Genomic DNA, 136930 nt, shown 5'->3' on the forward strand with positions numbered 1-136930 from the left:
TGGTGTTAAGCATTCTTTCCATATGGCGGCATGAGAGAGAAGTATATGATTTGGAGTCAGTATATAAGTTAAGAGTTCTTCCTTCAGCTAGAACACAGGCTCGCGTGGCGGCAATAAGTTTGGCCTGCTGGTTGGTAGTACCCTTGGGTAAAGGTTGGGCCTCTATAACCGAATCAAGGGAGACTATGGCATACCCTGTGTAATGAGTGTTTCCTTCCTTGAATGAGGACCCATCCATGAACCATGTGAGATCAGCGTGAGATAGGGGTCCCTCAGTGATGGAAGAGTGGTAAGGTATAAAATTTTGAAGGCTTTCTACGCAGCTGTGCAAAGGGGTGTTGGGGGAATCTGGTATAGGCAGTAGGGTGGCCGGATTTAGGGGTGGGCAGGTAGTGAAGGATAGGGCAGGATTTTCCAGAAACGAGGATAGGAGGGTAGGGTTAGGATTCTGGAAGGTGGGAGGGATTGGAGAGCCTTATAGGTAAGGAGGTCTTTGAGGTATTGTGGTGAGAGAATGGTGAGAGGTGCCCCAAATGTTAATTTGGATGCCTCCTTATGCAGTAACTGCCCCGCTGCTAGGGCTCTTAGACAGGGTGCCCAGCCTCGTACAGTGGGGTCCAACTGTTTTGATAGGTACAAGGCGGAGATCTTGGACGAGACGAAAGGCGCCATTAGGTTTTTTTACAGCGAGTATGGGAGTATTGCCTGAATGATGGGGCTTAACCAGAAAAGGGCTGTTGTGGTTAATGGATACTGAGCCTGACAAATATATTTGGAGGGGTCTTTTAGTTTTATGTGTACAGGGGAACACTGGGCCAGAGCGGGGCTGGCAGTGTCCCAAACTGTGGGGTTAACAGGGTGCGTTAGCATGGGTAAGAACTTCTTTGGAGGGGAGGAATTAGTAGGATCTTGGGCTTGCTAGGAGGAAGGAAACGGAGGAAGAGGAAGAGGACAGGGGCAAAGTAAAGGAGACTTGAAGCCGTGATAGAATGTCCCGGCCCAACAAGGGGACGGGGCATTGTGGCATGACTAGAAAGGAATGGGAGAAAACGGATTGAGTGCCTTGAAGGCAGCAGGTTAAAAGAGGGGTTTTTTGGGGAAAGATTTGTTTACCTCCTACCCCGACTATAGGAGAGCTGCTGGAGGTGGTGGGGCCTTTATATTCCCTTAAGACCGAAAAGGTGGCTCCAGTGTCCAGGAGGAAAGATATTGGGTGGCCGTCCACAACCATGGATACCCTGGGCTCTTGCTTTGTTATAGAGATGGTCGGGAAGGGCCCAAGGCTCCTTCAGTCCTCCTCAGCGAGGCCCACCATAGGTGGTGTCCACAGTTCGGGGGACTGTGGGGCAGTTGGTCCCTCACCCCTTCAGGAAAGGGGGCAATCAGATCCCCAATGTCCCTTCTTTTTGCATTTTGGACAAGGAGTGGTGGGGGGCCTGGGGGTGGGGCAAGCCTTTGCCCAATGCCCTTCCTTTCCACATTTAAAGCAGGCTCCAGGTGGAGGCTTAGAGGTGGAGGCTGTGGGAGGGCGCCCAGGGGGTTTGATAAGCCGGGCCAACATCTGGAAGTTGGCGTGGTCGGCCTTTTGTTTTCGACGTTCTTTTTCCTCCTCCCAATTATGAAAAACCTTGAAGGCCACTGACAGGATTTCGGTCTGAGGGGTTGCAGGACCCTGCTCTAATTTTTTAAGTTTAGTTTTAATGTCCGGGTAGGATTGGGCCAGGAAATAGGTCATAAGGACATGCCGGCCATCTTCTGAGTTGGGGTCTAAGTTAGTGTATTGTTGAAAGGCCTGAGTTAATCTATTGAGGAACTCGGAGGGAGTTTCCTCCTTTTTTTGGACAATTTCTTGAATTTTTTGGAAATTGACGACCTTGCGAGCCGATTTTTTGAGGCCAATTATTAAGCAAGAGGCAAAACGGTCTCGAGCCTGGATTCCCTGGGCTGTGTTCTAATCCCAATTAGGTTCCTGTTCTGGGACTGCTTGGGGGCCTGGCGGGTGATCCAGATTGGTACGATGGGTGTCAGTGGCATGGGTTTGGGCTGTATCCCAGACCCTGCGGCCTTCCTCGGGGAAGAGGGTATTGGCTAGGAGCATGAAGATGTCATGATGTGTGAGGCTGTAGGCCTACAGGATCCATTGGAATTCTTTAATGTAGGTGATAGGGTCGGTAGAGAAAGAGCCTAGTCTTTTTTCTAATTCTGTAAGGTCAGCTAGGGAAAAGGGAACATGGACCCTAACTACTCCTTCAGCCCCAGCTACCTCACGTAGTGGGGCGATTGTTAAAGGGGCGGGGGGAGGTCCTCAGAAACGGGTGAAAGGGGGGCTTAGTGGGTCAGTAGTAGGTGAGGGTAAAGATGGAGGAGTTGATGGCGCAGGAGGTGCAGAAGGTGACGCAGATGACGGGGGAGGAGGAGCGGATGCCAGAGGCACTGGGGGAGGAGGAGGTCGGTAGGGTGGGGGTTCATCAGCAGGGTCGAAGGTGGAAGAATCGAGGGGTGACTGTGAAGAGGGTTTACAGGCTAAAAGGACTTGAGAGGGAGCACAGGAGGATCAGAGGGCGGGGTTCTGAGCCAAGAGGCGAAAAGCCTCGATGTAGGGGATCTCCTTCCATTTTTTTAGGTGCTGGCAGTAGTTAAAGAGGTCTCATAGAATGTTAGGATCTAGTGTGCCCTCAGGGAGCCATGTGTTTTGATTATCTAAAGGATAATAAGGCCAATCTTGTGTGCAGAGTTTGGTGAGGAGTTTGGGCTCAATATCCGGCCTGAGGGAAAGGTTGGTGAGATTTTTCAGAAGGCATTGAAGTGGAGAGTCCCCTAGGGAGGAGGAGGAAGCGCCCATTCTGGTCTCTTAATGGGAATTTAGACAGAAATCGGACAGAGATTTAGTGATAGGACAGATCTTTCAGCCGGTTGGGAAAGGCGGGATCCTAGAGGACGTCCCCAGTAGGTCACATCAGTCCCGGCAGGTTCAGGTACGAACCAGGAGGAGAGAAGGGAGGTGTGGGTCGTCGCTCAGACCTCCACTTCTCTAGGGCAAAAGCCCGGTGCCTGAAGGAACCTAGCGCCAGGATTTTCTGGTCGGTCCCGGACCCGGGAAGTGGAGAGAGGAGAGTGGTGGACAGGAGGGTGAAGGAGAGAACAGAATGGGGCTTTTAACCTCCAAAAATGAAAGTAAAAGTTTACCGGGGCTTTGGAACCTGTTATAGTTTGGGAATTTATGGTGGTCATGAAGACCGTGGTGGGGTGGGGTATGGGCGTTAGGGGCTACCAGACAATCTAGACTCCCTGTGGTAGCCTGAAAAAGGGCTCGTGCCCTTTAGGAAAGGGGGCTTACCTAATGATGAGCCGGTGGTGAGCGGAAGAAGCCAGCGCCGAAAAGAATGGACGAGGGTGGACCATCAATGGTGAGTGGTGGAAGGGAGGCCGGTCCTGGCGGGATGGAGTTCCCGAGGGGCAACTTGGAAAGTGCTGCCGCTGCGATTCAAAAAGTGTTACAGCTCGAGGGAGCCCAGAGGGGCAACTTGGAAGATGTTGCCGCTGCGATCTGAAAAGTGTCGCAGCTCAAGTGTCGCCGCTCGAGAGAAGCTCCGTCCCTGGTTTCGGCACCAAATGAAAGGATGAGTTGACACCAGTTGATGATCCACCGGAGAGGGGTCGTTTATTAGGCGGCACACACACATATATATAGGGCTTTTAGGGAAGGCTGATTGGCTTAAAATACAATCCCTACTTAGCATACCGCATGGGGCTTGGGGTGAGCTGATTGGTGTGCGATTCGTGCCAGCGGGAAGGAGAGTACGGAAAAGAAGGTCAACCAGCGCCATGATGGGATGTGGCCAAGAAGGACTTATGTGATCAGGGTGTGATCCCTTGGGGCATTTGGGTTCTTACATTCCTCGGTGTGATCCCTTGGGGCATTTGGGTTCTTACAAAAAAAAAAAAAAAAAACCTGTTTCTCTTTGTTTTTTTTTTTTTTGTTTTAAGATGACTGGTAAGGGGATCTTAACCCTTGACTTGGTGTTGTGAGCACCACGCTCAGCCAGTGAGCGAACCGGCCATCCGTATATGGGATCCGAACCCGGGGCCTTGGTGTTCTCAGCACCGCACTCTCCCGAGTGAGCCACGGGCCGGCCCCAATCTGTTTCTCTTTGAATATCAGGTGTTTATCCACCCTAATTTCTACCATGCATATGCACATCCTTAAAACAACCGTAGGAGGTAGATCAACCATTATTCCCTTTTAATATCTGAGGAAATGGAGGTACAAAGAGGTTAAAGCTCTGTCCGGGTGGCCTGGCACCAAAGCCCTGTTCCTAAGCTATTTATTCAACCTTAGAAGACCTGTCTCCTTGATCTATGCTCTTTCCACTATTCCTGGTGGGTATCTTACCAAATATCTGGGAATTGACAACAAATGTGAAAACCCGAACAGCCCTTTTTGAAGGGCAGGGAAGACCGAACTGCCGACTGTCAAAGTCAGTGGTTCTCAAAATGTGGTTCTCCAGGGACTTCTGGGGGTCCTTGAGACACTTTCAGGAGGTCTGAAAGGTCAAAACTATTTTCATAATAAAACTAAGATGCTGACTTTTTCCTTTGTATTCTTTCTCTAGTATATGGTTTTCTTTTTAATTGAATCATGATTATACCTATTTTTGGGTTTCAAAATTGACATATATTGAGCAAATCAACTTTATTAGCATTATTACAAATCGTACTTATTCTTTTTATGTCCCTTATCCAATCTCCCCCCATCCCCTTCTCCCTCCCCCCTCTGATAACCCTAGATTTCTTCTTTACTTCTGTAAAAGTAATAGTTACTCTGTTGATTTGTTGCCTATATGATCTGTCCAGTGCTGAGAGAGGTGTGTTCAGGTCCACCACTATTATCATAGATGTTTCTTCTATCACTCTGGAATGGGCTTTGTGGAGAAAGACACCCTCTTCTTTTCTTTGGTCTCCACTGGTGACTCTCCATGTGTCCATACACTCAAGTGGCTGGCAGTCCATCTGCACAGTGGTTGTGACGTATAGCCACTTTTGCAGCCACCATGGCTATTGTGGTGGCTGTGGGGGCCACCCACTTGCAAGTGGTGTTTTTGGCGTGCTCCTTACCTGGTTGTGGGAGGAGGACTCAGCCCCCAGCCCCATACCTCAGGACCCCGGGCAGGCCCTGTGGCAGCAGTGGTGTGCCTGGTTGCAGGAGGAGGGGTCGGTCCCTGGCCCCAGAAAGATGTTATCGCAGAGCAGTTGGGTGGGAGCGGGAGGGAGGAAGGAAATAGGGTGGGAGAAGGAAAAAGGAGGGGGGGTGTGGTTGAGGCCCGTGGCACCCCCCTCATTCCTGCAGGGGAGACCAGGGGGCTTCCAGTGGTGGCTTGGTCATTGCTGAGCTGAATGCAGATGTCAAAGGGGTGTGACTGAAGCCCTCTGCCCCTCACTGTCCCAGTTCAGGAGCCTAGGGTGTTTCCTACAATGGCTAGGTGGTCATCACTGGGCTGGGTGTGGGTGTTGGGGTGGGCATAGCCAAGGCCCTTGGCCCCCCACTGTCCCAGTTCAGGGGCCCAGGGCACTTCTTGCAGCAGCCTGGTGGTCATCACTGGGCTGGCTGTGGGTGTTGGGGGGCATGGCTGAGGCCCCTGACCCTCCCACATCCCTCGCTTTGGGGCCCAGGGAGCTTCCAGTCCTTCTAGGTTTTATAGGTGTTCTTTGGTGAAGTAAGACCTTTACTAGTTAATATCAATGGGTATTTTGTTTTTTCTTTCAGTTCTGTGTTGGATTATTCACGTTTCCACTACTTACAAACTCTGCACTGGGACTAATTTGTTGTCCTTTGCTTACTCCTAAAATGGGGGAACTTACTGTGGGGACCAAACTTGAGCCCTATGGTTGAGCTAAATTGCTGCTTTGCTGCTGATTCCCTGGGGAAGGCTTTATGTGCAGCTCAGGTTTTCATCATTGACCTTGTAGGTCCTTCTGGGTCTCATGAGATCTGGTACACCTGGGTTGTGGAGAGACTCTGGTCTGGGCCTGAGACTTTTCAGCAAACTGCTCCCCCTGCTGTTCTATATTCCTGACCAGTCTCCACAGAGTGGTCCTGTGCTGACTGGGGAGCAGATCAGCTGTCTATGCTGTGCCCCAGTGTTCCCCCAATGGGCCCGTCTCCCCCACCACCTGCACTGCAAACACTTCCCATGGACGGGCCATGTGCAGGTCCCTTGCAATAACTCACCAGCCTCTGAGTGGCTTTTTTCAGTTGTTATGGCTCCTTGCTCCTGTGTGAGTCCACAGGAACCCTGTTAGTGGTCTTGCTGGTCTGGGGGCCACCAAGGCCCTCTTCTCCCCTGCCACCTCCAAGCAACTCATACGAAGGGCACAGCTGCAGCTCTTGCCAGCCCTTGCTCTGTGCGCTCACCAGATCCAGCCTTGAAGCGGCCTGGATTCGAAATGGTAGGTGAGATCTTTTCTTTCTCTCACTGTGGCTTCTCCTGCCTTCATGTGCTCTGTGGGTCTCTCCTTCTCTTCCCCTGAGCTTTAGTGGCCCCACCTTGGCTGTTGTTGCTTTTTAATAGTTGTAAATTGGTTGATTTGTGGGAGAGTGACGCTGGGGACTATCTATTCCACCATCATGACCAGAAGCTACGGTTGAGTTTAAGAGACTATATGATGTATGCTATCACAGAATGCAGAAGCAGATATGAGAATCCAGCTAGGCATTGGTTGGTTAGCTCAGTTGGTTATAGCACAGCCTATAACACCAAGGTCATCCCCTTACTGGCCAGCAGAAAAAAAAAAAAAGATTAAGAGAATGGGGCTATTTTTCTCTTAAGTCAGACATTAGATTTGTAAAAATATAAACCATGCAACTTTTTCATTAATTTTTTGCTTTGGAAAAAAAAAAATTTTTTTTTTTTTTTTTTTTTTTTTAAATAACTCCAAACCCATGGCCTTGGTGTCATAAGCACCACACTCTCCCGAGTGAGCCACAGGCTGGCCCATGGAAAAAAAAATTTTAATTAAAAATGTTATGTAACGAGTTTGTACTTGCAATTTTTGGTACTTTTAAAAATTGAGATATAATTTGCATACAAAGTTTACCATTTTAAAAGTGTACATTTAATGGTTTTAAGTATGTTCACTGTTGTGCAAGCATCACCACAACTCATTCCAGAATATTTCCATCACCCTAAAAAATCTGTTCCTCTTAGCAGTAGTCCCAATTCCCCAACTGCTCACTATCCTCCGGCAATCATTAATCTACTTTGTCGCTATGAGTTTGTTACTGTAATTTTAAAGTGCATTAATGTTATCTTTAACTTGTTTTAATTTCTAATACAGTACATATGAATAAAAACCCATATAAACAAAACATCTTTGGAGGCCTCAATTTTTAGGAGTGTAAAGGGACCCAAAGACTAAAAAGTTTAAGAACCACTGATCTAAGATTTTTGTCTTGTGTTTCAATGGGGTGGAACATAACAAACGTCTAAACTAAACCAGGGCCGTACCAGGAGCTCAAAGATGGAATGATCATCCCTGGTTAAGCTTCCATAAGGGAACTACTTAAAAGAGCATTGAACCTATAACGACACAGGACCTTGGGTGAAGTAGACCATGCAACAGACCACGCGTGCCCTTAACGGCCACTCCGATGTGCTGAGCAGAGGTCGCAGCATCGACGACTGGCACTGAGATCCCGCAATGCACAGAAACGACTCCAGCCCCGCGGACGCGAGAAGCAGCTTGAGACAAGAAACTGCAGAAAGTGAAGATCACTTTCAATCGTTTAGAATCATCCCGTTTCCAGGCAGCATCTTCCTTATTCGTATAACCACCATCTTCTGCTACTTAAATATCGAAAATTGTAGTCAGCGTAGGGAAATTTTTGGAGTAATCGATTAAGTGTCTTCGATCACTATCTGCTTGATTCGTCCCAACATTCATAGCTATTTGAGGGGGTTACATGAGGCGAATAGCCTGCACTTGCAAACGCATGCCTGGAAACCTGAAGGCCTGAAGGTAAAATCCCAGCTCTGGGCGGCGCTCAGCAGCTCCCCAGACTACCGCTGCGGGTGTTTGGGTTCGCTCCCGAGAGCGGGCCGCGACGTCAACGGCTGCGCGGCCAACGCGCGCATGCGTCCTTCGCCAGTTGACGCTTTCTGGTCGGACCCGGAGGCGAGCCCCAGCGGGCGGGATAGTTGGAGAGCCACTAGCAGAGGCTTCCGGCGGCAAGTGGCTGCGATTGGTGGGTCCTAGAAGAGAGGGCGGGGCGCCGGGGAATTCGAATGGGTGAGGCGGACCAAAGGAGGGAGTGTGGCCGCTGGGCCTCGGCGCAGCTGAGGCGACGCGAGATGGCGGCGGCGACTTCAGGTACGCGAGTCCAGCCTGGGCGAGGCGGGGCACCGAGGTCTGGAGCCCTGGGTGTGATGCGTTGGAGTGTGATCTGGGCTCCGCGGGCTGGCCGGGAGAGGCCGGAATGGCGCGGGATCGGAGACGGGGGAAGAGGGGACTATGGGGGTCGCAAGCTCGTCCGCCCGTCTCCTCTTTCATTCTCGCCGTTTCCTGCTCTCCGCTCGGGCAGGAGACCCGGGTGGAGAGGCGGCCCCGGCCCAAGCGCTTGGTTTGAGCCTGGCGCGCTTTTCCTTTGTGAGCTTCAGCTTCTTCCTCTAAAATAGGGGCAATGACCCCATCTCTGGAGATTTCTTGATTGAGCTAGACGAAAGTGGCCGACGCTCTGGTCGTAAGGACAGAAAGAGGAGCTGGATGCGTGTTTGCGGGGGAGGGTTCTGTGTGTGTGGCTTGATGTTTGGGTGCGGAGAGACTCCTGAGAGATGCACGAGGGGAGGCTGAGGTTCAGACCCGCCTGCGGCTGGGTGAGAGTTGGCAGCATGAGATGCTCCGAGATCACACAAAAGGGAAATAAGGGACTGTTTCCTTTCACTCTACAGTGTAAGTGAATGCTGTTTTAGGGTTGGGAAGGCCATTAGGACACTCAGGATTTCGCATGAGAGTACTTGTTTACGTGGGCCTCCCCTTTCCGCCTGTAGACTGAACTCAGATCAGTGGTTATGGTGGGCACTACAGTAATTTATCTGAGCCCCTTACTGTTTGGCAGGCCCCCTGGGGAAAGAAACAGACATTTAGGAGAATGCCTAATACCTGTTGAGCCCTTGCTACATGCCAGGCACAGTTATGAGCATTTTATGGTGATGAACCATTTAATGGCTGCACAATGCTAAGATGTGGTTACTATTATTGTTTCCATCTTACACGTGAGGAAACTGAGGCATAGAAAGGTTAAATAGCTTGCTTAAAGTTAACATAACTAGTTAATATTGAGGCCTGAATTTGCACTCAAGCAGTCTGATTCTAGAACCTCTGCTCTTAATCATTATGCCCAAGTACATGCTATTCCTGCTGTCTGAGCACAACCTCCCCTCACACTTCCAAGATCCACTGTGTCTGGTACATAGTAGATATCATACAAGTGCTTCAATGAATATTGTCCCTTTCCCAGAAGAGCCTGTTTCAACAGATAGTCACATAAACAGATGTAATATGACGAAATACAATGAGAGATATATATGAACTGCCATAGAGAGTGCGGAATATGAAGTAAACCCTTGGGTATTCTGAGAGGATTTCTTTTAAGGAAGTGATATTTGAAGTGGTTTCAAAAGTTCGATAGGAGTTTGCCAGGCCTTGGCTGGGAAGAAAAGAATACCAAGTGTTTCTTATTTATGATGTAAAGAGAGGCCAGTGATGCTCTCTTGGCTCAATTTCTTCATCAGAGAGAAGGGTTAAGCTGAATGAAAGTTCTCACAGAGTTCACAGTCAGATGGAGATGATGATGAACACGTAATTACAGTGAAAATGTGATGAGTGCTTGGAGGGAGGAGCTAGACAGAGCCATGGGTGCACCTGACACAGCCTTGGTGGAGTAGTAATGTCTACAAGAGGAGGGGTTTTTTGTTGTTTTTTGGTTTGGGGGTTTTTGAGGAATTAAAATTTAATTGTTTACTTCAGTTACTTGGGTGGGAGGGCGGTGGTAAAGATATTAGCATGTACAAAGGCCCAAAGGTGTGAGAGAGCATGGTGTTTTGTAGGAACTGAAGGAAATTCATCACAGCTGAGAACTTCCAGTGCAAGGAAAGAAGTGCAGAGAGAATGACTGTAAGGGAGTGAGACTGGAGGCAGGGAGACCAGTTGGGAGGCTGTTGAGATGATGATGACCAAGAAGATGGAGAGGCATTTAAGACAGAATTGACAGATGTTAATGATTAACTGATGTGAGAGGTAAGAGGAAAGGTGGAGGTAAAGATTCCCATCTTTAGGATTGGTGCCATTCATTTATGTTAAAGAGCAAAGGAGGAGGAGGAAGAGGTTGCCGCCCAGAGATGGGGAAGGGTTCGGTTTAGGGCAGATGGACTCTGAGATACCTGAGAACCCTCTAAGAGGAGATGTCAGGGCAGCAGCTTGGAATGTGGATCTGCAGTTTAGGAGAGCACTCTGTTGTGGAGGGGTCGAATAGGAGTCATCTGCTTTAAGATGGTAATTGAAAGCAAGAGAGTAGGTGACCATACCTGTGAAATGAATCTGAGTGGTCTTAACTGGGGGCAGTTTTGTCCCCTATGGGACACTTGGAGATGTTTAGAGACATTTTTCGTTGTTACAATTTGGGGGTGGGGAATGCTACTGGCATCGAGTGGGTATGTGCTAAATAGCCTACCATACACAGGACAGTCCCACAACATAGACTTATCCAGCCCCAAATGTCAATAGTGCCAAAGTTGATAAGCCCTAATCTAGAGAGAGGACAGAGGAACCTAGGAAAAACATTTAAGACTGGCAGAAACTGAGTGAACAGAGAGCTAGTAAGACAGCCAGGGAAGTGGGTGACATGGAAACTGAGGGAAAAGTGTGTCTCCCAAGGAAGTCAGATAGGATTGGGACTGAGTAGGGAGGTCGTTGGTGACCCCTGCTGAATAGTGAGGGCAGAAGCAAGTTGTAGGGGTTGAGTGAGTAGCAAGAAAGAGGATGTAATAATAGCAGTAGCAGCTAACATTTACTGAGCACTTGCTGCCAGGTGCTCTGTAAACATTGTGTGTGTACATTATTACTTTGAATCCTCACAATCTTATTAGGGTAGATACTGTTGTTATTTTTATAAAGAGAAACTGAGACTTAGAGTGGTTGACCTTCCCAAGGTCACACAGTTAGTAGGTGGAACTTGTATCTGACTCCAAGTCCAATGGGGATACCAGATGAAGGGGCTGAGAAGGCCTGCAGATTCGTATTAATGGACTTTAGAGTTAGACCTTCATTTGAAGCTCTGTCACTAACTAGCTGTTGACCATGGGCAAGTGAGCTAACCCCTCTGTACTGAGGTTTTCTCATCTGGAGAATGGAGGATGAATATAAAATAAAACACTGAGTTTTACCAAGTACCAGATGCTGTCTGAGCACTTTTACATGAATTACCTTTACAATCCAAGTAGGTGTTTTTATTTATTCCCATTTACAGGTAAGTAAATTGAGGCACAGGGATGGAAATCATCTCCCCTGCTTGTGTAGTTAGTTGTAAGTGGCAGAGCTGGGATTTGAATCCAGGCCATTTATCTTGAATAAGGAGCCTACCTGCTATGTGCTAGTCACTGTGCTGGCACTTTACCTGTTATTGCTTCTTTTAAACCTCATGAAACTCTTCCAAGGCCCACCCCACTGCATTTTATAGACAAGGAAACCAAGGCATATGGGAGTTAAGTCACTTGACCAAGGTCACAAGCCAGGAAGATTCAGAGCTGGAATTTAAATCCAGCTCCTGTCTGACCAGAGTCTATGTTCTACCTCATAACAGATTTCCCCTTCCCTTTGTGTTGATCACTGAACTTCCTTAAGTGCTTCTATATCTGCTTTCTTTCCTTGTTCTCTCAAAAAACTCTGGGAAGGCGAGGCAGAGGAGGCTCCTACACACATTTTTGACAAGTCTATGAACCTCTTTGCCCCTCAATATTCTGTCTGTACAGGTGCATCTGCAGGTTTTTACCTGCTTGCTCCTGATTTGCAGGATTGCTATGAGGAGCAAATGAGAACTAGAAGTCCAAGTGCTTTGTAAAACATAAAATGACAGTTTGGGGGGCATGTGTGTGTATGTGTGCATACATACATCTTAGTATTATAAACCCCAGGTGAGAAATAGAGGCACAGAGAACAGTCAGGTGGTTCATTGTCTGGTTTTAGGCAGATGTCAACTCTTTTAATTTTTAGAACAACCCTGTGAGGTGCTAGTCCACTACACCTTAGCAATTCAAAATGTGTTCCAGCATTGCATCAGCATCATGAAGTCGAATCCACATTTTAACATGGTCTTTCAAGGTTATCTGTATACACATTACAGGCTGAGAAGGCTGCTCTACACCCCACTGGACCTACTTGTAAAGCAGGGAAGGAACTGGGGCCGGGCTTGGGGGCACCCACCACACAACCAGGGCAGAAAGAGCTTTCCCTGAAGTGAGCTATGGCCTCTAGCCCTCCCAGCAAAGTTGGTGCCTCCTTCCTCTGTGCTGCCACCATACTTCATGCCTAAAACTTATCTTCTCTCCTCCAGGAGCCCGTCGCTGTCGGCTAAGCAAGGTGGGGCCTGGCCGGCGCCCACCTCCAGCTCGAGTGAGGGTGGCTGTGCGACTGCGGCCATTTGTGGATGGAACAGCTGGAGCAGGTGATTCCCCCTGTGTACGGGGCTTGGACAGCTGCTCTCTAGAGATTGCCAACTGGAGGAACCACCAGGAGACTCTAAAATACCAGTAAGGTTCAGGCCCCTCTTCCTTCCCTCATGTCATCACCTCCCTCTTCTAGGCCTGCTCACTTCATTGCTTGCCCAGGGAGTTTCTCAAACCCCCCTGCCTAGGATCCTTGCTCCCTCCTTAGCACAGCTTTGTTCCTGCACCTTCATTGGTTCATTCCGGAAATGTTTGCGGTGCCCACCGGGACAGGTCCTCTGTAGGATACTGAGGGGAGAGACTAGAGGCTGAATGAGACACACATTACTGTTCACAGTCTTGTGGGGGACATCAACACAAAGGGAGGAAGGAGCAGCAACCGAGCAGGGGATCCCCAAGTAGGGTCTGGGGGATGTAGGAGAAAGGTTGGGGGAACAACCCAGGCTGCAGCTGGGTAGTCAGAGGAGACCACCAGATTTGGGGACAGAACTCTCAAGGGCAGCTACTTAAAAATCCTACTGGGGATTTAAAGTTCAAACTTCTTAGCCTATTATTCTAGGCCAGAAGGTGGCAAACCACAGCCTACAGGTCAAATCCGACCAGGAGTCTTTCTGTAAATAAGGTTTTATCATTTATTTACATAATGTCTATAGCTGCTTTCCAACTACAATGGCAGAGTTGAGAAGTTGTGAAGGGAGCCATGTGGCCCACAAAACCTGAAATATTTACTATCTGACTCCTCACAGAAAAAGTTTGCCAACTCCCATTCTAGGCCCTTGACAGTTTGGCTTCAGTTTCTTACCAGCTTCATCCCCCCAACACATGCTAAACTTGCTGTGGCCTAAGCCATGGCTTTTCCACCAAAGTGCAGTAAATGGGCTACAGATATGTTCCAGTCATAAGCAGCATCCTCTATTTACCCATTATGGTATACAAATACTATTTTCTATATATGCTGCCATGTGAAAAAGATTGGGAAGCCCTGCCCTTTCATACAGTGTCTGTGTGCTATTCTCTTTTCTAAAAGAAATGAAATTTATTTCTTACAGTTTTGGAGGCTGTAAAGTCCAAGGTCCAGGGAACACATCTGGTGAGGGCTTTCTTCTGGGTTGGAACTCTCTATAGAGTCCTGTGGTGGCCAGGGTGTCACATGGCAAGAATGGCCTGAGCAAGAGACAGTGTGCTATTATTGATATTTAGAATTTCTTTCTTTCCCTTTTCTCTGGCAAAATCTTCCTTCCTTGAGCAGCATCAGTTACTCCTTCTGGTGTGTTCTCATCTTTGTTTCCTGAATCACAGTAAAGAATGGGTGTCTATCCCACTAGATTGCAGCACTCCCAAGAGCTGAGACATCAGATTCATGTCTGTATTCCTAACACCAATGCAGAGACTAGGACAGAGTAGGTGTTCAGTGGACACTTTATAAGGTCTTTCCACAAGAAGAGGGATAGAGACTTTCTATTAAATCCAAGGCCAGTATCCTCTAGGTTTGGGTGAAGATGGAGCCCCCCACTAATTCCCTCCTTTTCCTTCTACCTACAGGTTTGATGCCTTCTATGGGGAGAGGAGTTCTCAGCAGGATATCTATGCAGGTTCAGTGCAGCCCATCCTAAGGCATCTGCTGGAAGGGCAGAATGCCAGTGTGCTTGCCTATGGACCCACAGGGGCAGGTGAGGGAGCCAGACAGAGAACAGCTATGTATCAGAAAGGGCTAGGGAAATAGAAAGGAAAACCTCACATCTTTCTCCACTCTTTCCCCAGGGAAGACGCACACAATGCTGGGCAGTCCAGAGCAGCCTGGAGTGATTCCCCGGGCTCTCATGGACCTCCTACAGCTCACAAGGGAGGAGGGTGCTGAGGGCCGGCCATGGGCCCTCTCTGTCACTATGTCCTACTTAGAGATCTACCAGGAAAAGGTGAGGCCCTGCTCTGGTTGGGAGGGAAAAAAAAGGGTCAAAGTAAGACCCAGTTCTAAAACATGAAGCTCTATTCTAGCAGGAAGGTAAGGTGAGACCTAGTAAGACAGATTGGGGTAACATATGGTACAACTCTGAGAATCCAGCAGAGGAAAGGAGACTGATTCCCAGGGAGTAACCAGCCTGTGTATGGAGAAATGGCCCTACATCTCACTGCTCAAACAGGTATTGGATCTCTTGGACCCTGCATCGGGAGACCTTGTGATCCGAGAAGACTGTCGGGGAAACATCCTGATTCCAGGCCTCATGCAGAAGCCCATCACTAGCTTTGTTGATTTTGAGCAGCATTTCCTGCCAGCCAGTCGAAATCGGACTGTAGGAGCCACCCGGCTCAACCAACGCTCCTCCCGCAGTCATGCTGTGCTCTTGGTCAAGGTGAGGCCTATTGATTGAGGTGAGGACCTGGGAAGTCCCTGGAGCCTAAGCTAAGCCTGGGGCCCTTGCTCTTACCCCAGGTGGATCAGCGGGAACGTCTGGCCCCATTTCGTCAGCGGGAGGGAAAACTCTACCTGATTGACTTGGCTGGCTCAGAGGACAACCGTCGCACAGGCAACAAGGGCCTTCGGCTGAAAGAGAGCGGAGCTATCAACACCTCCCTCTTTGTACTGGGCAAGGTGGTGGATGCGCTGAACCAGGGCCTCCCTCGTGTGCCTTACCGGGACAGCAAGCTCACTCGCCTATTGCAGGTCAGGCTCACCCATCTCAGGGCAAAAGGGCTGGAGAACGAGGTTCTCAGGCCTGCTGGGGGGCTGGGGAATAGCAGTCAAGGAAAAGGAAGGTGGGCTTCTAACCCTCCCAATCTGCCTGATCCCTGTCACTCAGGACTCTCTGGGTGGCTCAGCCCACAGCATCCTCATTGCCAACATTGCCCCTGAGAGACGCTTCTACTTAGACACGGTCTCTGCACTCAACTTTGCTGCCAGATCCAAGGAGGTTATCAACCGGCCTTTTACTAATGAGAGCCTGCAGCTTCACGGTGAGGACTGGAGGAGGCAGGACTGGAAAGGCTGGGTCTGGTCAATTGGGGAGTTTGCTGAAGCCACCAAGTATCAGCATGGAGGCTGACTACCCCCAATCCTTCCTTCACTCCCAATCTTCTCCTAGTCATGGCACCTGTTAACCTGTCTCAGAATGAACTGCTAGGCCCATTAGAGGCAAAGAGAGCCCGAGGCCCTGAGGAAGAGGAGATCGGGAGCCCTGAGCCCACAGCTGCTCCAGCCTCTGCCTCCCAGAAACTCAGGTGAGCAGTGGGGCCTTGGATGTATCCATTTTCCTATTGTGTCTAGGTTTGTTCCTGCAATAGGTTGAGCCTGTCAGATCCTTAACCAGAGATACCTGTGAACCCATTCCTCTCCCAGTGAATCACTAAAAATCCTACTCCAAATTCACTGAAGTGCTAAGATCAATCCTCAGGGCTGCTACCTTGGGGACCAAAGGAGCCCTCTCCACGGGCTCCTTGCCCCGTCCCTTTCTGTTTTCCGACTCCTTTAGTCTGCCAGCAAAATCTCACATTTTAGGGTAGCTGTTTCACGGACGAGCACTTTTGTTTGTTTCAATGAGTAATCTGGATCAGATCTTCCAGGTGCAGAGGATGAGAGCAAAGCAAAGGAGACAGGAAGAGATGGAGAGAGATGGCTCCACACTGTATGTTAGGGTCCAGCCCCTCCATGACTCTCCAAGGATTTGGCTGCTGTCCTAACTTTGTCCTGCTTCTACCCTCAATCCAAGGAAAGCCTCTCTAAACCAAATCCCTTTTTGTGTGTGTGGCTTCTCATCCTAATTCTGTTGCCCCACCTCCTGGCCCAGTATGCACTAACCCTCAGGTAAGAGGTGACCTGAGGATTGCTTTCTATATCTGGCCATTTGACCCTCCCTGACTCGAAGGAGCCAACTGCAGTTTTAACTTTGCCCTGTTTCTACTCCAGCCCAAATAAAGCCTCTGTACACTAAATCCTAAGACTACTGAACAAGGATTGGTGCACACTCTGCCCCAGGGGGCTGTTGTATTTGAGGAAGATGCCATACACAAAAAATATTCTTGCTCACTCGTAACCCCAACTCTGTCTTGTTTTTCTGAGCTATCTAGTCCCCTTTCCTATGTGCACAAACTCAGAATCTTACACACAGGCACATCCATATTACATGTGAACAGGCAAACTCTCTGCCCAGAGATGACACGTCAGACCTAGACAGACCCTGACCTCGGGGGGGCTTACTTTTTGGGGGGAGGAGGGGAGTAAGACGGAAACATCATTATATCATGTCAGGTAGACAGTATAAGGAAGGAGTAGCTATTTGTTCTGAGAGCCAAGAAGGAAGAAATGACTTCCAGTGCCCACATATTTTCAGATTCTGCTCTTCCAAGGCATTTGCACATAAAGAACAAGATAGTCTCTGTCCTTGAGGAGATAGTCCACAGTGCAGGAAAGAAGAGGAAGAATCAAGCTGGGTATCCTGGGAAAGGTGGCATCAAACTATGAAAGATAATTGAGATCACATGTGTGGAGGTGAGGTGGAAGGAATGAACACTAGATACTATCATGTTCAGATTAAGTCAGGACCTTGCTTGAACAGGCCTTTCTTACTGGCCACAGGATAAAGGCTTAGCATTTGAGGTCTTCAGTGGCTTTTAAAGCCCTGCTAAAGATGACTTCTGTGACACTTTCCCCAACTACTCCAAAAGGACAAGCATTCACCCCTTCCTGGTACCTCATCATGGTCTCTTAATTTCCTCATTTGATAGTGCCTCAGATCCCTAATACCTGGCATTCACGTGTTCATTAAATGCTCATTCTTGTCTGATCTCCTGGCATATCTGAGAGGTTGCTTCACCTGATGAAGACATTCTGCTCAGAGAGGTTGGATGACTCGTTCAGTGTTGCCCAGCAAGGTAACCTTAGGCTTGTGGAGCCACCAGATAGGCAAGGTTAAAGCATGATAAGAGGAATCCTGCTGCTGGAGAAAGTGAGGAGAGAAGGTAAGCAGAGAATAACTCTTTATCTGCTTAGCCCCCTGCAGAAGCTAAGCAGCATAGACCCAGCCATGCTGGAGCGTCTGCTGAGCTTGGATCGTCTGCTGGGCTCCCAGGGGAGCCAGGGGGCCCCTCTGCTGAGTACCCCAAGGCGAGAGCGGATGGTGCTCATGAAGACAGTGGAGGAGAAGGATCTGGAGATTGAGGTAAGTGTTGCGGAAGGTGGGAGCTGGGATTCCTGCTGACCTCAAGAAGCAGTCCTACTATCTTCAGACAGGGAAAGATACTCAAAGGTTGGACTAGAATCTAGTTTTCACCCAACACTGGAAGCTTGCCAATGAATGTCTTCTGTTTGAATATCTTGACATGGCTGAACTTAGGAAAATAATTAGGATTAGATATGAGGAGGTGAGAGGAAAAAATTCCAAGTAAAAGGAACAAGTTAGACACTGCATTTCCTAAAACCCAGCTCACATTAACTACTCTCTGCTTGAACCGTGTTTCCCTTCAATATTTCCAGAGCCTTGTACTATCTCTAGGCATCCCCTTGGGCATTAGAAAGTCTTTTATTATATTGGGCTCCACTTGTCTCCTGGTAGCTTCTCCCAATCGGTCCTAGGTCTGCTCTCCAGGGCCTTGCATCCGTGCATACTAACCCCTCCTAATTCACAACACTTCAAGCTTCCCTGGAATTGGGTCTGGGTCACATCCTCTCCCTGATGTTTTCCAACAGAGGCTTAAGATGAAGCAAAAAGAACTGGAGGCCAAGGTGCTGGCCCAGGAGGCTGCAGACCCAAAGGAGAAGGAGAATTGCGCTCCCACGGTGCTCAGACCCCTTGCCCGTCGCACAGTCACAGTGGCAAAGCCCCTGAAAAAGGCTGTGGTGATGCCCCTACAACTGAGTAAGTTTGGTCCCAGAGACCAGGAGGGCTCAGATAACAGAATCCCATAAGGGAGGAGGCGTTACAAGAAGCTACTCACGTGCCTTATGTCCTCCCGTCATATGCCAACCCTAGGGAAGGGTGAAGAGGATCTGAAGCAGGGCTGAGTGCTCTGCCCTCAGGTGTTTCCTACAATGGGGTAGACATTGATTATAATGCAAGACCAACTGAGATTGTTTGTTTGTTTTCAACTGAGATTATTTTCAAATACAGGTTTATAAGAAAAGTCATATAGAAATGACAGTTAACTCAGGGTGCAGGGGAGCTGGGGAATCAGAATTGGGAGAACCAAGTGGCTACCAGGGAGGGTGCAAAGTGGCCTCTGCCCTGAATCCAGTTCTCAATTCCTGCTTTCAGTTCAGGAACAGGCAGCATTGCCAAATGCCGAGATCCATATCCTGAAGAAGAAGGGTCGGAAGAGAAAGGTGAGAGTCGCTGGAAGCTTGGACTATATTGAGAGGCTTGGCGAAATCGGGAGTGAGTCTAGGGGGAAGAGCATTGGCATTGGAGTTAGAGGACCTGGCTGACACCAGCTATTTAAATGTGTTCCAAGTTGCTTACTCTCTGAGTGCGGTGCTGGTGCCTTGCAGGGCATTTAGGGTGATATGCAGCGATATATATGTACCTAGCAGAGTGAGAACCCACCACCTGTTACTTTCCTTTCTTCCTGATGGCTCTCACCCCTCAGTAGCTCCTTACTAGGTGCAATATGCAGCCTGACTCCTCCCCTCTACAAACTTGAGAGTTCCCTGCGGGAAGTATGACCTAAGCATTCAAGAATGAAACACACATGCACGCACACACACCAGGGTGCCCAAAATGAAATACCACTAGAACTATCCCAAAACTGAGATGACATGGGGGCGGGGTCATTTATTATCTTCTCCCATGGATTTTCCCAGCAGTGAAGGAGAGCTTATTCTTATTAGAGACCAACCAAATTTAAGAGCTTCCTTTGTGCTTTACCTTCATTAACTCATTTGATCTACACAGTAACTATGGGAAGAGTACTGATATTACCACTAGGTACTAATATTGCATTTTCACAAGTCGCATAAAATGAGAATTAGCCTAGAGAATGACCAGAGGGCAGGATTTCTGGACACTTGACAGGGGCTGGAGAGAGCGGGAAGGCAGCTGCTGCTGGGATCCTAGTCTTGGCAGAGGAATCCAAAGCGCTTTGCTGTCGTTTCTGCCACTCACCTCCCCTTGCCTCATAGCTGGAGTCCCTGGATGCCTCAGAGCCTGAGGAGAAGGCTGAGGACTGCTGGGAGCTGCAGATCAGCCAGGAGCTACTGGCCCATGGGCGCCAAAAAATATTGGATCTGTTGAACGAAGGTTCAGCTCGGGATCTGCGCAGCCTACAGCGCATCGGGCAGAAGAAGGCCCAGCTCATTGTGGGCTGGAGGGAGCTCCACGGCCCCTTCAGCCAGGTACCAGCCCAGGGAAGGCAGCCCTGGGGTGGGGTGAGGTGGACCTGGCCCCCTAGGCCCCTTCCCCATTGCTGCTGTCCTGCCAGGTGGAGGATCTGGAACGGGTGGAGGGCATGTCCAAGAAACAGATGGAGTCATTCCTGAAGGTAAGGTGGCGGCGGCGGCTCTGCCCCTGCCTCCCTGAGTTGTGCCCTGCCCGAAACTCTAACGTCGCTCTCCCCCTTCCCTCCTGTGTTGCAGGCCAACATCCTGGACCTCGCCGCGGGCCCGCGCTCCAGCCCCTCCTGACTGCTGACTCCTTACTAGCTTTTTGTTTTAATCCTTGTATAAGTGCGTGTTGTGTAAATACAGTTTACTCCTGTGCTCCAGCCTGATTTTTGGAACGGAGGGGGCGGGGCCGGGGCCAGGGCCAGAGGTTGCTCTTGGGGCCGGCCACGAGCTCTGCCGATAGACTCCTTCGGGCGCCATCTTGGGGAGGCCATGAGCCAGCGCAGGATTGTAAATAAACCTCTGGAGTGGGGAGGGTAAGGACGGTGGCCGAGAGGAAACAAAAAGCCGCAGCGAGAGCCCAGGACCGGCGACCGTTAGGCGGGCGCGCGCTTAGGGGTTAGCCCCGCCCCACCCGTACCCCCGGCGCGCGCTCCCCTATTCTCCCGCTCCACGACGGCGGTATCGTGCGCGTGCGCGCGAAATAACGGCCGCGGGAGGGGTAGAATCGTTGTAGGGAAGAGAAGAGAAGCCGCTCTGCCTCCCGCGCGCCCACCACCTGCGCCGTCGTCAGCCAATCAGCAGCCGTCTCAGGGGTCTCGCGCTCGGGGCGACTCGGGCTGCTGGGTGGCTCCCCCGTCCCTCCTCCCGCCAGAGTCCCTCTCGTGCCTCCCCCTCCCGCTGGCCTCGTGCGCGCTCGCGCTCGCGCCCGCTCCAGCCTCTTGTGTGTCCTCGCGCCCCCCGCCCGCCCTCCCCGCGCGCAGTGTGCTCCACTCCCCCACCCTCCGCCTCCTCCCCCCGCCCGCCCCGCGCGCCTCTTCCCCGGGTTCTCCCTCCCCCACTGCTGCCGCCGCCTCCTCCTCCTCCTCCCGCCCCAGGGTGAGCGCGAGCCACCTCCCTCCCTCCCTCCGCCATGGATCCCAGCAACTGGAGCAGCTTCATCTTCCAGGTAACAACCCCCTCCCCCCCGCCCCCCCACACCCCCTCCTGCCCGCCCTCCCTCCCGTCCCACCCCCCCTCCGCGCGCCCGGTGCGCGCGCAGCTGTCCCCCTCCCTCCCTCGCGCCCTCCCCCGCCCTCCCCGAGGCGCCGGCTGGGCGCGCGCGCGGCGGGGGCCGAGGCTGCTCCCTCGCTCCCCCCACCCCGCCCCGCCAGGCTCCAACCGCCGCCGCCGCCGCCGCCGCCGCCCGGGCCCCCGCCCCCGGCCCCGTGGGGCCTCCCGCCCCCACCCAGGGGGCGTCGCCGCCGCCTTCGCCGCCGAGCTCCGCGGCCCGCAAGGCGCCCTCCTTCCCTCCCTCCCGCCGGCCGGGGTGCGCGGGCGGCGGGGCGGCCCGCGGGCCATGCGTTCGGCGCGGCCCAGCCCGGCCGGCCGGGGGCGGCGCCCCGAGCCCGGGCCCCGCGCGGCCCGTGCCCCCGGCCCCTGCTGAGCCCCGGGGGCCCCGCCGTGGCTGAAGCCATGTTCCCCGTGTTCCCTTGCACGCTGCTGGCCCCCCCCTTCCCCGTGCTGGGCCTGGACTCCCGGGGGGTGGGCGGCCTCATGAACTCCTTCCCGCCACCTCAGGGTCACGCCCAGAACCCCCTGCAGGTCGGGGCTGAGCTCCAGTCCCGCTTCTTTGCCTCCCAGGGCTGCGCCCAGAGTCCATTCCAGGTGAGTAGGGGCCGGCCGTGGCGGGCCGTGGCGGGCCGTGGCGGGCCGGGAGGGCGCCGACCCGCGGCCGCGGCCCACTCGGCGCCTTGTCTCCGCAGGCCGCGCCGGCGCCCCCACCCACGCCCCAGGCCCCGGCGACCGAGCCCCTCCAGGTCGACTTGCTCCCGGTTCTCGCCGCCGCCCAGGAGTCCGCCGCGGCTGCTGCGGCCGCCGCCGCCGCCGCTGCCGCCGTTGCCGCTGCGCCCCCGGCCCCCGCCGCCGCCTCCACAGTGGACACAGCGGCCCTGAAGCAGCCCCCGGCGCCCCCTCCGCCAGCCCCGCCCGTGTCGGCGCCCGCTGCCGAGGCCGCTCCCCCCGCCTCTGCCGCCACCATCGCCGCAGCGGCGGCGGCCACCGCCGTCGTAGCCCCGACCTCGACGGTCGCCGTGGCCCCCGTCGCGTCTGCCTTGGAGAAGAAGACAAAGAGCAAGGGGCCCTATATCTGCGCCCTGTGCGCCAAGGAATTTAAGAACGGCTACAACCTCCGGAGGCACGAAGCCATCCACACGGGAGCCAAGGCCGGCCGGGTCCCCTCGGGTGCTATGAAGATGCCCACCATGGTGCCCCTGAGCCTCCTGAGCGTGCCCCAGCTGAGCGGAGCCGGCGGGGGAGGGGGAGAAGCGGGTGCCGGCGGCGGCGCGGCCGCAGTGGCCGCCGGTGGCGTGGTGACCACGACCGCGTCGGGAAAGCGCATCCGGAAGAACCATGCCTGCGAGATGTGCGGCAAGGCCTTCCGCGACGTCTACCATCTGAATCGACACAAGCTGTCGCATTCGGACGAGAAGCCCTACCAGTGCCCGGTGTGCCAGCAGCGCTTCAAGCGCAAGGACCGCATGAGCTACCACGTGCGCTCACATGACGGCGCTGTGCACAAGCCCTACAACTGCTCCCACTGTGGCAAGAGCTTCTCCCGGTGTGCACGGGGCCTCGGCCGCCCGCTGGGCCGGTGGGGAGGGAGGGGCGGCCGCGGAGGTGGCCTGGCCGCGGCTGGCGGGGAGGGAGGCGGCTTCCGAGGATGGGGAAGGGGAGCTCCTCCCAGGGAGGAGGGAGGCAAGCCGCTCCCGGTTACCAGGGAGCAGGGGGTGGTCCTTTGCAGAGGAGGTGGGTCTTCAGGAGGAGGAGGAGGAAGCCGTGGTTGAGGGGAGGGGTTTCCTGCTCAAGTAGGACTTCGAAGCCAGGGCATTGGGAAGGCCTGTTGTGCAGTGAGGCAGGTTTGGGGCGTGCCTAGGGGCCTCAGCCCTAACCCCAACCCCAACGTGTCCCCAGGCCGGATCACCTCAACAGTCACGTCAGACAAGTGCACTCAACAGAACGGCCCTTCAAATGTGAGGTAGGAAGCTCGCCTCCTCCTGTCCCGGTTTTCACGATTTTGATCCTCATTGTAGCTGTCTGAGTTCAGCCTCTCAGACCCCCTTTTTCTCTCTCTTCTTTTTGCCTTTTCACTCCATTTTCTCATCCCTTCTTCAAGGCCTCGTCATCTCACGCCCATTTCCTACAGATCAAAGATCCCCAAGGCTCTGATCCCTTTAACCTCTTGCTCCCCTCTCCCTACTCTCCGAAACTTTAACTCTCCTGTGACACCCCCCACGCCCCTCCCCCCTCCCCAGAAATGTGAGGCAGCTTTTGCTACGAAGGATCGACTCCGGGCGCACACAGTACGACACGAAGAGAAGGTGCCATGTCATGTGTGTGGCAAGATGCTGAGCTCGGCTTATATTTCGGACCACATGAAGGTGCACAGCCAGGGCCCTCACCATGTCTGTGAGCTCTGCAACAAAGGTACGTGCTGAGGGAGGCCGGGAGGGTCAGGGACAAAGGGTGGCCACAAAGCCAGAGGCCCTTCCACAGATGTGGATTATGGGTGCTGTAGCCAAGAGCTCGTGGCATCTAGAGCCCTTTAGGAAGCAAATGAAGTAGTATTGGGGATGAGCGAACGTCATTAAGTTCCAACAAGTCACGGCTGGAGGAGACAATCTACCGGAAAGACTGAATCTCTTGGGTGTGTGTGTGGGGAGAAGGGGAGTGGGACATGGCTGCTTTGGGGAAGGAATGGTCAAGAGAGCCAGTTCCCAAGGGTCAGAAGGCAAGGTTTCAGCTGTGCAGCCACAAGTTCTTGTCTCCAGCTCCCAGGGCAAGTGGAGAACCTCAGCAGGGGTGTAACAAGCACACACCCTGCCTCAGTAGCAGAGATAGCTGCTTTTAAATGGATTCACGTTTTCAGTGACTTACTGGGCCGAGACTGTGGGGCACCTTAGGGAAGGGACACAGCCGACTCTGAGAGTTAACCCTTCGAGGGGCTAGGAATCAGTGTCATCCCAGGACAGATCTCCCAGCCACAGAGAATGAGCTTTGTAGGTACCAAGACTGAGAAGGGGACACCACTCAAACCAGACCCCAAGTTCAGGGAGGGGCTGTGCCCCCATCAACCCCAGCAGAGTAGTTGGCCCCAGGTTACCAAGGATGTGGTGGGAGGAGGACAGGACCATCTGAAGAGGGCGTCCCCAGCCTAGGAGAACAGCCCCGTCTCTGGGGTCTCCACCTGGCTGACCCCCATCCCCATCCCAATCCACCCCCCCCCCCATAGGCTTCACCACGGCAGCATACCTGCGCATCCACGCGGTGAAGGACCATGGGCTCCAGGCCCCGCGGGCTGACCGCATCCTGTGCAAGCTGTGCAGCGTGCACTGCAAGACCCCTGCCCAGCTGGCCGGCCACATGCAGACCCATCTGGGGGGGACCGCCCCCCCTGTCCCGGGAGACGCCCCCCAGCCACAGCCCACCTGCTGAGGGGGACCCCTGCACCCACCAGGCAAGGCGTGGGGCATGGCTGGGGGGTGGGACGGGGAGTGTGGGACAGTGTGGCTCAAAGGGCCCAATAGGGGATCTCAGGAAGGCCAGGGATGCCCATCTGTCACTCAGGTTAGGGAGACTTCTGGGGACAGGGAGGGCCCTTCAGGACAACTGCTCTGTCTGGGTGAGGATGCAGACTGCAGCTTCTGGGGACCAGATAGGAAGTGAGCAACGGCTGTGTCCCAGGGAAAGTAGTGTGGGGAAGAGTCTAGAGTGAGGGGCATGGCTCTTGCCATACAGATCGTGCTGTGATCTCGTGCTGTTTCTCACTGCAGGCACTGGTGAGGTTTGTCCAATGGCGGCGGCGGCGGCGGCGGCAGCAGCAGCGGTGGCAGCCCCTCCTACAGCTGTGGGCTCCCTCTCTGGGGCTGAGGGGGTGCCTGTGAGCTCTCAGCCACTTCCCTCCCAGCCCTGGTGAGCTCCAAGTTGGTGGGGGAAGAGAGGGGAGAGTGGAGGAAAGTCCCTTGGTGCAATCTCCTCTCCCCCTCTCTATTCCGACCAACTCCTCACTACTTCCCCCACCAACCAAGGAGCCTCCAGAAGGAAAGGAGGAAGAAATGTTTTCTTAGGGGAATTTGCTAGGTTTTAATGATTTGTTTCTCCTGCTCCTCTCTTCTCCCTGTCAGACCTGACCCCTCACACACCTGTCCCCTTGGTTGTGTTGAAGTCCCCTGGACGGTGGGTAGGGGTGGCAGAGGACAGGAGCAGCCACTGCCCTTACCCCTCTCCTCTCTGTAATCCCCTGCCCGCCCAGGGATTCGTGAGCCTTTCCCTCGATGGTCCTTCTTGCTCTTCTCCTCCAGTACTCTCCCCCTACTGTCTGCTGACCCTCCCTGGGGAGTTGGTGCTTTCTTTTTCTTCTTTTTTTTTTTTTTCCCAGGGGGGAGGGAGGAGAGGAAGGAGGGGAATCAAAGATTCTGTCCCAGAGAGGGAAGAAGGTAAGATTGGAGATGGGGCAGAAGCAGGGAAGGCAAAGATTGTACCTTCATGACGTAGGGTTGTTTGGGGTCAGGCCCTAAACATCATCCTACCTGAGAATCTGTCAGGGGGAAAAAGAGGCAAGGGGGCAAAAGGAGGAGCCACTGGGGCTAGAGGCAGAACAGGAGATGGAATCTTAGGGGGCCAAGGTAACTGAGGGGATCCAGGGACTCGAGGTGCTTCCTGGGGTGGGGGGAATGCAGCCACAGTGTCTCCCCCTTCCCTCTTCCACCCCAGCTCCACCCCTGGTCTTTTCACCCCTCTTCCCCACAACAGAAGCTGTGGCCCTGGCCATGTCATCGTGTTCCTGTGTCCCCTGCATGTTCCCCACCCTCCACTCCCTCTTGCGCGGATCCCATTACAATAAATTTTAAATAAAAACCTGTCTCTGGCTCTGAGTTGAATGATTGCCCTCTGTCCCCACTCCCGAGGGGTTTCTTCTTGGGCCTGGTTTCAGTCCCAGCCTTGCTCTGGCCCCTCCCACCCCAGGGGCTGCCCTAGTGGCTGCAGCACAGATTTAGGGTGGGGTCAAGCCTTCAGTGTATGTGGAGAGCAAATCCAGGACTCCCAGGTCTCCAGAATACCCAATCTGGACAGGCCCAGAATAGTCACCGGAGATTTGAAGAGGCCCAATTAAAAACCCAAACAGCTGCTGTGCATAAATGCTGCCCTCGCCTATCCATACCTATGGTCTGCTGCTCAGACGCCAAATACCTGCCCGCCCTTACGTCCCGAGAGGATGATTTGGCTGCAGAAAGTTGGGGGCAAGTCCCAGCCCTAGGCCTGGGGGCAGTAAGGTTGAGAGTGAAAACGTACTTGGCATGGCCCACCCCGCGTTTATGATGGCTCCTCTGCCCCAGCCCCTCCTGCTGTTCCGGGCCCTCGCTGCAGCCTCTGCCTTGCCCCTTGGAATTGCCTTTCCCGTCCTTTCCAGGGGCCCTTTCTTGAGCCTTCCAGTATCCATTTCTGCTGCTTCCTTGGGGGTAGGAAGACTTCCTGTTGTGCAGACTCCCTCCTCTTGAAACCTCACCCTGCTCCTCTGCAGCCTCCCCTAGTTTCGCCCCATATCCCTTACCCTCTTTCTGCTCGTAGGGGTGTCTCCACCCGGTCCTGCCTGCCTCACTGGTTCCGTCTCTCCTAGCAGACCCCTCTCCATTTCCCCTAACCCTCTGTCTCTGCCAGGACCCCCCGGTGACCGTTGGCGGGTGGGGCCGAGGACTTAGGCAGGGGGCGCCCCGCAGCGAGGCGCGCGTGGGAAAGGGCAGGGAGGGGAAGCGAGTGGTCCCCGGGCTGGTTGCCTGGGTAACGCGTGGCTCTCTCGGGCTGGCCGGGAGGGGCCGGAGGCGTGCAAGGGGCGGGGGCGGCGCAGCAGCGGTAGAGCGTAGGGGAGGGGACCAGAGAGGAGGGGACGAGCAAACCGGAGGGGAGGGGAGGGGAGACCCGCCACCTCCCTTCCGCACTTCTCGCTTGCTGACTTGCTCCCTCCCGGGCTGCGGCTGCTGCAACGGCGGCAGCGGCGGGAGCAGTCCGGAGGCCGGCGTCGAGGTGAGACTGGGACGGATGAGGCTGCGGGTAGGACTGGACCGACAGACGGTGGATGCCAGGCGGGTGTCACAGGAATGCGGGACCCTGGTGGGCTGGCTGGTGGTGCTGGGCACCACCGCATCATCGCATCATCGGGAGGAGGAGGTGCTGGCTCGCCAAGGGCGAGGGAATCCCTGGGAGAGGGGCTGAGAAGGGGCTAGGAGATGCCCAGGTCCCCCAGGGAGAGGCTGGGGTGTCTGCGCCCAAAACGCGCAGCAAGAAAACCGCACCGCCTGGGCGCGCAGGGAGGAGGGGAGGGTACAGCGGGAGTGGAATGTGAGCGTCGGGTCCTCTGCCCAGGCTGCCTGTCGGAGTGTCTGGGTGTCTGTACACCTCGTTGATTTTGGGGTGCTGGGGCATCAGCTGGGATCTGAGAGTCTGGATCTTGTGTGTGGACCCAAGCAGAGTCCCTGGGCAGGGTCCTGTTTACAAAACGGTTAATCTTCCCAGAGCTCTCCAAGCAGAACACTCCTTCCCCAGGGATGTCCCACCCTAAGGCAAAGGGAACCCCAACTTTTCTTCCTGTCCCCAGAGGCAGCACAAGGCTGGCCCTGTGACAGGAGCATGGCTCATTTGTGTCTGCAGTGCCGCGAGCCCGTCTTCCCTCCTCACACCAAGCCTGTCTCCTCCTCTTCCAGGATCTGCTGCTGTCTCTGCCGTTCCACCCTCCCCACAGAGGCCCTCTCCCCTCTCCCATCTCAAGATGGCAGCCAGCAGCTCTGAGGTCTCTGAGTTGAAGCAGGTTGAGGAGAGTCCTGAGACCCAGGGAGAAGGGTCTGGCCATTCTGAAGCTGGAACTGGCCCTCTCCAGGTCCTAGCAGGGGACCAGCCAGAGGCCATGCAGCCAGGCCCAGTCACCACTGTGGCCCCTGTGGACTCAGGGCCCAAGCTTGGGCTGGCTCCAGAAACCACAGAGACCCCTACTGGGGCCCCAGAAACAGCCCAGGCCACAGACCTCAGCTTAAGCCCAGGAGGGGAATCAAAGGCCAACACCAGCCCCGAAGAAGCATGCCAAGAGCTAGCATCCAAACCAGAAGTGAGCAAAGAGGCCACTGCAGACCAGGGGTCCGAGCTGGTGTCTGCAGCCCTGCCTGAGCCAGCCTCAGAGCCTGCTCCCCAGCTAGACCCCCAGCCAGGTTCTCAGGACACCCCCAAGCCAGCTCTTCATCCAGAGCCCCCTACCCAGGAGGACCCCACCCCTGAGGTCCTGACTGAGATTGCAGAGGAAAAGCAAGAGAATGGGGCAGTGGTGCCCTTGCAGGCTGGTAATGGGGAAGAGGGCCCAGCTCCTCAGCCTCACTCGCCACCTTCAACAAAACCCCCCCCAGCCAATGGAGCTCCCCCCCGCGTGCTACAGCAGCTCGTTGAGGAGGACCGACTAGGAAGGGCTCACAGTGGGCATCCAGGATCTCCCAGAGGGAGCCTGAGCCACCACTCCAGCTCTCAGCTGGCAGGGCCTGGGGTAGAGGGGGGTGAAGGCACCCAGAAACCTCGGGACTACATCATCCTTGCCATCCTGTCCTGCTTCTGCCCCATGTGGCCTGTCAACATCGTGGCCTTCGCTTATGCCGTCATGGTGAGCCCCATGGGACCCTGGCCCAGGCCTGCTGTGGCTCCCAGCTTCCCGCCAGCACACTGGGACAGAGCCCCAAGAGAAACCACGCCTTCCCTTCTCTGTCTGCATGGATCCCCCTTCCCCGATGACAGGGCCTTTGCTTGCCTCTCCCCAGGACCTAACCCTCTCAACCACTACTGCCCTTACCCCTTCGGGTGGGAGGGAAATGGAGATGCCTGTTTCACACAGCCTTGCTGACCTCTGCCCTCCTCCTGCCTTTCCAATCCTCCTTCATCCCTTAACCGCTGCCCATGGGGCTGGCCTCTCTCCTCTGGACTACTCTTTCACCTGATCCCTGCTGGGCTGGCTCCTCCTGACTCGGCCATGTTGCCTTCACCCCTGACCCTAACCCCAGTCCCGGAACAGCCTGCAGCAGGGGGACGTGGATGGGGCCCAGCGCCTGGGCCGTGTGGCCAAGCTCTTAAGCATCGTGGCGCTGGTGGGGGGGGTCCTCATCATCATCGCCTCCTGCGTCATCAACTTAGGAGGTGAGTGAGGGTCTGGAACAGGCAAGGGAGGAGTGGAAGGATTGACAAGGGCAGCTTTACTAACCCCTGCCCCTGCTCTCTCCTGTCTGTCCTCCTTACTTCTCCTTTGTCTCTCCTTGTCTCCCTGTCCCCTTCTCCGTGTCTGTCTGTCCTTCCCTCTCCTCTCCCACAGTGTATAAGTGAGGGGCTCTGCCCTGCATTACAAGACTCTTCTGTTGGGAGCTGCCTTGGGCCCATCCCCTGCCCCGGGGAAGCCCAATCGATGGCCCTGGCCCCCACCCCTAGGGACCAAGGGAGCCTGAGCGGCCTTGTTTACAGCTTCTTTCCTGCTCCTGCATCCTGCCAGGCTCCTCTGCCAACCGTAGGCCTCTTCTTCTCTCCGCACTGTTTCCAACTGCCCTGCACTTCTGCCTGAATCCCCTCTAGCCTCTTGGCCTCCTATCCCTGCACTTCTGGAAACCTCCCTGAACATCTCCCAAACTCTGCACTCTCAGCCTCCCTGCATCTCTCCCAGCGTCCCTGCACTTCTCCCAGCCTCCCAAATTCTTCTGAACCTCAACCCTGGCCTCTCCCTCCCAACTTTCCTTGTCTTGACATCTTCCACATTCCTTTCTTCCTTTCCTTCATCATCTTCCCTTCCCTATCCACATCCCCACCCCCTTCCTCTTCCTGCCTCCTCTTCTCCCCTTAACATCCTCTTCTCCACTCTTCTGCCACCGTTTATTCTGCAAACACCCTAGCACTTAGATCAGGCTGGGGGAGGGGGAGCTGTGTCACGAGAGGGCTCCGACTGTTCTCTGCTGGGACCACCCAGGCCTAGATGCCCCCAGAGTGCCTTGCTGGTCGCAGAGCAGGCATGCCAGGCCTTGTTTGGGGGCTCGTGTAAGGGTGGCGAACACTGGTTTCAAACATGCACGGAGAAGAAGGGAGGGGCGCGGCGGCTGACCCGCCCATCTGGGCTTTTAAAGCCATCAGCAAGTTTCTCTCTTGAAGGTGTGGGGGTTCGGGTCATTCACGTGATTTGTAACAAAAAGAATCCAAAAAATAGGACCAAACCTCCCAGCTACAGGGAGCGAGAGAGAGGCGGGGAGCTCTATAATTATTTTCTAAGAGGACGAGGGAGGTTTGTTGCACGCGACAGCCCGCGGAGGAGGCGGGGACCGAGCTACGACGTGGTTCAGAGTTGGCGGGTTTTTTGCTTTCCAAAAAAAGTCGGGAAAAAACTAAAATTCTAAAAAAAAAAAAAGAAAAAGAAAAGGATATATCAAACTGATTCTCCCTTTTTGTATGCCGGATGCTGCATGAGTCTGAAAACACCAATAAACAGAGACTGCATGAGACTCGCCTCCAGTCTCAGTTGGTCTTTACGTTCGTCCCGTCGGGCCAGCGGTACTGCCTGCCTACCGGCAGAACCTACGGGTAGTGTACGCATGCGCCACCCTGGTGGCCATCTTTACTGTGGGCCGAAGCCTGCTATGCCCGAGCGCCTACCTGCGCATGTGCAATCCATCCCTTGCTTTCCTTTTCCAAGTAGCTTTGGCTAGAGAGGAGCCTCCCGCGCTATTTCTGTGCGCCTGCGTACTGTGACCCTGCGCAGCCCGGGGGGGCGGGTCTTATTTCCAGGTGCGTAAGGCTGCTGAGTTGGTGCGGCCCGGAGTTACGAGGTCTAGGGAAAGGGCGCCACATCCAGACTGGAGAGGGGCGGTGTGCAGGCGAGAAGAGTGGGCCCGCCCCCCTCCTTCCCCTCCGGCTCTGCGGGTCCCCGAGAACATCGGAGTACCGGGTCTCGATCCGTGGGGCGGGGTCCTTGGAGGGGACTGAGCGCCCTCTGCCGGGGACGGGAGGTCTGGCCGCGGAAACCGCTGTTGGAGTCTGATTGGTTGGAGAGACTTTCCCTAAACCTCCAGGGAGCCCGATCCCGGGGGGCGGGGGGCACCCCCGGCTTAGTACTCCAGTATCTCTTATCATCGCAGAGCCCCTTCCCTAGTGGCCCATGTCCCTTGCCCGGGGTCATGGAGACGCTGCAGCTACCACGGCGACGCCTCTGTCCGAAGAAGGGGAAGTGACCTCCGGTCTCCAGGCTCTGGCCGTGGAGGACACCGGAGGCCCCTCTGCCTCGGCCATTAAGGCCGAGGAAGAGGGGGGAGGAGGCCGTGAGGAGGCCGAGCGTGAGGGGTCCGGGCCCGAGGACGCGCAGGGAGAAGCCCCCAGCGCTGAGGGGGAAGAGCTTGCCGAGGGAGAATCCGAGGACTGGTGCGTGCCCTGCAGCGATGAGGAGGTGGAGCTGCCCGTGGATGGACAGTCCTGGATGCCCCCGCCCTCCGAAATCCAGCGGCTCTATGAACTGCTGGCTGCCCACGGTACCCTGGAGCTTAAAGCCGAGATCCTGCCCCGCCGGCCTCCAACGCCCGAGGCCCAGAGTGAAGAGGAGAGAACCGATGAGGAGCCGGAGACCAAAGAAGAGGAAGAGGAAAAGTAAGGACACACCCCTCACACCTTGTCCCTTCGGCTTCCCCCCTGATGCCGCAAGGAAATAGGAAGGGGAAAAAGGGAGGGGTCCAGGGGAATGGAAAGTGGAGGGAGGAGCCAACGGAAGATCCGGCAGATTGGGGAGAAGCGCCAGTGTGGGTGCTTGGGAGGGCCCCCCTCACCCTTCGCTCTCTGCCCACCTGTCCCAGACCGCACATGCCCACGGAATTTGACTTTGATGATGAGCCCATGACTCCAAAGGACTCCCTGATCGACCGGAGACGCACCCCAGGTACAAACAAGAGGGAACAGTTGGGGGAGGTGAAGGGCCTCTGCTTTCCAGTTACCCAGAAAGTAGCTCCCTTAAAGAGGCCTTGCTGTGTGCCTCTGTTGTCACACAACTTCTAGCTGCAGGAGAGAACATTCACCCAGTGGCACCATCTTTCTGGCTTAGGTTAATACCCTATCATTCTTTGTGACCATCACAGATAATTCTATCATGTTTCCCATTCCTTTCATCATCTTAGAAGTCCAAGTCCTCCTGGTCATTCATTATTATCTAGATCCACATCTCTATACTACTGTGCACATCACCTAATCTGACCCAATTTCCCACCCCACATGCCTTCCTAGAATTTACCCTCGGGGCCATTCCTTATTTCTCTTTCTCTTACCCACACATTCAGGCCAGCAGCAGATCCAGTTAGCTCTGCCTCCACATTTCCAAGTCCATTGCTACTCTACACCTTCAATACCATTCTTATCCAAGCCACCATCTCTCTTGCCTGGATAGTTGCAGTAGCTCCTAACTGATTTTCCTGCTTCCAGTCTCAGCAATCAGAATGATTTTTTTTTTTTTTTTTTTTTTTTTAGGGATCCGAACCCGTGGCCTTGGTGTTATCAGCACCACACTCTCCCGAGTGAGCCATGGGCCGGCCCAGAATGATCTTTTTAAGACATAAATTATGTCACTTTCTACTTAAAATCGTTTAAAGGATTCCATTACTGGGGGAAAGAAAATATCGGGAGAATCCAAGTTCCTCCTCTCTGCCAGCTCTCTACCTTCTCTGTTCCTGCCCTGAGGCCTTTGCACTGGCCCTTCCTCTGCGTGATATGTTCCTGGTCTTTGCATTACTGGTACCTTCTCATAATTCAAGACCTTCACCACCTACCCTATCTGTGGCCCAACCCCAAACCTCAGAAGCTTCATGATAGAGGCCTGGAAACATGTTTGTTTAACAAGCTCCCCAACTGATGGGTAAGGTTCAGAAAGGTCTGGTGCGCATGCTGCTTCAATCCCTTCCACGTCTCTTACCTTCTCCAGGAAGCTCAGCCCGAAGCCAGAAACGGGAGGCCCGCCTGGACAAGGTCCTCTCAGACATGAAGCGACACAAGAAGCTGGAGGAACAGATCCTTCGGACCGGGAGGGACCTTTTCAGCCTGGACTCAGGGGACCCCAGCCCCAGCAGCCCCCCACTCCGGTCCTCAGGGAGTAGCCTCTTCCCCCGGCAGCGGAAGTACTGACTGCTGCTGCTACTGACTCTAGGCCTGCTGGGGCCTCCTTCCCTAAGCCAGGATGCTGGGAAACTTGGGAAGAAGAGAGAAACCTCACGCTCCCAACTCGGCACACTGCAGGGAAGAGGGAGTCTGTGTATTTGTTTTCTGTTGAACATCTGCTTGGAGACCTGGGCTGAATTTTCTGAGTGTAAAATAAAAGATACAGAGTTATCTTCTCTTAAGAAGAGGGGCTACAGCTGGAGTCTAAACAATTCACCACATTTGAGAGGAGAGGTGGGATTCTATTCACCTAGATTGGAAAATTAAAGCCAGATGGGACAGAGGGGGGGCTCAGTCAGCACCTGCCACCTGCCTCAGGCTCAATGACCTTTTCCAGTCTCATTCCAGCGCTACCAGCTGGCTCTGGGGAAGAATTCCTAAGCGCAGAATGGGCTGCTCTGGGGTGCCTTCAGCTGCAGCAGAAGCAGCCCAGAGGAGAAAATGAGAACCAGCTGCCAGGGCCCTTTAAGCACCCAAGCCCCACCCACAGGCCTGCCCTGCCCTGCCGGGAAGTGATCCTGTGGCTGGGCGAGGGAGTTTCCTGATCCGAGGAGTCTGTTGCAGCTAGGCACACTTCTAGATGTGAGTACGTTGTACTGGTCGCCAAACCCCAAACCAGTGGTGGGTCTCTGTGCCCCTCAAGGCTCGCTTTAGCTCTGTCCTGCTGTCAAGGGCCTTGCTTCTGCTGGGGCAAGTAAGACCTCTCTGAATCGGAGAAGGAAGGTAGGTGGGCTCTGCCAAGGGAGGTTTTGCTTTCCTTGTCGGAGTTTTCTGGGTGTAGAGGCAAAGGCAGATAGATCAGCTCATCAGCACTGCCTCCAGCCCCCTTCTAAATCTCAGGCCTCTCTGACTTTAGAGTCCCACATCAGAAGTAAGGGAGGTAGGGCTGGCCATTTAGCTCAGTTGGTTAGAGCATGGTGTTAGAACACCAGGGTCAAGGATTCGGATCCCCGTACCAGTCAGCCAGCCCCCCAAAACACACAGAAAATAAGGAAGGGGGGACCTTAGGAGATCCATTTGGACTCCATCTTGGAGCTAGATTGGTCCTTGCTGTACTCACCTGCCCCCTCCCCCTGGGGACCTGGGCTTTGGACCTGAACTCCTAGAATGTGACCTGTCCCCACTGGGACCCCTCAGCTCTGCCAAATGTTGGGGCTTTCCTTCTGCCCCGTGCACGGCTATGCCAACTGTGGGCCTTGCCAGATCACTTGAGAAGTCATTAGCAGAGTGATCTCGAAGTAGGATCAATTTCCAGAAGGCATAGACTTTGGTGAGCAAGGATCTTTTCTTTTTGGGAGGGGGAAGTGAAAAACAGGAAGCTCAGTTGGACCCACCAGCCTGTGATTCTCGGGATCTTAGAGCTGTCAGTCTGGACCAAAGCACTTTGGTATGGATGATGGTAGTTGAGGCAGATGTTCCCAGTGTTCTCTGCTCCCTGCCTGGGTGGACCCCTGGGTTATGGAGGCAAGGCTGGCTGTCACGTGGGGTGCCAGGTGACTCTCCCTGGAAACTCCTGCCTGTTTCCACCCATGGCATACAGGGCACCTGGGCTTCCCTGCCCTGGGGTGTGGCTATCTAGGCAGGGCAGCTTTCCATAGTCATGAGCAGGTAGGGCAGCCACCATGAGTGGATGGCCCAGAGATAGCCTAAGGACTTCAAGGTAATTGGGTGCTCAGGCCTTCTAGTTTGGTGCTACCCTCCCAGATTCTAGGGGAGCAGAGGCTAGGCACTGGCCCAGACTGCAGAAAACGCTCACCTTTGAACTGCCATTGGTGCTGTCTCCTGGGCAAAACCCAGCCCCACCCAGGCTCTTAAGTCCTTGTTCCAGGTCCAGAATCATCAATGCTTTTGCCTAAGAAGCCACTCTGCCTTCTGGTTTGGGGGCTTTGCAGTCACGATACTCAGGGTAGAATTCTGGCTCCATCCTTTGATAACTGTGTGATCCTGAGCAAGTTCTGTAACTTCGGTGTTCTTGTGAGGATAATATGAGTTGATTAAGGACACTTAACACAATGCCTGGCACTGGTTAAGTTTGTATTAAGTGGGAGCTGTTTTTTGTGGGCACTTGCATAAAACGCACGTTTCGGCGTATCTCTCCTGGAAACCCTGATCCAGTGGGTCTGGGGGGAGGCATGGGAAAAGCTTGAGCAGGATTAAGAATCCCAGGCAAGTCCTGTAATTGGGTGAGTTTAGAAAATGTTGATAAAAACAAACCAATAAATTTTTTAAAATTTGAAATAGAAAATGTTGATGTATATCTAGCATTCTGAAACCTGTTTCCTGGGTCACTCCTAGTCTAGGCAATTCTCACCTTTGATGATTGGCATTAATTGGCAGCACGAGGGAGGGAGGTGGCAGGATAAGCAGAGTCCAGGGCTGGCAGAACTGCCCTGCCCCTAGTGAGGCCATCAAGCTGTCCCCACCTCCACTCCCCCTGCTAAAGTGGCCCAATTGGGCTGGAGCTCAAATAAGATTTTCTTAGGAAGAAAAGTTCCTGAAACTCTGCCACTTAAAGTAATTTATATGAGACAAATTCTCAGTTTCCGTTAATAGTCCCTTAAAACTGGAAAAAGTCTCAATAAGCCAAAAAACTGCCAGGTGAAAACAGGCTCTCTGCAGTTTCTGACTCATGTGACTCTCTCATCCCCTGGACAAAGACTATAACATTTAACCTAAAATCAGTGAAAGAAAACTCTGCAAAGATGAGTCCCTCTTTATACTGTACTTCATGCACCTTTTCCTAAACCTAAGGTTGGTGGAGGTCTGGTGGCAGGGCTGTGTCACTGGCCTCACCTCCACCTTCGGGCCTCCCTGGCCAAGAGCCCAGGTGTTGGGGACAAAGGGCGCTGCTTAGATCTGGGGTAGAAGAAGGAGCTGGAGGAGAATAAGTGAAATTCCCTGCCCTTGAGGCTGAGTCTGTAATCTTATTTTTTTTTTTACTATCATTCTTTTTTTTTTTCAGTGTGTAACCTGAGCTAATCTTTACTCTTCCTCCATCTAGCTGTTTGTTGCAGTCCTGCTGTGCATTAGAGATACGCTCCATTCTCTAACACCTTTAACTTCAGCAAACAGTTCCGTTTATTCCCACTTCACAGTCCAGGAGAGGAAGGCTCAGAGGTTGATAAGCGGCCCAAGACGATGCTGGCAGTGTCAGAACCTGCTGGATTGACATTTTCCCCACTTGTCTTAGTCCGTTTTGTGTTGCTATAACAGAAATACCTGAGACTGGGTAACTTATAAAGAAGAGAGGTTTATTTGGCTTATGATTCTGGGACAGCTGCGTCTGGCATGGGCCTCAGGCTGCTTCTACTCATGGTGGGAAGTGGCAGGGACCTGGTGGGTACAAGCAGATCTCATGGCAAGAGGAAGTGAGAGAGAAGGTGCCAGGGTCTTTTTAAGCAACAAGCTCTCGCGGGAACTAATAGAGCGAGAACTTACTCATTAATCCCCCCTCCCCCAGGGAGAGCATTAATCCATTCATGAGGGATCTGCCCCCATGACTCAATCAGTTTCCAACACTGCCACATTGAGGATCAAATTTCCACATGAGTTTTGGAGGGGACAACACATCCAAACTCCATCACCACTGGTTCTCAATTCTGGCTGTATATTAGAGTCAGCAGGAGAGCTTTTAAAAATAGCAATGCTTAGAGCCAGCGCATGGCTCACTTGGGAGAGTGTAGTGGTGATAACACCAAGTCCACGGGTTCGGACCCTATATAGGGATGGCCGATTGGCTCACTGGCTGAGCGTGGTGCTGACAACACCAAGCCAAGGGTTAAGATCCCCTTACCCGTCATCTTTAAAAAAAAAAAAAAAAAAAAAAAAAAAAGCAATGCTTAGACCCCACCCCAGACCAATTAAATCAGAATCATTAGAGATGGGTGGCTTTAAAAGGTCTCCAGGTGACTCTAATGTGCAGCCTGGGTAGAGAGTGGCTGCTTTAGACTGGAGCTGCTCATACTTTAAAGTGTGCGCAGATCATCGGGGATCTAGTTAAAATGCTGATTGATTCTGCAGCTCTGGTGGGGCCCAGGAGTCTTCCTCACTAACAAGCTCCCAGGTGGGGCTGGACTGCTCACTGTGGGCCACATACATACACTGCTCATTGTGGGTCACTTTGGCATTTACTGTTTCAGAGTCACTCACTCACTGTGTCATCCTCTCACAGTTGACCCTGAGGATCTCTGATACATTGTGCCTCATTTATTTATTCATTTTTCCTGAAGCATAAGTTTTACTTCTGCGTCAAGAGACTGGGATAAAGAGCCTGTCTTTTGGCTTAGGGTGAACCCAGCTTCTGCTTCTGACAGGCTGTTTAATTCTTTGCCCACCCACCCATTACTCTTTGTGAGGCGGAGGTGCACTGAGACTTTGAGTGAAGTTGGCTGTGCTTCTTACAGGAGCCTCATGACATTTGAGGGACGTGTGCTCAGACAAGGCTGGGCACATGCCCCCCAGAGCCAACTAGGGGGCAGATCTCAGAAGCAGGGACTACGGGAGATGGGTGAGTGGATTTGGGGAGGTGGGGCCAAACCCAAGGGCTGGGCAGGACCTTCCAAAGGTCAGCACAATCCTTAGCCATTGTCTTTTGAGGGCCCCGATGTAGAAGTAAAATGCCCTAACTGTACATATCATCTGATAAACCACAAGAGCCTGAATCTGAGACTTGTCACGAGCGTGCTGCCTGAGTCAAATAGTTTCCCTGGTCTACCTCCGGGGATGGCAAGGGTCTTAGAAAGACAGAGCCTGCTGTGGGTAAACTTGGCAGGTGGCCTAAGTGGAAGGCACAGCTTTACGGCATGGCAGGTGGGTGGCCACGGAGGTAAGGCGGGGTCCTCATACTGCCACAGGGGCAGTTGGCAAGGGCTTGGCCTCAGAGCAAAGCGGGAGCCAAGCCCAGCCCAGTCAGCCATGAGGATGACTGTCGCTGAGTCACTGTGCTGGCCAAGGCTCTCAGCCCCCCTGACTGGGTCCAGCTGGGGTGGCAGATGGTGGAGAGGCCTCAGCCTTCAGGGGGTGGGGGGTCATCCAACAAGTAGCCAGTGGAGGCTGTTCCTGAAGCCTTCTTCCAACCTCGCGTGTCTTCTAGAGTTCAGATCTTCCCCGCAGGGCTTCAGCCCTGTCCGCACCTCCGCCTACAGCCCTAGCCCTTCTCTTCCCCATCTGGTTTCCGGGCCAGGTTTCTACCCACAGAGAACCAGGCAAAGCAGCAGTGGGAAAAAGCCTCACTTGGCTATCGGCTGCCCCTGCTCTACTGCTCTAGCTCCACAGCTGGGGTGGCACAAGACTTGTGCCTTTCTGCCCAGTGAACAGGTGAGGCTTAAGCCAGGGTGCCAGGTGGGGTAATGAGCCTCAGGTGCTGGTCATATCCCCTCATCTCACTGGATAGGAAAGTCGGGCCTCGGGTGCTGTTTCCTCCTCCATGGTAAAGCACATAGTGCTACGGAGAGCCAGGCTCTGTTCTGAGTGTTTTATATATTAAATCAGATCTCAGAATTTTGAGAGAGATGCTGTTATCCATTCTCATTGTGCAGGTGGGGAAACAGGTACAGGGAGGTCAAGTGGCTTGACTCAGATGGCCTGTTGCATAAGGGTTAGAGCCAAGGTCCAGGTAGTCCCAGCCAACCCTGTGGACTCTTAGAAGTAAACCTTCTAGATAGAACAGGGCCCCATACCGTGGAGCAACTGGGGAGTGGAAGCAAGGCTGGGCAGGACGGGCCAATAGAGAGGAAGGAAAGAGAAGGTGCACATAGAAGTGGGGAGGAGAACACAGCCAGGAAACCAGAAAAGCGAGCCCCTGTGTTCTCCAATAACAGAAAAGGGAGGTCTGACCTTAGAAAAGCCACCCCCTACAAGTTAAGGGAAACGAAGTTCAAGTAAAATGAGCAACAGAAAAGGTCAAATCCCATACAAAGTTGCCATATAAAAGAATGAGGAGCAGAAGAACATTCCTCTGATGTGCAAAGTGTACCAGAAAAACATCAAAACTTTAATCTCTTTCAAAAGGAGGTAAGACGTTAAGGAAACAATATGATGCATGAAAACAGCAAATCAGAGTTGCAAGTCCAGGCAGTGTGGGTCTGAGTCCACACCCCTGACCACTGTGCCATGCTGCATTTTGAGAAAGACGGGACCAGACATTCCATCAGGGTTCTAGTCCTGATAGTACCACTAACTTGCTTTCTGGCCATGAAGGATTCATTGTCCCTGAGTCTCAACTACTTAGCGCTACACTGTTCAATGTGGGATCAGCCAGCTACATTGGGCTATTTAAATTAAAATTTATTAAAATAAAAAATTGGGTTCCTCAGATGGACTAGCCACAATTCAAGTATTCAGCAACCACATATGGCTAGTCCAAAGACAATGTAGATTTAAAATATTCTCCTGGGTGTGTTTGGTGGCTGGCTGGTATGGAGATCCAAACCCTTGACCTTGGTGTTATAACACTGTGCTCTAACCAACTGGGCTAACTCATCCATCATTGTAGAAAGTTCTACTGGACAATGCTGAGTTAGAGGATTTTAAACAGGAGCCAGGCTGGTGATGTGAGTGTAATTGCCCAGGTGTAAGACAATAGGGAGTGCTGTAGACTGTGGTTATCAGGAAAGCTTGTGTCCCATTTAAAGGGGACAGCTGCCAATGGGCTTTTGCCAATTTTGCCACATGGGAATGTGGGCCCAGTGTTGTATTGCTTGTCTCCTAATTCTTCAAGAGAACCAGGAATTGGGAGTTTGTGAAAATTCACAAATTCTAAACAAAAAACTGAAATTTTACAGATTGTGTGGATCAAGTAAAAGTCTTCTGTTGGGCTTCTTCCAACCTAGATTCTGAAATTCCATGGCTCCTGCCTATATTTGCTGTGCCAAGCCATTCCCTTTCCCTTCTTGCTTGTATTCTCGCCCAGATTGGAAGTTTTGAGGATGGTGGAGTAAATTAGCCACTCCTCTCTGGTGATGGCAACAAAAATGTCAAGGACAAGGCTCTGGTTGTCTAGTCAACTTGTTTCCCTTGTATGACTCAAAGGGACATGTCCATAGTCCAAGGGATATTGGAGACAGGGATGGGAGCTAGGTAGGGTGTGTAACATTCCTGAACAGACCAAGCAGTAGATGGAACCACCCAGGATTCAGGAGCGGGTGGGATGGGGGTGGGTGGAATACAATAATCACTTACCCCCTTTCCCTTTCCTGTCCACAACTGCAGGGAGCTGAGGGTGATGACAGACCAGGGAGAGAACTGGGGAGGAAAGGACTAGAATGATTTGTGGTGTCACTATCCAGCTGGTTCTTGGGGAGTTCTTTGATCCCTTCCGTGAGAGGTGGACCCTGTCTTACATTTCACCCAGGATTGCCTAAAGCACGAGGAAGGATGAAGGGGGCACAGATAATGCAAATAATCTCGGCTGTGGGCTAACATTTGAATACAGTAGGACCATGTCGCTGTCCCTGACTCCCCAGCTCTCCCAGCATGGAGTATTTCTACCTTTACAGTGTAGGGATTGGGCACATTTTGATCTAAAGCCCTTTCTGGTGCTGCAGGCAGTTTAGGGGGATGTAATTGACAGGAGTTGAGGAACTGGCAGCAACTGGCTTCTGTGGTAAACTGTGTCATGCAGTTCTTGGCAAAGGTGAGGTCTGGGTGGGCTGTGTTGTGCTGGGTGGGAAGAGAAAGGGGAGGTGGGCATGAGGACAGGAGGGGGGAGTGATCTGAGCTGCAGAAGGGCCATGCCCTGCCCACGCACCCTCAGACTCACGCCTGCCTGTCCCAGGCCCTCTGGGCTCACCTTGTGTCCCCCACCTGCACTTTTGCCTAGCCCTGGGCTTAGGAGTCACCATGGCGAACGACGAGTCCATCATCCGCATCCCCCCGTACCACTACATCCATGTCCTGGACCAGAACAGCAATGTGTCCCGTGTGGAGGTCGGACCAAAGACCTACATCCGGCAGGACAATGAGAGGTTGGTGTGGGGACTGGGCTGAGGAGGATCCTTGGGGCCAAGGAGGGCCTGCTAGTCCAGCTGGCATAATCCTCCTCCTCCTGCCCACTGTTCCCGGGCAGGGGTGGCCCTCACTTGGGTGACAGGGAGGTTTCTCTTGCATTTGCTGCCTCTTTGGGGAGCGGAAACCTGGGTGCTCACACCTGTTGTCATCCTCCAACAGGGTGCTGTTTGCCCCTTTGCGAATGGTGACTGTCCCCCCACGCCACTACTGCACAGTGGCCAACCCTGTGTCCCGGGATGCCCAGGGCTCAGTGCTGTTCGACGTCACTGGGCAAGTACGGCTTCGCCACGCTGACCTAGAGATCCGGCTGGCCCAGGATCCCTTCCCGCTGTACCCGGGGGAGGTGCTGGAGAAGGTATCTGTCTTGCCTCCCCCTTACCCCACTCCATCCGTCCCGCCACCTTGTCCCAGGTCTCTGCTGAAGGGAAAACAAGCCGGGGCAGTGGGAGGGGTGGGATGGATGTCTTCTGGCTTTCACCAGGGGCAGAATGGACTCACTGGACCCCTGCTCACCTTCCCCAACCACCTGCTTCCTCCACACTTGCCCCAAACAGACTGACCCCTCCTTTGAGAACTCTTGGCCCGGCCCCTCTTGCCACCTGTTCTGTCAGGTTCCAGTGCCTGCCGGAAGCACCTGGCCAGTCTGGTGCTGTGAGTGGTGCCAAGGTTAAGTGCTTTATTCACTCAAACAGTGCTGGACACTGGTGGGCAGTGACCACTTCAGTGGACAAGACAAGATCCAGGCCCAGAGGCCTGAGCCTGCTCCATGGAAAGCCATCGCTCCAGAGGCCTGTTGCCTGCAGGCCTGGGCCTGGGCCTGGGCCTGAGCCAGGGGCATCCCACCATTGGTTTTTTAACTGTTCTCCTGCTATACTTTCTTGCCATTTTATGCTTTTTGACTCTGAGCTCCTCTACTGACTAGCACTTACTGATCCTGAACATGTGAGGCGTGACCTGGGGAGCTTTTGGAGACAGTCGTGTCCAGTTAGATGCAGACAGTTTGGGGAAGAAATGTGTGTCTAGAGAGAGAAAATGATAAGGAATGATTGAAATGTTAACCCTTAAGGAATCTGAGTGAAGAGTGTGCAGGAATTCTTTTACTATTTTTGTAACTTCTTTGTAAGTCTGAAGCTGTCAAAATGAAAGGTTAAAAAATCCGGGCTGGCCAGCAAAGGTCCAGGGTTCTATCCCTGTGCCGGCCAGCTGCCAAAAAAAAAATGTCCACATCCAGGTTGTACCTCAGACCAACGAAATTCCCCTCTGGGTGAGGAGTGGCGGGTGGGGTGAGGGAGGTTGGGAACCAGAATTTAAAGCTCCCTGGGGCTGGCCCAGTGGCTCACTTGGGAGAGCGGGGTGCTGACAGCACCAAGTCAGGGGTTAAGGTCCCCTTACTGGTCAATCCCTGGCTGAGAGTAAAAGCTTCCCTTCTCCCTGCTGGCTCTCCCCTCCACTTCCCAGCAGCCCCAGTCCACGGCTGCTTGTTCCTTCCCACCTGACCCTGACCTGCCCTGGACCAGGGGGGCAGCAGGGCCACATGATGCTGATGCTCCTTGTCACCATCACTGCAGGCAGCACCTGGTGCAGGCCTCCCTCATATCCTTGCAAGGAGCCTGCCAACAACTTTGAGAACAGCCTTTTTTTTTTTTTTTTTTTTTTTTGGTGGCTGGCTGGTTTGGGGATCTGAACCCATGACCTTGGTATTATAAGGCTGTGCTCTAACCAACTGAGCTAACCAGCCAACTCAAAAACAAACTTCTTGACCTCAACTCTGACCCTCACCACCTCCTCTGTTCTGCTTCAGCCCACACCCAGTGCCATGTCCACTCTGGCCTTGGTTATTCTCCTACCTGCCTCCCTGCCACCCCGCCACCCCCGCCCCGAGTCTAAACTCCAGCCACCTCCTCCTACCATCTTCCCCCACCCCTAACCATTGTCATGGCCTTGAAGCCTTGGCCATGGAAGCCTTTCCGTCCTAGTCTTCTCTCCTATCCCTCAGACTCTCTTCCTGATCTTTTTTTCCTACACCAGCTAGCTGGACCTTATCTTAACATTTCTTACAAACACTCTCTTGTGCCCTTGACATGCAGCAAAACCCTGGTCCTGGACCAGGCTTACCTCCTACCTCCCTTTTCTGTTCTTACACACAGGAGGGGTTTCCTGCCAGAACAATCATGACCGCATGGACAGATCCACCACCACGACAGGACTGTGACTGGCTCATGGGTTAGAGGCTCATTCCAACTCAGGCCCTGGTCTGCCAGCTTTCTCTTCCATGTTTCTCTCTGCTTCTAAATATTTTTTGTTCTTAGCACTCTTCCTATTTTCTGTCCCCCCTCAAACCTGAGCAACTTGGTCACCTACTTAGTTCAAAATTGAGGCCTTCTGGCAGGATCTGGGTTTGTGTCCCATCCTCTAACCTTATACATACCTTTATCGTCTTTCTACCTGTTGGGGCCTTGAGGAGGTTCTCCTTCCTCAGGTGGACCTAGGAACCCGACCTATCACTCCGATGCTTTCCTCTTAGCCAGTAAACATGCTCTGCTGAGTCCATCCTTTTCTGGTCTTAAAGGCTTGTATAAGCTTTCCTTTTAAAGAATGCATTTGTAAGGCTATAACATTCCCTCTTCCTTCCACCACTAATATTTGCTCTCCATTCCCCAAAGGGATCTGCTATTCATCCAGTGTATATACTTCCAGATATGTCTATGCATTCACACAAGTACCTGTAGAAGAAAAAGTATTGATTATAACCATTTGCTTAAAAGCTGTCATGCTGCATGTCTTCATTTGCAGTGTATTTTGAGTGAACTTCTGCATATAGGCCCATAAGTCATATCTTGTTTAATTGTTGCATGTAATTTCTCACAATGTATAGAAGTTCAGCCATTCCTCTACTGAGTGTCACTTAGGTTTCCAGTTTATAAGGGAAAACAGAACTGCAGTGAATAGCCTTGTCTCCATGTCCTTGTGCGGCTAGATTTTTTTTTTAAAGAGTAGAAGCTACAGTAGTCCCCCCTTATCTGCAGGGGATACGTTCCAAAACCCTCAGGAGATGCCTGAAACTGTAGATAGTACCAAATCCTTTATATACTGTTTCTTCCTATAAATACACACCTATGATAAAGTTTAATTTATAAATTAAGCACAGTGAGAGATTAACAACAATAATAAAATAGAACAATTATAACATTATACTGTTCATAATTTCATGGACAGAAGATTCGTTCTTACTGTGGATCGTAGCGACCTCAGCATATGATTTTTTAAGTTGAGAACTTTAACACTTTCACTTAAAGGAAGCGCTTTAGTTTCTCTTTGGCATATCTGAATTGCCAGAGTCACTACTCTTGTGCTTTGGGGCATTATGAAGTAAAATAAGGGTTCCTTGAACCCAAGCACTGCGATACCACGACAGTCTGATGACCGAGACAGCTACTAAATAATGGGCGGGCAGTGTGGACGCGCTGGACAGAGAGATGGTTCACATCCTGAGCAGGACGGCATGAGAGTCCATCACTCAGATGGCATGCAATTTAAAACTTCCACATTGTTTATTTCTGGAATTTCCCACTTAATATTTTCAGACTGCGGCAGACCACAGGTAACTGAAACTGAGGAAAATGAACCTGCAGATATGGGGGGAGGGACTATTGTAATAAGAATTGCTGGGTGCTAGGGTATGCACTGCACATTAAGTTTTCGTGGGCTTTTGTGAATGGCCCTGTGAATCCACTTTCTAGCTGTCTACTGCTTTCTTTTTCCTTTCTACCTACTCTTCGATGACAACTTGTACATGATGTTCCCTGCCCTATTCCCTCATGAGCCCCTGCCATCCGGCCCCTGCCGCCACCATCACGGAACTTGCTTTGACAAAGCCCTGAGACTGTGTCTGTGGGCCCAGTACCTAGGTCGTCCTTCTGTCTCTCCCAGACCTTCTTGGCCCCATCCATCATTTGTCCACTCTCACTGCAGTGTGCTTAGATTTTATTCTGTGGATGTCTTTTTCCATCTCCTTAAATGTCTCCCCCTCTTCCCCTGTCCCCTCTGCCTTCAGGTTCTGTCCTGAACCTCCCACATGCCCTCATGTTCTGGTGGCCTTGACTACTTCGTCTCTGCTCTGAAGACATCCAACCCTACACTCCAGTGGTGCCTGCAGGCTGATGAACCCCTAAAAGCCCTCTTCTGGATGTCCCACAGTCACCTCGTGCTGAACGTCCAAACCTAACACTCTCCCTTTCCCCAACTCTTCTCCCTTCTCAATCTTATCTGGTGATACTACTGGGTACCCTGTCACCCAAGCTGGAAGGACACAAGGGTGGCAGCCAGCAGACCACTTAGGAAGATATTACCACCATCCTGGCATGAGGTGTTGGTGGCTCAGACAAGGGCGATGGAGAGAATGGCTGAAAGTAGACCTGGGATTTGTGGTGGAACAGATAGGAAGTGAAGGCTGGGTAGGCATGGGAGGTGAAGACATGGTGGGCTGCATGCTGTTCCCAGAATGCTCGCCTTTTCCTCGTTCCACGCTTCTGTATTAAAAGCCAGCTGTTCCTTGGAACCCTGGTTCAAAGGGCTCCCCTTACTTCTCCTTCATCTGCACTTCTGCAGAACCTCTCTACCTTGACATTGTCCGAAGTCTGCTTATAGAGAATGGTCTGCGTCTGTCTCATCTCCCTGCTGGAATTCAAACTTCATGAAAACATGAAGTTTATGGGGGTATGCCCCCCCCCAACCAGACTGCCATGCACATAGGAGAATGGGGAAGGGCTTGTCTGAGCAGTGAGCCTCCAGCCCTGCTCTCTCTAGCCGGGCCTGTGGCCAGTGGGTAGGGTGGAGCTACTCTGCCTTCCCCTCCAGCCAGTTTGGTTATCAGAAATGACAGGTAGATGTCACTAAAGAGTGGGCTTCAAGTCTTGATTCTGTTCTTTACCAGCTGCATGTCCTTGGTCATGTTCCTTATCCTCGACATGCCTCTTTCCTTCCTTTTCTGCCTCTCAGAACATTGTCAAGGATGAAATGATGGTTGGAGCCTGGTGCTGTAACACCAACGTCCAGGGTTCGATTCCTATATTGGCCAGCTGCCAAAAAAAAGGGGGGGGGGGGGTGTTTGTAGAGACATTTCTACAAAGTTTATTATTTATTTTTTTTTTTCAGAAGATGACCGGTAAGGGGATCTTAACCCTTTTTTTTTTTTTTTTTTTTTTTTTTTTTTAAAGATGACCGGTAAGGGGATCTTAACCCTTGACTTGGTGTTGTGAGCACCACGCTCAGCCAGTGAGCGAACCGGCCATCCGTATATGGGATCCGAACCCGGGGCCTTGGTGTTATCAGCACCGCACTCTCCCGAGTGAGCCACGGGCCGGCCCGGGATCTTAACCCTTGACTTGGTGTTGTGAGCACCACGCTCAGCCAGTGAGCGAACCGGCCATCCGTATATGGGATCCGAACCCGGGGCCTTGGTGTTATCAGCACCGCACTCTCCCGAGTGATCCATGGGCCGACCCTTTTTCTACAAACTTTAAAAAGGATTTTACTTTATGCCAGGTCCCCCTTCCTAATGGAAGGAGATATCATGACTGGAGCACAATGGCTATCTGATGACCATGTGGCAACCTTGGAAACAAAGCTACCTGCTTAAAACTTGCCTGTTACAGCAGTTTATACCTTCCCACATCCTTATACTTCCTAGAGAGCCCAGTGCACACTAGGCCACAAAATACCCATTTATTCAGCTTCCCAGATGTTTCCCCACATCTTCCACCAAGCCCTCTACCCACTTTCCCTCTTAGTAGATTACTTAGTAGCTCTGAACAACTCTTAAGCACTTCTGGAGAGTGTATCCTTGGCTCATCAGCAATGTCATCTTTTACTTGGTCAACTCCACCCCTTAGTTCTTCAGACCAGATGGCCTTGGGACCACCCCTCCTTTGTACATTCCACCTACATCCCATTCTGGGACGTGTGAAGATTGACACTGTGGACTCTGACCTGCAGAGGATCACAGCACTGGGGTCACAGCACTGAATGTCCCATGACCCCCCTGCTTCCCCTCCTAGGACATCACGCCCCTGCAGGTGGTTCTGCCCAACACTGCCCTCCATCTCAAGGCATTGCTGGATTTTGAGGACAAGGATGGAGACAAAGTGGTGGCAGGAGACGAGTGGCTCTTTGAAGGACCTGGTAAGTTATTGCTCCATCAGGCCTGAGTCAGGGTCAGGGTCTTCCTGCCTTCCCACCATAGCCCTGGTATCTTCTGCCCCTCAGCCTCCACTTGGTCTTCTCTTCCCAGGCACATACATCCCCCAGAAAGAGGTGGAGGTTGTGGAGATCATTCAGGCCACGGTCATCAGGCAGAACCAGGCCCTGCGGCTCAGGGCCCGCAAGGAGTGCCGGGACCGGGACGGCAAGGAGAGGGTGACAGGTGGAGTTTCCGAGGGGCACTGATAGTGGGTGGGCAGGAGTACCCCCAGCTGCCCAGACTGCAGGGGAAATTGGGGAAGGTGGGAGAAAGCCATGTGTGACCCAGGAAAAGGCGTCTTCCTGGTATCTCCTGAAAGCTGTTGTGGGCTGCCCACCACTTTCATGCTGGCTCTGCCTGGCCCCAATCATGTGGTTGTGACTGTGGCTTTTCCCTCCCCCACCTTACCCATGAGTTGCAGGCAGTGGCCATGTCTCATCAGCTTCTAGATCAACAAAGCAGATATCCATATGCAGTGAGTGAATTCAGTGTTTACTCTGTGCCAGGTGTGGCTCGAAATGCTTTACAAATAGGGGCTGGCTGGTAAGCTCGGCTGGTTAGAACACAGTGCGATATCACCAAGGTCCAGGTTTAATACTTGTGATAGCCAATCGCAAAAAAAAAAAAACCAAAAAACTTTTACAAATGGTAACTTACTTAGTTCTTGAGGTACTGCTATTCCCATTTTCCATGTGATAAAACCAAGGCAGAGAAGTAGGTTACTTGCCCTGGGTGTGTGGCCAGGCAGGGTGAGGCTAGAACTTGCACCCAGGTTCTATTGCTTCTCCAGTAAACTAAAGGACATCTACAGCCCTAGCAGAGATGCTTCTGCTGCCCATTTCAGGGAAGGAAAAGAGTTGCTTTGCAGCTTAGAGAAGGTGTAGCAGGGCTTTGGCATTAACAGCAACTTGGGCCTCTCAGAAGAGCTTTCGTTATGCTTCTGAGGGAGGGGTTAGTTTTCCTCTAGCCTCAAAGGAATGAATACAAAGACTCCTGCCCTTGAGCCTGAGGGCAGTGGCATCTCTTCACCTACAAAATCCTCTGGTCCCTTGTCTGGGCTGCACGAAGGAGCAGCTGGGGAGCAGACTGGGTAACCTTTGACCCTTACCTTCTCATCTTTGGCCCAGGAGAAGAATGGCTGGTCACCTCTGTGGGGGCATATCTCCCAGCAGTGTTTGAGGAGGTTCTGGATTTGGTGGATGCCGTGATCCTTACAGAAAAGGTTTGTGCTCTGGCGGTGAGGGTTAAGGGACCATGGGCTAGGGAATGCTCAGAGTGGCAGAGAATGGTGGCAGGTAATGTGAGAGTCAAAAGAGAAATACTTCTAGCGTCACTAATAAGAAATTCAGAGGTCAGATCACCTGAGGAGTATTCTGGGTCATGTGAAAGGGTCAGACAGTCCTCCTGAGTTGGTAGATGTTTTCAGTCAGAACTGGTAGTATTTAGTAGCCAGTGGGATTCCCAGATCGCCCTGAAGAAAGTGGAGACAGGCTTACTCGAGCACCCTAACATCTCATTCTTCAGACAGCCCTGCACCTCCGGGCTCGGCAGAACTTCCGAGACACGAGGGGAGTGGTCCGCCGCACGGGGGAGGAATGGCTGGTGACCGTGCGGGACACAGAGGCCCATGTGCCAGACGTCCACGAAGAGGTGCGGGGGGTCGTGCCCATTACCACCCTGGGCCCCCGCAACTACTGCGTGATCCTCGACCCAGTCGGACCAGATGGCAGGAACCAGCTGGGGCAAAAGCTCGTGGTCAAGGTGAGCTCCTCCTCCTGCCGACAGGCCCACCCTGAGTGTGCGGGGCCCTGTGTGCCAGGTACCATTCTAGAAACACCCCCTGTGCCTTTGCACACTGAGTTCTGTGTGCCTGAAACACTGTCCCATTTGATCCCCAGGAAGCCTCCTATTACCCCTCAGGCCTCTAGTTACATGCCAGTTCCTCCCTGCCCCCCATGCCCAAAGATCCCAAAACTCTCTCTCATATCTCACATCCATGTCCTGGAACCTTCATCATCCTGCATAAAACAAATGTCTTGGTTTACCCTCCCTGCCACCTCATCCCCTCTCTGAACTGTACATGGGAATACCAGGGGTTAGCAAACCTTTTCTGGAAGGTCTGGATAGTAGGCATTTTAGGCTTTTTGAGCCATATGGTTTATGTTAAAACTATCCAACTCTGCTGTTGTATCATGACAGCAGCATAGATGACATGTAAACAAATGAGTCTGCTGTGTTCCTGTAATATTGTATTTGCACAAACAACAGAAAGAGTAGAAACAATCCATATGTCTATCAATTGATGAATGGATTGAAACATTGTGGTATGTCCATGCAATGGAATATCACCCAGCTATAAAAAGAAAGGGAGTGCTTTTATGTGCTACAACACAGATAAACTTGAAACATGGTGCTAAGTGAGAGAAGCCAGAGATAAAAGACCAAATATTGTATGATTCCATTTATATGAAATGTCCAGAATAGGAAAGTCCATAGAGAAAACAGATTAGCGGGGAGGGGCACAACTGCCATTAGGTACAGGGTTTCTTTTCAGGATGATGAAAATATTCTAGACTTTCATAGTAGTGATGGTTGGCCAACTTTGAATATACTGTACTAAAACAACTGAATTGTATACTATAAATGGGTAAGTTTTATATGTAGATTATATCTCAATTTAAAAAATGTAACAAAGAAATACATAACATATACATATATATATATATATTTAAAGGGCTGGCCAGTTAGCTCATTTGGGAGTGTGGTGCTGATAACACCAAGGTCAAGGGTTTGGATCCTGATACCAGCCAGCTGCCCAAAACAAAACAAAAAAATATTTTAAAAGGTGGTTGGCCAGATTTGGCCCCCCAAAACAGGGTTTACCAATCCCCGAATTACACCATCCCAAGAAAACAAAGCACAGGAGAAATGGAGAGGAGGAGTAGGTTAATTCTTACCTGTTTAGCTTGTGAGGATCCAGGTCCTGCCAATTCACAGGCTCTTTCAAGGACAAGTTTGACCAGGTGGGATTCTGCAGGCATTTGTGTAGAGCCTCACTCCCACTTCACAGTATTGCGATGTGGGGGTGGGGTGTACTCTCCGCCTGCCATCCTCGACAGACCCGGGACAACATGGGGCTGGGGAGGTGCCATCGGAGGCACCTGCAACCTAACCTCACATCTCCCACTAGGGAGAGAAGTCTTTTTTCCTCCAGCCAGGGGAGAGGCTGGAACGAGGCATCCAGAATGTATATGTGCTATCGGAGCAGCAGGGACTGCTGCTGAGGGCCCTGCAGCCCCTGGAGGAGGGGGAGGACAAGGAGAAGGTCTCATGCCAGGCTGGGGACTGCTGGCTCATCCGCGGGCCCCTGGAGTATGTGCCGTCTGCCAAGGTGGAGGTGGTGGAAGAGCGTCAGGCCATCCCTCTGGACGAGAACGAGGGCATCTATGTACAGGACGTCAAGACTGGCAGGGTAACAGCTGAGGGATGGGCGGCTGTTGATGCTGTGTGGCCACGTGGTGGCTTCCTCTGGGCAAGCGGGGTGACGCTGATGGGGAGAGGTACACGGTTGGGGGTGGGGGGACTTCAACAACCTCAATAGCTGCATCTAGTGGACTGGCCGGTAGGTGTGAGGGTATTCTAAGGAATATTGACCATCCCTTTGTCTTAAATATCTAATTTCAAGTTTTAGAAACTCCAACTGGGAGAATGAGCTGGGTTTTAGGATGGGGACTCTGCCCCACTGCACATCTGGCCCCCAGCATAAAGGTCTGACTAGGACGTGGCCTAGGAGCAATAAGAAACTCCTCCCCCATGCCTGTATCCTGGTGGAATCTTTCCTTTTTGCTACTTCACCTAAAACCTTGACCTTGGTTTGACCTCTTCAACTTCTTTCTCCTAGAATCCAACCTAGAAGTACAGCTCAGGCTCCTAGGGGATGTTAGCGTATGCTCTTTCCATCCTAGGGTAGCATCTGTCCCTGCAATCCCCTCCAAGCTGCCCCGTGAAAGAAGATTCTAGAAATAATATCAAGCACTTACTATATGCCAAGTGCAATTTTTGAACTAGACACGTGAAATGTCATTCATTCCTCAACCATATGGAGTAGCACTGTCGTGTCCATTTTACAGATAGGGGAACCAAAGCAGAGGGTGAAACAGCTGGCCCAAGGTGACAGCAGAGGCCAAACCCAAGACTGAGCCAGCCTTGCCCCAGAGGCCATGTTCAGCCACAGTGCTGTACCACCCCCTGGACCGGTTCTGCTCCAGGGCCACTAGGGGCATCTTTCTCCCTCTTGCCCTCATTAGTGATGTCCTTCCCTGTCCTCTTCTGTCAAGGTGCGCTCTGTGATTGGGAGCACCTACATGCTGACACAGGACGAGGTCCTGTGGGAGAAGGAGCTGCCCCCAGGGGTGGAGGAGTTACTGAGTAAGGCGCAGGACCCTCTGGCCGACCGGGGTGAGAACAGCACACGCAAGAGCCTGCAGCCCTCAGCTCCCCGGAACAAGACCCGCGTGGTCAGCTACCGTGTCCCCCACAATGCCGCTGTGCAGGTGTATGACTACAGAGAGAAGAGAGCTCGGTGAGGAGCTGGCCTGGTGGGGTGTGGGCGGAGAGGCCCCCACGGGTCTGACCCGGGCTCTCTCTGCAGTGTGGTCTTTGGACCCGAGCTGGTGTCTCTGGGTCCCGAGGAGCAGTTCACAGTGTTGTCCCTCTCGGCCGGGCGGCCCAAGCGTCCCCATGCCCGCCGTGCACTCTGCCTGCTGCTCGGACCAGACTTCTTCACAGATGTCATCACCATCGAGACAGCAGACCATGCCAGACTGCAGCTGCAGCTCGCCTACAACTGGTGAGGGTGGCAGCGGGCCCAGGGAAGGAAGAGAGGGGCCTCCTGGAGAGCCGGGCTCCCAGTGAGGGCAGAACGCCCGACTCCATGCCCTGCTTGGGAGGGCACCCAGGAGTTCAAGCAAATCCAGGAGAGCCGGTAGCAGGACACTGCCCCAGCTAAACTCCCAGCATGTGTGTGGCCACATGCTTAAGTGCAAGGTTCTGAAAAGAGCAGTGAGACACACCAGCCGTGCTGCTCACTAACTGTGGACCTGGCACTTTCCTCAGTTTCCCTGTCTGTAAAATGAGGATGACGACATCTTCTCCTTTCAAGGCTGTTAAAGGGATGCACTGAGGATTAGAACAGTGGCCCGTATGAGGTGAGAGATTGGCAGCAGCTACTAGAGTGAGGTGAGATCAGTCACGTGCAGCAATACCGCTTGCCAGCCCCCAAGCACGTGTTCCTCACCACCTGGCTGAGCGTGGCTGGCAGCAGAATGAAGGCAGGTGGGCTGCTGACCCTCTGGGGTACCACAGCATCATAGTTAGCGCACAGACCCAAGCCAGACTGCCTGGGCTCAGGTTTCTGGCTTGCCACATACTGTGTAACCCTGGGCCAAATACATACCTCTCTGGACCTCTGTTTCCTCATCTGTAGAATGGGGGTGATGCTCATCCCCAGCTCATAGGGTGGCCAACTCAGGGTAGATGGGAACGTGTGTTAAGCTTTTTAGGCCCTTACCGGGCACAGATTAGCATTCTCCATTGTAAGAGACCCTGCCCAGCCACAGATAGTGGGTGTTGAAGTCCTTCTCAAAGATAGTTGCTGTTTCCTGGGGGAAAACAGCTTCCTCACTCTGGGCCTCTTTGCTCACAGGCACTTTGAGGTGAGTGACCGGAGGGACCCCCAAGAGGCGGCCAAGCTCTTCTCAGTGCCTGACTTCGTGGGTGATGCCTGCAAGGCCATCGCATCCCGGGTGCGGGGGGCCGTGGCATCCGTCACCTTTGATGACTTCCATAAGAATTCAGCCCGCATCATCCGCACAGCCGTCTTTGGCTTTGAGACCTCAGAAGCCAAGAGCACTGATGGCACCGGCCTGCCCAAGCCCCGGGACCAGGCCATCTTCCCCCAAAATGGGCTGGTGGTCAGCAGCGTGGACGTGCAGTCAGTCGAGCCTGTGGACCAGAGGACCCGGGATGCCCTGCAGCGCAGCGTCCAGCTGGCCATCGAGATCACCACCAACTCCCAGGAGGCAGCAGCCAAGTGAGTGAGGCTTCAGGTCCAGCTGCGCTCAATGCAAACCACACCTCTCCAGCATCCCCATCTCAGCCACTGCCAGGACCTGGATAACATGGCTTCCCCTAGTGGTCTGCCTGCTGCCATCCCTGCCCCCAAGGATCTAGTCTCTGCCCAATAGAGAATGACCCACTTCCAGTGTGAAGTAGATGCCAGCCCTGCTCCTGGGCCTCCCCTACTGCTCATGATAAAACCTATACTCTTGTCTGTGGCCTGCCAGGCACCACAGGGTCCAGTGGCCTCCCCTGCCCCACCTTCCACGCTTCTCCCCTGGCTGACATGCTCCAGCCCTGCCAGTGCCCTCTGCATCTCAAGCACACAGCTGGCTCCTACTTTAAGGCCTTTGCACAGGCTGTTCCCGCTGCCCAGAAAGCTCTTCCCTAGAGTACCTCTCAAGGCAGGCTCCTCCTGGCCTCAGCCCTGAGGTCACCTCCTTGGAGAGCCCTTTCCTTTCTCCCTCAACTGAATAGTGCCCTCTTTGCCCAGTCACCTATTTTAGTACCTTCAAGGGACATGTTGCTGTTTGGAGTCATCCTTGCTTGCTTGTTTTTTTCCCACTGGAAGGCAAGTTGGCAAAAGCAGAGGCCTTGATCCCGCCCACGTTACCCCGGCCTAGAACCACACCGACCTGCAGCCACACTGCTCTGAGCCGAGTTGCATGTTGAGATCCTTCCAGGGGCCAGGGCTGTCCAGGGGAAATGATGGACTGGCGGTCCCTGTCCTTGGTGCTCCTGTTTCAGCTCTGGCCCCACGCCAGCATCTTACCTGTCCTCCCTCATGCAGGCATGAGGCTCAGAGGCTTGAGCAGGAAGCCCGTGGCCGGCTCGAGAGGCAGAAGATCTTGGACCAATCGGAGGCTGAGAAGGCTCGTAGGGAGCTCTTGGAGCTGGAGGCTCTGAGGTGGGTCGCCAACAAGAGGAGGAAAACGCTGGCGAAGGCTCAGGGGCTGGGAAAAGCTGCTGGCGGGAGCAGCGGGGGTGTGTGTGTGTGTATGCACGTGTGTGTGAGTGCTGCTCCGGCATGAGTCAAGGCCCAGGCCACGGGAGGGCAGGACTTCTCCCTGGGTGTCACCTCCCTCTGCTGCCGTCTCCTCCAGCATGGCCGTGGAGAGCACCGGGACTGCCAAGGCGGAGGCCGAGTCCCGTGCAGAGGCGGCGCGGATTGAGGGAGAAGGTTCCGTGCTACAGGCCAAGCTGAAAGCACAGGCCTTGGCCATCGAGACGGTGAGTGAGGGATACCTGTGGACGGGTGCAGAGTTGGGGCCTGGACTACAGTCCCTGAAGCAGAGTCGGATAGCAAGCACCCTGCAGTTTACATAGTCCTTTGCCCTATAGCAATTCATTTAATACATTCCTTGAAGGTAAGGATTACTACACCCATTTTACAGATGGGTGCTCAAACACTGGCCACCCCTGTGCCAGGTAGTGCATATGCTCTACATGCATGGTCTTGTTTAACACTGGAAATCCCATTAAGTTAGGTGTTAGCTCCATTTTACAGATGAGAGACCAAGGCTCAGATTAAGGAGCTCCCACGGGTCATTAGCTAAACAGTGGCATGCTGGGAATCACACCCAACTGACTATAAGTTTACAGCTCCGTCTCTTCTACCTCAGTTCCCTTAGGCTTGCTGATCAGGGTGACTTGCTGGATAGATCCCAGGGGCCACATGATCTAAAGAATGCTGGGGTTTTCCTATTCCAGGAGGCTGAGCTCCAGCGGGTACAGAAAGTACGAGAGCTGGAGCTGGTCTATGCCCGGGCCCAGCTGGAGCTGGAGGTGAGCAAGGCCCAGCAGCTGGCTGAGGTGGAGGTGAAGAAATTCACGCAGATGACACAGGCTCTGGGCCCCAGCACCATCAGGGACCTTGCTGTGGCTGGGCCAGAGATGCAGGTGAGAGCAGGGGCGGTAGAAGCGATGTGTGTGTGTCTTGGGACCAGCCTTGGAGCCAGGAAGGCAGAGGGGTGAGGGAAGGGAAAGTGGACTGTCCTTGTGCCATGTGCCATGCTCACTGTGTTATCTGAGCATGGCGTCACACTGTCACCATCAGGCACTGCACTAGACTCGGCAGTGAGCTGGAACTCCCGGGTGAGACAGTACACAGATGGGACATTGTCTATGACAGGTGCTTTGAAGGAAGTCAAACAGGGTGATCAGATGAAGGGGTGGATGACACTTCAAATCAGTTAGGGAGGGTCACTCTGAAACTGGACTTCCTAGAGAGGTAGCTGAGATGACAGAAGTGACCAGATCTGACCTTGTCTTCTTGCCGCCTCTTCTTTCCTCTCCAGGTAAAACTGCTGCAGTCCCTGGGCCTGAAATCAACCCTCATCACTGATGGCTCCACTCCCATCAACCTCTTCCACACAGCCATGGGGCTGCTGGGGCTAGGGTCTGAGGCTCAGCCTGCAGCCAGGAAGGCAGCTGGCATGCCCACCCCCCAGGGGGGCTTGCCTCTCCAGTCCCTTCCTGTCCCTCAATCTCCTGGAAGCAACCAGATCGTGCCTTAGCTCTCTACTGCACTGGCCACTGGCAAATAAAACTGACGTTTCTGGGCATTTAAATCCTTTTCTGTAGTCTCAGTCTGGGTCACAGGGAGCTTAATGGTGGGGCGGGAGGGGGGAAGTACCCCTGAATCCTGAATAGTTACTAGAGACTACTCTCATCTGTAAAGTGAGAGGAAACTGAGGCAGGGAGAAGACTAAGCCAAGGTCACTCTGATAGCAATGTTACCCAAAGCCTTACCCACAAAGCCAGCTGTCCTTTTGGACCTAGCATTCCTAGGTCCTAGGTGGGGAGATGATGACCTGCCTGGCCAGCCCCTCTGGGATAGCTCCCGCACTCACAGAATCTCCCTGCCAATTCCTCCCGCAACCCAGCTTGGCCGGGAGTTCCCTGCAGCTTCGGGAGAGACACCCAGCTGCGTATTGGGAGGCTTCCTCTGGCGCCATCTGCTGGTCGCACCAGCAGCACCACCACAGGCCTGCACCCTGCGCCTGCGCACTCGTCCCTTCTCAGATGGGGATGTCAGATTGAGCGGGAAGACCCTGCCCAGGGGCAGTATGAACTGGAGCGTCTCCCTGGGCTCCTAGTCTGAACTCTTCGGGAGCATTGAGGGATGACTGCCCTCTTCCCACCCTCCCCCACAACTAGTAAGGGATCTTCATTTGGGAGAAAGATCCAGGCACAATCAGCCTTGGCGTACCAGTGGAGGCTGCAAGGTGCACCAACCAGCTCTTGGGCACAGGTAGGGCTGTAGGTGCCAGGCCTTGCCTGGTCTCTGAGGAAGTAAAAAGATCCCAGGGGTGGAGAGAAAAGCCTGGGCTTCCTCACTGGCTACAGAAGAAAACTCCTCTCTCATCTTTTTCTGTCTGTGAAATGGGCAATTCCCCTACTGGGCAGGGTTGGTGCAAAGTGCAAATGTAATGATGACTCTTTTTTAGGGTCTTATTCCTTTTCCCTCACTGGGGGTCTGACCCCATCAGTCTTGTTTCTTTCCAAGTTGAGTTGCATTTGTGTGGCCAGTGGCTCCATTTGAGTAGGAGCTTGCTGAGGCCAGGGACTGTGTATTCAGCCCACAGCATTTGGTGGTGCTGGCTCAGTGTTTATGGAATAGGCAAGTGTATCAGCCCCTAACCACCACCACCCCCATCTTTCCTCAAGAGAGCTAATTAATTTAAAGCTGTTCATCTGGTACCTGGCTGGGGACGAGTGACCAAAGCAGGCAAGCCTGTCCATGGTGAGTTTGTTCCTCTGTCTTGGCCACCCACTCACATGGCCACCCTTGACCTTGCTTGCCATTACTAATAAACACATCACCTCTGAGACCTCATCTCCTGCTGCCCCCACCTTTGCCTTCCACCAACCATTCCTCCAGCTCAAGGCTTCAGCATCCTTGACCCCAACCACTTTCTCAACTTCAACAAACCTTTTCATTTCAGCTTTGCCCAGCTTAGATTCTGTGATCTGTCCATGTAATTTACTCCCTGGAAGCCTCCCCTAACTCCCTCACCTTCCCCTCCCCTGTGATGCTTAGTGGGAAAAGCCCCACCCCGCTTCTTAAACCACCTCACTCCCTCTGTGCTGCCCCTGACTAGCTGCTCAGTGCTGGGGGAGGACGTCCCATGGAGCCGACTGATCTCATTTCAAGCTCCTGGCAACACATTGGAGGGGAGGCCTAGCTCCTCTGACTGCACTCCTCTCCCTGCGGGATCCCCTTCAAAACAATCTCCTCATTCCCCAACCTCCTCCACCCCTGCCCACTTTCTTAAATTGGGCAGGAAGGCCCTCCCCTTCCCAGCGCAAATCTAATCCACATCTGGACTCTATCCTCCCTCCTGTTCCCACTGAGAACTCCTTCCCTTGGGCTCTAGATCACAGCCCTCCCAAGTTCTCGAGAGCTACACTGCCACCTTGGCCACCTTCCTCTCCTGCACCACTGTCACCTGTGTATAACTCTCCCATATAAAACCAAGAAAACTCTCCCTCAACCCCACATATTCCCCTCCAATTCCCATCTCTCCTCTTTTTCCTTCACAGCCAGCTTGTTCCAGAGTTCTCCGTGGTCTCGGTTTCCACTCCTTACTTCTCATTATCTCTTCAACCCACTCCAGTTAGCTTCCGCCTCCGCTCCTTATTTTATGGAAACTGATGTAATTGGCATCATCAGTGATGTCCTGTTCCTAAACCTAGTAGTTCAGCCTCCCCCATCATTAGGCACAGCTGGTTGCCCTCCTTCCTCGCAGGGCCCTGTGATATCACCTCTTCTGGTTTTCTTTCTACCTCACCAGCTGCTCCTCGGTCGGCTCCATCTTCTCTGCTCAGCCTCTAAGTTGTGGGTTTCCCTAGGCCCTTTTCTCTCTCCAACTTTCTGGGCCAGTCTCATGACTTTAGATCATTTCTATACTGTTGACTTCAAAACCCATTTCTCCAGCCCTGATCTCACTCCTGAGATCTGGACCCCTTTCCAATTGATCACCTGATGTCTCCACATGGATGTCCAACAGCCATCAGGCTTTGCCACGTGACCTCCTCTGGCCAATGAAATGCCAGGGAAAGTAACATCATCACTGTACTCTCTCTTCCCTTGTCTATATAAAAGGATGAGCAGCAATGTTTCACAGAGTCTGCTCCATGGGAGAGAAAATGGTATGAAGTAGAGCCACAGTTGACACGCAACAGACATATAGACATGTAGCAGGATCGAGAAATACATGTTTGCTATATTAAGCAACTGAGACTTGGGGGGTTTTGTTATCATAACATAACCTAGCCTATCCTGACTACTGTATGGACCTCAGGGCGTCTTAGGATCCATTAGGCAATAGGGGAAATTGTACGCATGAAGACGGACCTGGCACAGACCCTGTGGTGGGGAAGACAGGCATACCTCAGTGATAGGAAAACAGGCCTTGCTGGAAATACAGTGGAGCTCCAGCTCACTCTGGAGCCAGATTCTAAGTCAATTACCAAATTTACCCTTGAATGTCCCTTAAATTGTCCATAAAATAAAGAGTGTTATCTCTGATGTAGTTCAACACAGCCTCTTTTCCTCCAGTACTGGCTTTTCTTTGGATGAATACCAGATAAAGTCATTGATTTGCTTAAGACCTCTTTTATAAGAAAATCCTGTACCTTTTTTTTTTAAAAAAAGATGACCAGTAAGGGAATCTCAACCCTTGGCTTGGTGTTGTCAGCACCATGCTCAGCCAGTGAGCCAACCAGCCATCCCTACATAGGATCCGAACCCGTGGCCTTGGTGTTATCAGCACCACACTCCCGAGTGAGTCACGGGCCGGCCCTAAAAACCTTATCTTTCAACAGCAAGCTCACATTGAACAGAGTAAGATGCAGTTTACCCAATCAACTTCCTCTTCCTCTTAGGCGCCCAAGTAATCTGTATTTCCCGACCTCCTTCACACTTAGATGTGGCCACGTGACTGAGCAATGAAATGCGAGGGGAAGTACTATGTGCTAATTCCCTGCCTGCCCATAAAAGCTTGCCCCATGCAATCTACCCTTCACATGTCCATGCAAACAACCAGGGCCATCGTGGGATCCATGTCCAAACATGGTGGAGCTAAAAGACTGGGGGCAGTTGCCTGGGTCCCTGCACCACCACTTGCAGGAGAGCTGCCTCCCAGTCAGTGCACCTGAGTAGGATTTCATACGAGTTAGATTGATTAGAGCACGGTGTTACAGCACCAAGGTGAAGGGTTCAGATCCTCGTACTGGCCAGCCACCAAAAAAAATAATAACACCAGTTAGCAATAAACTTCTTTCATGTTTAAGCCTCCATACATTGTGCAGTTTGTTACAGTAACATTGGGCAGGAAGGATTACCTTTAACTAATCACAGTGTGAGCACCAGGGAGACTCACCTGAGGAACAGCAGGCTCACGGGGCCCATCCCATGCTTCCTCCGGGCACAGCAGAACGGAATGAACAAATGGCATTTCTTGCACGGTGGTTATTCATTCCTTCTGAATCCCAGTTATCGCTGCACATGTTAAGTGACTCCACTATATTCTCCAGATCAAATATAGTGACTCCGGGACCCAATTCAGCCCAGTTTCCCAACTTCCACCTCCAGGTCAAGGGCCAACTGGTCCTAGGCTGGAAACACAGACACTGTGCTCTGCAGGTTCCTCCTGAGCTCAGTCCTGCCCCTGGACATGGAAGCCAAGGTCCCAGAGCAACTTTTGCTCTTATCCCGGAGGGAGGGGCTGGAGCTTCACACTCTCCCCCAGCCCTCCCTCTTTCCAAAGGTCACAGACAACTGGGTTTACATAAGTTAAAGACTTGCCTCACTGTAAATGGTGAGAACTGAAGAGCCCAGGAGCCAGCCAGGGCTGTGGGAGCCAGGAGGCAGCAGCTCCCTGCTCTGGGATTGAGCAAGTGTGCAGAGGGCCCATCTGTCCGGAGGGGAGCACTAACTCCAGCAGCAGGAGCTGGGAGAGCACCGAATCTAGTCTCCCACTGTGACTGGGAGCAGGCCAGGCACAGGGATACCCAAACCCACAGAAACGCAATTCAGTTTTGCACACCAGTATCTTCCTAAGCACACATCTGTCCCTGCCACTGCCCTGCCTAAAGCCCTTCGATGTTCATTCTACAAGCGTCTCCAAAAAAGAATTGCAAGATGGTTTACTGCAGCATCATTCACAGGGGCAGGACCTGGTAAATTCAATAACGAAAGGCATTCTTTGCAACTGTGAAGGCGGCCTCTGATGTGCAACCGTTGCATAGGGTACATGTTAGGAGTGCAGGCTCTGGAGCCAGACTGGCTCCTTTTAGCACCTCAATTTCCTCTCTGGAAAATGAGCGCAATAACAGGTTCATTGGCTTGTACAGTACACAATGCAGTATGGTTGTGAGATAATACGTGTAAAAAGCACTTAGAGGAGCTATAGCTTGTGTTAGAAGTAGAAGAGCACATATATAAAATGAATTTTAAAATATGGAAATATAAAGGCCAAATGTCCCACTGGGCTCCTGAGGCTGCCCCGGTTGGCTTCTTTGGCCTCATCTCTCACCAGCTCTCCGTCCCCCCAACCCCCAGTGCTTGGCATTCAAGCCCCATCAATGGAGATCTGTTTCAATGCCTGCATCACCCAGGACACTCCCTGGGCTCCCTGCCTTTGCATGCTGCTCCTCTCATCTGCACTACCCTTCCCTCCACAATCCTGTCAGCTTAAGATACACACCCCCTTCACTAGAACCTAAGCAAGGTGCATCTTCTACTTCACTGCATTATCACTGCCCCCACCCCCACCCCCGCCCGCCCATGACCTCCAGGAGGGCTGGGAAGCCAGTGGCCTAGTTCCCACTGAATCCCCTGGGCCTAGCACAGGAATCGAGGCTCGATATACATCTGATCAATTCCAGCTCTCCCGGACACGAGGGCCTCTCAGGCTACTTGGCTAAGCTACGGTGAGGATAAAATGAGTAACATCTGCAAAGAATTCCCATAACAGGGTCTGGCATATGGGAGGCCCAATATAGTTTATGAAGAAAGCTGGTGCCAGACAGCAGAGAAAGTTCAGATGGCAGGGGTAGCTGTGAGGGACAGATGACCAAAACAATGCCTAGTAGATGACAGGTGCCCAGCAATGTTTAAGAAGGAACAGTCATTCTCAATGTTATTGGGAGGAATAATCACCCGCAGTTATTAAAACTGCAAGCTTTGGGACCCATCTCTAGAGATTCTGACTCTGATGGTCTTGTGCAGGGTCCAAGAAGTTGCATTTTTAAGAAATATCTCACAGGTGGTCTAAGGACCACTCTCTCAGAAACCAACTGATCGACTCACAGGTATTTATTAAGCAGCTACTATATGCCAGGTTAGGGTTAGTCTTCATTCTAGGGATAGAGGAGGGAACAAGAAAAGTCTGTGCCCTCACAGAGTTTACATTCTAGTGGGAGTAGAAAATATCGAGAATACAAATAAATGAGATAGCCAGTGACATAAGGCAGGGGGCAGAGAGGACACAGCACGAACTTGGGTGGCAGGAAGGGCCTCCCCTGAGGTCACTGTGGAATGACAGGAAGGAGCCAGCCCGCAGACACCTGGGGAAAGGCATCCAGATGAATCTTACTTTTATCCCAAGCTCCTCTCGACCCAGGCCCTGATCCAAGAATGTCTCAAAGGAAACCAAATCCAGATTAGTGATGTTCCCACCTTTATTATCGAGGCTTCCAGGGACAGGGAGGGTAAGGCAGAAGAAACTGCAATGGGGAAGGATCTAGACGGCCCCTTTCCTCCTGGGCATGGCACCCCCAGGCTTCTTCTGGCTGGGGGCAGAGGTCTGATTCCTCTGCTTTTTGGGAAACCTGGCCCCTACACCATCTCCCTCACTGAAGTGTCCCTAAAATCTCAGGCCATGCCAGACCCCAGGGCTGAGCCAGAGAGTGTGATAACCCCCAGTCCTCAGACTGGCTTCCTGGCATCCCCAGAGCACCATCTCCATGGGCAGGGACTCATGCACACCCTTCCTGATTTAAAGGCCAGGTCCTTGGGGATCACAGGGGTGGGCCTGGTCCTCAGGATTACAGAGAACGTGACACATCACCAAAGACAGGCTGACCCCCATCCCAGCAGTTGGACAATATATTAGGAAGACATGAGACTGGGACCTCCTAGGAGGGGGAGGGGAGCCGTGTGGCAGAGTGAGATTCCCAGGGCAGGTGGGCAGCTGGGCCCCAGAGGTTCCCGGGTCACTTCTTCCTGGCACGGTCTGCCGCATCCAGGGCAGCCATGTTGCGGGCGGCTGTGATCAGGTGGATGACACTGATGAGGGACTTGAGCAAGGCAATGGGGGCGGTGATCCAGAGGCCCATTCGGAAAAGCCCCACAGAGCCAACTGTGGGAAGGCAGCAGGGGGTCCAGAGGTCAGAGGACTTCACCTCCCCAGGCAGGCCAGAATCCCCTCCCAGCCTCCTGCCCAGCCCCTCGTCTCCTACCTGAAGGTCCCTCGGAGAAGTTGAACAGGTAGAGGAGGCAGTAGAAGAGCTCATTTCCAGCACACAGGGTGAACAGAGCAGGCTGCACGCACAGCACAGAGACTGTGTGAGAGGCAGGGTGGTGTACCGACCCCTACCCCCTGTGGGGGAGTGCAATCTTGGCACATTACTTCTCTTTTTAAAAGTCCTTTCAGAGGCTGCCCGTGCTCCCAGAAAAGAGTGCACACTTGGGCCCTGCAGACCTCTCTGGCTCCTCTCTCTCTCTCTCCCTCCCTCCTCCCTCCACTTAGCACCTCCTCCCTGGTTGCTGTGGGCTCATTCCCGTTCACAGCAGCCCTCCCCACCAATCCTGCTCCTCCTTCATGCCTCAGCTTACAAGGTCCCTCCTCCCATAAGACTGGGCTGGCCCTCCTCTGGCTGGGGCCCTTCCTGGGACCAGGGTTCCGCCCAGGACATCCTACAGCTCGATTAAGGGAGGGGCAGTAAATGCTCACCCTGGAGGTGTAATAGATCCGAAGCACTGGATTCCCGGACAGGTCAATCATCTTGTGACTCTCACTGCCTCGGACCACAGAACTTGGGGAGAACATGGGGGGAAATCCATGAGCTTTCATGACCCTAACATCCACCTGATCTTCCAAGGCCCTGTGTGGTAGCTACTGGGATTGCCCCTATGTGCAGATGAGGAACTGGGGGCAGTGGAGGACCAGCATAACACCCAAAGCCACACAACTACCTAGTCGGGCAGACTCAGAATTCAAATGCCATGTTCAAAAGCCGAACCCATTCCCCTTCTTAGGAACCATCACCCATTTGGAATTCTAGAACATCCAACTAGAAGGGTTTTAGGAATTGCTTAATCCAACTGTAAACATGACTGAAACTGATTCAGAGACGGGGTTTGCACCCAGGGTCTTTCAACAAAGCAGAGCTAAAGGAGGAGACCTCCCAAGAAGCCTGAAGCCATCCAGACACCCTTCATCTAGTGTCCCCCCCTTCCCATGATAGTATCTTCAATGGGCCAACACCCCCAGAACTGCAACAGACCTGTGGAGATGCAGCCAGTGACTGGCCACATCCAAGCTCATGCTGAGCTGGAAGAGAAGGGTGGCTCGAGGGTACAACAGGGCCAGGTTGACCAACAGACACATGGTGGAGCAGCGGTCCGTTAGCATGTCCAGCATGGCCCCAAACCGAGTTCCTGAAAAATGGGGAGTTAGGTGGGAAGGGGCTGTTAGAGGGTAACTGATCTACGACAGGTGCCCATATTTGCTGTATTGCTCTGCTGTAGAGTCTAAAGGAAGATTGGAAATGTCCACCACCCACTGCCTGGGGAGGAAAACAGGCTGCTATCAGTGGGCGTGAGGTCAAGGGACAAGAGTCAGCATGTCATGAGATGAGCAGGCATGAGAGTGTGATCAATGTGGGAGGGGGCTGGGAAAGCTATCTCTGCAACTCATCAAGCCCAGAGCCAAGACTCCAGGGCAAGACAAGGAGACCTGAAGTCTCAGGGGAAGTCTTAGAGGTGGGTCTGGAGAACAGATGAATTAGTCACCCCCCAGAAGCCATCCCTCCATCCCTCTCCAGCCTCCCTCTGAGCATGCCTTCTGGAATCCCTATTGCTGTGCCTGGCACACAGTAGGCTCCGAGTGAACACCTGTTGAATGGATTTTTATTCAGAGAGACTTTCAGCATCACCACTGCCAGGCCCAATCTTGCCCACACCCCTCATAAGCAGGGAATTCCCAAGAGCTAGCTTAAATCCCTCCTGCTACAAAACCAGACCGTTCTGTTCTGCTTTCTACAGAGATGGGAATGACAGCCCTCTGACTCTGAGATCCTGCTCATGCAGGGAAAGGGGGCAGAGGGTGGTTGGGCCCCAAGGCTGGCTGGAAGGGGATGTCTGTCACCTTGATTAAGGGCTCGAGCCGCCTGTCCATCGAGAGCGTCCAGAAGCCCGCTGAGCAGGTAGAAGGAAGAGGCCGTGAGGGGGCAGCAGGGCATGAAGTAGAAAGAAATGATGGCGAAGACAATCCGGGCATAACCTTGGAATGGGACGGGATGGGGGAGACAGGGCGGGGTCAGGGAGCCTGCGCAAGGCGCCTCGCCCTCCCGTTCGGCCCGGATCCGCGGGCAGCACTCACCGATGAGGTTAGGCACGAACAAGAAGATATTTTCGTCTGGCATCGCGGCGGACCCCTCGCCGCCCCGGGCACTCTCTGGAGGTGCCAGCGTCGTCCCAGCCCCACCGTGAGGCCTCACCCTCCGGCCTGGCACATCGGCCGCGCCACCTGCGCCCTGAACCCCGTCGCCCCGGCCCGGCCCCAGATGTTAAAGCTCGCCGCCGGCCGCAGCATGGGCCGGCCCAGATGTGCGCGGGGCACAAGGGCACAGCCCGCCCCGCCGATGAGCGGCCCCTCGCCTCCGCCCGGCCCGCAGGCTCCCGCCACCAGCAGCAGTCCCTACTGCTCCAGCTGTGCTGGGCTTCCGGGAACCTACTCTTGGACGACTGTCGCTGCAAAACTGGAGGAAGGAGAAAAAGGCTCGGCAAGTGGCTGCGGCCCCTTTAGGACCGGCCGCTTCCTTTCCTTTTGCCTCCCTCCGCCCCTTTCCATGGGCTCGTACCAAGGTGCAGAGGGAGGGGAGGGGACAGAGAACCATCGACGCCGGGCAAAGGAAGGCACTGAAAACAAAGGGCAAAAGAGAAGGCGGCCTAGATGGGTGTCCCTACTTTCCTTTTAACAGAGGGTACGACTTCCTGGAGGCGAAGTTAAGGCGACAAGATTTCGCCCTCCCGAGTCTTTGCATCCCCGGGAGACGGGGTTATTTAGTACAGTCCACATCCTCCTTCTCCGCCCTAAGTCTCTGGCGTCCTTTGCAATCGCTGGCTCCGGACTGCGCAGAGGCCGCTAGAGCGGCTGAAGGGCGGCCTGGGGCGGGGCTGCTTCTCGCCTGCTCCTAGTGGCGGGAGGATCAGGTCCCGGGCTCACCCGACGTCATCCCCCCAATCTTCTCTGGCGCTGGGATCACCGCCACCAAGGAGAGACCTGGTGGTATATGGATAGGAGGCCAGAGGAGCGAACGGAGCATGCTAGGAAAATGCCCCCGTCTTTGGTTCGAGAACCCCTAATCTCCTAGCAACGGGCTGCGGAACTTCCGCAGACACCAAGGTTTTAAAACAACGGGTAGCAGCGCCGCCCCGGCTCCCCCTCCTTCCAACCTTACCCACCCCCACCCCCCGTCCCCCGCGACCTGTAGTAGGGTTCCCTTAGACCTCCCCATCTCCCCTCCGCTGAGTAGCCCAAGATTTCAACTCATCTGCCAGGTCCGGAGCGGCAAGTCGGCTGCCTTGGCTTAGGAGGGAGGAAGGAGGGGGAGGCCCTCTGGGTGAAATGGGGGAGGAGGTTGTGTGGGAGTCCCCCCCCAAGGATGTAAAACTACAATTTTTTCTTTCCAGAGAGAGAACTGAGGCAGCGGGATATTTCATCTAAAGGCCTTGTTTAAATGTGGAGGGCCGGCCCGTGGCTCACTTGGGAGAGTGTGGTGCTGATAACACCAAGGCCACGGGTTCAGATCCTATATAGGGATGGCCGGTTAACTCACTTCAGAGAGCGTGGTGCTGACAACACCAAGTCAAGGGTTAAGATCCCCTTACCGGTCATCTTTTAAAAAAATAATAAATAAATAAATAAATCTGGGCCCAGGGAATGGAAGTGGGATGGGTTCTGGGGGAGTGGGCTGGCTTCTCGGCCTAACACAGGCTTTGACTGTCCCCAGGGGGATGGCATCCACTCCTACCAAGAATGAGGAGACAAAGAGCAACAGGCAGTCTCAAGGTGCATCCTCCTTGAGTGGAGGGCGGGTGAGTACTGGAGGTGTGCTATGGAGGAGACAGTGTAATGAAGAGCTCCTGGGTAGTGGAAACCCAGTCCCAGGTCTGAGCTGCAAGCCCTGAGACTCTAGGCTCAACCCTCAGCCCTTAGTCCCAGACCCATAGCTCTCAGCACTAGGCCCTGAGACCCCCAGAACCTCCCTCCTCCCCCAGTCTAGGGCCTTCCAGCCAAATCTCTAGGCCCAATCCTCCAGTACCAGACTCCCTAGATCCAAAGTCCCCAGCCTAGGAGCTCGCAGCCCCAGGACTCCCACATGGGAGCTTCCAGTCTGAGCCCCTCTGACTTTTCCTTTCCCAGAAGGTTTCATTATCCCGTTCTGAGGAATTCCTGACCCGGATCAGCACAGAACTCACAGATGAGGCTTTGTTAATGGCTCGCTGCTACATGAACCATGTGCCCATCAAGGAAAAGCAGACACGAGACCGAGGGACTCAGATATCCAAACACGGTAACCCTCAGGACCACTGTGTCTGGAGATGCTCCTACTTGCCTAGTTCCAGTCCTTCCCCGCTTAACAATCATAGCTGACCTCTCCAGGGATCTGTGCCCATCTCCCCCATCTCACAGCCACCCTAGGACCCATGCAGTGCCCCCCACCTGCTTACCCTATACCCACTCCCCACTGCTGGCCAAGAATCCCCAGCCCCTTCTGCCCTAACCATATCTCTTTCTGGCCTTTGGGACAGTCATTTCTCTGACTGGGGTTTCTATTTCCAGTGTTCTTTACCAAGACCCGAGGCACAGACACCCGGTGAGTGAATCTTTCAGGGAGATGCCCTTTGTCTTGGGAGAAAGATGAGGAGCTTGTAGGGGAGAGAACGAGGGCTTGACAACATCCCTCGCAGGGTAGGGGGATTTTTGAAGCATGCTGTTCTATTTTATTCTGCCCTGATCCTCCAATTCAGAGATCTCAGTCCTCTCCCTTCTCTTCTGTCATATCTAGCTCCGACAGAAACCATACCCGCACAAAGGCACACCTCCTGCTGTGCCCTCGTGAAAAGGTATGTACAGGGTCCGTGGATGACAAGGCCATTTGTATTTACCAAACATTTAGAGTTTGCACTATATGCCAGTCCCTGTTTTAGGAATTGGGGACAGAGAAATGAATGATACAGTCTCAGCCCTTGAGGAGTTCACAGTTTTGTGTGAGGACAGACAAGTAAATGGCTAATTACAATATAGTATGGATAAGTGCCCATTCATTCAGCCAGCTACCAAAAAAAAAAAAAAGAAAAGAAATTATTCCAAAGAGACTAAGCTAGAGATGATTAGGTCTTAAGCTGTCATGGCATCATGGCAATAGAGATGGGACGAGGGGCATATATAAGAAATAAAGACCCAGGAAGGTGACTAGTTTGGTAATTGACTAGAAATGAAAAGTGGGTGAAAAAAAAAGAATTAGACAACTGCCAGGTTTCCGACTTGGGCAACCTAAGTCTGATCAGGGCATGTTTCTGCTTAGAACTCTACAATCGCTTCCTGTTTCCAAAGTCCTTCAATGGCTTACAGGACCTGCGAGATCTCTCCCCCGCCCCCACCCCATTGTCTCTCTGACCTCACTGCCTGTAATTGCTCTACTGTTTCCTCACTCTCAGTCATAGCAGTCTTCTCATTCTTCCTGGAACCTGGAAGCCATGCCCTGCCTTTGGACACATTGGGTTTGAGGTGCTCATGGGAATTTCAGATGGAAATACCCTGTAGACATTTGGAAATATGGGTTCAACACTCACTGGACAGTTGGTTAGAGCACGGTGTTATAACACCAAGGTCAGGGGTTTGGATCAGATCCCATCCTGGCCAACCACAAAACAAAAAGAAGAACAACTCACTGGAGAGGTCTGAGCTAATGGTGAGATCTGATCTGGAGGGCATCAGGAGGGAGTCGACAGTTGAAGAGTGGGTGTGTGGTTGCCCCAGTGCGGAGCAGTGGCAGGGGGTTGTGTAGTGTGAGAAAGAAGAGGATTGAGCCCTGGAAAACCTCTCCATGTCAGCAGAGAAGGAGCTGACGACAAGCATTCATGGTATCCGCTACGTGCCGGATCCACCAAGCCACCGGGACAGTCATTTCTCTGACTTGGGCCACTACTTGAAGCATTCATCACCAAGACCTGAGACAAGATACAGCTGAGAATAAGGCACTAGTCCCCAAGGAGCTGACTTTCTGGTGCCTTTTGGACACTTGATCTCTCCCAATTGGGCTTTGGTGTTAAGAGCAGCTTGAAGTAACAGAAAACCCCTGGGCCTTGATAGCTTATCTGCTGTTAACTCGGTAGAGAGCATTGTGCGAGCTCTTCCCTTTATCCCGTCCTCTGTGAGGGCCCTGTCTGTCCAGCCAGTGGTTTCCCCTCCTTCCCAAAGGCACTTGACTGGGCATTTTATCGTGAGCTAACACCTTCCCCTCATCCACCTGCCAGCCCCCCCATGTCCAAGGAGACTTTTCCTTCCTCACCCTCAAGAAAGAACAGGGAACGGGGCGCGCAGGCGCGCGGGGGCATCGGGCCGCGCAGGCGCGTCGGCGTTGGTGGAGAAGACCTTCGGCGGCGCCGGGGCGGAGCGGACGCGGGCCCTGCGACTGGAGGATGAACAGTGGAAGAACTATGGGTGAATAAATACCAAACGGTTATTTTTATTCCTTTATCCCCATTTTTCTTTATAAGCTATGTGTAACACACCGACTTACTGTGACCTAGGAAAGGCTGCCAAGGATGTCTTCAACAAAGGATATGGGTTTGGCTTGGTCAAAATAGATCTGAGAACCAAGTCTTGTAGTGGAGTGGAATTTTCTACGTCTGGTCATGCTTACACTGATACAGGAAAAGCATCAGGCAACCTAGAAACCAAATATAAGATCTGTAACTATGGACTTACCTTCACCCCAAAATAGAACACAGACAATACTCTTGGGACAGAAATCTCTTGGGAGAATAAGTTGGCTGAAGGGTTGAAACTGACTCTTGATACCATATTTGTACCGAATACAGGAAAGAAGAGTGGGAAATTGAAGGCCTCCTATAGAAGGGATTGTTTCAGTCTTGGCAGTAACGTTGATATAGATTTTGCAGGACCAACCATCTATGGTTGGGCTGTGTTGGCCTTTGAAGGTTGGCTTGCAGGATATCAGATGAGTTTTGACACGGCCAAATCCAAACAGTCACAGAATAATTTTGCCCTGGGTTACAAGGCTGCAGACTTCCAGCTGCACACTCATGTGAATGATGGCACTGAATTTGGAGGTTCTATCTACCAGAAGGTGAATGAGAAGATTGAAACATCAATAAACCTTGCTTGGACAGCTGGCAGTAACAACACCCGTTTTGGCATTGCTGCTAAATACAAGCTGGACTGTAGAACTCTATCTGCTAAAGTAAATAATGCCAGCCTGATTGGACTGGGTTATACTCAGACCCTTCGACCAGGAGTCAAACTGACCTTATGAGCTTTAATTGATGGAAAGAACTTCAATGCAGGAGGCCACAAAGTTGGGTTGGGATTTGAACTGGAAGCTTAATGTGGTTTTGAGTAAAGCATCAGGTTTGTCCCTGGAAGTGAAGAGAAATGAAACCACTGTTTTAGCCTTAAAATTCTTCTGTGAAATTTCAAAAGTGTGAACTTTTTATTCTTCCAAAGAATTGTAATCCTCCCCACACTGAAGTCTAGAGATTGCAAGTCCATCCTAAGGGAGGTACTTGAAGGCTGCCTGGAAGTTGTCATGTTTGTGCCACATTTCAGTTCAGTTCTGCAGTGTTAATTTAAATGTGTTCCTCAGCAACAATGTAGTGTCATGTTAAAGGAAACAACCCGACCCTCCAGTTGTACATCACGTCCTGCATGTCCCACACCTTTTTCATGACCTTTTAATATATTGGTCTCTGTGCAAAAAAAAAAAAAAAAAAAGAAAGAACAGGGAAGCCTACAGATCTTTGAATTGTGGGGCATTGTAGCTAGTCAAAAATGTTGGGTGGTGGGCCGACCCCGTGGCTCACTCGGGTGAGTGCAGTGCTGGGAGCGCAGCAGCGCTCCCGCCACGGGTTCAGGTCCTATATAGGGATGGCCAGTGCACTCACTGGCTGAGTGCGGTGTGGGCGACACCATGCCAAGGGTTGCAATCCCCTTACCGGTCACAAAAAGGAAAAAAAAAAATGTTGGGTGGGACAATAGGTAAGTGGATGGGGTGGTAGGTAAGTGGGTGAATAGATAAATGGGTAGATAAATTCATTGAGCATTTATTTATTAAGCACTTACTATGTGCCAGCACTGCTCTAGGGGCAAGAGTATAGCAGAGAGCAAAATAGAGTCCTTGCTCTCAAGTTTAAATGGGGGGTAAGTGATTAGGTAAAAGACAGATGAGCAGGGGGAGGATGGGTGAAGGATAGATGAATGAGCAGAGGGATGGATGAGTGGAAAGATGGGTGGGGAGTGATGGGTAGATGTGTGGATGGATGGATAGGAGAATGTGGGTGGGTGTCAGAGGGATAGATGGATGAATGGATAGTTGGGGAATGGTGGATAGGTAAATGGGTGGGTGTTGGATAGGGGTTGGATGGTAGGTGAAGGATGGAAGGATAAAGACATGAGCTTTGGGTCCAAAGAGTCAAAAGGCTCTTCTTCTCTTCCAGGGAGCTCTTCCTAACAGCTTGACATCTGCAGGATGAGCCCAACCCTCTTTGGTTCTGCTCCTGGCCTCTCACACCCTCCCTATTTTGTCCCTCTAGAGCATGCCTCAAAATTCCTCTTTTGCAACTCGTTAAACACTTCAGTTTGGGGGGGACCCCTGGTCATGAGCAATATCACCCCTGAAGCCTCCGAAGTGATCTGGAACCATCACACGACTCTCCACCCTCCGCTGGCAAGGACATCACCAAGAATAAAAGGCTTTAATAAAGGGACAGGAATCCGCTCCTCCCCCCAACTCAGGCAGTGCTCTGGTGTGGCTTCTCTGGGTGGAGCTGCTAGAGGAGGGGCTTTTTTTTCCGGCCAGATGTGGATGCTGGGTGTGGGCAGATTATTGGAATGGTTTTAATTCAGGCAGTTATCTATCCACCTGTGGGCAGAGTGTAAGCTCATGGCTCCAAACCCATTCTCCTAGCCAAACTTTAGCACCTTAAGGTTTGGGCCTGTGACACTTCGGAGAGCCCACTCTTGTTCCTCAGGAGCCATCTCTGCGACCACTGTAGACCCTGAGTGATGGCCTGTCCCCTCGAAGGCAGTGCAATAGGCTTTGTGGAGTTTGTATTTAATGTTCTTTTTTTTTTTTTTTTGTGGTGGCTGATCAAACCCCTGGACCTTGGTGTTATCAGTACCGCACTCTACCCAATTAAGCTAACCGGCCAGCTCTGAAGTTTGCATTTAAATCCCAGCTTGATCACGTATTGGAGTCTCCTGAGGAATTCACATCTCTGAGCCTCAGTTTTCTTATCTGAAAAATGGGAATAATAAATTGTCCCTGTCTCACAGGGTCCTTGTGAGGGTTAAAAAACAATGAATACAAAGTATTTAGCACAGTGTCTGGCAGGAAATAAATGCTGAAAAACTTAAGCTATTAACAAGATCAGTTTGCTTCATGTTCTCCAAATATTAAACCTCCTTTTGAGTATTTCAGCATCCTTTTGAGTATCCTAAAAATCTTTAATTGTATTTAAATATAAAACTTTAATTAAGTAAAACTCAGTTAATTTGTAGAAAGTCTCTTCAGACAGACTATAAACTCCTTATGATGTTCAAAAGTAGATAAAGCAGAAAAGGATACACACAAGGACACAAAACAAGCTTGTACTTGGTAGACATGTAATAGCAAATATACTTAAAATGTCAAAAAGGGGGGGAAAGAATGGTGTACTTTAATGGATAGAAAATTCTCAAAAGGGCGTTGGATTTTAGGTAAACTGGTCATGGAGCAAATTGAAAGCTATTTGCCTCCTGCCAGACAGTGAGGGCGGAGGGGTGGCTACTGTCAGCTGTCTCCCAGCTAGAAGAGCCTAGCAACATCCAGGCCTGGTAGAGAGGCCTCTGCAGTCCAGAGGGGGGCTTGTCCCAGCCAGTACCCCTCTGAGGCTGAGCCTAAAGCCAGGCCTTTTGACCCCAGGCCAGGCCCCTTGACATTAACCTGTGTTCAGTTTGGGATTTTCATCTTTTTACAAATTGTTTCCCCTTCCCCAGCCCTTTCTCCAGAGATGTCATCATTACCATCTCCAACACTTGGTGACATATGTTCCCATACCCCACCAGCCCAGTTACAAGTGGTGATTTTCTGTTTATTGCTCAAAAACAAAAATCCAGAAGCAAAGGTGGAGAGAACATAGGTTGGGGAGACACAGGAAGGGGGCAAGGCCCTGTTCCAGCTCTGTCTTTCATCCCTCTTCTGACTTTCCAACGCTCAGGAGTTAGGCCTGAAGCAGGGTATCTGGGAGGGGAGAAGCCTTGGTGGTAGAGCTGTCAGGGGCAGTCCATGAGGGGTGCCTTGGGCTGGAGGGGCCCAAGAGTTGCAGGGGGCCTGAGTTCCCGTCCCAGGGTCCAAGCCAGCAGGGTGAGGGGCGGGCCCCTTTTTTGGCAACTGAGAAGAGGAGCCTTTGGGCGGCAGGATGCTGGTTTATTTACTGTAGGGTCTCCAGGGCCATCAAAGCCCCCTCATGGGACAGGGAAACTATTTACACAGCAGGGAGGAGGGGAGCCAGGAGCCAGAGACCAGGTCCTGTGCTTCCCCTTGACCCAAACGAGGAGAGGAGGGGCTTCCTGGGTCCAGCAGCCTTAATCTTGGGGTTCAGATGGAAACTTCATACTCCCGTGTATCCTGAAGATAGAAAGATCAGATCAGTTGTGGAATGGGGTGGAGGAGGCAGCAAAATAGGAGGAAGCATCCACAAGGAGGGAGAAAGACCTGGATTTTTAAAGTATCATTGATGACTGGGGGGTTGGAGGTCACAGGGTGAGAATGGGGCTGAATGTGGTCAATGGAAGTGTTTGGTTCATCCTACAGTGTCTTACAATAACATTAAAATCTGAATGTCTGGATTCTTTTGAACAATTGGAAGATCTGGCAGTTGGGCCTAAGTTTCCACTATGGGCTAGAGTTGCATCCTTTAGATGGGCACAAGTTCTCCAGTTAGGCGCAGTCCTCACTGTTCCCTATTGTCCACACATGGCTTGCTTTGCTCATTGACATGGCTTTAGGCAGCTGAGTTTGAAATTCCCAAGACAGAGATTACAGAGACCTTGAGAAAAGGTTATGTAGTCCTGGGGAAGCTGAGAGATGTGGCACTCTGGGGATAGGGGAGAGGCTCACCCCAGCTTCATACAGCGGGTTGCTGAAGTCTGACTCCACGGTGATGGGGCTATAGGAGTGGGAGCCCGAGAAGCCGAAGAGGGATTTTCCCTGCAGCCTGGGAAAGGGAAGAGACAGAGAGGCTTATCAACAGGTGAGCCCTCGAGCTCCCCTTGCCCAGGTTCCTGCACCAGGCGGGCAAAACCTCTGCCCTGGTAGGCAGTCTCCTGACTAGAGTACTTACTTGGTATAGTATATGTAAACACCACTGCCAAGGACGATGACCAAGCCTAGGGGCAGAAGGATGGCCAAGGCAAGGTTCCCACCCTCCAGCTGCCGTGATGGGTCTGTAGTCTGGGTCACTGGGGGAGGAGGAGAGGCCTGTGAGCCAAGGCTAGGCCCAGTCCCAGGATCTCCCAGCCTCCTGCCCTGGGCTCTGAACCCTGGGCCTCACCCCTCTGGGGCCTGGCCTCCTGCCCCCGGCCTCTGCCTTGCCCTCCCGACCTGGCCAGGCCTGGGTCTCCACCTGCGCCCTCACTGACCTTCCAGTTTTCGGTTGTCCAGGAGCTCCTCATAGGCCACTGCAGGGAGAGGAGGGGGAGGGGGACGGGGTCTGAGCCAGGGAGGGAAGGAGGCTGGGTAGAGGGCCGGGAGCCCGGTAGGGCTGAGCTGGACAGCCTGGTTCTCTCTGCCCTCTGCACAACCTAAACTTTATCCTTCCCTTGGTGGGGGAGAGAGAGGAGTGGTCAGGGCAGGGCCTTCTTCCTCCTCCAGATCTCTAAATTTCAGGGTTCCTGGACAATCTGCACCAACCAGGTCTTCAGAATTTGCCAGAGATAGGGAAACTGAGGCCTATCCAGACAGGTTAAGGGACTTCCAAGCCAAGGTCCCTCTACTACATCCTTTAGGATAATTCCATGACCTTAGCTCTCCCCAGAACTTCTGGACACACCCACAATGATGAGCACCCACACGAGGAGAGTGGGGAGCTCAGCAGAGTCACCCATTGGTCCCAAATTTGCTACCTGACTTTCCCAGCCCTGTCGCTCCCCGGACACTGATGTGCCCCTCCTGCCCTGTCTGCCCAGGCACCTTTGCAGAGCGGGGGCTGGCTGGTCCACTGTGAGGGGTGGCCAGGCACACACGTGATGGTGACCTCGCCGATAAGCTCAAAGCCCTCGTAGCAGAAGAAGCGTAGGGACTCGCCCGCCTGATAATGGTGCTTGTACAACGTCTGGTAGCCATTCTCTGGAACCCCGGGGTTCAGGCACGGCTCGTACTTCACTGCAGGGATTGTGCCAGTCATATACTGGCTGCATGATCGAGCAGCCAGCACATGGCAGACAGGCTTTCCCCAAGGCTACCCAGCCACCCTTGCCAGGGAGGTTGTCCAGACTTACAGGCGCATTTGGGGACCCGGTCGCTCCACTTGGGTGTGCCTGTGTCCCGGCTGTAGCAGGTAAGCACGGCTGCCCCCTCCAGACTGTACCCTGGCAGACAGCGGTACTGGACATGGGAGCCCACAGGGAAGCCGGCATCTGAGGTGGTACGGTGCCCATTGGTGATCTCACCAGGGTCGGCACAAGTCATAACTGGTGGCAGAAGAGCAAGGTCAAGGGGAGTTAGCGCCTTAAAAGATCTCCCAGAAGCTTAGGGCTGGGAGAGGCCTGAGGCTTAGCACATCTCCTCTGAACAAGCCCTCCTACCTGCTACCCCCACTTCCCACCAATTCCTCAGAATGAAGACAGCATGAAATGGAGCAGCTTAAAATTTAATGCATTTTATATTTCAGGCTTCTTTCGGAAAACAGGATGATTGGGGCAACCCCAGACCCCCATCCTCAGGTGAAATTCCAAACGTTTAACCACCAGACTAGAGCATACCAGCTAAATCCCAGCAGTGTCTACCCAGCCTGGCAGATCATCTACAGAACAGCAGCTGCCCTCTTTAGAGGGGGCCCAGCTCTCCTGTTCCCCTTGGTCTCGGCATGTGTAGCCCACTTGGCCCACACAAGCTGCCTGCCCGGCCCCCGGCAGGCATTTGAGTTTACAACCCTGTTGTGGAAGAGTCATAACCATAGCCACTTCCTGTATATAAACCTATGCCAGGCACCCTGCTAAATATTTCACAAACATAATTTAATCCTGATTATCCTGAGAGGTCAATGTCATTATCATCTCCCTTGGGATCTAGGGCTCTGAGCAGTCAAATGACTGGCACATGGTCACTTAGCCAGAGTGGCAGGGCTAGAACCTGCTCAGGGTCACAACCATGGAGCCCTGGCCAGAGATTCAGGGCCTCGGTTCTTGGCTCAGCTTCAGGCCCCATGCATAGCCCTGGGCAGATTCCCTTCTGAGCCCCAGGCAGCAGGGCCAGCTGAACTCTCGGCCCATCCAGGCCTGACATACTGTAAATCCTTCCAGGGATGGGCGGCTATGTCAACTAGACAGTTTTCCTTGTGTTCAGCCCAAATCTGGCTTCCTGAAACTTTTCCGCATTGGTGCCACCATTGCCCCCAGGGACCACATGGAAGACCTACAACCTCACATCCTTGTGGCAAGCTTCCCCAAATTTGGAGAAAGTGACAAGATGCCACCCCTTTCTGCTCTTTTTAAAGATAAACACTCCCAGCTCCTTTATTTTGTTTTTTTTTTTGGTGGCTGATAGGTACAGAGATCGAACCCTGAACCCTGGGCCTTGGTGTTATCAACACCACATTCTACCCAACTGAGCTAACTGGCCAGCCCTCCCAGCTCCTTTAAATGTCACCTCTTCTGTGAAATCTCCTGTCCCACCCTTGAAGGAGTTAAGCCACAGCATCTCCCACAGCTCTTCTTCATTCTTACAGCAGCTGTGACTTTCTCACTATTTACAGCAACAGGCACAGTGTAAAAACCTTTCATCTGCTCTTCACAACGCCCTGTCCCTACTTCACCGTTGAGGAAGCCAAGGCTCAGAGATAAGTGCCTTCCCCGAAGTCACCCAGTGGTCACCACTCTGTGATGTCCTTAGTTGTTTAGATATCTTCCCGCCTCCCCTCCCCACATTGTGAGCTCCCTCAGGGTAGGAAAGGGCCCAAGCCTCCTTCGCAGAACAACCCAGTGCAATGACTGCATTAAAATAAACCAAGTTCTCTGCAAGCCTTGATCCCAGCAAAGTGACTCCCCACAATGTCAAGGGTTGGGAATTGAGAGGTTGGGGCAGGGCCTAGAACAGGAAAGATGGAACAAAGAGTTGATGGGGAGGAGCCTAGAGGGAACCTGGGCGGAGCCCAGGAGGGGCTGGACTGAGCGGGCTGCGGGGAGGCGGGGTCGGGAAGGGATGGAGGAAACCCGGACTGAGCCCAGAACAGTGGAAGAGAGAAGAATGCGTCCCGGAAATGAGGGCGGGACCCAGAGGGGACACTTTCGGGGCACCGATCGGGGGAGTGCGACCTAAAAGGCATGGGGTGAGGCCTGAGGAAGATCCCGGCAGGACCCAGGGCGAAGGGATGGAACGCAGGACAGGGATGGGGACAGGAAAGGGCGGAGGCAGGGCCCAAGCAGAGGGGCGAAGCCCGACGGGCCAGGGCGAGTCGGTGACAGGACGAGAGGGGGGCCAGGCTCACTCTTTTGGCAGGCGGGCGGCGCGGCGCTCCAGGACAGGTCCCACTGACAGGTGAGAATGTCGGAGCCCAGCAGCTCGTAGCCAGGCTCGCACTGGTAAGTGAGTACGGTGCCCCGGATCAGGTCCCCGTGGGACGCCGTCCTCCAGCCCCACTCCGGAGGTGGCAGTTCGGGGCAGGTGTCGTTCCTCGGAACCTCTGCCAGGGAGAGAGGGTGAGTTTGGAGGTTGTCCTTTGACTCAGGCGCCCTTCTAGCATCAAGGCTTCCCTCCAGTGGCGCCTCCCGGGACCTCTGGCCTGCTAGGCCCCTGCCCATCTCGGGACCCTGTCCCTGGGTACCTTTGAAGTGCAATACGAAGCCCTGGCCCAGGCCCGGATTTGGGGGCCCGGGCGGTGCCTGGAACTGCAGCTTGAGGTCGGGCCCAGAGGAGAGGAGGCGGCGGCGCGGTTGAGGTCCCCGCAGCTGGGCCAGGACTCGGGCGCTGGGACCGTCCCCGTCAAACAGTGTCAGCATGTCCCCTTCCCGCACATTCAAGCTGCAGGGAATGGGACCGGATAGTAAGGAGGGGCTACGGCCGGCCCCTCCCATCCAGTTCTGCCCAATCCCCAACTCAGTTCATTAATAACCCCACCTACCCTCCAGCTCCGCCCCGTGTTCCCCATCCCAGGTCTGGCGCCGCCTCAGTTTTGACCAATCATAGGTTTCTCCTCTAAGTTAGACCCTCCAGGTTCTACCTGTTCTATGGTTCCTTCCATCCCCTGCTTCCCAATCCCCAGGCCTGCTCATTACTAACTCCGTCCATTGTCCGGTTCATCCACCATCACCCTGGGATCCATAGGCTAGCCCAACTCCAACTCTGTCCAATCACGGGCCATACTCCAGAGCACACCGCACAACTCTAGGCCCCGCCTGAGTACCTGCTTTTGGGCCACGTCCACCTCTGGTTCTGTCCAGTCACATGACCAACTAATACCAAATCAGCTCACTGGATTCTCCCCACACCCACACCCACCTTGGGTGCGGGGTGGTTGGCCCTGGGTCCCTGGAGATTGCTCCAGAGGCAGCCTCAGAAATCTCTGAAGAGTGAGAGACACCAGGCCAGAGCCCCTGTTCACAGTAGCCCCTGCGTTACCCCATTTACTTGTCCAAGGTCCTCTGGCTAAGAGGTGATTTGAACCCAGGTCTTCCACCCCTAGCCTGAACCCTGGCCACCTTTCTTCAGACCCTATATCCACCGAATTCCGTGTAGACACAGAAGAGCCAGCCAGGCTCTGAATGCAGGTAAATGCGCTGCCACACCTCACTTGCTGAGCCCACCCCCAGCACACCCTCTGTAGGACCCAAACATACATCTCCACTTGCAGCAAGATGCGCTTCTCTTCCTGGACATGCAGGCTCCATGCGCAGTCCTGGCCGGGGCTATAGCTCTGGGGCCAGTCAGGAGAGAGGACCACACCAGCTGGCTCTGACAGCTCCCCTCCACACATGGCTAGGGGAGGGGGGGGAGTCAGGTTAAGGACCAGGTGGGCCTGCAGTCTCCATTTCACCACAGTGCTTACCACTCCTGGTTGTGTGCACCAGACCTCCTCACATTTTCCTGTTACCTATGATCCACCTGTCTCTGGCCACATCCAGGTCCTGTTGTGCCCAATCCCCAGCCCTGCTCTTAATTAACCCTACCAACTCTCCAGCCTACCCACCCAAACCATGACTTAGCCCAACTCCAGTTCTGGCTCTTAGGGACATTTGGGTTTGTGACTCTGGAATTTGGTAGCCCACCAAAGAAAACAGTCACTGAAGGGCTGTGGATTTACCCAAGGCTTGGGTTTATTAAGTTTGGATATGCAGGTCTCCTTCCTGAATGGCCTTCCCATGATCCCCAGTTCAGGGGGTAGTGCGTAGACCGAAGGACTTCCCTGGATGTGGAGGGCTCACCCTTGCAGGCTGGCTCTGTGTCATTCCAGTGGGGTTCTGTGGGATCCACACATTCGATGGCATTGGGGGGGCCAGGGGGCTCCAGGGCATATCCTGGGAGGCACGAGAAGGTGGCCAGTGCCCCTGGGCGGTACTCAGAGTCCGTGGTAGTGACGTTGCCATGTGCCAGGAAAGGGGCAAAGCAGCGATCCTCCTCAAAGGCTAGGGAGGAGTCAGTCATGAAAATTAAGCATTAGGACAGGCCTCACAGGATCTCAAACTGGGGACTTAGGTTGAATTCAGGTATTGTTTGGCTACTCAGTGGGCTTTTAAAAACTGAATGCCCTTGGGCTTAGCTTTACTCTCCAGTCTATCCAAAACCCTAACACTCCTCATTCACACGTTTCTGTTACCTCCTTGGCCTCTGAAGGAAACCCCTAGGCTAGTCAAGTCCCAGCCACCATTCTATAGATGAGGAGGCCCATATACAAAAAGCCACTTGGCCAAGGTCACCCAGCAGGCAATGGCAAAACCAGATCTCAAACAGAGATGGCTTGATTCCCAGCCACAGATACTTGGCTCTGGACGCTGCAAGGGGAGGGGATAGGGGAGGGGTGTCTTTGGAGAACTGACTTGTGTAGGTATGTTCTCTCCTCAAAAATAACAGTTGGATTCTCATCATCCATGGTGTTGCTAGAATCCAAAATTGCAGCTAATGCAAAAGCTACTCAGTTTTTACATTGGACGAAGTCAGCAAAAATGGACATTTGTAGAGCATTTTAGTATCTGCCCACCTGATTATGTGGTAGCTGCAAAACTACCTGTAAGGTGAGACTTAGGTTCCCATGATACGGATGAGGAATCTGAAGCTCACAGAGCGGCAGTGGCTCACAACTACAGAGGCACCTACAAAACTAGGGATTTTTTTTTTTTTTTTTTTAAGATGACCAGTAAGGGGATCTTAACCCTTAGCTTGGTGTTGTCAGCACCACGCTCTCCCAGGTGAGCTAACCGGCCATCCCTATACAGGATCCGAACCCACGGCCTTGGTTTTATCAGCATCGCACTCTCCCAAGTGAGCCATGGGCCGGCCCTCAAAACTAGGAATTCTCACTAAAAGGCCAGCACTTTAACACTCTCAGAATCTATCATGCAATTTATTTTGGCAGCTCCACTGTTCTATTTCACTGTTACTCAACCTGATAGGGTATCCTGTCCAAGTCCTACCCATCCATCAGGGCCCAGTGCCAATTCCATTTCTCTCATGATTTGTACCAGAAACTAGCCCTTCCCATCTCTGAGCATTTCACTCTTTATCTCTGTTCTGCTACTGTTTGTACAAATCCTCTGCTCCAGCCACACTGAAATTCTGTTTCCCAAACACACTAGCCATTTCTCTACCTCCTCACCTTTGCTTACACTGCTCCCATGTGAGATGCTCTTTCTCAATCTTCCTGTTTTAAAATACCCTCTATCCTTGAAGGCCAAGCTCAAATGTCTTTTCTCCTATGATCGCTGACCTCCTTGTTCCTACCTGTCCAGCTTCTGTTCCCCTTTCATCTGATAACAGTGCCCCTATTTTCATTTTGGGAAACACACCTTCCCCACTCCCAGTCCCTGCGGCTCAGTTGAGGACAACCAGGGATGGTCATGTGATGCAGACCTGCTGATCATAACACCACCTGCCCCTAGTAGCTACAGGGATTGGCTCAGACAAAGGCACAGGACTTTAACCAGTTCTTTGAGAGCCTTTCCTGGCATTTTTGCTGAAGCTATCAGGAATAATATGAGATTTCTCTCTCTCTCTCTGATGGAGTTACTAAGTTGGTGGTATGTAAGTCTGCAGCAAGGTCCCTCACGTAGGGAAGCCTGATGGAGAGTGAAGCCAGCTCAGAGCAAGCAACTGAGAAATTGCAATAACTGGTCTCTTGGCTGTGTATCTGGATCCAGCCATGCATGAAGCTTAAACAGAAAAGTCTACCTCAGGGAATGAGGAGGGGTCCATATGAAGGGATGCTTGTAGTTTCGGGGTGGGGAGGCAAGTCAGTTTCAGGGATCCAAACATGGAGATGAGCAGGGATGAAGCATGTTCTTGTGCCTATGCCTGGTGTCAGGAAGAGGGGAAGGTGCAGGGCTTGAGACTCGGTGGGGGAGTGGGACAGTTACCTTCAAATCGGAGGCTTAGCAGAAGGGGATTGGCAGGTGTCTCTGACAGCAGCTCCACATAGAGGGACTGGGCGTCACTGATGAGACCTCGCTCTGGGACATCATCCATGTCCGAGTCATAGATCACTGGGGATAGGGGACTGCCCCCTGAGCGCACCATCAGCCTGGGATGGACAGAAGGGTGGCCAGGAATTCAATGTGCCCTCAGAAGCTGCCTCACCTCTTACCTGCCCTCCTAGCTTATTTTTATAACTATTATTATCAAACATTAACTATATGCCATGCGCTCTTCTAAGCCTTTACACATTTTATCTCATTTAATTTTCACAAGAACTCTTTAGTCAGAAATTGTCAATAGCCTTATCTTATAGACGAGGATATCAAGGCACAGAAAGATTAAGTAACCTGCCCAAGATCACACAGCAAGTGTGGCAGAGCTGGGATACTGGGTTGTTAGATAAAGAACAATAATGTTTGGATCCCTATATTGGCCACCCACCAAAACAAAAAAAGAATGATGACAATGATGATGACAGACACTTTTACGGTGCTTACTGTGCCCTGGGCATCATTCTATGAATTTTGCATATCTTAATGCATTTATCCTCACAGAGACCTTAAGAGGGAGGTACTAGTATCTATCCCCATTCTACAAATGACGAAATTGAGGCACAGAGAGGGTAAGTATTTGCTCTAAGTTTGCACAGCTACACTCCCTAAGAAAGGGTTAGGAGTAAATTGTGTTTGACACATATCCCAAGCAGGATCCACTCCAGATCTGTTTGACTCCCACTGCAGCCTCCCGACTTCCCTGAGGTGTGGACCTCTGACCCAAGGCCCAGACCCTTACCGGTCATTGTCCTCATCCAGAGAGACCCTCTCGAAGTGTAGGTGCAGCCGGCGTCCCTCAGCTGCTTCAATGACCCAACGGCAGGTGAGGTTGGGCCCTGCAGCTCCCCCAGGCTCAGGTGACACGATGCGGCCCAGAGTAGCATTGTGGATGGTGCCACCACAGGATGCTGTGGGCAGAGAAGGGGCAGGTTAAGGCCAACTGAAGTAACTTGTCCTTCTCCTCGGGGCCTCTGCCCTTCTCAGGCCCATCCTCAGAGCTGTTGCATGTATATCTTTGGCTGGGACCTAACCCAGGGATGACCTCTGCCCCACTGGCTCACCCCAGAGGACAGGACCTTCTCCAGGCCATCACCTGGGAGGAGAATAGAAAAACCCCAGGATGGACACCTCCCAGGATAGAGATTCCACTAAAATGAAGACACCTCAGATATGGACACCCTGGGATGGAGAGTTATGGGGATCCCCCAAATTGAAACCCTTAAATGGAAAATCTTCAAGGTGGGAATTCCCAGAATGAAGACCCACAGGATGGGGGATCCCCAGGATGAAGCCTCTCCAGCATAGAGACCCTCCAGATATGGACCCTAAGACGAGTTTCCTCTAGGATGAAGACTCTTCAAAAGAAGGGACCTCCAGAATGATGACTCACAAAATGGAAACTTCCAGATGGGATATCCTAAGACGGAGACTACCCAAGATGGAGACTCTCCAGGGATAGAGAACCTCAGTGTAAAGAGCTCCAGGTGGGAACCCCAAGATTGGGACCCTCAGGATAGAAAACCCTTCAGGATGGGTTATCCCCAAAGATAGAGACCCTCAAAATAGGACATTCCCCATAGGGTTCTCAGGACAGAAGCCCCCACCCATCGTGGCAGGAAACTCACCCATGCAGCTGGGGGGTTCACTGTTCCAGGCTGGCCGGGTGCCATTGAGGCAGATGAGGGTCTCCTCACCCTGCAGCTGGTAGCCCGAATCACAGTGGAAGGTGGCAGTGCCCCCAGGGTGCAGGTCTGTCACGCTCACATCCCCGTGGGCCGGTTGGGGAGGGAAGCCGCAGCTCAGCAGGTAGGCTGGACCAGGCAGAGCAGGGAGAAGATGGGCTCGTTTCCCCATGCCATCCTCTCAGACCAATCCCCAGTGCTTCCTCCCCCTCCTTCCAGACCCCTCTGGGGGCACAAAGTGGTTCTACACTGGAGTCCACGCTGAGGAGTAAGAGCTCCTGGCACAGGCACATTGTCTCATGAACACGTAATTTTGACATCCTTATCTCCCCTACTCTTTGTAATTTACCCACTTTACCTGAGGCTCAAAGAAGTTATTCTGGAACTGGTGCCCTTTTGCTCTGTACCCTCAGGCAAGTCAATTGACATCTCTGAACTCTGTCCAGCTCTGATAACAACAATAGTATTTGCAGAACTTTTTCAGCTTCCAAAGTGAGATCACACAGTACTTTTGAGGTAAGCAGAGAAAGACTATGTAACCCATTTTACAAATGTGGAAATGGAGGCTCCAAGTTATTAAATGCCTCCTAGTATTTTCTCCTCTCCACACTCATAGACGTTCTTCCACTAAGGCACACTGTAGTATTACACCCTCCGCTTTCATCCAGATGAACCACATAGAGTTTCTTTAGGAATTTGACTCTTTGGGGGCCGGCCCGTGGCTCACTTAGGAGAGTGTGTTGCTGATAACACCAAGGCCATGGGTTTGGATCCCTATGTAGGGATGGCTGGTTAGCTCACTTGGAAGAGCCTCATGCTGACAACACCAAGTCAAGGGTTAAGATCCCCTTACCGGTCATCTTTTTGGAAAAAAAATTAAATTAAAAAAAAAAAAAGGAATTTGACTATTTTTGTCATCAAAGACTTTAATACTCCGTGCCCCCTAAGGGACTCCCCCAGTGGAAGTGAAAGGCTAGGGAGAGCTTTACTCTCCTCAAAGAACTGGTTTGTCTTCTCCTTTCTTGCAATGAGAACTGTGTAATCTCCCTTTTTGCACTGGGTGCTGGGAAACTTGGAGACAGATTAAGGCTTGTTCCTAGCAACAACAGCCTGTTCATCCACATTCTATTTTTTTAATTCCAATAAGCATTACCTGGTACCATTTTTTTTTTCTTACTATTCTATATAGTTGTATTGCCTGCATTCTTTTTGAAAGCCTCCTGAAATTCTTGTGGAAGCAGGTGGAATAAAACTAATAAATAGAAAGACACTTGTTAGAAAATGATGGCTTCTGAACTTGATCCTCACATCTCTACATTTCAGAACTGGGCAAAGCTCATCAAGAAGGGCTTCCTGAAGGAAGTGCATCAAAGCTGTGTCTTATAGGAGGGGCAGGCTCTGAGTAGCAGAGGGCTTGGGAGATACCAGCTTGCCGGGGCCTTTGCTTTTCCTGACTCTCCAAGACTTCAGTGATTCTGTAAGAGACCCAGTCCCTCCCTATTTCAAAATTCAACAAACATTTCCTTGGCTGAGCCCTGGGGACAGAGAGATGAAAAAGACCCAGGCCTTGCCCTTCTGGAGTCCACAGTCTACTGGGATAGACACAAAAACAACCTTCTACAAGGTCAAGTGTTTGGATCCCTATACCGGCCGGCCAGCCACCAAAACAAAACAAAAAACAAAAACAATCTTCTAGAACTCAGTGGTTTCAGTAAATGTTAGCCTCTTTAATGGCTCTCCATGGCCAACAGAATCAAGTCTGAATGCTTTAGATTGACATTCAAGCCCCTTCCCAGCACTTCCAGTGTCAGTGTTTAGCACCCGAGACCCAGATATCCTACACAAGACAGATTTGTGACTCCTTATGGTCCCACCTCCATATTTTTGCTCCATACCCTTGCCCCTATCTAGATAGCCCTCTCCACACTCTTTCTCATCTTTCAAGGAGTAACTTAAGTACCACTTTTTCCAGGAAGCCTTCCTGACTCCTCTCTCCAACAGAGTTAGTTGATCTCTTGCTTATATACAGTCCTGCATGAATAATTTTGTCATCACATTAACTACTTTCTCAAGCCTATTTATTTTGTCTTCCAAAAACCTAGCTTAGCTGATCAATGAATGCAGCCAAGAGGCAGTGTGGAACTGTGCAAAGAGCACTGGATTTGGAGACAAGCAAACCTAAATTCCAGTTCTAACTCCACAATTTATAAGCTACATGACTTTGAGCAGGTGACTGCATCTCTAGGGGCCTCTCACCTAGTAATGGCAATAATAACTCCTATCAGGGAGGACTGGCCTGAAAGTTAAATAAAAGAAACATGCAAAGCACCTGGCATATAGAAGGTGCACAGAAAATGTTAATCACCCACCCCTCAGCCTCTATTAAATGAAAGACTGGGAGTCAGGGACTCAGGGATCTGATTTCTGGCTCAGCAATAACTCTGCAGGTGGCTGAGCAATCCACATAACCTTGAGTCTTTTTCTTCCTGTGAGAGATGGAACCAACAATGGCCACACCCAGGGTTACTGTGAGAAGTACATGAAACAGTGGTTGGGGAAAGGGCTTTGTAAGTGGGAGAGTTTGCTGGACTCTTGGGGTGAGAGGTGATGGAGCCTTGGGCTTTTCAGAGCAGTTAATGAGGCTCTCTGGACCAGAGGCCCCAGTTAGTGCAGATGGGGAAGGGCTTAAACAGTGCCATGGTCCCAAAGGAGGCTGGAGGAGCTGCAAAGCAGGGAAGACAGAGGCAGGTAATGAAGGCCAATTTATGCAGTAGTCCTCCTTCCCCAAGTGTTCCATTTAGCCTAAAGAGTCCTATTTTCAATGCCCTGGAGAAGTGGCTGCTTAAAGGAGCCAGGGGGGAGCTATTTTGTAATATCTGAAGGTCCAGGCCTGGAGCCCTCATGGCGTGCTCTTGTTCCCCAACAGCCAGGCCCCTACCACCAAGTTCATGCCCCCCAGCTCACTGGTCTCTCTGTGAAGAGACCTGGTGGTGAGCACCTCTACCTGGCAAACATCAGCCCCTGGGGCAGGTCCTGAGCAGAGGACCCAGGAAAGGTAGGGGGGAGAGGCCAGAGAGGATGTGAGGGAGGGATGTGGGTTGTGTCCTGGATAAGGTGTACAAGGTATCTGGAGTCAGCAGAGGTCTTAAGAGGGGCTGGGTAAGGCCAGAAGGCGATATGAAGAGGACGCTGGCCCAACACACAGTTCCTCCTATGTTTCCCAAGAGGATAGGAAGGGCCTTAGAGGAGACAGCAGTGTCTGGAATGGGAACACTGGCTGGGCCCCTTGCCTTGCACATCCATGCATGCTAGAACATACGCCTGCATTGTGGGAAGCTTCCCGTATGCACAGGTGAGCATGGATGCACACACGTGTGTGGGTTGTCTGTGGGTGGAAGCTCATGAATGCAGCTGTGCACTGATATACCCCTCTTACCTGCCCCCAGAAGTCAGAAGGCTCTTTCGAAGTTGCAAATCTGAGGCTGTCACTTCCCTGCCTAAAACATTTCAAATGTCTCCCTCTCATCTGCAGGTTAAAGTAGTCTGAACTCCTTACTGAAGCTGATAGGCCCTTTTTGATCTTTGTGGTGGGGGGAGGAGGGGATAGCTGGCCACAGGGATAAACTGGACTCTGGTGTTATCAGTACTATGCTCTAACCAACTGAGCTAACTGGCCAGCCCACCCTTTATGATCTGAATCCAACCCGCTTCCTAGCCTGGTCTCCTAGCTGTTTCTCCCCTGCTGTGTTCTGTGCTTTGATTGTAACATCGATGACTGACAGTTTGCAGCTCTCACTGTGTATCAGACACTGTTTTAAGCACTTGATATGTACTAACTCATTTGATCTTCCTGATTACCTTCCATGGGGTACATATTATGATCTCTCTTTTTCAAATGAGACCATGAGGCACAGAAAGGTTAGGTATTTTGTCCCAGGTCACACAGCTCGGACAATTCTATCTTCCATGCTGAATTACTTCACCTCATCTGAGGTCCCATTTTCTCTCCTTTCTGGGTCTTGAAGTGTGCTTTTTCATCCATGTAGACAGCTGCCTCCCTTCATCTCTCCCTCCCACCCTTCCCCAGCTAACTCATCCTTTGGGTCTTAGCTGAGTCATCACCTCCTCCAAGAAAATGTCCCCATATTCCTTAGAAGAAATTTATGTCCCTTTGATCTTGCTCCCCCTACCTGTGTTTCCTCCATCATGGCCCTTATCTAATTGAATTATAACCATCCCGATTACTTGTCTGTCTGCTTGCCTAGATTCTGAGTTCCTTGAAGTCAGATTTATATGTAACTTTTCATTCCTTTCCCCAAGGTGAACACAGGGCCTGGAACAAAGTAGGCACTCAATAAATATTTGTTGAGTTGAACTTGGTTGTGTGCACACCTAGACACAGATCTGTGAGTGCATGAGATAAGTGTGCATGGGTCTCCTCTGAGGATCCTGCCTTCAGGGTCCCAGTCAGGAAGAAAAGCCCCCCTCTCAGTGCCTGAGCTTGGAAGGCCCCCCAAGATGCCCCTGTGCCTATGGTGGCCCCAGCCCTGCCAGCCCTTCCACTAGCACCCTCAGACTCCTCACCCTGATAGTGAATCCTGAAGCCACCGCCCCTTGGAACCCGTGGGCTCTGGAAGTGCAGGAGAAGCCGGTTTGTTGGGCTCCGAAGGACTTGTCCTTCTCCCAGCATGGAGGAGTTGGCCAGGAGTCGGGGCGCCAGGCCTGGGGACCCCCCACCAGCCAGTACCAGGAGCTCCTCCTCCTGAGACAGGTTCAGCGTCTGCACCTAGAGAAGCCAGACAGAGGCCCACCAGGGCAAGTAAGCCAGAAGGGGGTGACTCCGTAAGCTCCCTGTCCCCTGCCTTCCTTCTCCCTGTATGTAGCATCCCATGCAGTGAGTGACATTGCCCAAGCGGTAGAACTCTAGAAGAGTTTTTGAGATTTTGAGTCAGAAAATAGGCTCTCTGTCTCCCAGGCCAAACCTTCACACACCCACAGCCCCAAAGAAAGGGTTGAGAAGTTTCACAGTCACATGCTCAGGTCCAGTTACCTGGATCTCAATGCCGTAGCCAGGGTAGACATGGATGCTGTAAGTGCAGTCCAGGAGCCCCAGGGTGCGGCTGGCAGTGCTCCCCAAATCTGGAGACTCCACGTACCCTTCGCCCTCGGAGATGTTGTTATTACACAGAACTAAAGAAATGTGAGTGGCTGGGATTGAGAGAACCCCTGTGCTCTTGCCCTCCCAGCCAAGCAACTCTGGAGACTCATCTGTCTTCTCCCCATCATCCCTCACCGTCTTTATCCTGTGCACCCCCTCTCACTTGTACCCAGAACTCCCCTCCCCATCTGTAATGTAGATGAAACACATAGAGCGGTACCTGGTACAGGGAAAGGGTATATGAATGCTAGCCTTTGTTAGGATTAAACAGAAGCCCCTCTCCCATCTCTACCTAGAACTCCTTCTAACACATGTGCCCAGCAGCGTCTCTTCCATCCATCCCAGCAGCCTCCTCTTCCACATCCCTACTCCTGGACACCACCCCTATCCCCTTTCCAGCATCTCACCTGGGCTAGTCACCGTAGTGGTAACAGTCGTCGTGGTGATGATGGTGGTCATAGTCTCCTCCTCTCCTCCTTCAGGCCCGAGGGGCGGACCTGGAGAGGCGGGGACGGGCGGGGGCGGGGCCGTAGTTCCTGGGGGCGGAGTCAGCAGCTCCGGCGCGGTGGGGCCTGCTCCCCTGACCCCCTTAGGGGTTACGGCTGTTGTCAGAGGCCGTATCCCTGGCTCAGTGGCTCGTGGCAGGGAGGGCGCTGCAAGAGTCTGGCCGGCTGGAGGGGTGGCTAGTGTGGGGTCTGGATCAGATCCTGGGACAGTGCAAGGAACGTCAGGGCACAGGAGGAGCAAATTGGCTGGCCTTGGGTGTGGGCAGGGCTGAGGGAAACTGGGGGTTGCCTCACTGAACTCAAAAGGCCTCGCCCACAAGGTAGAGCCCCTCCACCCCCACCTTTCCTTTCCCCACCCAAACTCCCCATGTCCTTCCAAGGCTTTCACAGCCTGACCTCCCCCCACTTCTCTTCCCCTCTTCCACCTTCCCAGGCCCTTCCACCCGGAGGATCTCTTTGAGCTTTTCTCTGCCTCCCCTTTCAGATCTGGCTCTGTCTCCTGGTTACCCCCTGTTCTTGCCTCTGTCTTGGTCTTTCTGGTACTCTTTATTCCTCTGTTTAGTAGTATTCTTATTGCTGTTTGATTTTATGATTCCAGATCTACTCTTTTTCGTATTTCACTCTCTCACTTTCTGACTCCCTCCTACCATTTCTCTGCCTCTGGTTCTCAGAATTTCCATCTCTTTCTCTCTGTGTGTCTGTTTTTCTGTCCAACTGTCTCAAGCATTCCGTCTCTATTTCTCCAGTTCTGTCTATGCCCAGTTTTCGTTCTCCACCTGTCTCACCCTGTCTCCCTCTGAATTCCACTGGCCTTTCTGGGGGACTTGTCCCCTCTGCAGTCTTTCTCTGCCTGCTTCTCTCCCCTAGCTTGGCTCCCATCTCCCTGAACCAGTGTCTCTCCCTCTGCCTCTATGCCACATCTGTCACTCTGGGGGCCTCACCCGGCAGGTAGCTCATCTCTGGGCCCCTCCTCAGCAGGGCCCCATGGAGCAGCTCGGCCAGGGCCTTAGAGGCCACTGTGGGGGTTTCGCTTCCAGGCTCTGGCAGTACCTCATCCTCCTTCAGGGGCAGACCTAGGAGGTAAAGTTGTGTGAGCCTCTCCACTCCCCCACATCCTTTCCTTCTCCAGAGTGATCTTTTCCAGAGCTCTTCTTCCCTCCTCTGTCAGCTGGGCCTGCAGGGGCTCAGAGGGTCCCAGTCTGGGCTGAGAGCCAAGATTGGAGGAAGGGCTCCCAGCTGCCCCTCACACTCCTACATCTCTCTCTCGCCTTTTCCCCCAGGAGCTGTGTAAACCTTCAGTGAGCACCTCAGTTCTTATGAACCCTGGACAGCGCCAGCAGGGTGGAGAGGGGGCGTCGGTGCTGCCTTCCTTTTCACCTCAGTGGTGGTCTCCCCCACAACCCTGGGGCTCTGCGGAGGGTCTGGCAGCACCTCCCAGCCCTTGCTTCTGCAGTGCCTGGCTTTCTCTTTGGGTTTCTGTCTCTGCAGTGTGGCGCTCTCTCTCTCTCTCTCTCTCTCTCTCTCTCTCTCTCGTTCTCTGAGTCTCTGCCTCCTTCTCTGGAGTCTGGCTGGGGGTCAGAGTAGGAGACTGAATATCTGGTCTCTGACTTCTCATCTGTCTTTGTCGGTACATCCAAGCACATCTAAGTGTGCAGCGCCTGGTGTCTCTCCCAGCACCTTCATCTCCCACCCAGGTACCCTGCGTGCTTTTGCCGCCTCCGCAGACATCCCCCCAACTTCCCCCAGCCCTCCTTCCTGGATTTAACTCCTGAGACGCTGCTAAAAGCTCGCCTTATTCATTTCCCACCTCTTCAATATTGGGGATTAAGGGACCCTAGGCACAAGCCTGAAAGCCTGGCTTGCCCGTTCCCCGTAAGCTGTGCCCCTCCCCTCCCCCACGAGGTCAGAAGACCCAGGATGTTTGGAGAAAGGAGGGTGGAGGACCCCGCTGGGGGCCTTCCCGGGGCCCACCCCCACACTCTCATGTCCTTACCCTGAATCCAGGGACAGCTCAGCAGAATTAGGAACAGCAGCTGGGGAGGCGGCGGGTGCTGGGCCCTGGGAGTCCCCATGGCGACTCACGCCGATTTCTCTCCTCTGTGCCTCTCCTAAATGATCTGGCTACCACCTTTCCTCCTTCTCCTTTTATATTTCCCTTTAATTATTTTTTTTTCCTGCTAGGGGTCAGCCAATTTCTCATCCCCTTGGGATGGAACCCACCCCACCCCCTCTTTGCTCAATCTCCTCTGTCCTCTGCTCTTGGATCTGTGGTAGAGGGGGGCGCGGCTCCGGCTGCAGGGGGTGGGGCTGAGAGGGCCGAAGGAGCGGGTCGCCTGGGTTACCCTCTTGCTTGGGCGCCAGGGTTCACGGGGCTGGCTGGATCCCAAGCTGGGGGAGTGGAGAGGGAGAAGGCAGCTTCCGGGGGCCTAGGGTGGGGTCGAGGATCGGAAGGGTCCCTACTGGGCTCTAGTGACGCTGGTCGGGGAGAGGAAGGGGTTGCGGAACAGGGAGAGCCGGAGCTTGGGCACTGGAGCTGCAGGAGGAAGAAGCTGAGAAAGGGGTCGAGCCCACGTCAGATCCTGGGGACGGGCGAAGGGAGGGGCCTGGGATTTGTTTGCGGGGGAGGGAGGAGGAGGAAGTGCAGATGGAGGAAGGAGGGATCGTATGAGCCAGGACCGTAATCCTCATTCCCGCGGCCTCTAGAGGAGGCAAAGGAAGCTCTCTGGTTCCTGCAGCAATTAGTCCCCCCTCCCCCTGCCATTCCAGCACATCTGGAATCTGAATCTCCTCTTCCCAGGCGCCGAGGGGCGGCATAGCTTGATTCACGCCTGCTCGGCCCCTCAATATGCCCCCTCTCTCCACATCCAGACCCCCATGGGACTTCTTTTGCCTTTTACAGAAGCACGGGTAGAATGGGCTTTCCGTTCCCCCAGGAGAACGGCGAGTTTTCACGTTTGTAAGAAGTCTAAGGAGTGACAGGCCGGGGTCTGGGAAGGAGAGATCCCTTCCCTTACAGACAACCTGAACCGGCCAGCTGCCAGGCGGCTTCAACTCTGATTTTCTCTCCCGGTCTCCCTCACAACGCCTCTGAAACGCCCTTTTCAGCACCACAGACGCGCGGACAGCGCCTCTCGGCCCCGCCTCAGAGGGCCCGGCCCCCCGCCCGCCGGCGATTGGCTGGAGCCACTTTCACTATCGGTCAGGCTCCCGCCAGGGGCTTTTGTGAAGGCCGAGAGGGCGGGGGAGTCACAGGCTGACAGATCGACGGACGCGCAGACCGACGGACAGGCCACGGCACCCCAGCCCGCAGTCCCCGAGCGCAGGTCCGCCCCCTGGGCTTGCCCCGCCCCTCCAACAGGCCCCGCCCCTTCTTTTCGCATTGCGGGACGTTTGGAGGTTGGCACGGTGCCCCTGCGTCCCACGTGGCGTCCTTTCGGGGCTTGGGGGCGGGGAAGCAAATCCAGAGACGACCCTCCCCCCTCCCGCCAAGGCTGGTTGCGGCTTTCACTGGGAGGGTTTGGGGTAGCTAAGCTGCGGGCTGCGGGAAGGAGTGACGTCAGGGTGAGTGGGCGCCAAGGAAGGAGCGAGTAGGAGAAAGGGAGCGGGAGAGAGGGAGCGGGAGAGAGAGAGACAGGACTGGCGGGTCGGGTCGAGAGAAGCGAGGGCAAGAAAGACAGAGGTGGGCGGAAGGAGAGAACGAAGCCGCCACTGAGGACAGGCTACGGGTTCCCGGGGCTGCGGGTCCAGGTGGGGTAGGAATTGCTGTCCGGGGAAGCTAGAAGGAAAAGGGGGAGAGAGAGAGAAAGAAGAAGGGCAAACGGTGGAGGAAGAAGAAAAGAGAGGAGGGGGGAGGGAGAAAGAGGAGACTGCCGGAAGGAAAGAGAAGAGAGAGGAGGAGGGGGCGATAGAGGAAGAGAGGGGTGGAGGGGGCGTAGAGCGAGAGGAGAGTGGAACAGGGAAAGCAGAGGTAGAGGAGAGAGAGAAGGAAAGGAAGGTTAGAGGTACACGAAGGAGGGGAGAGAGATACAAGGTGGAAAGGAGCCCTCAGGAGGAGAGAACCAAAAGTGGGAATGCGGAAGGGAAACAGCCCAGGGGGGAACGAGGGAGTAGCCATGGAGGGGACAGGTAGAGAGCTAGGGGGACAGGGGAACTGGGGTTTGGAAGATGCCCCAGGCCTCTTGGCCAGGGCCTCCCTGCCTATCATGCTCCCCTGGCCACTGCCCCTGGCCTCCTCGGCCCTGACCTTGCTCTTTGGAGCCCTCACTTCCCTTTTCCTCTGGTACTGTTACCGCCTGGGCTCCCAAGATATGCAGGCCCTGGGGGCTAGGAGCGGGGCTGTGGGTGTTAGCGGTGGGCCTGGGGGATGCTCTGAGGCTGGTAGGCCAAACCCAGGGAGCTCTGGGGAGCATGGGGAAGGAGCCAGGACAGAAGGCCTAGTGAGCCGTCGGCTTCGGGCCTATGCCAGGCGCTACTCCTGGGCTGGGATGGGTAGGGTGAGGCGGGCAGCTCAGGGTGGTCCAGGCCCTGGGGGAGGGCCAGGGGTCCTGGGCATTCAGCGCCCAGGCCTGCTTTTCCTACCAGACCTACCTTCAGTCCCCTTTGTGCCACGGGATGCCCAGCGGCATGATGTGGAACTCTTGGAGAGCAGCTTCCCTGCCATTTTGCGGGACTTTGAGGCTGTGAGCTGGGACTTCTCAGGGACTACCCCTCTGCCTCGGGGCTGGTCCCCACTCCTGGCCCCTGGGTGCTACCAGCTCCTGCTGTACCAAGCAGGCAGGTGCCAACCCAACAACTGCCGCCGGTGCCCAGGAGCCTATCGGGCACTGAGAGGGCTACGGAGTTTTATGAGTGCCAACACCTTCGGCAATGCTGGCTTTTCCGTTCTCCTGCCTGGGGCCCGGCTCGAGGGCCGCTGTGGGCCCACCAATGCCCGGGTCAGATGCCACCTGGGTAAGTAGATGCTGCCTATAGACAACCTCCTTGCCTCCACTGTTCCCTCTCCAGGCCTTCTTCTGTGTTGCCACCAGAGCTGTCTACGCTATGGTTCTCATATGCCTCTCTTCTCAGAAGTCTTCCATGGCTCCTTGCTGCCCACAACAGCAGTTCTAGTTACCTGCAAACCATCCTCATAAGCTCTGCTCTAGTCATTTCCCACCTGTTCTATATTTCCTCACATTGACTCTCCCCACGCTTTGTGTTTTACTTATTTATTTAAAAGAAATCTTTATAGAACTGTGAGTGATCATCGGTACTCACAAAAACAAATTTAAGCTTAAAAAAAAAGAAAACTTTTAACATTCTAGTTGAATAGTCTCTCCAGGCCCGAAGCTTCATTTAAAAGGGAGCAATGTTAGTAGGGTGTTAAAGTTATGGTAGCACCAGATTTTTTTTGGTGATTTTTTTCTTTTTTACACCTCAAAATCATTGGGTTTCTTTTTGATATTTTAAAGATTGGAAGAAAATGGAAAAGGGAACAATGTTCTGATGGTTATTCCATGGCATGACCTTGTTTCACCCCAAATCATCTCCTGTGCTGTCAGCTGGATGTGTCCTACGCTTTTGGGGGCACACTGGCCTCAGGACCAAGTCCAGATCCTTCCTCCTCTCCCCTCATGCTTTAAATAAGGGAGGCCTTCTGGCTGATCCTGGCAGATGCCGCATATGGGCTGTACTGTCAATCTAGAATGCCTTTCCCCCTTATTACCTCCTCAGCCTTCAGGACCCAAATGTCCAAGTGCCACATCTCCTCTGGGATGTCTTTCTATTCCCCTGCTCAGTTGGCTGCTCTGATTTCTCACCACACTCAACTGTGTGGTCCTTGAGCCAGGATGGAGGTTTTATATTTCATAGGAAGAAAGCACCTAGCACAAAGTAGGTTTTTGAGTTAAACTGTCAGAAAGCCCAGGAAGAAATGCCATTTCCTTCAGGAAGCCTTCTCTTTTCTCCTAGCTCTCCTCTCATCCAGTACTGTACTGTAATTATAGTCTGGTCACCTTCCAGACAGCAAGGAGAGACTGCCACAGAACCTGGTGTTTAAGACCCTTAGATCTGCTAACTGACTGAACAGGGTGGGCCCCTTGGACAGAGGCAGGAGTGTTGGATGCTCGGGTCTCTTCCCACAGGCCTGAAGACCCCCCCTGGCTGTGAGCTGGTGGTCGGGGGTGAGCCCCAGTGCTGGGCTGAGGGGCACTGTCTACTGGTGGACGACTCCTTCCTGCACACAGTGGCTCATAATGGTAAAGGGGCTCCCTTTGTGCTGCGGGTGGTGAGGGACTGAAGAGTGAAGGAGAGTGAACTAAAGGGTTGCAGAGTCAGACCCAACTGACTGGCACCACCATTTCCAGCTGCATGACCTTGAACACCTCACATAGCTTCTCCAATCACTTGTGGGGCAACTGCCAGCTTCAAGTGATGGCCAGGATTAAATAAGTTAACGTAGGTGCATGGCAGTGACTGACAGCACAGGACTCGGGCTGGAGCACCTGGGTTCCCGTCCTACCTCTTGCACAAGCTGCAGAACCTGGGCTAGTTACTTACCCTTGTTGTGCCTCAGTTACTTTGTATAAAATGGGGATGACTGGGGCACTACCTCATAGTTAGTTTTGGGGATTAAGAGTTACTACATATAATGGATTAGATCAGGGCCTGGCACTGTATACTTTGGTGACTACCTTGTGAGTGCTCTGGCATAGAAGGACTAACGTCAGCTGCTCTCCTTTCCATTCCCACATGCCCTAGGCTCCCCAGAAGATGGGCCACGAGTGGTCTTCATCGTGGATCTGTGGCACCCCAACGTGGCTGGGGCCGAGCGCCAGGCTCTTGACTTTGTCTTTGCACCAAACCCTTGAAGGAAGGTGTTCCCTTCAGACACCTGGGCTGGAGAGATGCTGCACTCAGGGACGGCTTGAGTGGCAGCCAGCACCTCCTCCCCACTGTGGAGGGAGGAGGAGGATGAGGGCTGAGGGCGGGATGTGGCCAGTGAGCACAGAAACAGACATTGTAAATCCTCTCCTAACTCCTGACTACTTCCTTCCCAGCTACCAACCCCAGGGAAGGGCTTGGGGCAGGGGCTCACATTTTCTCCCATACAACCAACCAAGTACCTCCTAATACAAGCCATCGCCTTGTCCCTCTCCCCGGGAGCCAGCAGCAGACCCTCAACTCAACTTTATTCCAATAATTTAATAGAAAATTAAAATAATAAATAATATGAAACAGACTGAGAAGGTAGCTGAGCTGGTGCAGGCCCAGGCCAGCCTCATACAAAATTAGGGAGGGAGGAGGTGGGGAAGGAGGTGGCGTGGCTCAGTGTGTGGGGATGTTATGAGGGGCTGGCTTCATACTCTGGCATGTGCACATACCAAGAAAGAAAAAGGGAATCTAAGTCATTCTAAACCAATTGGTGAGGGAAAGATAGCAGGATGAGAATGGGGATGAGTTGGCCTTCTGAAGGGCTCTGACTGAGGGGAGGGGCTGGAATGTACCGTGTTGTTAGCAATGAGGAGGGAATGAATGGAGAAGGGCCAAAGTGAACAGTACCATGCAATGAAGGGACAGAAGGAGGACCCACGACTTGGCCAGCAGAGCCGGGGCAAAGGTCTGGGAAGGGGAGGAAAAGAGAGGATGGGACTGGGTCCCAGAGGCAGGAAGAAGATGGGAAGGGTTAAAGGTCAGTCCTTGAAGACAATCTGTTGGCCATGAGGACGCTCGTCATGGGTGATATGGCGCCGGACGTGGATCCTGCGGACACGGTGCTCTCGGTTTTCTTCATCCTCCCCTCGGCCTGCCCCCCCCCCACCAGCTGCACCCCCTGTGGCCTCCAGGAGGGCTGGATCTGGGCCCCGAGGAGTCTCATAGATCAGGATGTTCAGGGTCTCCTCAAAGATCCGGGCTTCTGGGAATTCCACCTGCAAAAGGCCAGCAACCCCTAGCTCCTACCCTCTGGTTCAGTCTCACACAGCCATCCCCCTTCCCAAGCAGCTCCTGCACACCCCTTAGCCTTTACAATCAGGTTCTTTGGTCTGGACTGTCCTCTGCAACTTCTTTACTCAGCAGAGTCATACTTCAAGGCCCAGCTCTGAAGTCGGGCAGGCAGGATTATTGATTTTCTCTCCCACACTGCCAAGTCTTGGTATATTCTTTCATTTGACAAATACTTACTGAGTGACTGCACTATCCCAGGTGCTGTTCTAGGCACTGGGAATACAGCAGTGAACAAAACAAAGTTCCTACCCTCAGGAAGTTTACATTCTAGGGGGAGGACTCAGACAAACACTTAATAAAATATAAACTAATTTAGATGATGATAAATGTCATGGGGAAAGATACAGCAGGAAAAGTGGATGAGACAGCAATGGCCAGGAATGTTACAACTTTAAAGAAGGAGTTCAGGGAAGGCCTCACTGAGAAGGTGACGTCTGACCAAAGGAGGGGAGGGAGCTGGGTGGATGGCTGGAGAAAGCAGTCTGGGAAGACACAACAGCAGGTGGAAAAGCTCTGGGTCAGGACTGCACCTAGTGCATTACTATTTGAAGGTTAGCAAGGAGCCAATGCAACAGAGGCAGAGTGATAGAGAGAGCAGTAAGGGATGAAGTGGCAGAGGTGAGAGGGGCATTCCCCTTGTGTGGCCTTGGAAAGATAAAACTAACATAGCCCTTAACATGTGAATTATTGGTTTTTCCTTCCTGTCCTCCCAATTACAGATGAAGCTTCTTGGAAGGTGGGTCATGCATTCATTCATGCATGCATGCATTCAAATGTTTCCTAGCTTCCACTGTGTGACAAAGGCCCCACTAGTGCTAAGGTCTAGCTAGTGCTAGGGAGATGGAAAAGATACAGCCTTGCCCTCAAGCAGCTACCACCTTGTTGCTGAAGCAGTCCCCCTCCCTCCAACCCACAGACTACAATGAACACTATCTTTAGCTAAGAAGGGATTGTGACCAACTTGGCTGGGGTTGATGGGTTGAAAGTTCACTAGCAAAGGGGTCCCAATGAAAGTGATGCTTGGCTTGGGTCTCAAAGATTAAGTACAAGTTCATTAGGCAGACAGGGAAAAGAATTCCAAGAAGGCAGTGGGTGTGAAACAGCATTGGCTGCTTAAAGACTTCGAGGGATGTAGTGCAGCTGAGGCACCTCATACCCAGCCCACAGGCGCCGGTGAGGAAGGGCCTGCACTTTCCTTGGCATTTCACCCCTGGTTTCAAGCCCGGTGCAGTACTAAGCGCAGAGTGGGTTTCGAGCCCTTTGCAGTGCTGAGCGCAGAGTGGGTTTTGATCCTGGTGCAGTGCTTAGCACAGAGTACGTGCTTGGGAAATATTTACTAATGACTGTCATGTTAATGACTCAGGACCTACAAACTCAGAGTGGGTTCTAAGAGACAATCTGGCCATGAGGTTTTAAGAACCTATTTTTGGTAGGATTCTATGGATGTTCTTACAGAAAAATGCACACACACTCCCAAACCTGCATACTATTTCAGGGATTGCAGACAGCCTTGAAACCCATCCAACAGGCCTCAGTTCAGAACCCCACTCTAACCCAACACCCTCATTTCACAGGTAGAGAAACAGAGACCCACAGAACTAAAGTGACCTGCCCAAGGCTACAAGGCCAAGACCCCAGAACTCTGGCTCCTTACTCCCAGTGATGGACTCTTTCCCCTGCCTGGCCTGCTGAGCTGCTTTTGTCCAGGGCCCCGGGCCTGCCCACCACCGCAGCCCTCCCTGACCAGGCCCAGAGCCCCTCTGACCTTGGTCTGCTTCTTCTCTGTAGCATAGACGATGGAGGTGCAGCATACCTCAGCAATTTTGCGGCCCTTTCCATAGAAAGACCAGCAGCAGATCTCGTCCCCCAGGACGTCCTTGAGGAAGAGCAGCCGCCCATGGAAGCGCAGGGCCAGTTTGTCAAACAGCTCGATGTTCTTAAGTAAGTTGTCATCTGAAGTGCTGAAGGAGGCCAGGAGACCTCAGCATGACTGGTGTCCCTCCCTCTTCCCTCCCACCCCCCAGCATAGGGGCCCAGATTCCCAGCATTCTGGTCCTGCCCAGGAGTTTGGTGCCCAACAGGGAGCTTCCTCCACCCAGAAGCCAGACTAAGTGGGCTTCAGAAGGGAAACAGCATTTGCAAATCCCAGCATGGCAAAGTGGCTCCCTGGGCAGGCTCTGGGGCCAGGCTGCCTCACCAGGCAGCCTAGCTCCACCACTTTTTAACTGAGTGTCACTAGGCAAGTTGCCTCAACCTCCTCATATGTAAAACGAAAAATCACAATACCCACCTCAAACAATTGTAAGGATCATGTAAATGAATATAGAGAGAGCACTGAGGGCAATGCCTGTTACACAACAAGCACTATACGTGCAGCCATCATCATCTTCTCCCGAACCTCACTTTACTGATATGAAACTGAAGGTCAGAAGTAGAAATGCCATGCCCAAAGCATTCAGGTAAGTGGCCGAGCTGAAATCTGCAGCCAAGCAGGCATTCCTGTAGTCCCTTGGGCCAGGAGCAGGGTTGTGCTCAGTCCTAAGATTCTGCCCACTGGCCCCAGCACCACCCCCTGCCATGGCAGTCACCTGGTGTAGGAGTACTTGTTGTTACTGCGGTTGTGCAGAAGCTTCACCACGGGCTGTTGGGGGAGAGAGGGTGGAAAAGCATGGGGGTAAGGCTGCAGGGAGAGGCCCTCAGACTCCACCCTGCAGGGCTCAGGGGCCTCACCTTGGAGGTGCTGGCCAAGAGCTGCTGCTCCTCCCGGGAAGATGTCACTGTGGGAATGATGCACAGCGGGGACAGATTCTCCCTTTTTTGCTGGGGAAGAAGCAGAAGGTGGTTAACAGTGCAACCAAAGATCACTTGTTCCCCAACTTAAAAGCCTTCAAATGCTGCTTGTTGCCCTTGGGGGAAAATCCAGACTCCTTAGTCACCCACAAGGATCTGCAGGATCTGACCTCTGCAATCTCACCTGTACCTCCCTCCCCTTACTTGTTAGATTTCAACCCCACTGATTGTCTTGTTCCTCTGCACACCCAGCTTGCACCCGCCCTGGCCCTCTGCTGTTCCCCCAGCCTGGGATGCTCACACCACACCAGCCAAGGGAAGGCTGGCTCCTTCGTGCCAATCCAATCTCAGCTCTAACAGTGCCTCCTCACGTGCCAGTCCTCCTCCCTAAGATCCCCGGTTAAAGCATCCTCCTTGTCTTCCTTCCCTTCACATATCAGTTCATTTTCTTCTCTGCACTTAGTTCCTGACATTTTCTAATTTTCTGTCCATTTGTTTGGTCTGTCTCTTCCCACCTAGGGAGTAAGTACCTCGTATACAGTTACACTCGATAAATATTTGTTGAATGAATGAACCTGGTTGGGTGGGATGAGGCTGGAGAAAGAAGCAGAACCAGACATGTGGGCTTCTTTCTTGTCTGTCTTCTAGAATTTTCGTGCCAAAACCCTTCTTACCTCTCCCAACCTTGAAAGCTAAATGTGCGGGCCGGCCCGTGGCTCACTCGGGAGAGTGTGGTGCTGATAACACCAAGGCCACGGGTTCGGATCCCATATAGGGATGGCCGGTTGCTCACTGGGTGAGCGTGGTGCTGACAACACCAAGTCAAGGGTTAAGATCCCCTTACCGGTCATCTTTAAAAAAAAAAAAAAAAGAAAAAAAAAAGAAAGCTAAATGTGCAATTCTAATACAAATTCCAGAAGATCTTTTTTTTTTTTTTTTTGAGAAACTCATAAAAAACTTTTTCTAAAGTTAATATGGAACCCACACTGGAAAGCCACCAAAAAAAAAAAAAAAAAATTAATATGGAAGACTAAAAGTCTATAATTACTTAGGTCAATTTTTAAAAAGAGCAGAGAAGACTGACCCTACCAGATATTAAGATATAGTACAAAGCCATAATAATGAAAACAGTGCAGTTCTGGTGCAGAAACAAAGACAGTGAACACAGTGGAGAGCTCAGAAACAGACCAGTGTAGGTGTGAGAAATATTTTTAAAGATACTGCGAATGAGTGGGGGAAGTATGGAGTGTGTATTAGTTATCTATTGCTGTGTAACAAATTGCCCCAAACATAGCAGCTTAAATTAACAAGAAATATTTATTATTTCCATTTCTGTGGGTCAACAATTTAGGAGTGGCTTGGCTGGGTGGCTCTGGCATGGGGTCTCTCAAGAGGTTGTCATCAAGATGTCTGCTGGGGCTGCTGGCAGTTGAAGGCATCACTGCCTTGGGAGGAATTATTTCTAAGAAAGTTTATTCATCTGGCTGGCAAGTTCATGCTGGCTACTGACAGGATATTTCTAATCCCTGCCATTTGGACCTCTCCACAGGGCTGCTTGAGTGTCCTCATAACACGGCAGCTGGCTTCTCCAGAGCAAATAATCCCAGAGAGAGCAAGGTGGAGGCCTCACTGTCTTTTATGACCTACCTGTGACAGCCCTATTAAGTGCGGGAGGAGACAACATAAGGGAATGATTGCCTGGGGACAAGAATCCCTGGGGGCTGCCTTGGAGGCTGGCTCCACAGTCCACCCTCTGGCCCTCACTAAATCACATCCCTTCCACATGCAAATGCACTCACCCCCTCCCAAGATCGCCCAGAGTCTCATCCCATTACAGCACCAGCTCAAAGTACAGAATCTTGTCATCTAAATCAGGTTCAGGTAGGGATGAGGCTCCTTGGGTGCCGTTCCTTAACTACAGCTCCTTAAGTACACTTCCTCTCTCTCTCTGAAGACCTGCGAACTAAAGAGACACGTTATCTCCTCCACACACCCAATATGCAATGGTAGAACAGGCATAGGATAACCACTAGGGATTCTCTTGTTCAAAAAGGGGGGAAACTGGAGGCACATAGAAGTCACTGGTCCATAGAAATTCTGTAATCCAGTTGGACAATGTGGGGAACTCTCTGATGCCTACTCCTGTTCAGGAATGATTCTCCATGGTTCTTGACTCTGCCTGGAGCCATCCTTCCTTTTCCATGAAAGACATTTGCAGCTCCATAGTGTCCTCAGTCTGCTTCCTGCCTGTAGAAGTTTGGGGGTCCAAAGGCTTCTTCTCCTTTTGCACTGGCAAGTTTGGGGGTTCATTTCATTAGGAAAAAGCCACACACAAACCTCTGCAAGATAAACCCTTCTTTACTTTGGGCTTGTGCTGAGATGGTTGACAGATAAGACCCTTAGGCTTCTTAGAGGTGCTATTATTTAACTGAATGGTTCTCTGAGGCATCTTCTTGGATATTTCTGAGGTCTTAACAAAGGACTTTATAATCACATCCTCAAAGCTTCATCTTTAGACCATGTTTTTCTGAGAATGCCCTGTATTTCATCTTTGCCTAAAAGCCACTTATATTAATTTTAACACCATCTGTTGTCTGGAAAGGCTGGGAATTTTCAAACCCAACAATTTTGGCTCCATTTTGTTCAACTGTTTTTTTCTTTAGCTTACCCTCTCCTCTCTGATTTTACTATAAGCATCAAGAAACCAGGTGGCATTTATGACATTCTGTATGGAAATCTTAGCTAGACCACCCAGTTCACTAGGTTTTGTATTTTCTACTTTCTACATTACTGTAGGAGACAGTGTTGCTAAACTTTCTGCCACTACATAACAAGGATTCCTTTTTCAAGTTTCCAATGACCTTTCCCTAACTGTTCTGTAAGCCCGCACTGCAGCCTTCTCAAAGGTCATCAGACTTCTATTAACAGGCTCTTTACTCTTTAAAGCTCTTTAGGCTTTTACTAACACTTTCCTCAAAGACCTAGCTTCTGCCCACTTCTCAGTTCTAAAACTACTTCCACATTTTAGGTTTTTTATGGCAGACCCCCATTCAAGAACCAAAATCTGTTATCTATTGCTGGGTAACAAATTACTATAAACTAAGCAGCTTAAAACAACAAAAAACATTTATTATCTTGCACAGTTTCTGTGGGTCAGGAATTTGAGATTGGTTTAGCTGCATGGTCCTAGCCCAGGGTCTCTCATAAAGTTGCAGTCTAGCTCTGGTCCGGGCTGCAGTCATCTGAAGACTTGCCTGGGCCTAAAGGATCTGCTTCTGAGATTATTCACTCATTTGGCTGGGAGTCTATGCTGGATGTTGGCAGGAGGCTTCAGTTCCTCACCATGTAGACTTCTCCCTAGGGCTGCTACAGTGTCCTCACATAACAGCTGGCTTCCCGCAGAATGACCCAGGAGAGAGGCAGAAGCTATAATGTCTTTTATGACCTAGCTTCAAAAGTCACACACACACTATCATTTCTGCAACATCCTATTGGTTACATAGGTCAGCCCTATTCAGAGAGGGAGGGGACTAAACAAGAGCCCAAATACGGGAGGCGAGAATCACTGGCAGCCACCTTGAATGCCTGCTACTACAGACTGCCTGATAGATGGCACTGGGAAAACTAGCTCACTCTCTATGGAGGATAAAAAAAGAGTAAAATCTCTTCAAAGTTCACATTTACAAAAGTGAGTCCCATTTAGATTAAAAGAGTCATACATTAAACTAGAAAGCTAATAAAAATGTAGAATAGGAAAAAAAAAGTCTTAACCATCACCCCAAAAGGATACACCATTAGGCAAAATGTTGAGGAATCTGGCTAAATTAAAATGAAGATTTTCTCAAGTTGACAATGGAAAGCATAACTATAAATAATCCCATGTAGTGTTGAAGAAATGACAGAATTATCATTACCCTACAACCCGAATGAAATTATTGATTTAGCAAGGATTATCAATTGCTGTGTTGTTAATAGGTAACTGCCATTCATAAAGTACCCAAATAATATCATACAGATTCCCTTATAGTTGGCAACAAGGAAATATAACTACCACGAAGAAATCAAACCACCATCACCTGAATCCAGGGGTCAATTCTGAGTATCATTAATGGTGGGTCATATTAGCAGTATTATGGGTCTCTCAATGTAACCCAATAATAAATATATAATATTACCTAAAATGGTTTTTTTTTTTTTTGACCGGTAAGGCGATCGCAACCCTCCGCACGGTGTTGTCTGCACCACGCTCAGCCAGTGAGCGCACCAGCCATCCCTGTATAGGATCCGAACCCGCGACTCCAGCGCTACCAGCGCCGCACTCTCCCGAGTGAGCCACAGGGCCAGCCCCTAAAATGTATTCTAACCAAAATATTTAATATCCAGTCTTCGATTTTTTTTGGGGGGGGGGGAGCGGTTGGGTGGTACATGGATTGAACCCTGGACCTTGGTGTTATCAGCAACATGCTCTAATCAACTGAGCTAACCAGCCAGTACCTGATAGCAAGTCTTTAAATTTACAGTCTAGTTTACAGGATATTAAGGATAGGGTAGAGTAACAAACCAAATGATACCATGAGTAAACAACAAAGCAAGTTTGGAAAGCTGGTCATTGCACAGAACAACTGGCAGCCTCTTTAACAAGTCAGCATCATGAGAAGAAAGGGACTGTCCTGGAGTGGGACAGACTTACAGAACTTAACAACCAGATGCAATGTGAGGCTCTAGATTGGATCCTGGTTTAGATGAACTAGTTAAAAAAAAAACATTTCTAGAACAATTGGAGAAATTGGAGTATGCCCTGGATGTTAGATAAAATTTTATTCATACAAAAAGATGGCAATTATTAACAACAACAACAAAAAGCAGATTACAAAACAGTACATATAACATGATTGTATCTTGGCAAAAATACGCACACACACAGGAAAAGATCTGGAAGGATATTGGGTGCTTTTATTTTTTTAGTTATGTTTCCTAAATTTCTACGACTCAAAAAAAAAAAAAAAAAAAAACTGCCTTAAAAATAATAAATGGTTATTTGTAATTTTTTAAAAATTAAGGATTTCTATTCAATACCATGTGTCACAGACAGGTGACATTCTAAGAGAAAATACTGACAATATCTAAAACCAACTAGGAATTATTATCTAGAACAGACTTTCTCAACTGGGGTTCCTCACCTGAATCTCAACACCCAGCAAATAATGTGAGTATTTTCTGAACTCTCCTAAGGATGGTAGGTAAATAGTATCATTCTAGATGCTTAGGAGAAAAGTTAATTTATTATGTCCAATACATAGCCTACAGCATGTATAAACATGCCCTTATATAATAGGGTTTAATTCTCCCTAGGAACAAAACTTAAATATGCAAAGATCTCATCTCCTGCAAAGCAACAAGAAAAAGAGAAGAAACTCAGTAGAAAATTTGGTAAGAAATATGCATAAGCGATTCACAGAAGGGAAAAAAACCAAAAAAAGCTAGTGAGTACATGAAAAGATGTTCAACCTCATTAGTAATCAGAGGTATGCAAATGAAAATGAGATCACTCTACACCCATCGGATTGCCAAAATTAGAAAGCTGGATGATGCCATGTGTTGTTGAAGATACTATGCAGAAATGGGATCTTAGGCACTGCTGATCATGACGATAAAGTACTATAACCATTGCTGAAATTTGATTGCATGTGTCCTGTGATACAGCAACTGTACTCCCAGCTACAATCATGAAAAACTCTGGCACAAGACCACAAGGAGACATAGGATGCCCATGGTGGCACTGTTTGTGGGGCAGGAAGTGAGAGGCAATCAAGGTTTCCAGCCTCAGGGGAATGTATAAATAAAATATGGTGAATAAACATCACAAATTCCTACACAGCCATTAGAAGCAAAGAACTAGATGTACACACAATAGCATGAACAGATCATGAAAAAAGTGTTGAATAAAAAAACTATGAAACAGAACATAATCTATAGCTCAATGGCATTTATGGAAATTTAAAGTGCATACATATACAACACAATGCTTTAAGCTTTTCAAGGGTACAAACATAATCCAAGCATATGTATCAAAACATTAGAATTGTATGGGTGCCCCTGGGGAAAAGAGAAGTGGGCAGGGGATTGGGAATGAAGAAAAAAATATAATAAAAAGATCTGCATAGACCGGTGATGATTAAGTGCCACACACTGTGAAGTGTGCTGAGCTGTGTGGGGTGTGGATGCAAATGGTCTCAGGGAAACCCAGAAAGGAGGAAGCTGGAGCGCAGAAGCAAAGCAGCGCACCTGGGAGTCAGATATCCTGGGGTTGAATCTGAGCTCTGCCTCTTACCGGCTCTTTGAACTTGGATGCATCATCCAACTTCCTCGTTACTTTTTATGCCAAACAAGGGTACAAGAGGTACACACAAGCAGACAGCAGAATCGCTCCTGACACACAGTGGGTGTGCAATAACTCTAGCTAAATTTAAAACTATAGAGCAGGAACACACTTCCAAGATCTAGTTCAATGTTTTTCAAACTGCAAGTGGTGACCCATCAATGAGTCACAAAATAAGCTAAATGGGTTCCAAACACAGAAAGAAAAACTGTATCATAGTACATTTCACTAAAAGAATCATTATAAAACTCTTATTTCAGTTATATACATGAGTCTAAAATGCACTTATTTCCTGTGGGCTTCAGTCAGAAAGTTCGAAAAACATGGATATTGTCCAAAGGAATTGTACATCTTTGGATTTCAAGAAGGAATAAATATTCCCTGAGATAAGAGGAAGTTGTTCAGAGTTGCCACTTTTTAATCTATGAATGGCACCAAAAAAGAAATTTATAATCAACTATTTTATTGTATTATAAAAGAAAGGACATTTTAACATTGTAAAAGTAGAACAGAATAAAGGGCTTTATGTAAAACTCACTACATTGTACTTATTTTTCTTGGTTCCCTATTTTTTGGAACATGAAGACAGAATGCCAGAGGTAGGAATTGACTCACTCAAGGTCACTCAATTGTGACAAAAGTGACACAAAGCCCCTATGTCCTGGTTGTACTTTCCAAGCTCTGCTCCTCAGAACCCTAAGAGATCCACAGAAGTGGAGCCCGGCGGGTGGGGCTCTGGAACCTCCCAACCCTGTTTTATTGGGAGTAGTTCTGCTTCTATGAGATTTCATTTGAGATAAGGATTTCACTGCTTTAAAAAAGAAAAAAAAAAAAAAAAAAAGAATTAGAAGCCCCTGGGGGATGGGGGACCTGGGAGAATGCTGCCTCTGCGGATAGGACCAGATCATGGAGGTTATTATATTTCAATTTAGACTCTCTCTTCCCCTAGTGGCACTAGGGAGCTATTTAGGATTGCTGAGCAAGGGAGGGAAGAGATTGGTGTTGTGTTTAAGGATAATTACTCAGATAACAGTGTAACAGCTGGACTGGCTGGGTAGGTAGGAACTGCAAGAAGCAGAGAGCAGTTATTTATTCAACAGTCCTGGCATGAGGTGGTGAGGGAGACCTGCCTGAGGCAGCATGGATGCAGAAGACAGTACCCCAAATTCTCTGGGGTTATGGCCAATCAGAGCCAGGCTCTCCAGGCCATACCCCATATCTCCTTTTTTCTGTCCTAATATTTAACTGTTTGGGCAGCTCTCTCAGGATCATAGGCATGGAGAAGAGGGAGGAAGACCTTCACCTGCAGTGCCAGCTGGCAGTCCTCAATCAGGCCCTGTACCAGGTAGTAGCGCGCTTCACCTAGTAGCTCCCCCAGTTCTCTGGTACTCTCAGGCAGTGGCACGGACCCGTCCCGCAGGTAGTTGAGGATTGTACCAAAATGGCGGCCGCTCCTGTCGATCAGCACCCAACCTGGTAGGGCGGGGAAAGCAGCGGGAAGAACGGCTTTGCTGGGGGCCCTGGAGCTACTAAATTTTTATGAAAAAAGGATTCCAAAGTCACGAGAAAGTCTGAATACTGATCTGTCTCAAACCTCTGCCACATCCAAGAAAATCCCTTTAAAACACCTCCGGTGAGTTCTCCCATAGGCTTTACACATACTCAACCTCAGAGAACTAATTCTCCCCAAATCTGCTTTCTACGGTCAGGAGGCTCTCACCATAAGAAAGGTCTTACAGAATTACTTCGTCAACAAACTTCTAACCCCTGGCGTTAAATTCTGACCATCCTATTTAATTAAAATGTCTACTACCCCACCCACCTGTTCACTGTCATTTTAACCTTTATATTCTTCATAGAACTTATTACTATCTGCAATTACATATATTCTTGTTTGTTTGTTTACTTGCTTATTGGTCTTCCCTACTCCCACCTCCCTAAAAAAAAAGAAACTCCATAAGGCTAATCTTGTCAGATTCATTTACCAAAGTATCTACTAACAAGTACTTTACAAATACTTATTGAATAAGTAAATTCCTCACCTTCGATATTTAAAGGCTGAGTTACACCTCCCAAATTTTTATTTTCCTGCTCTCACAATCATTGTTAACTCCCTCTGAATTCCTCCTCCAACCCCCCACACACACACAAAAAATCTTTAAAGCCTCAGTTGGGATTGTGGGGCCCAAACTTGAATGCAACACTCCAAGAACGTAAGGTTCACCTGCCAAGGAGAACTGTCCACCCTCCACTCTTGGTGTCCCTGGCAAACCCAAGGCAGCCTTCTCCTTCTACAATCTGCATTTACAGATGGATTCCTAGAGTGTAAAGGGACCTGCGTTAAGGGAACACAGACACAGAAAAGATCTCCCAGCTTTCCAGGCTGGCTGTTAGTGGTTTTGAGGCAGAGAGGGGAACAAAAGGCTGGGAACTTGGAAGAAACTGATGAAGGTTGCCTGGAAGGGTGTTGCTGGCAGCACGGAAGGCTCCCAAGTCTTTCGAGCTGAGGGGTGAAGTGTGGGAGAATAGTCATGAAGATTATGAAGACATGTTGAATCATTTAACGCAGCGCCCGGCAGAGTCAGGGGTTCCATAAATGCTGGTAATTGCTGGGGGGAAAGGCTTGGGGGAGGAAGGAGATTACGAACGAGAAAGGGGAGATGGGACGTGGGGGCAGGGGAGAAGTGAGAATGAGTTAGTGAGACGACAGAAGGGGAATGAGGAGTCTGGGTGACGAAACACTGGGGTCAAAGGGAGTTGGGAATCTGGGGGATGGAGGACGGCACAAGTAGAGCGGCGCGTGTACCTCCGGCGTCGGTGAGCACCTCCACGCGGCCGCTGAACATGGCCTTGAGCATAGTGTCCTGTCCCGTGAGTGTGCGCAGCGTGGTGTAGTGCAGCGAGCCGCCCACGTTTAGCTTCACGTACTTGCTGTTCGGGGTCAGAGGCTTGAGACCGTAGGCGGCGGAACCAGTCTCGAGACCCGAGGGCTTAGGGACTTCCAGCGACGGGGCCGCGGCTACCGCCGGGCCTGAGGCCTCGGCCGACATGCCAGGTGGCGGCAGCGGGCGGCGATCCCAAGCTCTCTCCGCGCCCTCTGGCCGGCTCCCCAAAGCCCCCGGACCCCAGGCCTCAGGCCAGCCCACTCACCGCCGCTACCCGGCAATACTGGCCCGCCGCCCCATCGCCCTCGCACCACCCGGAAACCGGCGCCAGGCAATTGCGCAGGCGCGTGCAAGCCCCACCCCTGACCTGGGGGGCGGGACTGCGCTGCGGAGCATGCGCAGTGGTCGCGGAGGGGGGGGCAGGTTGAGATGTCGCCTACCGGCTGGGGTCGCTCTAACCGGGCGAGGTGCGCTTCCCTCGCGACACTTGGGGACCAGATGGAAGAAGCTCGCGCCTGGCCGATTTGAAAAGCGTAGTCCCCGACCTGTGATTGGGTCTCTTAGAGCGCTTTGCGGGCGTGAAGGGGAAGCTGAGGCCCAGAGAAAGGAGGCGTCCCTCCTCCCAGCTCCGCGCACCTGGCCGCCTGTGAGAACTGCGAAGTGCCGAGGGCAGCTCTTCAAGGAAGCCGAAGGCGGGTGGCTTCCCACAGGCGGCGGCAGTGGTGCTCGGGCGCCGAGCACTGGAGGCCTTTCTGACGAGGGGCCGCTGAGACGCGGCGGTGCGGAGATTTGAGGAAGAGCGTGGCAAGCAGGGGGAAGGGCAGACCAAGAAGACCCTCAGGCAGGAACACGGGCGAAGGAGCAGAAAGAATGTCAGGGGGGCTGCAGCAGCTGAGCAAAAGTTCCAGAATCTCAGCTAATGTCATGAGACGTCGCACCCAACCCCGAAAGAAAGAAGAAATAAGTTAGGACTCGTTGACAAGAAGTATTTTAATCTAACCCAACCCGCATCCAGTTTAGAGGCTGATACATCAGAGATATAATAATTTACTTCGTGTATAGCGGGGGTGGGGGTTGCTGGAGGGAAAACCAAAGACAGAGTCAGAGTTCTAGTTTTAACCCTGCCACCTGGGAGATCCTAGGCAAGGCACATCTCTCTGGGCTTGGTTGTCCTTTTCTGCTTAGCTAGGGGTGCAAATTTAAATGCCTGCAGGGAACAGGTAAGAGGGTAAATGAGTGAAGTGGACCAGTTTTAAGGTATTGGGGAGAAAGGGGACTATGGTGATCTGGAGAGCTCATGTTCTACCAAAGGGGTTGCCAATTCTGATTTTTCAAGTGTAGTGGTGAAAAAGAGAAAAGCAGCTACTGGCAGCTGGGAGCTGGTTTGCACTCTCCCCAGAAGCCTTGGTGTTGCTAAGAGCTGGCCTGGCATCAACAGCGAGGGTGTTGTCCTGCTGAGCATAAACTATTTCACAAAACACCAATGTCAGACAAGATCACTCTCTGTAACTGACGGAACAACAAAAAGACCATTCCATAATCATGTCTAAACACAAAAACAAGAACATTGTCCAAACCACAAAAATGACCAAGCCGAAGCCCCTGTCCCATAGTATAAATGACTGCTGCTGCTTTACCCAATACAGCTTTAGTCCTGATTCATTCCTCCCATCTTCTAGATAAGAATTGTTAAGATAATCAAAAAAATTCTCCCTGCTTCCTGAAAGCATCCAACCTACAGCAAATCCCTCCCTTTCTTGAACCCTCCTAGGAAATCACCTAACGCAAGCCCAAATCCTGTGATAAGTCCTTCCTAACATGAACTTCCGGAGATGTCCATGATTCCCCCTTGGATGAACTTGCTGAGATGTCTGTGGTGTCTGATTTTCCTTGTTCAACTACAGGTGCATTTCTGGTGGTCTTTGGCTGGAGGGTGATGTCAGAAATGGAGAATCCACAGAGATTCAGCTGAATCCCTTACTGCCTTGGACTGAGACCCTTGACTATAGTAATTATGTGCACATTTGAAAGCCCCCGTGTCTCTGTTTGAGGTGCCATTCTGCCCATGACTGGGAGGTAAGTTCTCTCTAAAAGGAGCTGATGTTTTGTTAAGACCCTTAAGCATTGTTTTTTTTTTTTTTTTTTTTTTAATCTCTTGGAATAAGGTCCCCCTGGGCTTTTTGGTTATCTGATGAGATTTTTATTTTTCATTGGTTAAATTGTTTTTTGGCCTTCTCCACCTGTTCCTATGGTCTGTCTCCTTGTCTAATGTTTAGAGTGTTGTTTCTCTAGAAGAGGGAAAGTCTATGTGGACAGGATAGGAGTGTAGCCCTGGATGTCTAAGGGCATCACAAGCCTATTACTCTCAATCTCTGGTGACTGCACACTACTTCTCCCTCTAAGAAGTTGGGAGCACCAACTGCAGCTTGTTAGCATCCCAGGGGTTCATTTGTTATCAGAATAAATCAGAAAAATGCTCCATCAACCAAGGGCCAATAAGTCTGTCCTACAGCCAGATGCCAAGGCTGTATGAGAAGGTATTTTCAGACCAGTGTCCTTTGGATAAACTTTACCCAAGGTCACTATTTCAAAACCTTTATAAGGACTTCTTTCTCAGTTTTGTCTGTATCTCTGCAAACTGCTTTGTTTCATTTCTCCTCTGCAGAATCAGGAGGTTTTCTCTGGCCTCTGATCAGTGATGATCATCTTTGGCCAAGTTCTGGGTATACAAAGTTGCACAAGCACCATCCTTATGGATCCTCATCTCAACTAAAACTGGGCCAAAGACCTGTTCCCATGTTTTCTCACAGTTAGACTAACTTGAACCCTCGTCTCTCTAACTGACACAATTTCACCAGGGACAGTTTGGAATTAGAGTAGCTATTTGGGGGAACTTTTGATAAGAATAAGATTGTTCATTTGGGAGTCACCTCAGAACAAGAAGGGAAGAAACCCTCGTGAGGAGATTCTTTGTCTTTGTCAGAAATAGAGATCATTTTGTTTAACATTAGCAATATTTCATTTTCCCTCTCCTTGCAAAGGGAACATACTTTTAGCCTTTTGGAGTGATAATTTCATATTTGTCTGAAGTAGCTCTCTCTCACTTTTCTTGCTGTCCATTTTCCTCTCTTTTTCCCCCTTGTCTTGGAAAGCTGTAAAGATTAACTAATCAAAAAATTGTTCAGTTCTATGTTCAGTTCTATGCATACTCCAAAGAAATCCGGTCCAGTTAAACAGTTAGAAATGTTTAAAAGAAATAAAAAGTTATTAAAATATACTGGCCAGCTGCAAAATAAATAAATAAATAAGTTTGCTTTTTGGACACTAAAAAGTATATTTATGTAATAGCCTTTGTTATTTTAGTTACAAGATAAGAAAAGACCTTAATTCGAAGATAAAAGAGGAGCTTTTGGCATGATGCAGTTCTTTACTTTCTTTTGGACTGGTAAGGGGATCGCAACCCTCAGTGCAGTGTGGTTTGCACCATGCTCAGCCAGTGAGTGCACCGGCCGTCCCCATATAGGATCCGAACCTGTGGCCTCAGCGCATAGCGCTGCACTCTCCCGGGTGAGCCACGAGGCTGGCCCAGTTCTTTACATTTTAATTTGCCATGTAAACATAATGCCAACACAATACTTTGATTTGTACAAGATCGGGGTTAATTTTCTCATGATTTAGATAAACATTCTCAATTTTTATGTTGATTTTATGAGTTAAGTAAATAATCATAATTTTCATATATTGTTCAAATTAAACCAAAAAATATATAGTTATATTTAAAAGGAATGATAATGGGTGTCTTTTTTAATACCTTTGAAGGTTTAATTTTGTAAACTACTTACAATGTTACAAATCATAAGGATTTAATGTGTTAGCTAAAATTGTAATTTTCAGATCCTTAATAAATTTTAAGATCTTAGTCAAATGATTAAGTTAATTAACAAATAATCTTTAGATGCCTGAACAGTTTCTGCATAAGAAACAAATATGAAACATTGGCCATGAGGGCCACTCCCTTGTTAATGCAATTAGGCCCTTTTTATTTTTTTGTGACCAGTACGGGGATAAGTGTTGCCTGTACCGCGCTCAGCCAGTGAGCGCACCGGCCATCTCTATATAGGATCCGAACCCACGGTGGAAGAGCTGCTGTGCTCCCAGCGCCGCACTCTCCCGAGTGAGCCACGGGGTTGGCCCAATTAGGCCCTTTAAAGAGAGTCTTCATGCAGTCTTTGGTGAGCCTGCCCTTCTGCCTTCTGCCATGTGAGGATGCAGCAAGATTGCCCTCACCAGATCAAATGCTAGTGTCTTGATCTTGGACTTTCCATCCTCCAGAACAGTGAGAAAATAAATTTCTGTTCTTTACAAATTACCCAGTTTGTGGTATTCTGATATACCAGCACAAATGGACTAAGACAGTCTAAAAGCTAGTATTATTATAACCTTAGTTTTTGTTTTGTTTTCTTCTTTGGCAGTTGGCTAGTATAGGGATCTGAACCTGATATTGGTGTTATAAGGCTGTGGTCTACCAACTGAGCTAACTAGCCAGCCCCCTCCACCCCTTTTCTTTTTGGGTTGTTTTTTTTTTTTTTTTTTTTTGATGGCTGGCTGGCTGGTATGGGGATCTGAACTTTGACCTTGGTGTTATAACATTATGCTCTAACCAACTGAGCTAACCAGCCAGCCTTATAACTTTGGTTTATGACTCCACACTTTGTTTTCTAAATAATTTAAGACACTAATTCACTTAAAAGAATTATTAGTTTATTTTGGGGGAGCATACAATGTATAAGGATGTAATTTTGTGATATCGACAACTGAAAGACGTGACAACAGAGCTGTATAGTAACAGAGTTTTTGTATGTTATTGAAGTTTAAACTGGTATAAATTTAAATTAGAGTGTTCTGACTTTAGGATGTTAAATGTAATCCTCCTGATAACTACAAATAAAGTAGGTATTAAATATGTACAAAAGGAAATGAGAAAGGAATTTAAACAATTCACTTCAAAAAATAAACTAAACACAAAAGACAGCAATGTAGGAAATGAGAGACAAAAAACCTATAAGGCATATAGAAAACAAATAACAAAATGACAGAAGTCCTTCCTTATCAGTAATTACTTTTTTTTTTTATTTCTGGCAGCTGGCCAATAAGGGGATCCAAACCCTTGACCTTGGTGTTACAGCACTGCTTGAACCAACTGAGCTAACTAGCCGGCTGATAATTACTTTAAATGTAAATGATCAAACTCTGTGTAATTAAAAGACAGAGATTAGCAGAATGGGATAAGAACACATGATCCAACTGTGTGCTGTCTACAAGAGATTCATTTTAGATCTAAAGACACAAATAAATTGAAAGTAAAGGATGGAAAAAGATATTTGATGCAAAAAGTAACCATAAGAGAGCAGGTGTGCTATAATGTAGACAAAATGGACTTTACATAAAAAAATTGCAAGAAAAAAGGACATAATATATTAGTAAAAGGTTCAATATAGCAAGAAGATATAACAATTATAAACATTTATGTACCTAATAACAGACCATCACAATATATCAAGTAAAAACTGATAGAATTGAAGGGAGAAATAGTTTTATAATAAAAGTTAGAGACTTCAACATCTCTCTCTCTTTTTGTTTCTTTTGGCAGTTGCATGGTATTTGATGTTTCATTATTTTATATTGCATTTCTTTGCGTTTTATTTGTTTGTTCGTTTTTTGTTTTTGGTGGCTAGCCAGCAAGGGGATCTGAACCCTTGACCTTGGTGTTATAAAGCAGTGCTCTAACCATATGAGCTAACTAGCCAGCCTCATTCTCAATAATGGATAGAACAATTAAACAGAAGGTAAGTAAAGAAACAGAGGAAGTACACAAAGCAATAAACCAACTAGATCTAACAGATATATATAGAACACTGTACTCAACAACAGCATATTTATTCTTCTCAAGTACAGATAGGATATTTCCCAGGATAGACCATATATTAGGCTACAGATTAAGTCTCAGTAGATTTAAAAATATAGATGTCATGCAAAGTATCTTCTCCAACCACAATGGGATGAAGTTGGAAGTTAATAACAGAAGTAAAACTGGAAAATTCACAAATTTGTGGACACTAAACAACACAGTCTTAAACAACCAATGGATCAAAGAAGACCTCACAGAGTGTTTTAGTCTGTTTTGTATTGCTATAACAGAAATACCTGAGACTGGGTAATTTATAAAGGAAAGAGGTTTATTAGGCTTACAATTCTGGGACAGCTGCATCTGGCACAGGCCTCAGGCTGCTTCTACTCATGGCAGAAAAGCGGCAGGCAGCCAGTGGGTACAAGCAGATCACATGGCGAGAAGAATCAAGAGAGAGGAAGCAAAAGAGAGAAAGAAAGTGCCAGAGTCTTTTTAAGCAATGAACTCTCGTGGGAACTAATAGAGCGAGAACTCACTCACTACCCCTCCTCCTCCAGGGAGAGCATTAATCCATTCATGAGGGATCCACACCCATGACTCAATCAGTTTCCAACACTGCCACATTGGAGATCAAATTTCCACATGAGTTTTGGAGGGGACAACACATCCAAACTCCATCATTCCGCCCCTGGCCCCCCCAAACTCATGTTCCTCTCACATACAAAATACAATCATTCTGTCCCAACAGTCCCAAAAGTCTTAGCTTGCTCCAGCACCAACTGAAAAGTCCAAAGTCTCATCTGAGACCAAAAGCAAAAGTCTTTCCAGCTGTGAACCTGAAAAACAAAACCAAATTTATCTACTGCCAAGATACAGTGGTGGAACAGACATTGGGTATACATTCCCATTCCAAAAGGGAGGAATAGGCCAAAAGAAAGGAAAAACAGGTCCCAAACAAGTCTGAAACCCAGCAGGGCAGACATTATGTCTTAAAGCTCCAAAATAATGTTCTTTAACTCCAAGTCCTGCATCCTGGGCACAATTGGGCATCTGGGCCCCCAAAGCATCAGGTAGCCTTGTTTCCACAGCTCTGCCAGGCACAGCCCAGTGGGCCATGCTAGTGCCTGTGGCTTTTCCAGGCCTGCACTGCACATTACCAGTGGCCCTGCAGTTCTGGGGTTCTGGCAGCAGCCCCGCTGCCTTGGCTCTACTAGACATTTCCCTGGTGGGGGCTCTCTGTGGGGGCTCTGACCTCACTTTTCTGCTTGGCATTGCTCTAGTAGATGGCCTCTGTGGTGGCTCCGCCCCTGCGGCAGTTCTCTACACATAATGGACAAATTCCTAGAAACAAAAACCCTAAACCAGGACTAAATCACAAAGAAATAGAAAATCTTAATAGACCTATAACCAATAAGGAGATTGAATCAGTAATCAAAAATCTCCCAACAAAGAAAAGCCCTGGATGTGATGGATTTACTGGTGAATTCTACCAAACACTTAAAGAGTTAATTAATACCAAACTTTCTCAAACTTTTCCAAAAAAAACTTAAGGAGAGGAACACTTCCTACCTCATTCTGTGATTCCAGCATTACCCTGATATCAAAGCCAAAGATGCCACAAGAAGAGAAAACTGCAGACCAATATCCCTTATGAACATTGATGCAAAAATCCTCAAAATATTAGCAAACTGAATTTAGTGGCATATTAAAAGGATTATAAGCCACAACCAAGCGGGATTTATTCCTGGAATGCAAGGATGGTTCCACCACAAAAAATTATCAATGTAATACATCACATTAACAGAATGAAGAGGAAAAAAACCCCACCATGATCATCTCAATTGATGTAGAAAAAGCATCTGACAAAACTCAAAACCTTTTCATGACACAAAAACACTCAACAAACTAGAAAACCATTTTAACATAATAAAAGCCATATATGAAAGATCCACAGCATTTTCCTCTAAGATCAAGAACTAGAGAAGGATTCCTGTTCTCATCACTTCTATTTAATGTAATACTGGAAGTTCTAGCTAGGGCAATTATGCAAGAAAAAGAAATAAAAGGCATCCAAATTGGAAAGGAAGAATTAAAATTATCTCTGCAGATGATATGATATTACATGTAGAAGACTCTAAAGATCCACAAAAACATGTTAGAAACATTACATGAGTTCAGCAAAGTAGAAGGATACCAAGTAAACAGACAAATAAAGTTGCATTTCTGTATTCTAACAATGAACAATCTGAAAAGAAAATTACCAAAACAAGTCCACTTGCAGTAGCATCGAGAAGAATAAAATACTTAGGAATTAATTAGGGCTGGCCTGTGGCTCACTTGGGAGAATGTGGTACTGATAACACCAAGGCCCCAGGTTCGGATCCCATATAGGGGTGGCCGGTTAGCTCACTTCGGAGAGCGTGGTGCTGCCAACACCAAGTCAAGGGTTATAATCCCCTTACTGGTCATCTTAAAAAAAAAAAAAATTACCAAACATTGCTAAAAGAAATTAAAGAAGACACAATTAAATGGAAACACATCCTATGTTCATAGATTGGAATACTTAATATTAAGATATTGATACTACCCAAAGTGATCTACACATTTAATGTAATCCCCATCAAAATCCCAATGCCATTTTTTTTTCAGAAGTAGAAAAACCCATCCTAAAATTCATATATGGCCCGTGGCTCACTTGGGAGAGTGTGGTGCTGATAACACCAAGGCCACGGGTTCGGATCCCTATGTATGGGGATGGCCAGTTGGCTCACTTCAGAGAGCGTGGTGCTTACAACACCAAGTCAAGGGTTAAGATCCCCTCACTGATCATCTTAAAAAAAAAAAATTCATATGGAATCTCAAGGGATCCTGAATAGCCAAAATCATCTTGAAAAAGAAGAACAAAGCTGGAAGATTCATACTTCCTGATTTCAAAACTTAATACAAAGCTACAGTAATCAAAACAGTGTGGTGTTGGTATAAAGACAGATATATAGATCAATGCAATAGATGAGAGAGCCCAGATATAAACCCTCGCATATACAGTCAAATGATTTTTGACAAGGGTGCTAATACCATTTGATGGGGTAAGAATAATCTTTTCAACAAATGGTGGTGGTGATAGTGGAGGGAGAAAATGGATATCTGCATGCCAAAGAATGAAGATGGACCCTTATCTAATATAATATACAAAAATTAACTGAGAATGGACTGAAGACCTAAACTTAAAAGCTAAAACTATAAAATTCTTAGAAACCTTTGGGAAAATCTTCATGACATTGGATTTGGCAGTGATTTCTTGGATATGACACCAAAGGCCCAGGCAACAAAAGAAAAAATAGACAAATTGGATTTCATGAAAAGTAGAAGTTTTGTGCATCAATACATAACATCAGGGCTGGCCAGTTAGCTCAGCTGGTTAGAGCTTAGTGCTGACAACACCAAGGTCTAGTGTTCAATCCCTGTACCGGCCAGCTGCCAAAAAAAAAAAAAGTAAAAATAGAATTACTTAATGATCTAGAAATTCCGTTTCTGGGTATATACCCCAAAAAATTGAAAGCAGGGTCTTGAAAGAATATCTGCATACCCATGTTCATATGAAATTATTCACAAGAGCCAAAAGGTGGAAGCAACCCAAGTGTCCATTGATGGATGAATGGATAAACAAAATGTGGTATATACATTCAATGGAATATTATTCAGCCTCAAAAACAAAGGAAATTGTGGCACATATTACAACATAGATGAACCTTGAGGATATTATGCTAAATGAAAATAAGCCAGTACCAAAAAGACAAATATTGTATGATTCCACTTATATGTGTTACCTAGAATAATCAAATTCATGAAGACAAAAAGTAGAATGGTGGGTGCCAGGAGCTGGGGGGAAGGGAGAATGGGGAGTTATTGTTCAATGGATGTAGAACTGCAGTTCCACAGGATGAAAAGCGTTCTGGAGATTGGATGCACAACAGGGTGAATGTAATTTATGCTGCTGAACTGTACTCTCTCTCTCTCTCTCTCTCTCTCTCTCTCTCTTGTTTTTTGGAGGCTGTCTGGTATGGGGATCCAAACCCTTTAACACCGTGCTCTAACCAACTGAGCTAACTGGCCAGCCCTTGAACGGTACTCTTAAAAATGGTTAAGATGGTAAGTTTTATATTATATATTTTACCATAATTTAAAAATTCTTAAAAACAAAGAAAAAATTTTTCAAGCAGACTATATTATCACAAACTTGGATTTGTTCATATAAGCTTTTCCCAGAAATTAAATTATCTCGGATGGTAAATTATTTACCCTCACCCAGACCTGCAAGCATACAAGACAAATATTTATTCTTCTAGTAGGTATATGCTTTTAGGTTAGTCCATGATTTGAAAATGCTTTAGAAACAAAGAGATTTCCTGACATCTACAAAAATCTCTATGAAATGGACAGCAGATTAAAACCTTTTAGATGCTTTGCTGTTACCTAAGGATGTAGCCATAATCAAAGTGGAGTTTAGAAAAAAATGCTTCTTGACATTGCCCACAGTAGGAGAGATAAACTGACAGTAATATTGAACCTGTATTGATGGGGGTAATTTTAAGGGTATTGCTGAGAATGTTTCCAGTGTATGCCCTGCCTTCCAATGACATAGTCCTGGCAGGACTATAAAGGTAGGACAAAGACAGAAACCAAAGCCTCAAGGCCGCATGAACACCTCCAAATGAACTATGAATGACCTGGTTATTGTTTTATTATCACGGTAGATTGAGGCTCTCTCTTGCTGGAGGGCTATGTATCTAATGGTGGAGAAAAATTACTTGATTTTTTTATTCATAACATGGGAGGGGGGTCGCAATTTATCTCTCTAGTAACAGACTCATATTTCACTGGTATTATTTTTAAAACGATTCTATATAACTTTACCTTTTGCTGTGAAAATACACCATCCATATCATGCGCAATCTTCAGGAAAAATAGAACTACAGAAATTTGAAAATTCATATATATCAAAGCCCTCAGAAACCCAAAATTTTGCCTTCATTTTGATGGCAATAAGTCATTTCCCTTCAGCACTCATAAGTTATCTCCTTCTGAGTTAATAACAGACTGCCCCATGCATTTGGGAATTATTTCCAATTTTAGATCAGCCCTATTATACATGTGTACCCTGTAATACATATATTATTAGACCAATTACTGTGAGGGACTCACATAAAACCTCCAGATTTATCACTAATAAGTACAAGCTGCATTTCCAAAATATCTACCTAAGTAGTTGTGTGTGTTTTGAAACCTAGAGATTTGGTCTTCTGGAAAAGAATCAGAAAAAACTGCACTTGAACCATTAGGAAAAGTACTTTAACAGGTAATTGATGCAACAACAAAACTCAAGTTGTTGATCCTTGAATTCATGTTTCCAACTGAAGAGACATACATCACCTTCAGCTGGAGACAACAGCATATTTGGTTCTTCAGTACCCCTTTTCATACTCTTTTTCTGTTATGTTGCCTATTAATGTCTTTAATACCTTCTCTAATTAATTAACGTTTTTTTTATATGATCTTCCTTATCTTCATCCTGTTACTTTTGACACCCTATGGTCTTACTTTACTTTACTGCTGTGTATTTATCACACCTTAACTATTTAACTGATTACTGGGTGTGTTGCCGCCCACCTAACCCTGCTGACAAACATGTAATAACTTTAAACACTTCAGGAGATAGCTTTCCTTCTACAGGTTTTTTCTGGTCTTAAGGTTTCCTTACCTAATTACCAAACTTTGATCTTGTGAAAACTGGACTTGAACAAAATGCTTCTGCTGAGGTCCTTATAACCCTATTGGTAAAACCCGGCCTATCACGATGGGGAACTAATGTTGGGACTATCCTTGCTACAATAATCAGTTTGCTCTCTTCAGACACTCCAGCCTACTTTGCAGGAACTGTGTCATTTCATCTAAATTGGCTATTTCTATTGTTAAGAATGATACTTAAACTCTCAAGGCGACCTATCCCCTACTAGAGTCCTCCTACTTCTTATGTAAACAGCAGGCTTTTACCTGCCTGCTGCACACTAACTTACCCTCTTTATTTGGGGTAATTGTTAGAGCCTTTCAGATATTTCATAAATATTTGTCTTGTTTGTAGGAAATATTTGACCATGTTTCTTAATCGAAGACAGTTTATTTTCCAGTTTGTTTTTTTATGAAGGCCTTTATGTGCTGCTTTACTTTAAAGATATCAAATATAACTCTTACTTAAAAATCACTACTCACTCTCTTAACCATTCTCCTGGGAATTGATACTTCTGAGTTGCTTTTTTTTATGGGGGGCGGGGCGCAGCTGGCCAGCTCAGGGATCAAACCCAGGACCTTTGTATTATTAGCACCATGCTCTAAGCAGCTGAGCTAACCGACCAGCTCAGATATTTTAAATGACCACGTCTCCAGTGTATCATGTTTTCCTGAGAATGATATCCAGAAGCGTCCAAAACAAGGCAAGAACAGGCTACTCAGGAAAACTCCCAGGAAGGAGAACTAAATCCCTTATCATGCATACTATATGGGCTGTACTTTCCAGAGTAGAGGTATTACTGGAAAAGGCAATCCAGAACTTACCTCTAATCCCAGCAGACATCATAAATGACACAACTTCTACTCAGAAGCCCAACAACCAATTTAAATTCATTAACCAAGGGCAAATGTATGCCATAGTAAACACCTCTTGCTGCACCTATATAAATACTACAGGTCGGGCCGGCCCATGGCTCACTCAGGAGAGTGCGGTGCTGATAACACCAAGGCCCCGGGTTTGGATCCCATACAGGGATGGCCGGTTAGCTCACTGGGTGAGCATGGTGCTGACAACACTAAGTCAAGAGTTAAGATCCCCTTACCGGTCATCTTTTAAAAAAAAAGACAAATAAAATAAATAAATAAATAAATAAATAGTACAGGTCAAGTACAGTCTGTGACTATGCTAAAAGAAAAAGTCACTTTGATCTCTAAAAAAGACAAGCTGGACTTTGGGACATGTTTTCATTGCCCAGGTTTGATAATCTAGGCCCATGTCTTTACGACCTATTACAGGGATTTATTACCACCTTTGTTTCTTGTAATTTCCCATGATGCAGTTAGTTGATGCACTCTGCCCAGAGTCTTAAATGCTACTGCGCAACCATTGTCATATCACAGGATTCGAGAACTTTTTCTGCAATAAAAGGAGGAGGAGAGACTAACTTTAGTCCAACTATAGACATTTTCTTGACAATTTCCTTATGAGCAAAATCTTGGCAATAGTGAAGAGCTAGAAAGCAGACTAAAGTCCTGAGGCTTGACTCCATCTGCCTTGGCCAAGAAGGGAGGCTGAGCAAGAGAAGGCAACCCCTGACACCTGGAGCTGGCCTGACACTATTATCTAGGCCTTGATGTTGACAGGAGCCAGAATGACACTCACAGCCAGGCAGTTGTTTTCTCTTGATGAACATAAACGATTTTGTAGAACACCAACATCTCAAAGACAAGGCCATTCTATGGCTGTGGTGGATCAAGACAAAAACAAGACCACTGTATTAGTCCATTTCCGTTGCTTATAACAAAATACATGGAACTGGGTGATTTATAAAGAAAACAAAATTTATTGCTTACAGTTTCTGAGGCTGGGAAATCCAAAGTCCATTTAGTGGTGGCGACAGTGACCCAGGGGTCTCATGTTGCAAGATGGTGGAAGCAGAGAGAGCAGAGAGAGACAGTTCCTCATACTTTGTCCTTTTAAAGCCCTCAGAACCATGCCCGTGACCACCATTTTTAATCCATTCATTATGGCATCGTCCTACAATCCAACCACCTTTCAAGGCCCCACTTTTCAATTACCATACCAGGATTTCCCACCCTCAACAGTTATAGTGAGAGTTAAGTTTCAGTGAGGTTGGGGGTGGCAGGGGGAGCATCCGGCACTCATGTCTGAACTCATGTACTCATGTCTGAGCACAGCCAAAAACAAGAATTTTATCCAAATTATTTAGTCTTGCTCTTTTCCTCCCATCTTTTAGATAAAAATTATTAAGATATCCAGTCACAGAATTGCCTCCACTTCCTGATAGCATCCAAACCAAAGCAAAGCCCCTTTCCTTGAATCCTTCTCAGAAGCCTAACTCAAGCACAAGTCCTATAAGAAGTCATTTTCAAAACCCTCTTACTGCAACACCTCACAGTTTCCTGTATTGTGTGGTCCCCCTCATTGCAATGAGTCAATAATCCCAACTTTGTTCAATTTTAAGTGTGTTCTTGGTGGCCCTTGACAGGAGGGCATTGACAATAAAAATCGTATTTTTTTTTTTTTTTTAAAGATGACCGGTGAGGGGATCTTAACCCTTGGCTTGGTGTTGTCAGCACCACGCTCAACCAGTTAGCTAATCGGCCATCCCTATATAGGATCCGAACCTGTGGCCTTGGTGTTATCAGCACTGCACTCTCCCGAGTGAACCACGGGCCGGCCCTTAAAAATTGTATTTTTTGGGCCGGCCCGTGGCTCATTCGGGAGAGTGCGGTGCTAATAACACCAAGGCCCCGGGTTCGGATCCCATATATGGATGGCCGGTTCGCTCACTGGGTGAGCGTGGTGCTGACCACACCAAGTCAAGGGTTAAGATCCCCTCACCGGTCATCTTTTAAAAAAAAAAAAAAAATTGTATTTTTTTCTCAGTGAAAGATATTGATTTTTTAAAAGTTGGCTCCAAACAAGTTTTAAACACTCTAATATCAGACAAAACAGGTCTCTGAGTTAGATTTAGCCTGAGGGTTGCCAGTTAGCAACCTTTCAGTTGGATGATCTCCCTTCTGGATATAAAGTTTAATACTGTTATGAGCAGTTGACAGCTATTAAGTGCCTAAATTGAAGGAGGAATAGAACACATACTTTCACATATATTATTTTATTTAATGTTCTTTTCTACTAAGTCATTCATGCTGTGCCATTTGCAAGGTTGCTGCTGCATGTTTGATTATAAATGAGGTCAAATCCCTGTTTTACAGGAAGATGCTGATGTATACCCATTCCCTTCTCACTGTGAGCCTGTAGCCATGGGAACTGTGATCAAATACACAATAACACCTCCATGAACAAATCCTCAGGGAACAAAGTTCATTTTAATGAAGCTCACTTAACCACAGAGGAATCTGGGGGATTTTCTGAGCTTCTCAGCTTTGTGCCACCTCCTGACTTTAAAATGCCTCTGGAGGAGGAGAAAGTGGAGCTACCTCAGGTATGAGCTTCTTCCTGGGAGCTGGGACTTGGGCCAGGCAAAGAAGAGCTGTGTGGAAAATTCTCCCAGACCTGCTTCTCCTGAGGAGAAAGCAGGAGAAGAGCCTTATATAATAGCTCCCCAGGTCTTTGAGGGCTTTACTAGTTCTATGAGTGTATAGATCAAGCCTGGAGTATAGAAGGAACTCTAGCATCACCCAGGGTATATTGGCTAGAGTATCTTGAAGGACCCTTCTAGCCCTGGAATCAGAAGAGCAAGGAACCCAATTCTGTGATGGCTGTTTTGCCTGTGAAGGTGGAAGAGAACAGAAAAAGCTTTAGGTTAAGAGATGGTGTTGGTACCCCACTAACTCATTTCCCTTTCTGCTTCCCTGCCATTTCTCAACAATATGTCCTTCACTTCATTCTCCAAAAGGCCCAGGGACTTTTACCTTCCTCTGACTGCCTGAGGTGAGCCCTGGGAACCCTTATGCTTACCAGACCCTGCCCTTCTCCTTACCTCTGTTCTGTGGGCCAAGATTTCTGCCTCGGTTTCCCTGCCTGACAATTCAGTTTCACTAGGACTGGAGCTGTCCCTTACCTTTGGCATCCCAGAGTCCCTTAGCCAGTGCTGACCTCTGGAGGTAGGACTGTCTCCCTATGCTTGTAGTGTCAGGCTGGGCTTTGCTGTAGAAGAAACTGATTGCTTAGAATCCCCCTTCTGAGGGCTGGCTGGTTAGCTCAGGGTTGGGTAGAGTATAGTGCTAATAACACCAAGATCCAGGGTTCGATCCCTGTACCAGACAGCCTCCAAGAAAAGGAAAAAAAGAAAAAAAAATTCTCATTCTGAATATAGTCACTACCAGGAATCTCCAGCTGCCAACTGGATACCTATGGAAAAGTTAGGGTAACCAACACAAAGGCTTGAGGGTGAGAGTGGTCCTGACATATTTGCAGAGCCTAAAGGAGGCCAGTGGACTGAGGGAGAGAAAGGATAGTCATAAATGAGGTCAGAGAGGTGATAGGAGCTCAGAGAACCTTGGAGACCTTTGGGACAACTCTGGCTGTAGGTGAAATGAAGAGTCACTGCAGGGTTTTAAGTAGAGAAGTGACATGATCTCACTTTTTTGTTAGATCACTCTGGCTGCTGTATTTAGAACAGAGTGGGGAGAGGGGTAGAAGCGGGGATACCAGCTGACTTGCTGACTTGGTGAGATGATGGCAGCTCAGACCAACGAGGTAGTTGTGGAGGTAGTGCGAAGAGGTTGGGTTCTGGATATGTTTTTAAGGTAGAGCCATACAAATGGAAGTGGACTAAGAGAAAAAGAGAGGAGTCAAGAATGACCTCAAGGTTTTTGGGCTGAGCTGCGGGAAAAATGGAGTTGCCATCAACTGAGATAGGAAGGCTAAAGGTAGGGGAGGTTTTGGGGGAAAAGATCAAGAATTCAGTTTTGGGCATGTGAAGTTTCGGAGATGTCACATAGGTAGTGAAATATAAGAATCTGGTGTTTAAGACTAGAAATATAAATTCAGCATGTGCATGAGGAGTAGATGTTTGTCATATAGACAAGGGTGGGAAGCAATCCAGGTGAAAGAAATGGCTTGAACACAGGCACAAACATTTGAAACAGCAGCTTATGTTTGGATAACCATAAACGTTCAGCTTTTGTTGGAGCTTAAAGTGCAAGGATGGTTGTAGCAATGGTAGATGGTGCTGCAGAGGTAAGCAGGAATAGGACAGCCAGGGGTTTTACAGAGCAAACCAGGAAACCAACTTCACCTTGAAAATGGCAGCAAATGAATGAGCAAATTGGCATTTCAGAATGATCTTTCTGTGTCTGAGAGAAGGAATTCAGGGAAACTAGTTTGAAGATCGTTTCAACAGTCCATGCAAGAGAGATATTGAGGGCCCACACAAAGGCAATGGCAGTGGAAAAGGAGAGGAAAGAGTAGATTTGAGAAACATCTGTAAAGCAGGAAAGTTTTAGTGACTGATTGGATATGAGGGACTGAGGATTCAGGAAAGGGAAGGATGATTCCTAGGTTTCGGCTTGCAGGAGTATAGATGGTGGTGTCATCCAAGACAGGAAACAGTGAATGCAGAGGGGGAGCAGTTGTGAATATAACATGAGCATATGAGTCCTGCTTTGGATATCTGAGTTGCAGGTGCCTGTGGATCTGTCCATCAGGCAGTTGGAGGTTGGATATTTTGGCCAAAAGCCTTGTGTTTGTGACTTTTGGATCCATTAGCATTAGTCACAAGGGGATAGTTAAAACCATGGGTGTGTGTTTTGGCTGAGGGAGGAACCAGTAGAGAGGAGCCCTTGTTTCTCCCCTTCCCTCCATCACCAAGTCCTGCTGGCTGTGCCTGCACAATGTATTTTCAGTTCATCATCCACTTGTCTCCAACTCTACTGTGATGACCCTGGTCCCAGTCCATCGTATCTTCCCTGCATTCTGGGGACTGTTCCTAACTAGTTTCTCCTCTCCCACTTTTCCCCCCTTTCAGTCTTCTTTCCATCTAGTGGCCAGAGTGATCTTTTTTTAAAATTTATTTTTTATTTTATTTTTTTATTGAATCATAATTGATTATACATACTTTTGGGATTCAATGTTGACATATGTTGATCAAATCAATATTACTAGTATGTATATTGTTACAAATTGTACTTATTCTTTATGTCCCTTGTCCAATCTCTTCCTATCCCCCTCACCCTCCCCCCTCCCACCACTGATTACCCTAGATTTCTTCTCTCCCTCTGAAAGAGTAATGGTTACTCTGTTGATTTGATGCCTAGATGATCTGTCCAATGCTGAGAGGTGTGTTCAGGTCCCCCAATATTATCATAGAGCAGAAGCTTCTTCTGTCACACTGGCATGGGCTTTGTGGAGAGAGACATCCTTTTCTTTTCTTTGGTCTCTGCTGGTGACTGTCCTTGTGTCAATGCACTCCAGTGGCTGACAGACCATCTGCGTGGTGGTTGTGACGTCTAGCCACTTTCACAGCAGCTGTGGTTACTGTGGTGGCTGTGGTGGGCCACCCACATGGAGGTGATGTTTTTGGCATGCTCCTTGGTGCTGGTGGTGTGCCTGGTTGTGGGGGGGTTCCGGTCCCTGGCTCCATACCCCGGGTCCCTGGGTGGGCCCCAAGGCACTGGCGGTGTGCCTGGTTGTGGGTGGGGGTCTGGTCCCTGGCTTGATGCCCTGGGTCCCCAGCTCAATGCCCCGGGCCCCCAGGTAGGGCCCTGAGTCAGAGTGATCTTCTAAAAATGCATATCTTATCATGTAATTTTCCTCCTTAAAAATCCCCATTGGGGGGCCGGCCCGTGGCTCACTCGGGAGAGTGCGGTGCTGAGAACACCAAGGCCCCGGGTTCGGATCCCATATACGGATGGCCAGTTCGCTCACTGGCTGAGCGTGGTGCTCACAACACCAAGTCAAGGGTTAAGATCCCCTTACCGGTCATCTTTAAAAAAAAAAAAAAAAAAAAAAAAAAATCCCCATTGGCTTTCCACTCTTCTTTATGATAAACTCTAATCTCTTTACCATGGTTGGCTTATGAGGCCTCAGCCCCAGAGTAGCTCTCCAACCTCTTCTCACACCACTCTCCCCCGCTCATGTTCCAATCACCTTGACCTCCTGCACTCTGGATCTTTCACTGCTGTTCCTTCTACCTGGAATCCTTGTTCCCCAGACCTTCACACAGCAAATTATTTACATCCTCAGGCATCAACTCAAAGGTCATGTCCACAAAGAAACCTTCCCTGACATTCCTATTTAAAGTGACTTGTCTCTTACTCCCTATATATCTTCATATTCATTTCCTTCATGTCCATTTCAAAATTATTTGTTAGTTGTCTATTTTTCTCACTATAAGGGAGGCTTTTTGAAGGTTGGAACATTATCTAACTCATTCCCCATTATAATCCCAGTATCCAGGCACATAGAGTTGCTCTATAAGTATTTGTTGAGGGCTAGCCAGTTAGCTCAATTGATTAGAGTGCAGCCTTATAACACCAACGTTGGATCCCCATGCTGGCCAACTGGAAAAAAAAAATTGTTGAATGAATAAGGGTGAAAAGAAGAATGACTGAAGAAGCACTGAGGAGATGAGAGGGTGTCCAGAGTGAAGGGATTAGACTTGGGCTGGATGAGGTACATGTCTTCTTCTGTGAACCTCTGCAAGGAGGACCATTCGGTGTGCATGCAGGGAAATGTGTATATGGGGTGCAGGGTGGACAGCAGGGCAGGAAGGTAAAGGATTTAGTGGGTGATGGCTTCTTCTCTGGTGAGGTCATCTGCTGACAGTTCAGATGGAAGTAGCTGAGGTTGGGTAAAAGATTTGAGGAGAGTGGGAGAAATTTAAAACACCTGCTGCAGAGAATGATGAGAGCATTTGCCAGCACTCTGAGATGACCACGTGCCAGGTGCTGTCCCGGATGCTGAGGTTATAGAGTTGAGTAGGAGGTGACATAGTCTTTGCCTTCCAGAAATTCAGTTCAAAGGAGATGGACTTACTTTCTTTCTTTTTTTGGCAGCTGGTGGTTGGGGATCTGAACCCTTGACCTCAGTGTTAAAACACCAAGTTCTAACCGGTTGAGCTAGAATGTGGACTTTCTTTGAGAGAGTTAAAATGCAGGACGCTGTGTACTGTAATGGATGGAGTGTGCCGAGGCTTGGGGTGGGGGCTCAATCTGAGAGTGGGGGAAAGCATGACAGAGGCTATGACCTTTGAGGTTGGCCTTGAAAGAGAAAGTGTGTACCAGGCAGAAAGAAGGAAGGAAGTATGAGTGCTCCACGAAGGGAAAACAGTGCTAGCCAAAACTATGGAGGTGCTGAATAGGGAGAATTGTGAGACATTTCTGTGCCTTGAATGAAAAATGGGAGATGATGCTGGACAGGAGGGTGGAGGCCAGATTGTGGAGGATCTTCTCTGTACCAGAAGTTGAGCTTTCTCCCGGAGGCAGCAGAGGTCTTTAGGCAGAGTTGCAGGATCGTGAGGTTGCTCTTTTAGGAAACTAACATAGTAGGCAACGTGGAGGATGCATTGAAGGGAGGAGAAACTGGAGGCAGTGAGAAGGGGTAGGAGACAGGTGCAGTAGTTCTGATGAGAGATAACGAGAGCCTGATGAGAGCAGTGGCAGTAGAAATGGAGAGGAGGGGAAGGAGTCCAGAGTCGATTTTGAAGATGGATGGAATGTATGGGATAGGGGCAGAGAGTGGAGTGAAGGCCGACTCAGAGGTTTCTTGCTTGGGAGACTGGGTAGATGGTGATACTGTTAGCTGAGATACAGTAACAGGAGTATATATTAAGAAAAAGTAGGGCCGGCCTCTGGCTCACTCAGGAGAGTGCGGTGCTGATAACACCAAGGCCACAGGTTCGGATCCCATAATAGGGATGGCCGGTTAGCTCACTGGGTGAGCGTGGTGCTGACAACACCAAATCAAGGGTTAAGATCCCCTTACCGGTCATCTTTAAAAAAAAAAAAAAAGAAAAGAAAAAGAAAAAGTAATAAGCTCAGGTTTAAATCAGTGGCATTAAACACAATGTTGTACAATCATCACCTCTATCTAATTCTAAAACATTTGCATCACCCCAAGGGAAGCCCCAAACCCATTGAACAGTCATTCCCTATTTCCCACTCCGCCCAGCCCCTGGCAATCACTAATTTACTTTCTGTCTCTATAGAGTTCCCTATTCTGGATATTTCATATAAATGGAATCATACGGTATGTGACTGTTTATGTCTGGCTTCTTTCACTTAGCATAATGTTTTCATCCATGTTGTAGCATGTATCATTATTTCATTTTTTTCCTTGTCTCCATTTCTTTCTTTCTTTTTTTTTTTTGCCGGCCAGTATAGGGATTGAACCCCAGACCCTGATGTTATCAGCACCATGCTCTAACCAACTGAGCTAACCAGCCAGCTTCCATTTTTTTTCTTTTTGTGGCAAAATATACATAAAATTTACCATTTTAACCATTTTAAACATATAGTTCAGCAGCATTAAGTACATTTCCATTATTGTATACATCCCCACCATCCATCTCTTGGACTTTTCTCATCCTCCCAAACTGAAACTCCATACCCATTAAATACTAACTCTCCCCCATTCCCCCATTCCCCCACCTCCTGGCAATCCCCATTCTACTATCTGACTTAATGGAAGCTGGCTCGTTATCTCAGCTTGATGAATTTGACTAACTAAATCCTACAGTATTTGTCTTTTTTTTTTTTTTTTTTTTTAAGATGACCGTTAATGGGATCTCAACCCTTGACTTGGTATTGTCAGCACCACGCTCACCCAGTGAGCAAACCAGCCATCCCTATATGGGATCTGAACCTGTGGCCTTGGTGTTATCAGCACCGCACTCTCCCAAGTGAGCCACTGGCCGGCCCTCAGTATTTGTCTTTTTTGACTGGTATATTTCTCTTAAAATAATGTCCTCAAGGTTAATCCATTTTATAGCATGTGCCAGAATTTCCTCCCTTTTTAATTCTAAATAATATTCCATTGTACGTATGCACTGCACTTTATTTAAAATTCATTGTTGATGGGCATTTGGGTTATGTACAGCTTTGGGCTATTGTGGATAGAGCTGCTGTGAACATTAACATGCACACTTTTGTTTGAACACCTGTTCTCAAAATTCAGGGTTATATACTTAGGAGTGGAATTGTTGGGTCATATGATAATTCTATATTTAATTTTATTAAGGAACCATTAAATTTTTCTGCAGCACCTGTACCATTTTACATCATTTTATGTTCTCACCAGCCACATATGAGGGTTCCAGTTTCTCCACATCCTTGCCACCACTTGTTATTTTCCCTTTTTAAAAAAAAAATTATTATGGCCATCTTAGTGAGTGTGAAGTATTATCTAATTATGTTTTTTTTTTTTTTTTCTTCTTAAAAAGATGACTGGTAAGGGGATCTTAACCCTTGACCTGGTGTTGTCAGCACCACGTTCTCCCAAGTGTGTCAACCGGCCATCCCTATATAGGGATCCAAACCCACGGCCTTTGTGTTATCAGCACCACACTCTCCCAAGTGAGCCACGGGCCGGCCCTTGTTTTGATTTCTATAGCTGTGTAGCAAGTTTTGAAATCAGGAAACTGAGTCCTTCAGCTTTGTTCTTTTTCAAGATTGTTTTGGCTACTCAGGGTTCCTTGAAATCCTATATGAATTTTATTTTATTTTATTTATTTTATTTTTTAAAAAAAAGATGACCGGTAACCCTAGACTTGGTGGTGTCAGCACCATGCTCTCCCAAGTGAGCTAACCAGCCATCCCTATATAGGGATCCGAACCCATGGCCTTGGTGTTATCAGCACCACACTCTCCCAAGTGAGCCATGGGCTGGCCCACCTATATGAATTTTAGAACAGGTTTTTCTGTTTCTTTAAAAACCACCATTGGAATTTGATATGAATTTAATATGAGTTTGCATTGAATCTGCTTATCACTTTGGGTAGTATTGCCATCTTAATGGTGAGAAATTGGCCGTTAATCTTATTAAGGATCCTTTGTACGTTACAAGTTGCATCTCTTTTGCTGCTTTCAAGATTCTCTCTTTATTTTGGTTTTTGACAGTTTGATTATGGTGTGTCTCTGTGTGGATCTCTTTGAGTTTATCCTACTTGGAATTCGTTGAGCTTATTGGATGTATAGATTCATATATATATATATTTTTTTAATAAATCAAATTTGGTTTATTTTAATAAATCAATATTCTTAAAATATTCTTTCTGCCCCTCTCTCTCTTCTTCTTCTATGATGTCCATTATGTTAATGTTGGTATGACTTATGATGTCTTGAAAGTTTCTGTTTATTTTTCTTTATTCTTTTTGCTCCTCAGATTGAATAATTTCATTTCACTTATCTTCAAGTTCACTGCTTCTTTCTTCTGTCTGCTCAAATCTACTGCTGAACCTCTCTAGTGATTTTTTTGGTCCAGGACAGGGTTCTAACCCTGGACCTTGGTGTTATCAGCACTCTCTACTGAATTTTTCATTTTAGTTGTATGAATCCTCTTTTTAATTTCCTGTATTTCCTAATGCTTTGATATCTTGGGGCCTTGCTGACTGGGGAGAGACTGCCCCTCCCACAACTGCCCTTTGCACTGTTGTCACTCTGTGGGCTCCGTTTTGAACATATTGACAAAGGTGCCTGTAGGACACCAAGTTATGAGCTCTCAAGGCCAGGGATCCATCTGTTATGCTCGCCATTGATTCCCCAGCCCTTAAAACAGTACATGGCACAGAGGGGGCACCCAGCAAATGTTTGTTGAGTAAATGGAGGTTTTCAGTAGTCATTTGAAAATACAAACCCTAAACCTGACTTCAGTGTATGGCCTACAGATAGGGATTTTGGAATCATTAGTGTGTAGATGATAATTGAAGCTATTGATGAAATTGTTTTCAAATTACATTAGTAACAGTAAATTCCTTTTTAGGAGAAAGCAAAATTACTACTGCTGCCTGCCTCCCTAAAGTATAGGCAGGCCCTGTGTGCCCCTCTAGACCCATTTTATATACATATATTGTTTTGTAGATTGTTCTTTTTTTTTCCACTTAATATATCTCTTAGAGATCTTTCCATGTTAAAGATTTATATATAGTCCTTAATGTATTCAATATATCTCTTAGAGATCTTTCCATGTTAAAGATTTATATATAGTCCTTAATGTATTCAATATATTATCCTGGACACAAGATACTATAGAAGTTAAAAGCATAGACTCTAGATTTAGACTGCCTTAGTTTAAATACTTACTCCGACACTTACTAGATATGTGACTTTTGCAAACTACTCTGCTTTCTTCATCTATAAAGTGGGTTGGTGATAATAGATAGTGTAGGTTTCTCATGGAGTTTTTATTTGAGATTTAAATGAAATAATCCCTGAAAAGCATTTAGCACCATGTTTCATTAAAAGTTAACTATTTGGGGCTGGCTGGTTATCTCAGTTGGTTAGAGTACAGTGTTGACAACATCAAGGTCAAGGGTTCAGACACCTCTACCAGCCAGTCGCTGAAAAAGTTTTTTTTTTAACTATTTGGAATTAGCAATCCTAAAAGGAAATCACCAAGGTCCAGGGTTCAATCCCTGTACTGGCCAACCACTAACAAACACACACCACCTCTCCCCACTAAAAAAAAAAGGAAATTAAAAAAAAGATACCTTTTAGGAATAAATTTAACCCAACAGGCCAAAGACTTTTACACTGAAAACTAGAAAACATTGCTGAAAGAAATTTAAGAAGACCTAAATAAATAGAAAGACATCCTATGTTCATGGATTGGAGGACCTAATATTGTTAAGATGACATTACCCAAAGTGATTTCCAATTCAATACAATCCCTATTAAATTCTCATGCATTTTTTTTTCAGAAATGGAAATGGCAATCTTCAAGTAGGAAATAGTGGAGATAGTTGCAGAACATTGTGAATGTAATTAATATCATTGATTTGTACATTTAAAATGGTTAAAATAGCAAATTTTATGTTATATATGTTTGTCTTTTTTAACCACACACACACACACAAAAAAAACCTAAGGAAAAAAAAAAAATCAGGCAGGTCCTCCCCCCAAAAAACTTACAATCTAGCAAGGGCATGTGGACATTTTAAAGAAAAAAAGAAAAACTATTTGGTGATAGAATCAGAATAGTGGTTACCTACAGACAGGGAAGTGGGGACTGATTAGAAAGGGGAGTGAGGGAAGTTCCTGGAGCGTTACAAGTGTTTTTGTCTTGATTGGGGTGTTTACACGGGCATTACATTTGTCAAAACTCATGAAATTTTACATTTAAGATCTATGCATTTCACTCTATGTCAATTTCACCTCAGTGAAGAACAAAACATTGTTAGCTACTACTAATCCCTTGACTGTTAATATACATTGCAGTTATTTCCCCCCATTTCTCACTTATATGGGGTCTTTTATCATACAGAGGCTTTTAATTCTTTTTTTTTTTTTTTTTTTTTTTTTTAAAGATGACCGGTAAGGGGATCTTAACCCTTGACTTTGTGTCGTCAGCACCACACTCAGCCAGTGAGCGAACCGGCCATCCCTATATGGGATCCGAACCCGGGGCCTTGGTGTTATCAGCACCGCACTCTCCCGAGTGAGCCACGGGCCGGCCCAGAGGCTTTTAATTCTAATAGTTAAATTTATTTTTTTCATTTATGATTTCTATATTTGTGTGTCTTACTTTATTTTTTTTAAATTTTTTAATTATTATTATTTTTTATTATTCAGTCTTTATTTTTTATTATTATTTTTTTTAAATTTTATTTTGTCGATATACATTGTGGCTGATTATTGCTCCCCATCACCAAAACCTCCCTCCCCTCTCCCTCCCCCCATCCCCCCCAACAATGTGTGTCTTACTTTAGAAAGTATCTCTTATTCTAGGTTTATAAACATACTCTATTTTTTTCAATATTTTTATCATTCTTGTGTGAGAGAGAGAGAGAGGGACACAGAGACATGTAGCTATTGATTAGCTGGAGACCGTGTGCAAATTTCCTAACGTTGCTAAGTCTTGGATTTCTCATCCATGAAATAGGAATAATATTTTGTTTTGTAATTGACATGATTGGACGAGGTAACATTTAAAGGCCATAAAATTCTTGACCCATTAAGAGGGTAGCTATTGTTATTATCTATTATGGTATTTGACATTTTATCATAATTCTTCATGTATCTGCCTCTTTCATTAAGGCTTTTCAGTGGTAGGAAATGTGACTTCCCTCAGTGCCTAACCAGGTACCTGGCATTTAGCAGGTGTTTAAATTTTGTTGAATGGGGGCCGAGCCCGTGGCGCACTCGGGAGAGTGCGGCGCTGGGAGTGCAGCGACACTCCCGCCGCGGGTTCGGGTCCTATATAGGCATGGCCGGTGCACTCACTGGCTGAGTGCTGGTCACGAAAAAGACAAAAAATAAATAAATAAATAAATTTTGTTGAATGAATGGATTGGTTGATGGGATGTATGAATAACAAGATAAAAACCAAGCAGTAAAGGGAAAACGAAGGAGATATTTTATTAATCAGTTCTGATATGAAACTAAACACAAAACCAACTACAGCAGAGAGAACCTTATTAAGTATTGATATTTAATATCTACAGCATATTAGGTTCTTGTTCAAGGATGGGCTCCAAGAGGGCTGAGTTTCCATTGACTGAAATTGCATATAAATGTTTAAGTGGACATACATTTTCTAGAGAGAGAGTCCATGGCTAGATTGTATTTCTAGGAGGCCAGGGATCATGGATACTTTGTCTGTCATTGGATTCCAGCCCACAGAACAGAGCCTGGCAACCAACAGATGTTTATTGAATAAATATCTGACTGACAATGAAAAGCTTTCATCAGATTCTCAAAGGGGTCTGTAACCTCAAAAAGTCTTAAGATCCAATAATCTCGAAGGAGAAAATCAATTTCTGGAAGGAGCTTTCTCTGGGTCAGATACCTGAGAGGAATTTATCACCATGGGATGATCGAGGAACCCCTCCCTTGATTTCTTTCAAGAGACTGGGCGATTCTCTTCTCAATCGGCTTTCTGATTCTCACTTGATAGGCTGTGGTCAGGCATGAATCATAACCCAGCTTTTGCTATGTACTATCTGTGTGACCTTGATTAAATTATTTAAGCTGTCTAAGGACCAGTTTTCCACAATAGCATCCACCTTGAGGGCCTGTTGAGTGGATTAAGTAAAAATGTTGATACAGTGTTGGAGCATTATAGTGCACAACTAATTTTGTGCCCTCTCCTGTTCCCCACCACCACCATTTTTTTTTTTCCTATGTAAGACATTTGTTCACATCCACATATCCTGATTCTCGGGCTTCAAGGCAGTTCCTTGCTCCAACCAGTTTGCCTTTTCTAGTCTATAGAATTACTTGATTTGACCAGATAAATATCAATTATGGTTATTTGCGAGAACTGCTGTCCAAATATGCCTAATTATTTCACAGCACAAGAATAATGAGAGAAAATTCACATTTGTTGACTTCCTATTGTGTACCAGTACTATGTTGAACACTTTCATGCTTTTTCTTACCCTACAAATTAGACTTGTTATTAAGTGGAAACACTGACAAAGTTTTTGCTATATGGATATTAGTTTTGTACCTGGATCATAGC

The 136930-nt window shown here is 49.8% G+C and overlaps 10 protein-coding genes and 1 pseudogene across 28 annotated transcripts; 8 read left to right on the top strand and 3 right to left on the bottom strand.

Moving 5' to 3' along the window:
- Window positions 1–8282: 8282 nt before the first annotated feature.
- On the top strand, window positions 8283–20400 carry KIF22 (kinesin family member 22). Its single transcript, XM_063101112.1, has 14 exons — window positions 8283–8367; window positions 12605–12800; window positions 14259–14386; window positions 14478–14632; window positions 14858–15067; window positions 15148–15378; window positions 15515–15668; window positions 15797–15932; window positions 17701–17869; window positions 18397–18565; window positions 18962–19029; window positions 19825–20037; window positions 20124–20183; window positions 20278–20400. Exons 1-14 carry the CDS (start codon window positions 8283–8285, stop codon window positions 20323–20325), a joined length of 2022 nt encoding a protein of 673 aa, XP_062957182.1. The 3' UTR covers window positions 20326–20400.
- A 696-nt stretch (window positions 20401–21096) lies between these two features.
- On the top strand, window positions 21097–26143 carry MAZ (MYC associated zinc finger protein). Of its 5 annotated transcripts, XM_063100714.1 has the most exons (7): window positions 21097–21193; window positions 21805–21891; window positions 21990–22843; window positions 23197–23260; window positions 23538–23709; window positions 24515–24739; window positions 25056–25135. In XM_063100714.1, the coding sequence occupies exons 1-6, from the start codon at window positions 21158–21160 to the stop codon at window positions 24715–24717; spliced, it is 1416 nt and encodes a 471-aa protein (XP_062956784.1). In that variant the 5' UTR covers window positions 21097–21157; the 3' UTR covers window positions 24718–24739; window positions 25056–25135. The 5 variants fall into 5 exon arrangements, with proteins under 5 accessions (XP_062956784.1, XP_062956785.1, XP_062956782.1 ...); XM_063100715.1 differs by lacking the exon at window positions 24515–24739 and having other exon boundaries at window positions 21098–21193; window positions 25056–26143; XM_063100712.1 differs by lacking the exon at window positions 21097–21193 and having other exon boundaries at window positions 21621–21891.
- A 1902-nt stretch (window positions 26144–28045) lies between these two features.
- On the top strand, window positions 28046–29628 carry PRRT2 (proline rich transmembrane protein 2). The gene is given in 3 exon segments (XM_063098683.1): window positions 28046–28918; window positions 29313–29576; window positions 29578–29628. Coding segments are annotated over 3 exon segments (1188 nt in total).
- A 1418-nt stretch (window positions 29629–31046) lies between these two features.
- Window positions 31047–33688, top strand: PAGR1 (PAXIP1 associated glutamate rich protein 1). The gene is made up of 3 exons (XM_063099898.1): window positions 31047–31920; window positions 32124–32206; window positions 33239–33688. The coding sequence occupies exons 1-3, from the start codon at window positions 31439–31441 to the stop codon at window positions 33436–33438; spliced, it is 765 nt and encodes a 254-aa protein (XP_062955968.1). The 5' UTR covers window positions 31047–31438; the 3' UTR covers window positions 33439–33688.
- Window positions 33689–33802: 114 nt separating this feature from the next.
- Window positions 33803–56403, top strand: MVP (major vault protein). Of its 2 annotated transcripts, none has more exons than XM_063099896.1 (15): window positions 33803–34194; window positions 41291–41435; window positions 41638–41833; window positions 47535–47658; window positions 47768–47899; window positions 48844–48938; window positions 49241–49477; window positions 50907–51188; window positions 52054–52298; window positions 52368–52565; window positions 53421–53807; window positions 54624–54740; window positions 54937–55063; window positions 55544–55732; window positions 56131–56403. In XM_063099896.1, the coding sequence occupies exons 2-15, from the start codon at window positions 41311–41313 to the stop codon at window positions 56347–56349; spliced, it is 2673 nt and encodes an 890-aa protein (XP_062955966.1). In that variant the 5' UTR covers window positions 33803–34194; window positions 41291–41310; the 3' UTR covers window positions 56350–56403. The 2 variants fall into 2 exon arrangements, with proteins under 2 accessions (XP_062955966.1, XP_062955967.1); XM_063099897.1 differs by having other exon boundaries at window positions 33803–34053.
- A 6100-nt stretch (window positions 56404–62503) lies between these two features.
- CDIPT (CDP-diacylglycerol--inositol 3-phosphatidyltransferase) lies at window positions 62504–65897 on the bottom strand. The gene is made up of 6 exons (XM_063099773.1): window positions 65446–65897; window positions 65212–65346; window positions 64349–64502; window positions 63796–63877; window positions 63302–63383; window positions 62504–63201 (listed from the first exon to the last, which is right to left on the bottom strand). Exons 1-6 carry the CDS (start codon window positions 65486–65488, stop codon window positions 63056–63058), a joined length of 642 nt encoding a protein of 213 aa, XP_062955843.1. The 5' UTR covers window positions 65489–65897; the 3' UTR covers window positions 62504–63055.
- A 277-nt stretch (window positions 65898–66174) lies between these two features.
- Window positions 66175–72656, top strand: LOC134380699 (putative protein T-ENOL). Of its 6 annotated transcripts, none has more exons than XM_063100801.1 (6): window positions 66175–66486; window positions 67079–67163; window positions 67492–67642; window positions 67912–67945; window positions 68138–68195; window positions 71811–72656. In XM_063100801.1, the coding sequence occupies exons 2-6, from the start codon at window positions 67083–67085 to the stop codon at window positions 71844–71846; spliced, it is 360 nt and encodes a 119-aa protein (XP_062956871.1). In that variant the 5' UTR covers window positions 66175–66486; window positions 67079–67082; the 3' UTR covers window positions 71847–72656. The 6 variants fall into 6 exon arrangements, with proteins under 6 accessions (XP_062956871.1, XP_062956870.1, XP_062956868.1 ...); XM_063100800.1 differs by having other exon boundaries at window positions 66175–66471; XM_063100798.1 differs by having other exon boundaries at window positions 66175–66415.
- Window positions 69726–71064, top strand: LOC134380055 (voltage-dependent anion-selective channel protein 3-like; annotated as a pseudogene).
- Window positions 72657–73780: 1124 nt separating the features above from the next.
- Window positions 73781–91666, bottom strand: SEZ6L2 (seizure related 6 homolog like 2). Of its 9 annotated transcripts, none has more exons than XM_063099695.1 (18): window positions 91588–91666; window positions 90536–90667; window positions 89496–89585; window positions 88981–89120; window positions 88515–88716; window positions 83874–84059; window positions 82988–83156; window positions 82138–82301; window positions 79993–80193; window positions 79408–79546; window positions 78396–78592; window positions 78060–78254; window positions 75853–76044; window positions 75545–75736; window positions 74995–75033; window positions 74697–74814; window positions 74474–74570; window positions 73781–73981 (listed from the first exon to the last, which is right to left on the bottom strand). In XM_063099695.1, exons 1-18 carry the CDS (start codon window positions 91664–91666, stop codon window positions 73952–73954), a joined length of 2562 nt encoding a protein of 853 aa, XP_062955765.1. In that variant the 3' UTR covers window positions 73781–73951. The 9 variants fall into 9 exon arrangements, with proteins under 9 accessions (XP_062955765.1, XP_062955761.1, XP_062955763.1 ...); XM_063099691.1 differs by having other exon boundaries at window positions 89496–89795; XM_063099693.1 differs by lacking the exon at window positions 90536–90667 and having other exon boundaries at window positions 89496–89795.
- A 1998-nt stretch (window positions 91667–93664) lies between these two features.
- ASPHD1 (aspartate beta-hydroxylase domain containing 1) lies at window positions 93665–96442 on the top strand. Its single transcript, XM_063101326.1, has 3 exons — window positions 93665–94544; window positions 95717–95830; window positions 96333–96442. The coding sequence occupies exons 1-3, from the start codon at window positions 93665–93667 to the stop codon at window positions 96440–96442; spliced, it is 1104 nt and encodes a 367-aa protein (XP_062957396.1).
- Window positions 96443–96816: 374 nt separating this feature from the next.
- Window positions 96817–109924, bottom strand: KCTD13 (potassium channel tetramerization domain containing 13). Its single transcript, XM_063100206.1, has 6 exons — window positions 109553–109924; window positions 108050–108219; window positions 100308–100397; window positions 100166–100218; window positions 99343–99538; window positions 96817–97501 (listed from the first exon to the last, which is right to left on the bottom strand). The coding sequence occupies exons 1-6, from the start codon at window positions 109794–109796 to the stop codon at window positions 97265–97267; spliced, it is 990 nt and encodes a 329-aa protein (XP_062956276.1). The 5' UTR covers window positions 109797–109924; the 3' UTR covers window positions 96817–97264.
- Window positions 109925–136930: the final 27006 nt, after the last annotated feature.

Source organism: Cynocephalus volans, chromosome 6, assembly GCF_027409185.1.
Source record: "Cynocephalus volans isolate mCynVol1 chromosome 6, mCynVol1.pri, whole genome shotgun sequence".
In the NCBI taxonomy this organism is placed as follows: Eukaryota; Metazoa; Chordata; class Mammalia; order Dermoptera; family Cynocephalidae; genus Cynocephalus; species Cynocephalus volans.

Bases quoted from the DNA above. Each gene is read 5' to 3' on its own strand.
- KIF22 (XM_063101112.1), top strand. From the start codon at position 8,283: ATGGGTGAGGCGGACCAAAGGAGGGAGTGTGGCCGCTGGGCCTCGGCG. The intron at 15,379-15,514 runs GTCAGGCTCACC...CCTGTCACTCAG, and splicing joins AGCTCACTCGCCTATTGCAG to GACTCTCTGGGTGGCTCAGC. The intron at 18,566-18,961 runs GTAAGTTTGGTC...TCCTGCTTTCAG, and splicing joins GGTGATGCCCCTACAACTGA to TTCAGGAACAGGCAGCATTG.
- MAZ (XM_063100712.1), top strand. From the start codon at position 21,700: ATGTTCCCCGTGTTCCCTTGCACGCTGCTGGCCCCCCCCTTCCCCGTG. The intron at 23,261-23,537 runs GTAGGAAGCTCG...CCCCCTCCCCAG, and splicing joins AACGGCCCTTCAAATGTGAG to AAATGTGAGGCAGCTTTTGC. The intron at 23,710-24,514 runs GTACGTGCTGAG...CCCCCCCCATAG, and splicing joins CTGTGAGCTCTGCAACAAAG to GCTTCACCACGGCAGCATAC.
- PAGR1 (XM_063099898.1), top strand. From the start codon at position 31,439: ATGTCCCTTGCCCGGGGTCATGGAGACGCTGCAGCTACCACGGCGACG. The intron at 31,921-32,123 runs GTAAGGACACAC...CACCTGTCCCAG, and splicing joins AAAGAAGAGGAAGAGGAAAA to ACCGCACATGCCCACGGAAT. The intron at 32,207-33,238 runs GTACAAACAAGA...TACCTTCTCCAG, and splicing joins CGACCGGAGACGCACCCCAG to GAAGCTCAGCCCGAAGCCAG.
- MVP (XM_063099896.1), top strand. From the start codon at position 41,311: ATGGCGAACGACGAGTCCATCATCCGCATCCCCCCGTACCACTACATC. The intron at 41,436-41,637 runs GTTGGTGTGGGG...ATCCTCCAACAG, and splicing joins ATCCGGCAGGACAATGAGAG to GGTGCTGTTTGCCCCTTTGC. The intron at 41,834-47,534 runs GTATCTGTCTTG...TTCCCCTCCTAG, and splicing joins CGGGGGAGGTGCTGGAGAAG to GACATCACGCCCCTGCAGGT.
- CDIPT (XM_063099773.1), bottom strand. From the start codon at position 65,488: ATGCCAGACGAAAATATCTTCTTGTTCGTGCCTAACCTCATCG. The intron at 64,503-65,211 runs GTGACAGACATC...CCCATTTTTCAG, and splicing joins GGCTCGAGCCCTTAATCAAG to GAACTCGGTTTGGGGCCATG. The intron at 63,384-63,795 runs GTGAGCATTTAC...CTGTGCGTGCAG, and splicing joins GGATCTATTACACCTCCAGG to CCTGCTCTGTTCACCCTGTG.
- LOC134380699 (XM_063100798.1), top strand. From the start codon at position 66,390: ATGCTAGGAAAATGCCCCCGTCTTTG. The intron at 66,416-67,078 runs GTTCGAGAACCC...GACTGTCCCCAG, and splicing joins GGAAAATGCCCCCGTCTTTG to GGGGATGGCATCCACTCCTA. The intron at 67,164-67,491 runs GTGAGTACTGGA...TTCCTTTCCCAG, and splicing joins CCTCCTTGAGTGGAGGGCGG to AAGGTTTCATTATCCCGTTC.
- SEZ6L2 (XM_063099691.1), bottom strand. From the start codon at position 91,666: ATGGGGACTCCCAGGGCCCAGCACCCGCCGCCTCCCCAGCTGCTGTTC. The intron at 90,668-91,587 runs GTAAGGACATGA...TTTACCTCCTAG, and splicing joins GAGCTGTCCCTGGATTCAGG to GTCTGCCCCTGAAGGAGGAT. The intron at 84,060-88,514 runs GTGAGGAGTCTG...TGCCTGGTCCAG, and splicing joins CTTCAGGATTCACTATCAGG to CCTACCTGCTGAGCTGCGGC.
- ASPHD1 (XM_063101326.1), top strand. From the start codon at position 93,665: ATGCGGAAGGGAAACAGCCCAGGGGGGAACGAGGGAGTAGCCATGGAG. The intron at 94,545-95,716 runs GTAAGTAGATGC...CTCTTCCCACAG, and splicing joins CCGGGTCAGATGCCACCTGG to GCCTGAAGACCCCCCCTGGC. The intron at 95,831-96,332 runs GTAAAGGGGCTC...CACATGCCCTAG, and splicing joins GCACACAGTGGCTCATAATG to GCTCCCCAGAAGATGGGCCA.
- KCTD13 (XM_063100206.1), bottom strand. From the start codon at position 109,796: ATGTCGGCCGAGGCCTCAGGCCCGGCGGTAGCCGCGGCCCCGTCGCTG. The intron at 108,220-109,552 runs GTACACGCGCCG...CCGCCCTACCAG, and splicing joins GGTGCTCACCGACGCCGGAG to GTTGGGTGCTGATCGACAGG. The intron at 100,398-108,049 runs GTGAAGGTCTTC...CTTCTTCCCCAG, and splicing joins ACTGCCAGCTGGCACTGCAG to CAAAAAAGGGAGAATCTGTC.